The 143,139-nt window shown below is 39.6% G+C and overlaps 1 protein-coding gene across 7 annotated transcripts; it reads left to right on the plus strand.

The window, feature by feature from the left end:
- Positions 1–9,503: 9,503 nt before the first annotated feature.
- qkib (QKI, KH domain containing, RNA binding b) lies at positions 9,504–121,105 on the plus strand. Of its 7 annotated transcripts, none has more exons than XM_081350324.1 (8): positions 9,504–10,245; positions 41,377–41,519; positions 67,593–67,709; positions 83,976–84,119; positions 107,976–108,063; positions 108,552–108,851; positions 115,622–115,699; positions 121,003–121,105. In XM_081350324.1, the coding sequence occupies exons 1-8, from the start codon at positions 10,104–10,106 to the stop codon at positions 121,017–121,019; spliced, it is 1,029 nt and encodes a 342-aa protein (XP_081206450.1). In that variant the 5' UTR covers positions 9,504–10,103; the 3' UTR covers positions 121,020–121,105. The 7 variants fall into 7 exon arrangements, with proteins under 7 accessions (XP_081206450.1, XP_081206452.1, XP_081206453.1 ...); XM_081350326.1 differs by having other exon boundaries at positions 9,510–10,245; positions 108,576–108,851; XM_081350327.1 differs by lacking the exon at positions 121,003–121,105 and having other exon boundaries at positions 9,510–10,245; positions 108,552–108,875; positions 115,625–117,184.
- Positions 121,106–143,139: the final 22,034 nt, after the last annotated feature.

Genomic DNA, 143,139 nt, shown 5'->3' on the forward strand with positions numbered 1-143,139 from the left:
CCATTACTCCGACACATACCAACTTATCCAGACAAGAACACACACTGCGAGAAATCATGCTTTAATATGTGATGCTGCAAAGACTTTCACAACACAAAAAATGTCAAACATTAGAAAACATTTAAATATTTACATTTAATGTATGTTTGTGCTAGAGTTCTCAACGGGCCTGAAAATTACAACCCGACCCGAACCGGCCCGTGGCTTTTAAAGCCCGGACCCGATGTAACCCAACACTTCAACATGAATTATCTGCCCGAACCCGGCCCGTGGCCCGACGATTATTTTTTTTTTCTCTCTCATACACGTATTATCATGACCAGCAGACGGGAATTCAAGTCAACCTTTAATGTTCATGCCTTTTAACAATACAAACAATACGAACAACTTTCCAGACCTCTGATTTTCCCACTCCTGTAGTATCGATGGTGAATTCACCTGCGGCAAGTTTACTTTTCACCAACTCCATCTACTTCTCCAGGCTAAAGGCGTGCACGCAGCGGCGTCAGGTCTGCCCCGCCCCTCTCCATGATGCACGTTGCACGCAACAGCCAGACTTTCTTTATGGTGAACAGCAGCGATGATTGATAAATGTTTTTTTTTGTTTGTTTTGTTTTTCACTGAGCGGAAAAGATTAAGCCCGAGGTCCGACCCGACCCGAGTCATTTGCTTATATTTTCAACCCGAACCCGCGGGTCCCGTCGGGTTTGTCGGGCCGACCCGACCCGTTGAGAACTCTAGTTTGTGCTGCTAGACTGCTAGGCGGTTGCCAGGATGTTCTGGGGCCGGATTCACAAAAATCTTCGTAAGAAGAAAGTTTGTAATAATGTTCCTTTAAATTCATAAAGTCACCATGAACTCAAAATTGACAATTCTTATTTTTAATTATATATTGCAGTATTTATTATAATTTGATTTATCTGTGCACATTTTTCTTTTATTCACGTGCCCTCGTAATGTTTAATCAAAATATCTTCCCCTCCCTCTTGCAGCGACTCTTCTCTTCTCTGAGGACGTGTTTACTGGCGGGAGGGTGGGGCAACCTGTCACTCACATGAGATCCACCAATAGCAAACCTCAACCATCCAATCAATTCCCCATGGACAACATCAAGTCCCGCCCTACATTTTTTTTTTTTTTTTTCAGAAGCCTTTTCATTTGGGTATTTGGGACTACTGCAACTTCTGAAACATGCCTACTTTAAGAAGAAAATATGGTGGTTCTTGCTGAAGACTTCCTGATCAATATCAATGAAAACCGCCTCAAATACTGTACTTTTGTGCTGCCTGCAGATTACTGTAATAATCATAATAAGTGTGCACTTTTTGTCGCAACTGGCTCGATGCGAGTCGTTGCGTCTGTTGCTTTCACTTGCAGTCCATCTTTCTTGCACTCTAGAGTGAATGCTTCCTGTTTGACTCTTTTTTTTTAAAGTCGTTACTGAATTTCGAATGTACTGTAGCAAAAAGTCACCTCACCGATCACACATAATCACGACTAATACTTGTTTACATAATCAATCATTTTTGTCTCTTCAGAGTATTTGTGCACACCCCTAGTAACAGTAATATTAATTATAGCCAGTGTTATGTTGTATGCTTAAAACTTGAAAACAACCCAATATCTTACCTTTAGGGAGTTGGAAGTTATTCTAACTTTAAGAGTTTATTTACTATGATTCTTTTCAGGAATTCAAATTCTTAAGATTTATCTTTAGAACGAAAAAATATAAGAACATTCTTAAGAAATGTTGTTTGGAAATTCAAAATATTATTAACTTTATTTTTAAGAAGAATTTTATTCTTAAGAATGTTTCGTGAATCCAGGCCCTTTAGGATTGTTTTTTTACTGGCACAATTTAAAAGAGGCCACCCCATTCTGGTCTTCAGATATGAGATTTTTTCATCCATTTTATCGCCTGCCAGACTAAAATCACACGTCTAATTGTTTACCACAAAATGTATAAAAGGAAGACAAACATGGAACAGTTACAAGAGCTACTGAAGCCCACAGCGTATAATAGAGTGTGCTTGATTATAAATGGTGATAAATAAACCAATAACTATAGACATCAATAATCATGAATACATTAGAGCCGGAGAAATTGGTTTGTATGTGATAAGGCCTAGGAAGAAGAAAGTGTTATTGTAATGTAAATCACATTCAGACTGGGTTACTGGCAGCCTATAATAGCATCATATCGACGCCATTAGATTATCTCATCATTCATATTCTGTCATGGGAAGAGCCCGGGCACGTCCTCTCTTAGTGGGGATAAAACAGTTTAGCTCTTTGTGTTTAAAGACTGAGCTTTTGCATGTGGGAAGCATTACTCATATAAATGGCAAATCAAATCTGATGTCACTGATACACTCAAGTATACGGAGTCATTTTTGTTCACTCCTTAGATCTATTTATATCATGAATTCAATCAGTTTTGCATTCAATCTTATAGCAGAATATGTAGGCATATTTGTCGGAATAGGGACTAGGCCTACTAAAGATGCCCCACAGGACTTGTTACTGAATTTTAATAAATATGAATATTTTTGTCAACACAAATGGATTCCTTTTGGAACAGGGTTTAAATCAAACAAAAACAAACATGGCATAAAGCCTCAAAGGGACACAGTATCAAATCAGGTGGGAAGAGGCTCATGAGGAGAAAGAGATATGCCTGACAACTCATTTTACATGAATCTCCCAGAGATCCCCTGTTGACACAATAAATTGTCAGTATTGTAGACAATAGAGAAAGAGCTGAGGTGGAATGATTGTGTTGCACGCTCAGATGGGGTTTTGTGATCTTTTGATCTATTCTGACACACAGGAGCAGTAAAATTTACTTTTGGTTACCTAGCACTGATTCAAAGGAATAAGTCACCCAATATTATTCAAATGAAAATTCTATCATCATTTTCTAATCCTCATGTAGTTGCAAACCTGTATGACTTACTTTATTCTGTGCAACACAAAAGCCGAAATTTTGAAAAATGTCCTAGTCGCTCTTTTCCATACAGTTGTAATGAATGGGGACACTGAAAATGGCACCATAATGGTTTATGTACTATATTCCAGGTCACATGATAGCAGTTGTTCCAAAAAGGTATTGCCCAGACCTCCGCTGAGAAAAAAAATATAGAGATCGGACCTCTTGGAAATTTAATTGAATACCCTTGGTATATATGCTCCTCTGTGGTGTTTTTAATAGATAACTAACAAAATGTTAACATTGGATAAGGTAATTGTAAAGTTAAGTGACATGTTCACAAGCTGTTTTATTGATGTCTTTCCGTGATTGAAACACTGACTTTGTTATTACATGAGCAATGATACATTTTAGTAAGTTCTACTGTATCTTTCTACATACCTTGTGATGTTCATTCTTGATTATTTCGTGCTATAACTTGTAGTAAAATTGGAAGAAATGACTCTTTTGAAGAAATGAAAAGGGGTTTTTAAGTCCTGTCCTGGAGTACCCCACTGCACATTTTGTTTGAGTTTGTATCGATAATCAGAGTTTTCAGTCTGTTCCTGAGGAAACCACGATGTGACAGAAGATCAGACCACCCAAATGGATGAACAGGTATGTGGCTCAGGAGAGCCACAACCTGTTAGAGTTTTCAAGGGAATTCCTCCGGCTTGCCATTCCCAGCTCCCTTGAAAATGACACCCTGAGGACTCTGTTCCAGATCGGGGCAACTTTCCACCACATCATTGACCTCCTATACACCACAGGGCTGGACTGGAGGGAAACCTTGATTCGGTGTCTGGAGAGCATTGGGTCCCGGTCTGGAACCAAGCCCATCTTAGAGTCCATTCCAGAGCCTCATCCCGTCATGGTCGCCATTACAGAGTCTCGTCCCATCATGGCCGCTGTTCCAGAGTCTCGTCCCATCATAGCCGCTGTTCCCAAGTCTTGTCCCAAGATGGCCGCCGCCACGCAAGAGCCCTCTGCCAAGATGGCCGCCGCCACGCCAGAGCCCTCTGTCAAAATGGTCGGTGCTTCTGAGCCCTCAGCTAAGACGGCCGCCGCCGCGCCTGAGTCTCCTGTCCCTGTCCTCATCCACAGTCCAGAAGAAGTGGATTTCATAGACTTCGACACCGAAATACCCTGTCTTCCTCCTCATGTTTTATCCGTCTGCCCGGAACTATCTGTCAGTCCCAAATTCCCACCCAGCCTCCCTCTCTCACCTCCACCTCCCATCATCATAATTTCCTCATCACCGCCTCCGCTGCTTCCTGTCAGCCCCTCAGCTCACCCTCATTCCACCATCAGTGATGTGGGGTCGCCGCAGGTCTACCAGTCTCTAGCTCCATCACGGTCGGTGGATCCCCAGTCTCCGCCTTCGGCCTCCGTGACCAGGACTCCACCTCAGCCCGTCAGTCCGTTAGCTCCACCTTGGCTTCCACCTCCCTCATCTCCACCATGGCCCATCAGTCCACCAGCTCCGCCAGGCTCCCTCGTCCCTCTGGCTTCGCCTTGGTCGTTCGTCTACCTGCCCTTGCCTCAGGACTACACTCCTCCGGCTTCACTTCGTCCCTTCATCCCTCTGGCTTTGTTGGACTCCTCACTCCCTCCAGCTCCACCATGGTCCTCTGTCGCTTCGGCTCCATCGTGGCCCTCTGGATCCCCGCCTACGCCTCGGTCGCCAGAGCCGTTGGTATCGTCATGCCCCTCCGTATCCCCAGCATTGCCTTGGCTTGTCAGCCGCCCCTGAGCCGCCGGTTGCGCCCTGGTCCCCTGAACTGCTGCCACCGTCCTGGAGTCTTCCCGTTCTGCCGAAGCCATGGCCTCGTCAGCCTCCAGAACGCCCACCCTCCCACCCCTTTCGATGTTTTACGGTGCGAGGACGCGCCTTCCGGGAGGGCGGGGGATTTTTGTCACGTGTCAGTGTATGTTTGGACTTTCAGTTTGTGTTTTGATTGGTTCCTGTTTTCCTTTGTTCTTTTCCCGCCACTCCTTCGTTTCTATGGTTACTATCATTGAGTTCATTTGTCCCAGCTGTGTATGATTAATTATCTCGTTTCTGTTGGCTATTTAATATGCACCCTTTCTTTCAGTCTTTGTCCGATCATTATGTGTGTTTCCCCTGCCTGTCAGCTTGTTCCAGAGTACTATTATTAAAGTTTGAGTTTGTATCGATAATCGGAGTCTTCAGTCTGTTCCTGAGGTGTGACAATATGAATGTGAACATTTCTGGTAATTGCCATTAACATGATTATGAAAGATAAAAATAAAAAGCATATTTTTTGTAATTCATCCTCTCCTCCTCATAATTCCCACATTCATAACACTAAAATTATTTCACCATCCTTGCTCCATTGCTCTCTCTCTCTCTCTCTATCTCTCTCTCTCTCTCTCTGATTTGAATATTGTTTTATCCAGTGAGTCAAGGCTTTCTGTTAATTACTTCTCTATTCATTTAACCATGTGGGTCTGTTCGAGAGGAATTGTCTGACTCCTGCATTAAATGGCCCACATTCCGATCCTCTGATGCTGAAACTAACATGAGTTCCCCCCTTTATCTCTGCAGCGCGTCAAATTAGCACACAGTGGATTCGTGTTACAAAAGACTCAGCCAGCAAAAAAACTTGGAGACAACCTGACCGGGCGCTTTGTGGCTGTGGTAGGTGGCACAGTCTCACGGCTAGGGCTGTTCTCATGGATGTTCAGTGTTCACTGAGCCACGGGGCTGCCATGGGAACTAATGACCGATTTATTTTGTGGAACATGATCAAATTTAGTAATGTGTTCGATAAGACATTTTGCACTGGAAATGAGCCTTGGAGCTCAGTTATGGAAATTATTATTGATGTTTCATGGTTGTTTCAGTAATGCATTCAATCATTCATGACTGAATTAAATTTAATGCACCCGGGCTTCACAAAACTATAATTGCACAGATTCTTCACATTTATGGAGGACACATCAGCGCATTGATTTCCTAAATATTTTCAATAAAACGTTAATCATTAAGTTAAGCCAAGCAATATTATATTCAAATAAGCTGCTGCTGCTGTAGCTACTGCTAGTATTACTGTAACAATTTTCAGCTCTCTTGAGAGTTGTTATGCTTATTCTGAGAGATCTCATTTGTATGCATACGTATTTGTATGTAAAATGTGTGTGTACATTTTTCATAGATAGCGTACAATATCAGCATATTGACGACTGGACTGGGTTCAGTATACTCTAACACAATATCATAGAGGGTATAATGGGTAAACATTTCATAAATCATTTGAGGAGAACACTCAAGAAGTATGATATACAGAATAAGTTGTGTGTGTGTGTGGTCCTGGCAAACCCTACGTTGGGAGGACCAAGTGTCCCTTAAAAAATACTAATACAGTAATTTTTTACTTTGCAGGAACTTTTTCTTTTGGTCCCATAAGGAAAATCAGACTATCTTATAATAAGACTAAATTATGTTGTTGTTTTTTTTAAAGTGTCCATATGTTGCTGTGTAGAAATGCATTCATTAATGTAATTCCTCTGTTCTCAAACAAGGCTTCCGTCATTTGGAGAGCGAGCGAAGAGCCGCGGGATGGAGGGGCAGTTCTCTCTGAAGAAGGGGTGAGGGGTAAATACATCCATATATCGATATTGTGAGTATTAGTGTCTATCCAAATGCAAAAAAGGAAAAAAGTATGTGTTCTACAACCATACTTTACTAATGAATACTAATGAGATCATTTGGCTAATTACCCTTCATATATTTGTTCAAAAGCATGCAAATGGGTTATTGAATTAGTGCAACCACTGTGAAGGCTCATCTTTTCCTCGGTTTCATCAGTTTACAGGCTGTTTTTATATTCGGCTCAAATCCAGATACTGGTCACATGCACTTACAGAGAAGGGGGTTTATGAGGGGGATCTGAAGGAGGGCTAACAAGTGAAAAAGTGATAGAGCTGGAAAGAGGGAGCCGGAGCGAGATGAAAGGCGAGAGTTTGAGAGCGACAGTGCACTTGTTCCCTGGTTCGACCAAACAGAGACAAGCTTGCTCTCCTTGCCTGGTTTCAGGGTGCATGTGTGAAGGAATGCATTCATTAATGTAATTCCTCTGCTCTCAAACAAGGCTTCCGTCATTTGGAGAGTGAGCGAAGAGCCGCAGGGTGGAGGGGCAGTTCTCACTGAAGATGGGGTGAGGGGTAAATACACCCCCATCTCTGTAGTCAGGAGGGCAAGGCGCCCTAACACAGGCCTCTGCGTCCAAGGCGATCTGCATGTGAAAGCCCCGGGCATCACAAAAGGATGAAAAGGTGCTGGGCAGGACCTGGACAATCCCTTCCTGTTCTGGTGGGTCGTTTGTTTCCATGCTGTCAGATACTGGGCCGCCAGCCCTCTCTCCCCTCATCTCTTCAGCCCTCTGGTGCGTTGTCCCTCGTTTTGTTTTCCGGCTATTCCTTATACGTGCTCCTCGGCTGTTGTTTTTTCGTTCACGTGAATAGGAGCGATGGACCAATGTAACGTCAAACGGTGACTGGAACAATTGCTTTCATGGTTGCGTCTAAAAGCCAAACAGCACCATGCATGAGAACTGCTTTGCATAACAAAAGAAGTGACAAAACCATTAGGCCAATTAGAGTATTTATATAAACATAGTAATGAAGGGATTTAAGCACTCATAAATTATGCTTGCTGTGTGGGAAAATAACTTCACTTCTCTCTGAAATGTTTGATAGCTTTGCTATTTCTATGCTAGTTTGGTACTAGGGAACAGCCTTTGTTTTTTCAAAACCTAATGCATTGCATTAAAGCAAAGAATGAATGCTAAGAATGAAAACGTAGCACATCAAACTTCTAAATCTCTGGAAGCGTTTTGCTTGTGCTGTTTTTATGCTGCTCTAATAAGGACAAAAAGAATGTTAATTATGTAAATTAAAAAGCGGCCTAATCCAGAGGGAGGAGATGTTCCCATAGCATTAGCTTTAATTGAGTATTGGCACATATTGACAAAGAATTAGCCTCCATCCGCATTGTGTAATGATTTTTCTTTTTCTGCAGAGGAAGTCCTCCTATTGAGATAAATGCCTTGTTTTCTTCTTTGCCATTGTGGTATGTTCTGATGTGCACCGACGTTTAGTCAATCACACTTCTCCTTTACTATTCTAGCCAGCCAAAAAAAGACAAACGAGTCTTTTAATATTAGACCGACTTAGTATAGCTACTCAGAATTACTGACTCCCAGAGTGCATTGGCACATAAATACATTGTATCATTATATCAACCCAATTAAAAGTTTCACAAGGTGTTTATGACATGTGTTAGCAATACAATTTTAAAAGATCCTTATTCGACCTGAATAATAGACTAGTTAATGATTTAGTTAGAAGTTATGTCACCTCTTAAAAGTAACCCATTTATTACTTCCCTTCCTTTGAAACCAAATAACTGTGATTTCTTGTTGTATCGCTGTATCAGTAGGAAGAGAATTACAAAAATATAAATGAAGAACCAAGTGCCCAACCAAAGGGAACACTGATCACCATAATGTCGAGTAATGTTAACAAAACATTTTAGGAAAATCAACATCAATTATGAAGTCAGCAAATGTGATGTTCTCTCAAATCTTTCCGTTGTATTGACAATCAACATTCAAGATGACTTTGGGAAATCAGTGAATGCAACTGGGGAAAAATATTAAGTCTATTTAGAATTGCCCCGCCTCAAAAATTTGACAAAATGGCAATCAAACCAATAAATTAATCTTAACTTGGGTTTTCGGAGTAAACAAGGCATGGTATGTAAATTGTACAGATGGCTAGATTTATACAGTTAAGTTAAGACATTAAATAAAGGTAACAAAAAAAGTGTTAGTTAGACCAACTGTTGGAATTTACAATGTAGATTTTAAAGATAGCTGAAAATGTTGCTTTGGTGAATAAATGTAACCTTTTTATTGTTCACTCACCTTCATGTCGCTCCAATTGTATGCTGTCCGAGCTGCAATAGGTGCAATTAAAGTATAATAAAACTATACTTTTAGTATTGTACCTATTGTACAGCTTTGGTACATTTTGAATGTAGCCACTTTTATGAAAGAGCAGCTCATAAAATGTGTCCAACATTTCATGTTGTGTTTCACTGAAGAAAGAAAATCTGTTCTCGGAATGACATGATGGGAAGTATGATGATTTAAATAAATAAAAACTGTTTAATTATTCCTCATGATTGTGTTGTGAATGCTTAAACATATCAGAAATAGTGCTGGATATTGATGCAGAACAAGGGTTTTGAGGAATGGATGGATATTCATGTTGACTTGCAACTTGCACGCATTGGAAAAAAATAGGCCTAATAGTTTATTTGAAGGCACGCATCCCGATACGTATGTTTCAGAATCGAGTCTGCGTTTAAAATGGGCTAATTGTTTTTCAAATGTATACAGTCTCTCTCTCTCTCTCTCTCTCTCTCTCTCTCTCTCTCTCTCTCTCTCTCTCTCTCTCTCTCTCTCTCTCTCTCTCTCTCTCTCCTACAGTCTGATTTCTGCTGCTGGGACTCAGTGATCATGTGACGGACTCGCGAGCGCAAGAAGAGCTGGTCGGTAACGGAGGACCGAATGCCAATCTCATTGAGAAAGCGCCTTTATTGCGCGTGAGAGACAGGAGGGACAGACGTTTCTAGTGCTGCACACATACACAGACAGACCAGACACAGGAAGCTTTGGGCAACTCGGGGAAAGGGTGCATTTCCACCGCCTCAAGAGGAAGTTAAGGACAAATCTCTCGCTAAAATAAATCTTAAGAGGGACACTGGACACGCGGGAGTCGCCTTTGCGAGTAACTTGTGGGATTTATTGGGAATTGTTTTTGAAAGGAGACCTGGCTTCACTCTCCACTCGTATATATTTCATTCTGTTCATTTAATTTCATTTCAGCAGCTGCCCTAAAACAACTGTCATCCCCAGAATTGCAGTATTGCAGCAGCGGATTGTGCGTAAAGACAGAGACAGCATCCTTTGCCGCGGAAGACTCGGGCACTTGCCTCCTTCACTTGCGTTTTTGTACTCTATTTATTATTTATATTCCAGGCTTTATTTATTTTGGGACTTTTTCCTGTCTATTTTTGGGGCGTCGGTTGTGATTTCTGTGGAATATGGTGGGGGAAATGGAAACGAAAGAAAAGCCGAAGCCGACCCCTGATTATCTGATGCAGCTCATGAACGATAAGAAACTGATGAGCAGTCTGCCCAACTTCTGCGGGATCTTCAACCACCTCGAACGGCTTCTCGACGAAGGTAATGTTGATGAAGTGACATGTGTCCGTCAAATCCCACAGAATGGCATTGCTAGGAACTGCGCGCGGGTTGTCCACGCATGGCAAAACGCTTAATAGCAACAATTTATGGCGCCAGTTGTGTGTTTTTTTTTTTGTTTTTTTTTTGGTGTCAGACCTTCACCCTTATTTTGCCGATCAATCACACGACGTTTACAGCCTTATAGTCCAGCTTTAAAAGCTGTTTAAGTTTGCGCTCGGATATGGTAGTCGCTACTTCTCCGTTGCAAGGTACCTGTGGCTTGCGAAATGATTTTACAGTGATTCTGGTGGATTTCTCGTTAGAAAAATATAATTTTGTTTCATATGTGAATGACCGTAATGCAAAAGGTTCATTTCACCGTAAGAATTGTCTTGGAGACTTTCTCTGAGGTAAAAAATGAAAACTCGTACAAATAAAATGTTTCTCATTTAAACTCTTAAAAGATTAAAGAGAACAGATTTTAATCGAAAAATCGGTTTAGAATTTGGCCCGTTCCGACGGTTTGACTGCTCTAAAAAAGAACGTTCCAAATCACTTCCGAGTGAATAGTAATATAATTGGACTGCTAATGCCTACGTTATAATGAACATTTACCAGAAAATAAGTGACTAAGCTTACAAGCAAGATAAACTTACTGTCGCCTTCAGATCCTCTTCAGGACCGTTGCAATTTAAATAGTCATCGCGAGAACTGTTGTTTACTAAAATAACCTTACAGAATGCCACACTATGCATATAAGAGTAAGTTGAAAAAAAAAGTGTTTCCTTCACAGTTTGTGCCGTTTAAAAATAAACGGCATAGACTGCGAAGGAAACCGTTTCCCCTCGCTGTTTAAGCTACGTCAGTATTCACGTAGCTTAGTTAGTCAAATTAGTCTTGTAACTACTGTGCACCATGACATGGTTTAATTGTGGTCCCAGAGGAGTCGACCTCTCTGTACTTTGTGGTTAACGGTGGGAATTTCGTGAACTGTGGCACCAGGGGGCTCTTGACTAATTCTTTAAAACCTCTTGTACCCATTTCCTGCTGTCAACTTTATAAAGTTGTTAATGAGGTTTATATATTTGCACAGACTGTGCTCTTTTTCTCGTTTAATCTGTTTTATAAATGTTTTATAGAGAGCCTTGGCCTTTATTGCAAATAAAATTACGCTAAATATCCATTTAAAGTGATCAAAGGATGATAAAAAATCTATCTATCTATCTATCGACCCATGTTTTTCTACGGAGGGCCCCCTTTTATTGCTCAATGTTCCTTTTATTCCTCGATGCAGAGGCAGTTCTGTCAGCGTAGACTGATTTTCATTGTTCATTTGTAGTGTAATTCTCCTGCCTATTTAACAAATGCAATTTCATTTCTTTTACTATATGGAATTTCACTGCCAATTGAAAATTTGTGAAAGGAAATGTTGTCAAAACAAAGCAAATGTAATTTCAGATCATGATGTGCTTGCAGTAATTTAAAACCTCTTGAGCAAACCTAAAGTGAAATTACATTTATAAAACTCCATCATTACACACATTACTGACTCATTACTCATCATTACTTACTTATTACAGTGTGAGGGAGAGAGAGTCGTCATATTTCTGACACCCTTGAGCGCTACCACCCTCCCTTGCACAAGTTAGGTTGGTTGGAAGGTTTATAATTGCTGACACACACCATTCCAAATAACGGTTATTTGCCAGTGAATCATCTGCGCCGAACATGGCATTTCAGTGTTGACGTAGTCCCTTGGCATCCGCAGTTAAATACCCGAGGATCCTGTTCATCTGCACATCGCAGTGGAATGACGTAAGCCTAACGACTCCTCTGTGACGTCAGTGCAAAATGACTTCTGTTGAAAAATATTCTCATTTGTCAATATAGACACTATTATAAATACACCAAAAAGTGCATATTATACACTATCCTGTTAAACTTGCTTTTCGGACATCATCATATACCCCTTGGGCGGGCCTGCGGCCTGGCTTTACGCTCTGTGCTTTGTGAATTGCAGCAATTTAACAGTCGCTTTCTTGTTTGCTTCTTGCCACTCACATTTACAGCCTCTCCCTCTGGTCGAAACTAGCTTTTAGTGATGTTCGCCTGTAACATTAGCCATGTAATCAGCACTATGTGGCTGATCTTTCCTGCCAACATGAATAATATTATGCGTTTCAATTGCGAAGTACAGTATGACTCACGTCATGAGTTTTCACAGCTTTTTACACAGAGAGTTGGTGAGAATCTGGCGTAGAGATGTGTCATGCTGTTTAATGCGATCTTTTTCAGTAATATGCCAGTTAGAGGAGTTTCCTCCACCACGTATTATGGGTTTGTCACAGTCTAGGTTGTGCAAATCTGAATTAATAACACTGTCAAGGGAGCACAAACTCAGTCAGACTGAGACAGCGAGTTAGTCTTGTGCTCATGAGAGTCGGTTTCACTTCCACTATTGAACCATTGCAGAACTGATCCCTGACCTTAGATAAACAGGACATACTGCTCAGATCTGCACGTCAAGATGCATGCATGCATACCTCTGATCAGCTGCCTCTTAGAAAACGAATTACAATTGGTGATTATCAGAATAGAAAATGTGTTTCTGGATCCGCTGAGAAACGTATGTCCTGTTGTCGCGCTACAGCACTGCAACATATGGGCTGCGCTCTTCAACACACTTAATCTCAGATGCTTTGCCGCTATAGTGGAACCATCACCAAAGCAACCCTAAATCACGGGCTTTTGCTGAGCTCAGCTCTATCCTGTCCTAGAACGTAAATTACGGTCTACAGCTCATGCTGGACCACTGCATTGATCATACATGAACGTTTTCTGCACGGCTCTTGGAGAATGAAAATGGAGAAATGAATTGAGAGTGTTGAAAATCAGTGGCAGCATTGATAATCGAGGCAAGCGATCACTCAGAAGCTGCGTGAGATCGCATGTGTGATATTCCCCATGGGGGTGTTGTAATATGCAACAAATCTGGCTCTGTTTGGATGAGAGTGCGTGAATGTGTGTGTTTGTGTCGGCTTGCATCCATCTCATAATGTGCATTCATTTTACACTTTTGTTTGTAATATCACACGATCGGGTACAAGCGGTAGCTTGGGAGCACTTTAGATTTAGGCAATTGCTGACATTATTACTGTGAGAGCACTGTTAATTTTTGTAAATTACTCTAATGTAATCTACCGAAACTAGACGAACTGTTATATCCTCCCATAAATTACTATTATAATCTTAGTTTTTTCTTGAACATTTGGTGCTAGTTTAGTAGTTATAGATCCAGGCCGGAGAAATTTTCAGTTTCCAAAGGTCATAAGTTCACATTTAATCAGAAGGCACCGCATACTGAAGACTGTCTGGGATCCTGTGGTGTTATTGTGGCCTAGAGCACTTCACTAACTCTGGGTTGCTCTGAGGAGATTGTCTTGGACTTGGTCATTTTAGACACTTTAGATGAGAAAGCTGTTTGAATGACAGATAACATTTTAAAACTGTAAATCTATTAACAATATTATTACATTAATCAAATTAAGTGCAGTTTATCACATATATTTGCTTAGAAAATCCCCCAATTGAACAATTGCATGATAGGAAAATCCCTTAAAACACGGAATCACATGCGGGTCAGAGGGCAGGATTTACTGTGTTTTTTTAATCACATTAAAAAAAAAATCAGGAATCCACCACCCCAATTTCACCTCTATCTCTACTGACTGTTTTGTATTAAATATTAAAATATGTATTAATTTAGTAATCCAAGGGGAATTTAGAGCGTGTGCTGAAGCCAAATATGTATTTTAAATTAAAATGTGAACTTGTGAACTATACATTTTGAGCAATAATAGCTTAATAGTGATTGGGGACATTGTTTAATCCTAATTCAAAATCCCCAATGATTTTGCCATGATTTGAACTCCCAGCTTTTTTGTGAAATATATATATATAGTTACAAAATTGCATGACATTTCCAATGGAAACTTTTCAAATATTCGGGGTTCTCAGAAAGGGAAGTAGGAGGTTGGGCAAACTTGTATGTATGTGTATATATTTCCACAGTTATTAACTAGGGCTGCACGATATTGAAGAAAAATGCGATATGCGATAACCTCAATAATAATAAAATAATATTATATATATATATATATAATATTATTTATTATTATTGGGGGGGTTTTTGCATTCCCATTTGCTCCAAAAGAAAAAGAAAAAAAATATAGTGTATATATAGCGTTTATGACTTTTCCAAAAGAGGAAAAAAATGAATATTGAGGAATTGATTGAGGCGGTCAGAAGAGAGATAGATGTCAAATCACTCCTTTAGCCATTGTATTACACAGCAACTAGCTTTCTGAAATTTAATGCCAAGGTAATACAACCCAAAGTATAATAACATTACTAGATTTACAATGTTAATAACTGTGGAAATGCGTCATCACAGTCTGTGAAAAGGGTCCACTGGCCAAAACCACAGCCTAAAACCACTTTAACAAGTGCAAGCGATGCACCGGAGTATTTGATGCAACTTATGTGAAGTCCCTTGCCATAGTCAATGTTGTAGAGAGATGTTTCTCCCCGCTCTGAAGAGCAGTGTGGCCTTTAGATATGAGACGTGCGACCGGCCCTGGCATGTCACCTGTGAGCGATGCATGTGCGTGAAGCAGACGGGATGCTCACAGTCTAATGCGTAAACCCCTGCCCCCGTTAGTGCAGATGAATGCCCTCAATGGGCAACAGGAGCAGTCAGCCATGCTAGGCCCTGCACTCCACACTGTAATAAAGGTGATGAATTTAATCAGGGGAGCAGCCGCTGCCGTCAGTACAAGGCCCATAAGGCAAAGTTGTGCAGCTGACATCCATAGAGAATGGAGTTAGTTACTGTTTGAATAGAGACGGTAATAGAAACAGAGATGTATGAGGGCCTGTAAGGCACTCTAATGCTCAGTGGTCATTCATGGTTTGTACACCAAATTGTTCTTTTATGGTGTCGTAAAAGGTTTCTAAATAACTGACTGCTGCAATGTAGTAACTGGACGTACATAATATTTAGTATTCGAGGCACTCAAATTCGATGTTCAGACATTCTGAATTGAATGTAAGATGTTCTTTAGTCTTAGGAAGCCGAGCCTCAGACGGCATGGCAATGGACCACCCACAGACACTGCCAGTCTGATGCATATTGCACACAGAAATGGGAAGAGCTGGCTGAAATCGGATTGGCTGTAGTCTGGGTGTATCAGTCTGCCTGGAAACAAAGTCATTTTTTCCAACTACCAACATGGAACTATTTACTTGATTCGGCCAAAAATTCCAGTTTAGTTGCGTCAAATCTTTGAAAGATATTAGATGTCCTCAAACGATACTTTTATTCAGCGAGAATGCAAAGGATTTTTATTTCAAATAAATGCTTCTAAACTTTCTATTGAGAATCCTGAATAAAATGTATTATGGTTTCCACAAAAATATGAAGCAGCAGAACAGTTTTCAACATTAATAATAAGATATGTTTCTTGAACAGCGAGATCTTATAGATCTGTTTTTGATTTGATGCCACTAAACTGGACATTTTTGGCCTATCAAATAATTAGTTCTTTGTAAACATGATAATGTGACTCTGGAGACTGGAGTAATAATGCTGAAAATTCAGATTTGACATTTCAAAGTTTCATGACATTTGAGTTCTTTCAAAAACATTTAAAAATATTACCCTAACTCTTGAATCTTAGTATGTCTGTGATGATATCAGTATCTTATCAATTTGGATGGATGGATGTTTTTTTTTTTTTTAAGTCTTTCACATTTCTGATCATTTCTTTGATGTTTTCTCTATACACAGTCGCTAAACCAAAACACTGCTGTGCGTTATTTTTATTTTTATTTTTTTTAAAACCTACCCCTAAATGGCATGTAAACACAAAATGAATGTGATTGTTCAGTCAGACTGACCTTTACTACCTAAGTAGCTTCAAACTGAATGTACAGATAGTCAAAGACAATAATGTATAACTATTGGACAAGCTTTAGTTAAAAGAAAAAAAGGCATCACTTTAATTTATGGTCAATATCTCACTATTATCTTGTTGTTTATTAGCATGCATATTACTAGGATATTGGCTGTTTATCAGTACTTATAAAGCACATATTAATAATGCCTTATTCTGCATGATCATATTCTACATCCCTACCCAATACCTTAACTTAACAACTACCTTACTAAATATTAACAAGCAGTCATTAGGAGTTTATTTGGGCAAAAGTTGTAGTTAATAGTTAGTTAATAGTAACAATTGGACTCTAAACTAAAGTGTGACCGAAAAAAAAAAAAGTTAGTTGCCAATAAGTTAACAAGATGGATCTAATCTTCCCACTCATCAAGAGCTTGTTTGTTCTGTTACCCAAATCTCAGAAGCCTCATTGACAAATTATTACTTATAATTATTACTTAGTTAACCAGGGAAACAGGGCTGTTACGTAACAGCTGGTTTATCACTAGCCAGACAGCACAAGCACACTAACAGCGGTCATTAATCTCTCACACAAATTCACATCTAAAAACACAATCTGACATGTGCTGCTAATCACTCTCGGAGGACCGATTATAATGACTTTGCCTTCTAAAACTTCAATACAAGGCGGTTTACTTTCAGAAAAAGCTCTTTCTTGAAAGCTCCTTAAAGGTCCCATGAGGACTGGAGAAGCCCATGCTCCACTGACAATTAGTCTAAGTGGCCACATTCATCACCTAATTGGAGCAATTAATTAATCCTGAGGATTTTTACTGGGGTCAAAGTCAATTTATCCAGAATTAACTTCTTTAGGACTCTGTCTTTATTTGTAAAGTAGCTGTCCTTTCTGGGATACTTTACAATTCCTCTCACTTTGTGGCATTAGCGGAAGAGGAAATGAGCTGTGCGCTCATTAGACACTAGAGACGGACAGACGCTATGGGACATGGTATTACTTATCCCATTCAATGTATTTCACACTGAATGCTTAAGTATGATACATTTAGTGAAAAGATCTAAATATATCATATTTTATTGTGTTATTTTAAAACATTATTTTAAATTCTGTCATTATTTACTCTTTATTTTGTTCTAAACTTTATGATTTTTTTGTAAGGAACACCATGCTGCTCTTTTCTATTAACTGAAAGCATGAATGTTATACAGTTTTGGTTCTCAAATGTTTTCTTTCGAACATCTTTTCTTAAGCATAAAATGACACAGATGGCTCCGGTGTTGTCTATTTGTCTAATATCAAATTCAGTAGGTCAGCAGCTATTTACCTTGGCATTGAATTGCAACAAGTTCTCTTAAAGGGTACATAACATGCACAGTTTCACCTAATCTCATGTTAATTTTGAGTACCTATAGAGTAGTAGTGCATCTTTAATATCTCCAAAAAGTGTTTAGTTTTATTATATTTATTAAAGAAAAATACAGCTTTCCGATTCTCTCCGGAAAAAGCCGAGGTCCTGGAGGCGGAGCTATAGAGTCAAGCGGTAGTGCTTGATTTCCAGCAAAATACAGAAATCTGATCCAATTGTACTTACATGAATGGGGTCTTTTATCACTGGGACCGCTCCACGTTTTAATAGCAAACGATTTGCAAATCCAGCGTCGACCTGGGCCTTGTTAATAAAACATTCGTCACTGAAATGACCAGAACACACAACCGCACTTGGTACACTCCGTTGCTGCCCCGGAAAAACAAACTGCATCCACTGTTCCTGTAACACTGGGTTCTTTGGAAAGCTGAACACGGTAAGCTTTCCCTCACATCCATAAACACACTTTTTTGGAGACATTCTTGAACAAATCCTATGCAGCGCGGGCGCCGATGATTTCCTGTTGAAGCGCGTTGATGTGCGCGGTCTCGCTCTCCTCTAGTCGACGTGTGCGCGGGCGCGCTTTTCCGGGAGAAATGCTCATATAAGGAGTTCACCATTGTACCCCCCCTTTAAAAAAAAAAAAAACATTTTCATTCAGCATTTAGCTTTTTCTGGAAGACAAAATGTTCTTAACTTTTGAATTAATTATTTATTCTTAGTTAATATTTAGAAATGATGTGAAAAAATGAAAATACTAGATAAGAAGAATTTCATTCTTAAAAATGTGTTGTGAATTTTGCCCGTTTTTTGGGTTCACTGACTCAATGGTCAAGTCGCTAGTTAAAAATATTGATTATCAATAAATATATTTTTAGTATCAATAAAAAGATATATTTAAAATTGACTCAATATTTGCAATGTGTTTTATGGTTGTTACTAAACTAACGACGCAATACTATAATAGTCAAGTCAAATCCCCTTTATTTATATTGCGCTTTATACAACACAGGTAGTTTAAAAGCAGCTTTACATTGATAAAGAAAAAATTATGCATTTCGGCTGTTGTTCATCTGAAGTCAGTTCAGTGTTGATTCAAGTCTTCCTTTGTAAAGATCATCAATTATTAAATGAGTTCATTTCATCTATAAAGCAGTTCTGCAAATTATTATGTCATCGTCCAGCTCAGTTCAGGTCTCATTCAACATTTACAGCGAACAGCGTTTAACAAACAGTGTGTGATTATGATTCAGGCTGCATCACATGTCAGAATTCAGATCGGTAGCATTCAAATATTCATCCAGTTCCTTTAGTTTGTAGAGCGATTCATTACGCCGGTGTGGAGCCTGAAGCTTGCCATAGGGTCTGAGTGGAGGACCGGTCTGGTTCTTGTGGTCTTTGCTGAGGATCTGTGCCGATGGCTGTCGTGTCACGAGGGGGATTGACTAGTAGACACGGTCTCTGCTGCGTTTTGGTCGTGTCTAGATGCCCACAATACGTTGAGTATCCTGTGTGATTTACTATTTGTAAAGCACGCGGCATGTAGAGCGTTCTAATCCAGTCACTTATGAGCTTCCATCTCAGTTCTGTTTCTGCAAATTCATTTTGTTCCTTTCAGTGTCACTTTGATGGCCTCTACGTCCACTTTGTAACTGTTTACTACTTGATTACTAGGCTGTGAGTTTGCAGACAACAGCCGGAAGATATTCCTGGGGTGAGTTTCACTTCATCTTACATTCTGAGACAGTGTGCCAGTGACACTAAGTTTAGTCCAATTGTAGCTCTTCGCATCGCAGTGATATTTTGAGATGCTCTGAGGTGATTGTGCATTGAGCAGACTGAACTAAGATTTATAAGGTTGGCATCAGAGCAAAGGTCATGCTGTTTCAGGGAGACATGCTTTCCTTCTGAGAATCTGAACATCATCATTTCCTGTCACAAGATAACTTTTTAGGGGTCATTAGAGCAGAAGTGAAGAACACGCACAGAAAGACTGTCATCTGACAGTACTTGATGTACCAGAGCACAGGGGTCACGGGGTCATCGTGTCATATGCCCCAGTTCTCCTCGCTCAAGAGCAGCACCAGTTCATTTGAAGGAGAAATCAATCACATGACAAACCCCCTTTCCATTTCGGCTTCCATCAGTTACTCTATATGTCATTGGGGATTATTATGGCCGGCTTCCTGGGATGCCATCATTATTAGTGAATACATCAGCGTTGAGCTTTATAATGCATTCACATCCCTCATTTTAAAAGCACTCTGTGTAATTGAAACGGTTTCTCACAGACTGCTGACTAAGTCTTGGGCTCTCCGGGAGACGGGGCGAGAGGGGAATGCGAATAGAATCTACCTACACGGACAGAGTCGTATTGATTTCAAAGTAAGAGGGTGAATGAAAAGGCAACATCTGAGCTCGTTTATGTCAATAGATTTTGGTCTCCTGTCGTTCCTTATCCTTGCCTGTTGCCTCGGAGAGCGAAATCCTATAACCTGAAATAATTCATATTCCAGCGAGATGGTGCGTGAGAGCTAATGTGTAAATCAAAAAGTGTTTTTTTTTTCTGGTTATTTAACTTTACCTGTATTTAAATGCAGTGTTTGTCGCTATTAGGAGTGCTTGCTGTGTTTGTGGACCGCATTGTTATCTTATAGCTTATGTGCCAGGACATCTATAGTACCTGTAGGAAGTGGCATACCAGTGTTATTGTAGTATCATTGAGATACTATTATAGTTTTTATTCATATTTTGAATTTAGTTTTATTTGTATATTTTAATTTTAGTTAAAGTTTTAGTAATGTAGTAATGTTCTAAAAAAGAATAATCTTAGAATCAATTTAATTTTCTCTAAGCCTTTTTGGCATTTGCTTTCAATCAGCTAGAGATTTTTAGTGGATGGATGAAGTACGAGTGCAGTTCGTCAAATTAGTATTTTTTTTGTCTTAATTTTGTACAGGATATGGGTGGTTCTATCATTTAAAACCATGCGAGCAAACTTATTTTTGTGAAATGTTTTGTTTAAATATTGTGCATACAGAATGCTATCTAGCTTTAAATGAAATATCACTTGGATTTATGGTTTGTTATCTAATGTAGTAACATTTGGACATTTTTATGTGTGGTTTGAGTACAGTATCAAAGCCAGCCTGCTCTCTCGATTTTGCCTTTATTATTGGTTACTAAAAACCCATACTGGTCAATCATCAGTCGATACTGTCCTAAATATCAGATGTCTTGAGCAGAGCTGATCTGGTAAAAGTATCCAGTTATCTCTTTTAGCACCATGTCAGCATGTTGGTCTTGCTCAGGCCTCTGCTCTGCTGTTCTTGTCGTTGGGCTATTTTTTCAGTCTGCTCCAGATTCGAAGGTAACGCTTGGTCAGATTTGAGGACTGTTGCTGCTCGGGTAGCAAAAGGAGATTGATGTGTTTACCTTTCGTCAGCAGCACAAAGTTCAAGGTACGAGAGAGACGTTTAATTGAATCTAGCCTCTTCTGAATAATTTTCAAATGTTCTGGGCTAGGAACCAAGCATATGCCTTTTAAAGGACACGAAGGGACCATCTAAAGTGCCATCCATTAGACTCTTCTGTTTAATATAGATAAAGAGCAATTCAGGCCATCTGAGAAATTATCGATTCCCTTACTTACTTAGCATGATTTATCTCATACCCTTTGCACACCAAATGTGCATTTTAATCCTTTGTTAAAGGCTAATGGCTCTCGCAGGTTTTTATATAATGTCAGAACGCAGCCAAAAATTTCCCTGTTAATAGCATCGTCACACTAAAGCCGTAACTGACCTTGATTTGTTAGATCTGGCCTTGCTCATGTATACTGTAGATTTACAGTTTCATTGTAATGCATTTGTCATACCTCTCTAGGACTATAATCGTGTTTCACACTGAAAACTCAGTATGGACTTTTTGTAAAGGGTAAGATGTTGAAGCTAAAAAGTCATGTTTTCAGCATAAATGAGACCTTCCGTTCCAAGAGCATGTGATGTATGTGGCTGTTCATTTTCTTAAATTAACCTATTAACTCCTTACCGCCTCGTCCCGTGACAGCGCAACACAATTAGGTGCCAGCCAATCGGAGAGGCCAGAGCGGAGAAGGGATTTGCTCGGCTCTGTGCTTCACTTCATTTGCTAACTGAAATATGAACAACGCTGAGACTGTGTGTACCTGTCATCTGATGTTCCTCTCCCCTTGTCTATCTCTGAAAAGACAGTCGCGGTCACTAGCCTTGTTCTCATCTCAGTGCCTAGTGCTTTCAGCTCTTCATACAGATTGAATGTCTCAGTTGCACAAAATGATTGTGTTTTTTTGACAACTAGACTCAACACTTTGATTACTTCTCAAAAGCGTCTTGTGCTTTCTTCGTTTTTCAGTATTTTTAAGTAATTGATATTAAATGAGAAATGTCTTGATTAAGATTTAATGGACCAATTTGAATTGATCCATGTTTAGAGTGCTTAGTTAGTTATGTGGTGGAGTTATGAGATGCTATCAAATAGTTAAGAAAGTTGTGTGGTAGAGCTTCAAAATGCTATTGCAGGATTGAGCTGTGTATTTGTGTTTTGAGGATTTTTTGGTGTTATCGAACATTAGTTGTGTAATGTCATTTTGAAGCATTATAGAAGTATAGAGTTAGTTGTATAGTAAGTTTTCAGTAACTAGTTACGTGTTCAGTTCCAGTAGTTGTCTAGTAGAGTTTTGAATTGACAGGTTTGTTTTTTAAGTGTTATGAAAGGGTTGAGTAAGTTGTGTAGTGGAGTTTTGAGGTGTTATTTAAAGATTGACTAGCTGTGTAGTGGAGTTATTTTTAAGAGTTATCAAAGGGTTTAGTTAGTTATGCTGTGGAGTTTTTTGTTATTTTTTACAGGTTCAGTTGTCTAGTAGAGCTTTGAGGCATTGTTGAAGGGTTTAGTTAGTTGTGTATTGGAGTTTTGAGGTGTTATCGAAGGGTTTTTGTAAAGTTTTGTGACATTAATGAAGAATTAAGTTAGTTGTGTAGAAAAGGTTTTAGGCATTATTTAAAGATTGACAGCTGTGTTGTAGAGTTTTGAAGAGTTATCAAAGGGTTTAGTTAGTTATGCTGTGGAGTTTTTTAGTTGTTATTTACAGGTTCAGTTAGTTGTCTAGTAGAGCTTTGAGGCATTGTTAAACGGTTTAGTTAGTTGTGTATTGGAGTTTTGAGGTGTTATCGAAGGGTTGATGTAAAGCTTTGTGACATTAATGAAGAATTAAGTTAGTTGTGTAGAAAAGGTTTTAGGCATTATTTAAAGATTGACAGCTGTGTTGTAGAGTTTTGAAGAGTTATCAAATGGTTTAGTTTGTTGTGCTGTGTAGTTTTTTTAGTTGTTATTTACAGGTTCAGTTAGTTGTCTAGTAGAGTTTTGAGGCATTATTGAAGGGTTGAGATAATTGTGCAGTAGAGTTTAAGTTATTGTTTATGTTGAGTTAGTTGTATAGTGGAGTTTTGAGGCGTTGTTGAAGATTGAGTTGTGTAGTGGAGTTTTGAGGTGTTGTTAAAGGTTGAGTTAGTTGTGTAGTGGAGTTTTGAGGAGTTGTTGAAGATTGAGTTAGTTGTGTAGTGGAGTTTTGAGGTGTTGTTAAAGGTTGGGTTAGTTTTGTAGTGGAGTTTTGAGGAGTTGTTGAAGATTGAGTTAGTTGTGTAGTGGGGTTTTAAGGAGTTGTTGAAGATTGAGTTAGTTGTGTAGTGGGGTTTTAAAGAGTTGTTGAAGATTGAGTTAGTTGTGTAGTGGGGTTTTGAGGAGTTGTTAAAGGTTGAGTTAGTTGTGTAGTGGGGTTTTAAGGAGTTGTTGAAGATTGAGTTAGTTGTGTAGTGGGGTTTTGAGGAGTTGTTAAAGGTTGAGTTAGTTGTGTAGTGGAGTTTTGAGGAGTTGTTGAAGATTGAGTAAGTTGTGTAGTGGGGTTTTAAGGAGTTGTTGAAGATTGAGTTAGTTGTGTAGTGGGGTTTTAAGGAGTTGTTGAAGATTGAGTTAGTTGTGTAGTGGGGTTTTGAGGAGTTGTTAAAGGTTGAGTTAGTTGTGTAGTGGGGTTTTAAGGAGTTGTTGAAGATTGAGTTAGTTGTGTAGTGGGGTTTTGAGGAGTTGTTAAAGGTTGAGTTAGTTGTATAGTGGAGTTTTGAGGCGTTGTTGAAGATTGAGTTGTGTAGTGGAGTTTTGAGGTGTTGTTAAAGGTTGGGTTAGTTTTGTAGTGGAGTTTTGAGGAGTTGTTGAAGATTGAGTTAGTTATGTAGTGGGGTTTTAAGGAGTTGTTGAAGATTGAGTTAGTTGTGTAGTGGTGTTTTAAGGAGTTGTTGAAGATTGAGTTAGTTGTGTAGTGGGGTTTTGAGGAGTTGTTAAAGGTTGAGTTAGTTGTGTAGTGGGGTTTTGAGGAGTTGTTGAAGATTGAGTTGTGTAGTGGGGTTTTGAGGAGTTGTTAAAGGTTGAGTTAGTTGTGTAGTGGAGTTTTGAGGAGTTGTTAAAGGTTGAGTTAGTTGTGTAGTGGAGTTTTGAGGAGTTGTTAAAGGTTGAGTTAGTTGTGTAGTGGAGTTTTGAGGAGTAGTTAAAGGTTTAGTTAGTTGTGTAGTGGAGTTTTAAGGCATTGTTGAAGATTGAGTTGTGTAGTGGAGTTTTGAGAAGTTGTTGAAGATTGAGTTAGTTGTGTAGTGGGGTTTTGAGGAGTTGTTAAAGGTTGAGTTAGCTGTCTAGTAGAGCTTGAAGACATTGTTAAAGGTTGAGTTAGTTGTGTAGTGGGGTTTTGAGGAGTTGTTGAAGATTGAGTTATATGTGTAGTGGGGTTTTGAGGAGTTGTTAAAGGTTGAGTTAGTTGTGTAGTGGAGTTTTGAGGAGGTGTTAAAGGTTGAGTTAGTTGTGTAGTGGAGTTTTGAGGAGGTGTTAAAGGTTGAGTTAGTTGTGTAGTGGGGTTTTGAGGAGTTGTTAAAGATTGAGTTAGTTGTGTAGTGGAGTTTTGAGGAGTTGTTAAAGGTTGAGTTAGTTGTGTAGTGGAGTTTTGAGGAGTTGTTGAAGATTGAGTTAGTTGTGCAGTGGGGTTTTGAGGAGTTGTTAAAGGTTGAGTTAGTTGTGTAGTGGAGTTTTGAGGAGTTGTTAAAGGTTGAGTTAGTTGTGTAGTGGAGTTTTGAGGAGTTGTTGAAGATTGAGTTAGTTGTGTAGTGGAGTTTTGAGGAGTTGTTAAAGGTTGAGTTAGTTGTGTAGTGGAGTTTTGAGAAGTTGTTGAAGATTGAGTTAGTTGTGTAGTGGAGTTTTAAGGCGTTGTTAAAGGTTGAGTTAGTTGTCTAGTAGAGCTTGAAGACATTGTTAAAGGTTGAGTTAGTTGTGTAGTGGGGTTTTGAGGAGGTGTTAAAGGTTGAGTTAGTTGTGTAGTGGGGTTTTAAGGAGTTGTTGAAGATTGAGTTAGTTGTGTAGTGGGGTTTTGAGGAGTTGTTAAAGATTGAGTTAGTTGTGTAGTGGGGTTTTGAGGAGTTGTTAAAGGTTGAGTTAGTTGTGTAGTGGAGTTTTGAGGAGTTGTTAAAGGTTGAGTTAGTTGTGTAGTGGAGTTTTGAGGAGTTGTTAAAGGTTGAGTTAGTTGTGTAGTGGAGTTTTGAGGAGTAGTTAAAGGTTTAGTTAGTTGTGTAGTGGAGTTTTAAGGCATTGTTGAAGATTGAGTTGTGTAGTGGAGTTTTGAGAAGTTGTTGAAGATTGAGTTAGTTGTGTAGTGGGGTTTTGAGGAGTTGTTAAAGGTTGAGTTAGCTGTCTAGTAGAGCTTGAAGACATTGTTAAAGGTTGAGTTAGTTGTGTAGTGGGGTTTTGAGGAGTTGTTGAAGATTGAGTTATATGTGTAGTGGGGTTTTGAGGAGTTGTTAAAGGTTGAGTTAGTTGTGTAGTGGAGTTTTGAGGAGGTGTTAAAGGTTGAGTTAGTTGTGTAGTGGAGTTTTGAGGAGGTGTTAAAGGTTGAGTTAGTTGTGTAGTGGGGTTTTGAGGAGTTGTTAAAGATTGAGTTAGTTGTGTAGTGGAGTTTTGAGGAGTTGTTAAAGGTTGAGTTAGTTGTGTAGTGGAGTTTTGAGGAGTTGTTGAAGATTGAGTTAGTTGTGCAGTGGGGTTTTGAGGAGTTGTTAAAGGTTGAGTTAGTTGTGTAGTGGAGTTTTGAGGAGTTGTTAAAGGTTGAGTTAGTTGTGTAGTGGAGTTTTGAGGAGTTGTTGAAGATTGAGTTAGTTGTGTAGTGGAGTTTTGAGGAGTTGTTAAAGGTTGAGTTAGTTGTGTAGTGGAGTTTTGAGAAGTTGTTGAAGATTGAGTTAGTTGTGTAGTGGAGTTTTAAGGCGTTGTTAAAGGTTGAGTTAGTTGTCTAGTAGAGCTTGAAGACATTGTTAAAGGTTGAGTTAGTTGTGTAGTGGGGTTTTGAGGAGTTGTTGAAGATTGAGTTAGTTGTGTAGTGGAGTTTTGAGGAGTTGTTAAAGGTTGAGTTAGTTGTGTAGATGAGTTTTGAGGAGTTGTTGAAGATTGAGTTAGCTGTCTAGTAGAGCTTGAAGACATTGTTAAAGGTTGAGTTAGTTGTGTAGTGGAGTTTTGAGGAGTTGTTGAAGATTGAGTTAGCTGTCTAGTAGAGCTTAAATACATTGTTAAAGGTTGAGTTAGTTGTGTTGTGGAGTTTTGAGGAGTTGTTGAAGATTGAGTTAGTTGTGTAGTGGAGTTTTGAGGAGTTGTTAAAGGTTGAGATAGTTGTGTAGTGGAGTTTTGAGGAGTTGTTGAAGATTGAGTTAGTTGTGTAGTGGGGTTTTAAGGAGTTGTTGAAGATTGAGTTAGTTGTGTAGTGGGGTTTTAAGGAGTTGTTGAAGATTGAGTTAGTTGTGTAGTGGGGTTTTAAAGAGTTGTTGAAGATTGAGTTAGTTGTGTAGTGGGGTTTTGAGGAGTTGTTAAAGGTTGAGTTAGTTGTGTAGTGGGGTTTTAAGGAGTTGTTGAAGATTGAGTTAGTTGTGTAGTGGGGTTTTGAGGAGTTGTTAAAGGTTGAGTTAGTTGTGTAGTGGAGTTTTGAGGAGTTGTTGAAGATTGAGTAAGTTGTGTAGTGGGGTTTTAAGGAGTTGTTGAAGATTGAGTTAGTTGTGTAGTGGGGTTTTAAGGAGTTGTTGAAGATTGAGTTAGTTGTGTAGTGGGGTTTTGAGGAGTTGTTAAAGGTTGAGTTAGTTGTGTAGTGGGGTTTTAAGGAGTTGTTGAAGATTGAGTTAGTTGTGTAGTGGGGTTTTGAGGAGTTGTTAAAGGTTGAGTTAGTTGTATAGTGGAGTTTTGAGGCGTTGTTGAAGATTGAGTTGTGTAGTGGAGTTTTGAGGTGTTGTTAAAGGTTGGGTTAGTTTTGTAGTGGAGTTTTGAGGAGTTGTTGAAGATTGAGTTAGTTATGTAGTGGGGTTTTAAGGAGTTGTTGAAGATTGAGTTAGTTGTGTAGTGGTGTTTTAAGGAGTTGTTGAAGATTGAGTTAGTTGTGTAGTGGGGTTTTGAGGAGTTGTTAAAGGTTGAGTTAGTTGTGTAGTGGGGTTTTGAGGAGTTGTTGAAGATTGAGTTGTGTAGTGGGGTTTTGAGGAGTTGTTAAAGGTTGAGTTAGTTGTGTAGTGGAGTTTTGAGGAGTTGTTAAAGGTTGAGTTAGTTGTGTAGTGGAGTTTTGAGGAGTTGTTAAAGGTTGAGTTAGTTGTGTAGTGGAGTTTTGAGGAGTAGTTAAAGGTTTAGTTAGTTGTGTAGTGGAGTTTTAAGGCATTGTTGAAGATTGAGTTGTGTAGTGGAGTTTTGAGAAGTTGTTGAAGATTGAGTTAGTTGTGTAGTGGGGTTTTGAGGAGTTGTTAAAGGTTGAGTTAGCTGTCTAGTAGAGCTTGAAGACATTGTTAAAGGTTGAGTTAGTTGTGTAGTGGGGTTTTGAGGAGTTGTTGAAGATTGAGTTATATGTGTAGTGGGGTTTTGAGGAGTTGTTAAAGGTTGAGTTAGTTGTGTAGTGGAGTTTTGAGGAGGTGTTAAAGGTTGAGTTAGTTGTGTAGTGGAGTTTTGAGGAGGTGTTAAAGGTTGAGTTAGTTGTGTAGTGGGGTTTTGAGGAGTTGTTAAAGATTGAGTTAGTTGTGTAGTGGAGTTTTGAGGAGTTGTTAAAGGTTGAGTTAGTTGTGTAGTGGAGTTTTGAGGAGTTGTTGAAGATTGAGTTAGTTGTGCAGTGGGGTTTTGAGGAGTTGTTAAAGGTTGAGTTAGTTGTGTAGTGGAGTTTTGAGGAGTTGTTAAAGGTTGAGTTAGTTGTGTAGTGGAGTTTTGAGGAGTTGTTGAAGATTGAGTTAGTTGTGTAGTGGAGTTTTGAGGAGTTGTTAAAGGTTGAGTTAGTTGTGTAGTGGAGTTTTGAGAAGTTGTTGAAGATTGAGTTAGTTGTGTAGTGGAGTTTTAAGGCGTTGTTAAAGGTTGAGTTAGTTGTCTAGTAGAGCTTGAAGACATTGTTAAAGGTTGAGTTAGTTGTGTAGTGGGGTTTTGAGGAGGTGTTAAAGGTTGAGTTAGTTGTGTAGTGGGGTTTTAAGGAGTTGTTGAAGATTGAGTTAGTTGTGTAGTGGGGTTTTGAGGAGTTGTTAAAGATTGAGTTAGTTGTGTAGTGGGGTTTTGAGGAGTTGTTAAAGGTTGAGTTAGTTGTGTAGTGGAGTTTTGAGGAGTTGTTAAAGGTTGAGTTAGTTGTGTAGTGGAGTTTTGAGGAGTTGTTAAAGGTTGAGTTAGTTGTGTAGTGGAGTTTTGAGGAGTAGTTAAAGGTTTAGTTAGTTGTGTAGTGGAGTTTTAAGGCATTGTTGAAGATTGAGTTGTGTAGTGGAGTTTTGAGAAGTTGTTGAAGATTGAGTTAGTTGTGTAGTGGGGTTTTGAGGAGTTGTTAAAGGTTGAGTTAGCTGTCTAGTAGAGCTTGAAGACATTGTTAAAGGTTGAGTTAGTTGTGTAGTGGGGTTTTGAGGAGTTGTTGAAGATTGAGTTATATGTGTAGTGGGGTTTTGAGGAGTTGTTAAAGGTTGAGTTAGTTGTGTAGTGGAGTTTTGAGGAGGTGTTAAAGGTTGAGTTAGTTGTGTAGTGGAGTTTTGAGGAGGTGTTAAAGGTTGAGTTAGTTGTGTAGTGGGGTTTTGAGGAGTTGTTAAAGATTGAGTTAGTTGTGTAGTGGAGTTTTGAGGAGTTGTTAAAGGTTGAGTTAGTTGTGTAGTGGAGTTTTGAGGAGTTGTTGAAGATTGAGTTAGTTGTGCAGTGGGGTTTTGAGGAGTTGTTAAAGGTTGAGTTAGTTGTGTAGTGGAGTTTTGAGGAGTTGTTAAAGGTTGAGTTAGTTGTGTAGTGGAGTTTTGAGGAGTTGTTGAAGATTGAGTTAGTTGTGTAGTGGAGTTTTGAGGAGTTGTTAAAGGTTGAGTTAGTTGTGTAGTGGAGTTTTGAGAAGTTGTTGAAGATTGAGTTAGTTGTGTAGTGGAGTTTTAAGGCGTTGTTAAAGGTTGAGTTAGTTGTCTAGTAGAGCTTGAAGACATTGTTAAAGGTTGAGTTAGTTGTGTAGTGGGGTTTTGAGGAGTTGTTGAAGATTGAGTTAGTTGTGTAGTGGAGTTTTGAGGAGTTGTTAAAGGTTGAGTTAGTTGTGTAGATGAGTTTTGAGGAGTTGTTGAAGATTGAGTTAGCTGTCTAGTAGAGCTTGAAGACATTGTTAAAGGTTGAGTTAGTTGTGTAGTGGAGTTTTGAGGAGTTGTTGAAGATTGAGTTAGCTGTCTAGTAGAGCTTAAATACATTGTTAAAGGTTGAGTTAGTTGTGTTGTGGAGTTTTGAGGAGTTGTTGAAGATTGAGTTAGTTGTGTAGTGGAGTTTTGAGGAGTTGTTAAAGGTTGAGATAGTTGTGTAGTGGAGTTTTGAGGAGTTGTTGAAGATTGAGTTAGTTGTGTAGTGGAGTTTTGAGGCGTTGTTAAAGGTTGAGTTAGTTGTAGAGCTTGAAGACATTGTTAAAGGTTGAGTTAGTTGTGTAGTGGGGTTTTGAGGAGTTGAAGATTGAGTTAGTTGTGTAGTGGAGTTTTGAGGAGTTGTTAAAGGTTGAGATAGTTGTGTTGTAGAGTCATTTTCAAAGGGTTGAGGAGTAAGTTCTTAAGGAGAGTTTTTGGTTGTCAACAGGTTGAATTGTCTAGTAATGCTTTGAGACATTATTGAAGTTTGTTTTCTAATAGGAATTTTAAAGTGTTATTAAAGGGTCGAGATAGTTGTATAGAACATTTCCACTTGCATTTTGCAGATGCTTTTATCCAAATTAGTTACATTGCATTAAAGCTATAGATTTAATCATGCATTCCCTGAGAATCGAACCCATGACCTTGACATACAGATTTTTGAGGCGTTGTTGAAGTTTTGAGTTAGATGTATAGTAGAATTTGAGAGGGCTGAGTTAGTTCTCGAGGCACTGTTGAAGGGCTGTTTGTGTAGTAGAGTCTTACGGTGTTGTTGAAGGGCTGATTTAGTTATATACAAAAGTTTTGAGGTGTTGTTGAAGAGCTGAGTTAGTTGTGCAGCGGGATTTCGAGGGATCATTTAAGGCCTTGGTCAGTTGTACAGCATGATTTTGCTGGGAGTTATTAGGATTTGGTGGTTCTGTGAAAGAGCCTGGAGGCATGCGGCGTGTGTTTGTGTGACAGAGTAGCCCATATGCTGGCCTCAGTATGGAGCCCAGCTGAATCTCGCTCCTGCTGCATATTAGCTCAGTAGCATTCACCACTAAGAACCATCATTTCCTCTGTGTCAGCACCTCCTGAGGCAGCACACACATACACACAAATACTCTCTCTTTTATAAATGTGCCTAAACAGCACACACACCGGAGTTGCCCCGAGGCCTTGCGCTGGCTTTTCTGGCTGATGGGATAAACCCCTTCCCCCCTACGTTTATTTAAATGGCACCAGTAGCGTTCTGAAAAAGGAAGGTGCTGCCTTGCAATTTTAAATAGGGCAGAAATCATTACATACAACAGAGTGTGTAGACAGATCTAGGTTTTTTTTTAACACACAAGGGCATTTACACAAGGGACAAGACCACAGAAATATATGAACATGCAAATTCATTATAAGTATCCACTCAGAGCCAAGTCCAGGAACGAGATGCTGCTACAGTTTGGATTTTAATCTCTCCTGGTATTTTTATCTCACTATATTGAATAACAAATGAATCTCAATATTTAAAAAGGTAAATAAACATACAATTCATCATACAAATGTTAATCGTACAATAGTATTTCTTTTATCACAATATCAAAATTTTAAATCATTTTAAATCATTTTGGTTTAGGTTTGAGCAGATGTTGCCATATTTGTTTGGGTGCTTCTAACATATTCCTGGGGGGGGGGGGGATATCTATTTTTTTTTTCATTTCTAGAAATGTTCTTCTTGTGAATATTGTCTTATTGAATAAAACAAGCCATTTTTTATTAATAGTTTAACGTTAAATTACGGGTCCTCCAGGGGTCTGTTTCTGTCGTTTCCATCGTTACCATCGGAACTTGTTACCATGGTTGACCAATCATTGTGTAAATAGTTATAATTAAGAACACTTTATTGTCTGAGCTTGTCCAGGGCATATTTCTCAAGGTCTTGTTTATCTTTTTTATAGTTATGCTTTTTTAAACTATCTCACAAACATATTCATTAAAAGTTACAGAGCTCAGAAGGTGCCGTAGAACTGCATAACAGAAATGACCCTTTTGCCTTTGCATGTGAAGTGTGTTTCTTTGCAGTGCGTGTGTTCCCTGCACAGGAGAGACGGTGTGTGTTCAGACGCTCTGATGCACTGCTGTCTGCTTCTTCCACAGCACACTGAGCTAATTGAAGTGGGTCTGTGCCAGAGCCGGTGATGCGCAGAGCGTATCCCTCCTCCTTCCTTTTCATGGCAGGGCTTTGCGCCACTGAAGCATCCCCTGCCTGTGCAATTGCATTCTGGGGGATTTTTTTTTCCCTACAGGCACAGGTGGCCTCTGTTGCATCAGTGCACCCGTTGCATTTCCAGCCTCACCCACACTTAAGCACAAAAGTGTTAGCGTTGCGGTAGAGAGGAAGCCCACAACCTTCCTTCCAACATCCATGCTGGTTAACCTTGATTGGCAACAACCTGTATTTGCCAGAATTAGCTGTTGCGTGGGACTGAGTTAGCAGTTCTCCAACTGCTAACTTGCTGACTCACTGTTTATTCACAGCATCATGAAAAGATTCTTGGAAGAATACTTGGAAGTTCTTTCAGATTGCGCATTCAGACGTCAGTGGTCAACTCTGGCTACATTTCTGCAAAACCTGAAATACTTTGATTCGGCACATACCACCTACACTGAACCTGACCACAAACCTAACCAATAGTGTTAACAAAAGCAAATGTGAGATTTAAAATGCTAATGCTGAATCAGCCATGCCATTTTAGCTTCTGCAAGTCTTTCATTAGAGCTCTTTTATTGTGGTTTGTGTAGTCACTAGATCGCTCCACATCACGAGTGCAGTGCTACAGAAGAAATTTACTGATGAAAAAGTGAAAATATCACTTTACAAATCATGCACTATGGTAAATGTGTTTTGAGGTCACAACATAATAAGAAAATAAGTCTCACTAATCGATAATCTGCCCTGTAATATATATATTTTTTTTAAGGAACCAAAGTCATGGGTATTTTACTGCCACTAGTGTTAATTTCAACTGGAACCTGCATTGAATTACATACATATAGGTATGTTTTGGGAGATTTGTTGAAATGTAGCCGGAGTTGATTGGCCGTAGTCACAGGAACTAAAAAGTAGTCGCCGCCTCCAAATGTGTTGCATTCATCCTCTTTCAGTTTGCTAGCATGTCTCTCACGTCTTATCTTAGCCATCCAGCTCAGCTGTCTCATTCTCTGGAGGAATCCGGAACTGTTCTTGCTGTTTGCGTCTCATCCACACCAGCGGGCATGTGTTCTCATTTCATCCAAGCACTGGTGTGTATATGGGTGTGTGCGCGTGCATGCGGAAGCAGCAGGTTTTTAGGGCCGGGCAGTATTATCATTCCGAGGAGAGCGCAGGCCCAGATGGCATCTCAGTTTGAGAGCGCGCCCTCTTTCTCCCTCCTCGCTGCCACCTTCGCTCGTGATGCATTCGCCTCTGACAGAGCCGCGTAATTACAAACACAGAAGGATGTCATCTACCCCGGCTCTCTCTGTCTTTCAGGAGGTTCTCATCGCTCTATCTTTCTGCTCTGGAAAGTGTGTCAGTAAAAGCCAGTCTGTGACTGGGTCAGGTGTAGTTTTTATTCTCAGTGTCCTCTCGGTAATATCACTATCTCTGCGCTGTCTCTCTGCTCACTTTATTCATTGTTGTTACATGATACCTAGAGCCACCTCTAAACCCACCTTCAAGAATAGCCAATTACTCTTATACTGCTGAGTGTGCGTCTTCACCACAATGAAGGATCACTCATTTCCCTTTGTATTTGTGTCATTCGTTGCTCCCCAGACTTAATGGAGTTCTCATTTAAGATTCATTTAAAGTCCCCTTTAAAATCAAGCTTTTAATGTTGTTTATATGTCTATGTGGTCTTTTTAATGGTCTTTTAAAGACAAACCTTTGCTGAGGATTTTCTCCTTAAAACTGCAGTGAACCAAAGACAGTCTCAAGAACACGGTTTGAAATCGCTGGTGTTTCTGACGTCACAAACTACCTCGTAACCAATCAGATCAGCGTGTGATCGTCAACGAGTGGAGCTCTGAGCTGAGTGAGTGAGTAGAGGCGGAGCTCATTTGCATATTCATAGAATGAGGCAAGGGTTTAGAGTTACATTCAAGCTATTTTAAGGCGAAAACGTTTAAATATGTCATTTTGGTGATCGAAGATGATTTTTAAGGGATAAAATAATTGACTACAGGGGAACTTTAAAGGTGATGTGTGTGATTTGGATGAAATTGGCATTAATGGTGCATAAAATTCACAAAATGCACTTTTTTATCTCAATTTAATCTCATTACTGTCTAGAAAAAATACCTCATTTTCTTTTCATTTGAGCATGTTTGTATGGATGTTCTCTCTTTCCATTCACCACATGCATCTCTCCATTCAGCGAGAGTCTGTGATGTCGTGGCGTATCCATCTGTTCAGATGAAGGCCTTGCCACAGGCACTGCCACCTATAGCGCTTTGTGATGTCACCATGCGGCTATCATTTGAGCTCAGACTGTCATCTGGTCGGACCCTGTAATTTCCCAGCTGTTTGATTAATTTTAAGAAAGCCCGGGTGTCTGCGATCTGTCACTGGTGATGTTGACGAGGCCAGAGGAAGCTCGCGGTGTGAAATCCTCTGATTGAGCGGAGCTGTGATTACGATTAGAGATGTCTGCCGAGATAGACTTGAGCGGCTGTTGAGGGTCATTCGCTCTCGGGCTGGGCTAATAGTTAGCAATGCCGCTGAAAGACGAATGTAATTGTGGGAGATCTGGAAGGCAGATTGTGCTGTACTGACAGAGCGGATGGATCGTCTGTATTGAGTGTCTTTTCCTACCTTGCTTTTCTGTAGAAAAGCAAGAACATTTCGCAGGCCTGCTGAAAGCCCTCACATGGTTTGTCACCAACATATGTTTTGGATTTGTTTTGAATGCAACATTTTCCAGAGGTCTATGTGAGAACAAAATTTAAATAATTATTCATTGAAATGTACACTGCATACTGCATACACTACTGTGCAAAAGTTTGGGGTCGGTAATATTGTCATTTAAAGAAGCATTTTATGCTCACAAAGGCTGCTTTTATTTGATTAAAAATACAGTTAATTATTAGTAATATATTGTCAACTGTAATCTATTCCAGTGATTAAAGCTGAATTTTCAGCATCATTACTCCAGTCTTCAGAGTCACATGATCCTTCAGAAATCATTCTAATATGATGATTTGCTGCTCAAGAAACATTTCTGATTATTATCAATGTTAAAACACAGCTGTGCTGCTTTATGTTTTTGAGGAAACTGTGATGCATGTTTTCAGGATTCATTCAGAATGAATAGAAAGTTCAGAAGAATGCAATTTATTTGAAACAAATCTGCATTATGCATGTCTTTGTATTTTTGATCATTTTCATTCCCTCCTTGGTAAATAAAAGTATTCATTTCTTAAATATTCTATATTCATCATGTAATATAGTAAACTTAGTTGGTGTCAGTAAGTTCAATCGGTGAAGGAATTGAATTGAAAAGAATCATTTGTTTGTGAATCAGACTGTATTGGTTTCGTTGTATGCCCACAAGGTTAGTTATAAAGACGTGTGTTCTTGCAATTATTTTGGATTTCATCATTATTCAATTCAGACTGCAATCTCAGGTAAAATATGACTTTATGTCATCAGACGATATATTCAGCCACGGCAGTGTAGATTGCTGAAAAGCGATCTAAGTTTGCAGGTCAACAACATGCCTGGACCAGGATCGACACTAACTAGCATAAATTAGCCTAAAGCAGCTTGCAAATCAATGCTGGTTTGAGCTGGTCTTTTCAGCTATTTTCTGTAATTAAGTTATGTGCGTACTTCCACATCTGTGTTGGAGGCATGAGGGGATCTGTCACACCATGAGCCACCACATGTGTGTCGGGCTGTGCGCGTAATGTGTGCCAGAATGTGTATCAGTATGTGCGCAGGTGGCTGTTGCGTGTTCAGTAGTGCGGGAAGTCCAGCCCTGGAGGCCGGCGCAGGAAAATGATTGAATTCTGAGGGCGAGAAAGCTGACAAATCACTAAAAAACACTTTAAAAACGCTGTAATAACGCTGTCCATAAATCACCACTGACAGTTTAATCATCCTCGGGTCTGGGGCCTGATCTGACCACTGGACAGCCCTCCCTAATCAGCCAGCGAAGAAAACAACCCTGAGCACATCATGCATTCTCCTCTGCTTATGCCTTCAAACGCTCGGAATTTGGACGGGAGCATCTATATACGTCTCCTCATGGTCCAACATGATCAGACAGGATAATTAAATCACTCAGCGTGCTCTTGCGGGCGTCGCCTGGGCTTTGAGCGTGTTTGGTAAATGAGTTTGACTGGTCTGTAGCAAAATATTTTTCCTTTGTGTATTTCCAGGATTTTTACAGCTGTTAGCGGTATGACAACTGACGGCTCGGAGTAACTCAGCCTATAAAAGCTGGAGGAGAATGGAGCTTGATTCACAGTTGTTGGGATGTGTGTTTTCTGCTCTAGAGAGGAAGAGGCTAATCCTCTGCATCTCAACTGGTATATTCAGACTGAGTGGCAGGGACTTAACAGCCTCGGGCATATTTGCGATGCTAATGTGGGTATCTCTATGGGCTGGCTGGTGTTTATCATTATCATTACAGGATACTTGATGCCAAGGCCATTTTGTCATTGAAATCCCAATCAGAGCCTTGCCTCCACATACAATATAGTGTGTGTGTGTGTGTGTGTGTGTGTGTGTGTGTGTGTGTGTGTGTGTGTGTGTGTGTGTGTGTGTGTGTGTGTGTGTGTGTGTGTTTATTTGATTCATGACACTCTCCAGTGTTGGGAATAATGCGTTACAATTGGGCTGGGTGAATGATAGAAATGAGTCAGCTGGTTGAGATTCTGCTTTGATTCTGCAAAAAGTCTGACAGCAAGCAGAAAACCATAGTTTTCTCACTTCCAGTGTAGACAGCATTGTTGATTACGTTGGGAGCAATTTATTTTTTAATTAGTGTTAATTTTGGTAACAAAAGACATGTTCGTTGACAACCTTTTTTTCACAACGAGACGATGACGAGACGACACCAACATCATTAAACGATAACTGTGACTATATGCATGGAATATCATTGACGAAAAAAGACAAGACTATATTGCAGTTAAAAATAAAATCTTGCTGATGATCTAAAAACCATAATGATAATCATTTCCATAATGACCAACACAATCTACCAAGAGCAGCGCAAAATTAGCGTCTGGTTTTTGTTGGGGCGTTAAAAAATGGCGTAAATACCAGTAAACTGACTTAGCACGCAAACCTTAGTACATCACCTTACATGATTAATGTAAATACTCTCCTCCCATAAATTTTTTTTTTGATTTTGGAAACTCCTACAAATGCAAATGCAATAAGGTCAGTTGCAAAAATAACCCTGTCCACGCTAATTCTTCACTGCGTGTCTTTAGTAAATCCTGACAGTCGTTTTTTTAATGCTTTTAGAAAATCTGGCCTTAAATTTATTAATATTAACATTCTAACTACTATCAACTAACAAACAACTCCGATCAACGAATTAGGAAGTACGTTACAAAGACCCTTACAAAGAAACAAGTTTCATAATCAATGCAAATAATGCTCAATTAATGTATAACTTATTCATTTATTACTCATCTCATAAACTCTCTCAAGTTTTCATTCACAGTAATTACCGTCTCTCTTAAGTTAATGGAAAGTATCCGTTCTAGACGCAGCACTCATTCTCCAATAACTTTTCCCTTTTCACTGACTTATGAAAACACATGCCATCATTCTTGTGTACTCAACCTCAGAGGAAGCTTTCAATGCCACTGTCTTTCTTGGCGGTGGCCTTCGATGTCAATGTGAAAAGCTTAAATCACTTTTGATAACAACATTGCTATAAAGCCCGGAGACTGTACCTCGCTTATGGCCATCGACAGGGCTCTTTTAAGCTGCGATTTATTGAGATGAGCGCAGACCACCATTAAACAGACGTTTAGCTGAAGTGTCTGTCCAAGGCAGCCTCAGCCCACAGGCTATTATTATGGGAAGCTGCCTGAATATCTTTTAGATTGCTTATACCCTATTAAATCAAAATTAAAGTTTGTGGCTTTCAGGCCACGTATATTAGCTTTGAAGTCTTATAATAACTCTTTAATATAAAGAGTTGTAAAGCATGCAGTATCATGTTTGATACGCAAATTCCTAAGACCTCTAAATTGTCATTATTATCAAAACTTTGCTGAAAAACTGGTTGCACAAAATCTAGCACATGCCTTATGCCCCCTGATGGATAGTTTACATTTTTTTAGCAAGTAAAGCCCTATTTGGTTGGGACTAGGTGAACGTTAGAGAAATCCCTGTTTCATAGACGTACTTTGCGGTTTTAATCCCGTCCGAATCTGCCGAGTCTGGGTTTTTCTCACACAACATCTGTAAAAATCCCAGAGCAAGTTCCTACTGTTTTTCGGCAAACTCAATGATCCTCAGTGGAGAAATCTAAACTCGTCCGAATGCGAATGTCTGATTGCTGATATTGTATTACCCCAATGCTTCTCCTCATGTGTTTTTGACCTGCCTGAGCTACTGTTAGTGCACCAATCTTCCGCGTGCTGCACCTTTCAATGTGGATTGTATTAGAAAAAAAAAAATGTAAGGAGAGCCAAATCGCGGAAGATTGGCCACTTTAGCGCCTGGTAAGATATGATGGAATGAAGCAACTTAGGTTTACTTGATTATCTATATTTTTTTAGAAGTATTATGTTAAAATGTGAGTATCAAATATGATCCATCAGAATGTTTTTTTTGTTTTGTTCATTATTCATATCTCAATAATCATTGAATTGCATTGCATTATATGTTTCAGAACTACATAGCTTTGATAATAAATTCAAGCATTTAAATATCACCTTACTAAGACATGTTATTGAGAGATAAAGAGTGACACTGATATTTATATGCATTTTATGTAGTCAGTTATAAATATCTCATTGATTGACATTAGCTATCAGAATTTCATCTCAATGTTTCACCGTAAATGTCAGCGTCTGCACCAAATTGCATATTATTGCTCAGTTTGGGCTTCTGAATAAAACAGGTGTTTTTTTATTCCCTTCTCGAGTGTGAGCTCCATATTTTTCTGCTTCAAGAAAACACGTTGCAAATATGCATGACTAATGTTGCCCACCAGCAAAGAAAACTTTAAGATTATAGTATAAAAAAAGATGTGGACAAATGACAGAAAGAATTGTGGGGCCTTTAAACTGCATGTTTTCTTAACGAGGACCAAATCACATCTGCCGTGTCACGTGAGTGTTTTTCTAATTGCTCAAATTAGATGCAATTACAATTTCAAGACAAATTCTCCATGACCTCACAAGAGGAGTCAAATTCACAACATATGTATTGGAGAAAGGACACAATAGTGTGCGTTCTGTGTGTCTTCTTGCCGTGTGTGTGCGAGTTTATGGAAGTGCGCGATCTCCATTGTAATTACATCTCTCCCTCAAACCGACCTCTTCAATTTGCCTTTGAGAATTGCGCCAGGGAATTCTTCATCCAGTAATAGAATTACACAACAGTGGCAGCAGCTTGAGACCGGGATATTTAATGTCTTATATGAAATATTAACTGACTTGGTGGTTTTAATTGTCTTTCCCACCATTTAGAGCCTCTCTCTCTCTCTCTCTCTCTCTCTCTCTCTCTCTCTCTCTCTCTCTCTCTCTCTCTCTCTCTCTCTCTCTCTCTCTCTCTCTCTCTCTCTCTCTCTCTCTCTCTCTCTCTCACTCTCTCTCTCTCTCTCTCTCTCTCTCTCTCTCTCTCTCTCTCACTGCCTCTCTCTCCTGTTTTTTTCCCCCTCAGGAATAATAGAGAACGGTTTCAGAAAAGGACAGTTATTACTCACTTTATTAAGTGGCGGAAGGATCACATGTAATAACAGTGATTACCCGTTCTCCATCTTCCCTCGTTTTTCCTGCAGTAAACCTCAGGCAGGAGTTCAGTGTGTATTATTGCTGGTAAAATAGTTTCTCTTATTGAAGTTTAACGTGCAGATTCATTGACGTCTGGTCTGACATGTCACCTGTCACCAGAACCTGCTTCACAACATATGCATTCGAGAAAGGACGTAATATGATTTATGATTTATCAACAGTAGCAGAAGGAGCCGTTTACTTTTCTTAAATGATTGAACTTTGGGAATAATTCAATGGCGCTTTGGGAAAAAGAGCAAAGCCGGTTGCTGTAGTGAGAAAGCTCTCATCAGGGCCTCCAGGCAAAATGGATACACATGTCTCCCGAGGAAATTCAGAAGCTCGTCATATCCTCTTAGAAAGATCTTTTGTGGTTTTACAGCTGTTCAAAGACAGAGAAGCTCTCTTAGCCCACGTCTTGTCATTCTCTTTTTCTCTGTTCTTGCTGAGGTGGTCTTCGCTTGTCTTGTTCAATTGTACTAACTGTCGATCCTGAGCAGAGACTTTTGGCCAAACTGATGTCAGTCTGTAGTGAATCTGAACTTTATACTGTGGTGATCTTACAATAAAATCTGGTCAAATATTACAAATAAATTGATGACTGTTGTGATTGTTATATTGCTACTGCTTAAAGGTTTAGTTCACCCAAAAATTAAAATGATCCCATAATTTACTCAAGCTAGTATCCTAGGTGTATATGACTTTCTTCTTTCAGCCAAACACAATCGGAGAATATCCTGGCTCTTCCAACTTTATAAACTATAATCACCTAGGATGGCTTGAGCTTGAGCAAATTATGGGATAATTTTCATTTTTGGGAGAACTAACCCTTTAAGCAGTAGCACAATCGGAGTTATATATTAAAAAATATCCTGGCTCTTCCAAGCTTTATAATGGGAGTAAATGTTACCAGAGATTTTGAAGCCCATAAAAGCGCATCCATCCATCCATCCATCCATCCATCATAAAAGTAATCTGTACTGCTCCAGGGGGTTAATAAAGGCCTTCTGAAGCAAAGCATTTTTGTAGGAAAAATATTCATATTTATAACTTTATGAACTATAATCACTGGCTTCCAGTAACTGGCGTACGCAAGTCTAGTTCCGGCGAAAGAGAGTGACTTCTGACCCCACGCATCTTCATACTTACACCTAGGATGGCTTGAACTTGAGTAAATTATGGGATCATTTTAATTTTTTTTGTGAACTAACCCTTGAAGTATGAAGATTAAAAGGTCAAAAAGGTATAAAATCACAGTGAAACAGCAGCTCTCGTGTTTAACGTGTTACGTGGAAACTACAAACTAGCATGTCAGTCGTCTCCATACAATCTTATATTGCTGAAAATTCAGCTTTGCCATCACAGGGATAAATTACATTTTAAAATATATTAAAATAGATAACAGCTTTTTAAAATTGTAATTTCACAATATTACAGTTTTTACTGTATTTTTGATCAAATTAATGCAGCCTTGGTGAGCAGAAGAGACTTCTTTCAAAAATATTAAGGAACTCACAGATCTTAAACTTTTGAACGGTTGTGTAAATGAAAATTGTATTTCAATGTGCAATATATTTGTTATAACAGTGTTATGTTTTCTTAAATGTTCTGGTTAAAACTGTGAAATGCTGTCACCTCTTTTTCTGTGCAGTGTTTCATTATTAGATTTGTGTAGTAGCCAAAACTATTAGGAACGTGAAATTAATGTGAACCTGGAGTGATTTGCATTCACATAAACACACTGCTCTGAGACTGCTGAAAACACTGAATCATGAAGCCCACACTGAGTATGTTTAATGAAGCCCTTTGCAGATTAATAATCACAGTTTTCTTTTTCAATTATCTAACTGTGCAACCCTAAATTGTTTGATAACCATGTTGTCAGGGCACTAAAGATGTTAATATAGGCACATGCTCTATGCCGTTTTAGATGCTCTGACATATTCATTGGTTCGTTAGGTTTAAGCGCAGTGTTTAAGGAGCATTTGCACTCCTCTACTGCCATATTGAAGCGCATATAATCCATGGGTAATGGAAATGTATCATGTAGCCTGTCACTATATCTCTAATCCTGTTCCCTGACTGATGTAGTTAACTCAAAGTGCATGTGCTTTCTCTTTATTTCAGAGATCAGCAGGGTACGAAAGGACATGTACAATGACACATTAAACGGCAGCACGGAGAAGAGAAGCTCAGAGCTCCCGGACGCCGTCGGCCCCATCGTTCAGCTCCAAGAGAAACTCTATGTGCCTGTTAAAGAATATCCAGACGTGAGTCTCAAACCTAAAACACCTTCACACAGTTCGCCGCAAATACACTCACACCTGTATTCCCATCACAAGGTTTTCAATAATGAATGGCATTATTGCAAGAGCACATCTTCATTAATTTAAAATGCAATTAGAAATGATTAAAAATGAATGTTGAGAACCTTTCAGTCACATGAATAGTCTCAGGCAGCACTTGAAGGTCAGTTCATATGATTCGAAATCAATCTCTGCATACACACACAAGCTCTTTACTGAACCTCAATGAGTAAATGGAATGGTAAATAACTGTGCAGTTCCTCCGCATGGCTCTTATTTAATTACAAAGACATACAAGTCAATGCAATCTAGTTTTCCTTGCATTAAGACATGGGCCCACGTCCAGTATATTGATTTCATTAAGAAGTGAGGTTGCACAAAGTGTTTGAGTCCATTTTATGAGTCCATTTAATTTATTGTGTTATTAAGCTGATGGTTTGTGGTCGACTGTCGCTGTGCGTCTGAGCAGTAAATCCAAGAGTTTTTTCTTAGCCTAGAGTTCACGTTTTTTCATTTAAAACTGTTTATTATCAAAGGGATAGTTCACCTAGAAGAACATTCAGTCATCATTTACACACCCTCATGTTAACCTGAATGACTTTTCCTTGTCCCATTGAAAAAGATCCTGGCCTGTTCCCATAGAATGAAAGTGAATAGGGAGAAAGTTGGAATTTTTACGCATCATGTCAGGTTTTATCATTAGTTTGATCAAATGTCATTGACATCAAAGTCCCTGTTTACACCTGGTATTAAGATGCGTTTTGGTCGATCGGATCACAAGTGGACGAGGGAGACACATTCCCGTTTACACCTGGTGTTTTAATCCGTCTCTTCTGTCCACTTTCATCCACTTCTGTCCTGATTTCTTCGAGGGGAGGGTCTATGGGCGGGTAAATATATGTTGTTGTTTTTTCAAATCTTTCAATCTAATATGGACAAAACACAATTTACAAATGAACATTCGTCTTTTATGTTACACAGAGCAAAATAAATGAGTTAAAATTTTAGTAAATTAAAATTGACTCAGGAATTGTTCTGTTAAATTTAGCAGTTCTCCTGCATAGATTTTTCTGAAAGCGGTGCCCGACCCCCTGTCGCTCTCTTTGAGTGTTTGCACATCTCTAATAACAGGGATGACATTGAATTCTCCCTCGCCTTCCCAGTTTGTGTCGAGTCAGACCCGCTGAACCGCTTCACCAACAACCCGGTCGGTGGTTAACAAATCTTTCAAGCAATCGCCGTCAGATCCTGCTTGCCTAAGGCTCCCGGCCCCGAGGAACCGGCCGAGTTCCCAGCTGATTGATCCCAATTAACTTCTTCTGTCCCAGCTTGATTCCTGCATGGCCAGCACTAATCGAGTCTCTCCAGCAGGGGCGTAAACACTGTTTATGGGATTACAGTCCTCCATTTCGCTGAAGTTTTCTGGTTGGAGGGGCTGTTTATGCGTCTGTATTTCCCGCGGGAGAGGGCCGTGCTGTTTAACAACGCTGATGCCTGAATGTTTTCGACTAAACCTATAGCGTTTATTACGTGGCCAGACATGCTTGCTTGCGTCATAAAATGTAAACAATGAGAGTGGATAAGAGGATATTTGAAAGTCAGTGAAGTTGTTCCAGAATGATTGTATCCATTGTATCCTTCTTACCGGCAATAACAGTATTAATATTTTATTGTTTCCTGTGCATAATACTGGAACTTTATAAAAAGCTAATTTCATTTCATATTCAATTACAACCCCAGTTTGCAAGGATATGATGCTTTCTGTCTGCAGTTTCAATGCATTGTGGGTAATTTAGCTCCTGCTCTTAAAAGTCTGAGAGTTAGCCAACACTGCAGTAAAGGCCGTCGTGATTGTGTGTGTGTGTGTGTGTGTGTGTGTGTGTGTGTGTGAAAAGGTTCTGGCCGCCCTTGCTGGTCTGAAGGACACCCAGGATCATTATACGTGAGTTTGGGATCATTAGGAGGATGAGCAATAAAAGACGTCCTCAAATAGCTTTCAGTGTCTATGGAGTTATCCATATCCAGAGAGAATAGAATTTATATTATAAAAATGAGTATAAAAAATTGCCTATATCACATGATCTAAACACGTTTCATTTGTTTTATTTTATAGTTGTGTAATTTCTGCACCGATTGTGAGACCAAACATAAAAAATAATGACCGTTGGTCAAGCCAGTGCTGCTGCGTAGGGCATTTTGTTTACGCTTTTCTGGGGAAATAAAATATGAAAGACTTACTGCATATTAAGTTTTTTAATATTGAAAAATGTACTTCACCTTTATACTTGTTGTAGAGCATCTCTGGGGAGCCTGTATCTCTGTATTTCCTCTGCTGAGGTCAGAACGATCTCCCAGAAGAAATCTGATCGAGAGGTGGAGTCATGTTTAGTGCTGGAGACCCCCTCTGGATAATCATTCACTTTCAGCCATTAGTCATTAAATATCACAGCTTCTCTTCAAAAGATGCCAATTATCGCCCTCGAAAGGTTACAGCTTGTGTGTGTGTGTGTGTGTGTGTGTGTGTGTGTGTGTGTGTGTGTGTGTGTGTGTGTGTGTGTGTGTGTGTGTGTGCGTACCTATATGTGTGTGTGTGTATGTGGGCATGTATATTTTGATGTTTACGTGAGCCTTAAAATGTTTATATTAACTGTTCGTAAAGCATTTCTTACATAAAGTGTTGCATTGAACATATATCCACAATGATTTTGCTGACAACTGAGCAACATTGTGAATATAGTTTTCAGTTTAATGGACATTTAATAAGCCCATTAGCCCTAAAAATGTAAATTATTATTATATATATTAGGGTTTAAACGACTTTTTTGAAGAACATTTATGTGATTAAAGTCGAGTCGACGTCGACTAGTCGCTGATGACATCATTAATGAACAAATAAGCCTGAACCTTGAGCTGAGACTTGAATGCGGGTTGCATTGTGCTTAGCTACAGATAAAGTAGCTCAGTAAAGCTTTTGCATTTAGAGAGCATTTGCGTGTGAATTAATTCTAGCCGGCAGTGTCTCTCTAATAGTGAAGCTGTGGGTTTTAGTTACTACGAAATATATGATAGAACTTTTCAGTTTCTAAGCTATATTATTGATAAATCACAGAACAGTGTTGACAATACTGAATGTGTTTTGTGTGTGTGAGCTACTATCTGTATGTGTGTGTAACAAAGCAGCAGCGCATTAGTTTAGAACGGTGATTAACTCACGTCTACAATAAGCTGTTTAAAACGTGCATTCACTTGATCAATTTTGAGCATCCAGATGATCTTATCAAACATGTCTTGTGGAGCGCTCTCAGAGTATGCCTTTAGTTGTCATTTAAACTGTTGGAAACGGAGCATAAAGGGGACTTCAAATATTTCTTATCCTGTTGCGCCCTCTATAGGCCATGATCAGCGACTAGTCGAAGTCAAGTTTAAAGCGTCATGGCAGAACATAAAGTCAATAAGGTCTGTGCACCCCTAATATACTGTATATATATATATTATTATAATTTTTTTAGCTTTTGCTTATTACTAAGAATGCTTTGTACAGAATGGTTTCCACAGAAATCTGTTCTGCTCCCATTTCATGAATGAGGCTCAGTGTGTACACGAGCATCACACCACAGCGTCCTCCAGGCAGGCTCAGAAATCTCTAATTATCTCATGGCAGGCGGTCGCTGATATTTCCAGGTCAGGGGCAGGATGACATGATAGATTTATAGATGAGGTATAGTGTGAAGGGAAGAACATGAAAGAAAGAGTGAGGAAGATAAGCAGCCTGGGATGTGCGGCGGTGATGAATGTGAGGGTATGATGAGGTCGGGGAATCGGGGCAGAGGAACAGCGGCCTGCCCCGCCTGATAAAAGAGAGGGAACGGCCCCACGCGCACCCCGAGCGCCCCACACACACTCGTCTCCCAGACAGGCACGCAGCGGCACAGAAATTAATTTGCTCCTTCAAACCCGCGCTGTGTCGCCCCTCTCCCGGCAGCACGCACCCGTTCCGATTTGCTGAACAATGTTATTAGGCTGGGAAAGACAGTCGTCCTAGAAGAGCGCTGCTGCTTGAGATGATTGTTGCCTTTCATTCCAAAGTACAAATCTACAGTTATTGTTGTGTGTGTGTGTGTGTGTGTTTGACAGAGATAATGTTAGGGAGAAGACATCGGGCCGTGGAGGAAGAGCACTATAAATACTCTGCTCAGGGTCTTGGAAGGGACAAAGCTTTTAATTGTTGAGCGTGGAGCGAGTGAGTGAACCGCTGCTGTCATTTATCATTTCTCCCTGTGTGTCCTTTTCTGGGTCAATCTCGTCCACACTCTGGATGAGCAGCTATCACAGATTATTAATCATTATCAACATAAGCTGCGAGATTGATTCCCCTTCTTCCTAGCATGCAACAGTGGACCCAAAACATATTTGGACACCGTAGACAAAAATGAATGTCATTGCTTTCGATACCACATAGCAAACCGTGTGGCGTCTGCAAACAAGTATCAGAACTTTGATCAGCTGGTGATTTTTAATTGAATATGTTGTAGTGTCATTTATTCCTGGTGGCAAAAGCTGAATTTTCAGCATCATTACTCCAGTCTTCAGTGTCGCATGAACTTTCAGAAATCATTCTAATATGATGATTTGCAGCTCAAGAGACATTTCTGATTATTATCAGTTGAAAACAGTTGTGCTGCTTCATATTTTGGGGGAAAATTATGCATTTTTTCTAATAAAAATCTCTGTAACATTACTGAACACTATTGAACATTGTCTTTCTTTACTGTCACTTTTATCAATTATGCATCCTTGCTGAATGAAAGTTTTTTTTTTTTTTTTTTTTTACCTACTCTGAACAAAAAATAAATCCCACTTAGTTTGTGATTTTTTTAAATGTGACTTAAAGTGTTCAGAATTTTTTTGGCCCAGTAAATATGTGCATGGTGTTCATTACCTGAAAATGTATTAATAGTAATTAATATCAAAAGAGACTTTGGATTAGAAGAGGAGTATATTTCAGAAGAAACATTTTCTGACATGTTTTTCCTCAAATTTAATTTAAGTAGTAATTTAAGAAAATTGTTGATATAGTATATGCTATAAAACAGTGGTTCTCCCCTTGGTTTGGCCATGAGAGCCACATTTCCCCCTGGTCACTAAGCCACTCCCCAATATTTTAGGAATTTGAACCAAGCAAATATTTCTGACAAATGGTTGACACACACAAGTACAGTGCCACTTTACTTAACATACACATAAATTGTAAGAATATCACTAACAAAAGGTAAACAATTTATATCCCACCCCCATTCATACTATTTCTTTTTCTTGCATTTGGGTCTTGACCCACCGGCTGAGAACCACCGCTATAAAATTAATGTTAATCTTTTACCTCAGATAAAGAAGAGTAATCAAATGAGAAATGTTTGTTTTCATTTCGAAATCTCATTTTTGAAATCTAATTTAGACATTATGATCTCGTCTGAAGCTCCAGAGATCATGCGTGAGATTACTGGGGTCGTTTTGTTCATTTGAGAGACTTTTCTTCCTTTAATCCCATCACTGTTGAGGAGAAACAACTGAGATATTCAAGAGTTGTTATTTGTGATTTTTCTTTCCTTTTGTGACTAAAATCCCAAGACACTTACTTTCATGGCAGTTTTTGCTGTTTTTCCCTTATACTGTTTCAAAATGCGTTTTCTTTATCAACTCTTTATGTTCACTTAAAACATAACTGACTATGTTTACGTGAATACTCAACAAGACTGGCATTTTGACATTATTTGGTGTGTATTTGACTGTTTAAGTTCAATAACCACAGAAAAAGTACTCAATTTAGCACTGAGAGGAGGCTTTATGTGCGCGCACTTTGGGTGCGATTACAGTTTCACTTTACTCGACCTCCACCATGGCACTCAGAGACGCTGCTATGTCGGGAAGACTGTTGCGTTCAGATAGTGAGAGCGTGTGTCCTTGCGGCTGCATGTACATGAAGGGCAGTGTGTTGAGCACGTGTGTGTTTGTGATTAGTCCTGTCATGCAGGAGATCTGGATGCCTGCTCTTCCTCTCTCCAGGTGCCATTGTTTTAATTAAATGTGTCTGATGGGATGGACCCATAACTCAGGACTGAATGAGGGTCTAATGAAAGTGGAACTACTGGACGTTAACTGGGGTATTGGCTGCCGTACCTGCAGCAGCTGGTGTTGATTAATACTGTGGGACTTCATCGCTATTCGCATATGTGTGTGTGTGTGTGTGTGTGTGTGTGTGTGTGTGTGTGTGTGTGTGTGTGTGTGTGCATTAATGAAAGTGCAGGTTTTAGATTATGGGGTTGCATAGTTTCCATGGTCATGGCATTTTAAGGTTGTGGGGATTTTTTGTAAGTTTTGTGAAATTAATCATTTGGAAGAGTCTTGGAAATTTCTTTTCATTGTTACCTTTTCTGCCAGATCTGACTCGTAAAATTCACTTTCATTGATTTAACCTAATGAAATCATATTGATTCAGTCATATAAAATAATATTTTTGACTTTAATAAAGCCAGTTAATTTAGATGTTACCACATTAGGTATATTTTTAGGGTCCCTGACAAAACATATTCTTATAGTGAATTGTAAATTTACATTTTTCTACTTTCACTACCGTTCAAAAAAACTGTTTTTGAAGTAATAACAGAAATATTGTGAATGTCACTTTCTGTTTCGTTTTCAAGGACTTTTAGTTTGTTTATGGTGTTTGTTTATGTGTTTCCTTTCTGTTTACGCGTGTTGCCATGGTTATTCATCATTTCATTGATTGTCACACACCTGTTCCTCATTTTCTCATTAGTTCTCTCAGTATATAGTGCCCTTTGTTCAGTTAGTTCAGGGTCTGGTGTTGTTTGTGTAGTGCACACTGTTGCGTTACCTTTCTCGTTGTTTGTCTTTTGCTTTGTTTTATTTAATAAAGTTCACACTGCATTTTAGATCCAATTCGCCTCACCTCGTATTCATCCTCAGCCAAGCCGTGACAGTGACATTTTTTTTTAATACATTTTAAAATGTGATTTACTTTGTAATTTACTTGACAATTTCAGTAATTTACTTGATGCAAAGTTGAATTTTCAGCATAATTACTCCAGTCTTAGTGTCACGTGATCATTCAAAAATCTTTCTAATACAATGATTTTCTGCTTAAGAAACATTTTTAATTATCAATGTTGAAACCATGGAAAAAAAAAATGTCAGGATTCTTTGATGAATATAAAGTTCAATGAACAGCATTTGTAACATTATAAATGTCTGTATTATCACCTTTAATTAATTTGTTGTTGAATAAATTAATTGGTTGTGAATATTTAATTGGCTATAGATACGCTCTTGAAAATAACTTGCGTTGGTTCTTCTCGAAAAATTGGCCAAAAAGTTTCAGAAATCAGAATGATTTATGAGATGGGTTTGAATAAAAATTATTTTCAAAATGTTTGAATCCTATTAATAATTATGTATAATTACTTAATTTTAATTTGTATAGTTATAATGGCCTTGTCATAATACCCAAATGCATTATGAATTTCTAATCCAAATTACATGTTCAGTTGTCGTCTTTGAAAATAATAATTAAGCCAACACATATAATTAAACCAAATATTAGCAAATATCAGATCGAGCCGAAACGCTGTCAGAGGTAATATTTAAACCCATCAGTGTGTATTTGCTCTGATTCCTGGTTCCTGATGAAAGTGCGTGGTGAAGTTATGATATGAACAGATGGATTGAATAATAGATTGAGTGTTTCATGGAATAAGGTTATAGATTCCAGCATCTATCCTTAAAACCTTTTCTGCGGTCCACCGCATAACAACGCTCCCGTACTCACACGGTGAGTCTTCTCATTACTCTGGTGATAATAAACAATAACACGCACACAGGGGAGACGTGCGGCGGCGTTCCGGATCACCTCGCGGCTAATGAAGGTTAATTAGGGTTCATTAGGACATGATGAGCGCTCGTAACACCACCACAGCCCTCAGATTTACTCCTGCAGGGCTCCTCGGTTCCTCCCTCTCTTGATGGACACCTGAACATCAGTCCGTTTCACTGAGGGTTCAGACATGCAGCAGTGCAATTTCAATATGTCACCAGTATATTAGGATATAATATCAGTGTTTCCTACAGCCTCGTAAATAATCAACACGATCAAAACTTTGCTGAAAAACCTGTTGCACACAATGGGCCCTATCTTGCACCCAGCGCAATTGACTTTGTACACCGACGCATGTATCATTCCTATTTTGCACCCGCGCAAAGCGCGCTTTTCCCTCCACAGAAGCACGTCGGTTAATTAAGAAATACACTTGCGCTCCCCGGGGCGGATCAGCGCAAAGAGGAGGCGTGTTCCAGCGCAAACGTTCCTTCATGCTATTTTGCAGGTTTAGAAAACAATTGCGCCACTAACCAGGAAAAAATAGTTTAAAGTCAGTGGCGCGTTGCGCATGTTATTCATATGCTATTTTAAGGGCGCATGCTTGGCCATAATCAATGTAGCGTGTGCACAACGTGAATGCACTTTGATTCTCTCATCTACACAGAAGCAGCAGTTTTCATTTTTGCAAATCATACATTATTAAGATAGATAGATAGATAGATAGATAGATAGATAGATAGATAGATAGATAGATAGATAGATAGATAGATAGATAGATAGATAGATAGATAGACAATTTATTATAAAAGCATACATCTAGCTTACACATTTACCCAAATTATCATACGCCTTTTTAACCGAAGTTAATTTGGGTGGGTTTCTCCATCCCCAACGTCCCTGACGAGAGCGTTGCTCTCCTTGACTGTGAACCGCTCCTGGCGCGCGCCTGGCAAATCCACCGTTACAACAGGAATCCGCTTTAGAAAAAGCGCGTCTGCTCTTAAAGGGAATGTGAGATGATGCTCTGATTGGTTTATTTCACGTTACGCCCAAACCACACCTATGAATAATGAAGCTACTTCAGACCAACCCATTTTAGATTTGCGCCTGGCGCAAGAGTCATTTATCCCGCCGGGAAAATAGCAACAGCGCCAAGACCCGCCCACACAGTTACTTGCGCTTTGCGCTTTGACACTTGTGTTTCAGATCGTTAAAATAGGGCCCTATATCTACATGCCTTCTGTCGTCTGATTAATATTTTATACTTTTTAGAACATAAAAGACCGTTTAGTATAATTGTAAAAACATCCCACTTCAAGTCGTGGTTCATGTGTCTTTTTGCTGTGAAATCTTTACTACATATATTTGAGCAGTTTGGCCTCTTAATAAAAATTAGCAAAATATTCTAACTATATCATACTATGTGAGCCATAAAAGCCTGATGTATAAAATATGATTCTCAACAGAAACATATCCAGGGTTAATACTGGAGGTGAAAATCAGTCTCATCAAGTTGCTTAATGAGACACTAAAGTTTGTCTTTCACGAGTTTTGAGAGTTCTGGGCTGAAAATATCATATTGATTTTTTTTTTCTTTTCTTTTTTTTTCAGAGAAAGACTTAACAGACGAATGTATTATAAATAAAACACAGGTGGAGAGTTTAACAAACGCTCAGTAATTTACAGAGACAACCATCAGAGGACTGCTTCAGCAAAAACACCTGTTGCATGCAGTAAGATTATTATCCATAAAGCATAAGTCTGCCAGGTGTAACCTGAGCTTATTTATACAACATAATCAATCTGCTGTTTTATTTCAGCTGTTGGTCAGAAGCTTCCGTACATATTTAGTTTATACGTAGAGTTATGTTTCAAGTTTAATGGTGCAACTCAAAAATATTTAGTAGTGCACAAGTTGTAACTTAGTGCCCATTTACATCACAACTAGGCTAAGTTGTGACTTACGTACAGCTGGTGCAACCGGCCCCAAATTCCTATAGAGATAAGAGCGAAGAAGTTGAGTCTTTATGTGCACACATATTTTACTATGAATCTCATCACAGTTTGTCTATTTGATCTATTAATTTATCCAATAATACACTAAAATACATCAAAGTCACAGTTGAAAATAACCTGAATAAAGTTTCTATGATGAACTTGTTTTTAATTTATGACTTAACATTGAGGGTGTTACAAATACCATGGTATCATAATGATATGTTAATAATAATAATATTTATTAATAATATGTTAAAATAGCATATTCTTTCCAAGTACCCTTGAGATACACTTAGGCCTACCCCTGGTTAGGAATCATTGATATATATTATAATATATCTTATTTCTCCTAAACCTTGAGAGTTAAAAGATTAAATGGAGAGCAAATGTAGACTTTTGTCTCCTTCTTCTTAGATTTCTTAGAAGTCTCTTTCGTCGAGCTAAAGTAAATTTCAATCTGTTTCTCACACAACGCTATTGTTTGGCTTCAGGAAAAAGCCCACTAGTCATATGAACTACTGTTATGATTCCTTTATGGTGCTTTTATAGTGCAGTTTCATTCATTGTAATTACATGGAAAAGGGCTTCTAGCTTTTGTTTTCCGCAGAAGAAAGAAAGTCATACGGGTTTGTAGCGACATGAGGGTGAGTAAACAATGACAACATTTTCATATCCACTCAAAATTCCTTTGGTAGGAGGTGTCTAACATATAATGCATCGTCTAAGTGATTTGGACTTCGCTTCCTAAGTGAGCACAAACCCAACACACACACTAACAGAGTGAAATTAGACAACCACAAGGGGATCGACCAATCAATACCACTCACGGATCACCAGCACAGGAAGCCGTGATAAAACATTTGAGATCGAGTGTTGTAGATATGGAGGAATACACGCGGTTAGACGTCTCCTTTTCTCTCCACGAGTCCCCCACCTCTCCGAGAAGAGACGTGCCCTCCTTCCCCTCCCCTTGTCCTGCACAATAATGAAAACAAAAGACATCCTGCAGCAGGGAATCAGAGCGCAGTGCTATTAGAAGCCATGCAATAATTAATTTGCCTATTACCAGAGCCGACTCGTTTATCTTCATAAGATAATGCCATCACTCCCAGTCTCTGGCAGACCTGCATGCGCTCTGTCTTAAACGGCCCTAATTACGTCCCCGCTGCCTATTTTATTGTAGTTGATGGAAAACACACTTAATCTCCACTGTGCAGAATGAGTAAATAGGCTCCAGCCTTGAACAGCAGATATTAGAGTTTCCATTAAAGCCCAGTGCTTTTTTATGTGGCTTTTGTTTGGGGTGCCGGAGCATTAAAGAGCTGGGCTAAGGTTTACACCGATGATGCAGATAAGTCAAGATGGCTTTATACGTTGACTTTTCACGCACTTCTAGTTAGAGGGAACTTTGCATTGGGAAAAGCCCAGTGATATGATCACGACTACCAGTCGTGTTAACATTTATGAATGGTTTGAAACAATCAGTCAGTTGATGTTTTAAGTGTAGAAGTGGTGTGGTTTGTGGTCTGCTGTAGGGGTTTGGGCTGCTAACTGAACCTAGAGGACGTCTTTATTGCGCTGTAGTTACTATTTCTCAAGAGACTTCACAGAGTTATTAGGTTTCAAGCGTCAACTTAGTCAAATTAATTAAAGCTGTTGACAGAATACAGAGCCGTTAAATGAATGTGGATCTCATGGCTCAGATTTGTATGTGATCTTTGACTTTTGATTGCACACTTATTTGCATCAAATCTGAGCACAGTTTAAGACGTTGTTGAGACCTCTTCAGAAACTCTAGGTTTCCTACTCTGTTGTAGATTTCAACTAATTGACTTCTTGGAGAAAGAATTGGGATATTAATGAGCTTATAACGAGATATTAACCTAATGGATTAGCCTAGAAATCTAGACGCATCCTAGTGGCAGCAAAATGGATTTTGCAGCCAGGGTAGTCTAGCAATAGCCTGGCTAACGTCTGGCAAATGAGACTTGGTCTGGGAACCACGTGTTCATTTTCTCGTATTTGAGGCGGGGTTTATGAATGCCCAGAGCCGTTTATTGGGCGCTATGAATGTCTATCAAATGCGCCTGTATGTTGCTCATAGCCAATCGCTTCAATTATACCAGATGACGTATGTAGAGTGACAGAAATTCGACGAGGAAAAAGACGATGAGTCAAAGATTTATTTGTACATGATGGCGTTTAGCGAATCCAGTTTGTGCAAGATAAACATGAGGGTAGAAGGTAACGTCGAGTCTGTTGCCATGTTGGATCCATAGATATAAACAAACTGCTTCAGTGTCGTCATCGTCTTGCTGCTCCCTCCCCGTTCTGTGATTGGTTCCCTTTTTCAGGGGAAAATTTGGTCCATGGTGTCCAGATTGCCTAGCAGCGTGAATAAAATCGCGCTGCGAGCAAGGCAGTATGGGGAAACCCAGGCTAGTCTAGCAACTCTCCATTGACTTTCGGAGCTGTAATTGCTGTAAATTGGGTCAGGCCAATCACATCGTGTATAGAGTAGACGGGGCGGGCTTAACATAATGACGACAGAGTTACGACGGTTCCCTGCTTCTTGAAAACAAAGAATGGCTGCTGCTTCAGTCTTTCGAATCGGCTTTGGCCGCGACTCTGGAGGACTTGGAGTTAAGTTTTTCTTTGAGAAAAGAGCAAAGAACGGCACTTAAGTCATTCTTAAAAAAGGAAGATGTGTTCGTAGTTTTGCCGGCCCGATTCAAAAGTTGAATCTATCAACTATCGTTAGCTCCGCTGTTGGGAAAACGCTCTGGTTGGTTGAAGCGCTGTCCTATTGCGTGCAGAGTGAATTTGAAAGACAGCCGTTTATCCCGGCCCTCGGATTGAGCCGTGTCTATGGTGAGTTGCCAGACCTAAAATCTTGATGTAGGTCTGGCTTGCCAGGCTACTAATGGATATGATGTATGTTCAAACTCCATATGGGAAAATTCATGAAATATCACTGTGGGATGGTTCACCCAAAGTTGACAAAATCTGTTTTTATTTACTTACCCTCGTTCCAAACCCATAAGACTCTCGTTCATGTTTGAAACACAAATGAAGACTTTTTAATGAACCCTGAGAGATTTCTGTCCCTCCATTGAAAGTCCACACAACCAAAGCACACTTGTTGTAAAAGTGCAGTCCCTTTCTTGACACGTAATATGTTACAAAAACAGCCTTTTACCACCTTAGAAACATCGCTAAGCTACGTAATATGCTATCTGTTTCTGATGCAGAAAAGATAGTTCATGCATTCATGACCTCGAGACTAGATTACTGTAATGCTTTATTTGCTGGTTGTCCTGCATCCTCAATAAACAAGCTACAGTTAGTTCAAAATGCCGCCGCTAGAGTTCTTACTAGATCAAGAAAATATGTTCATATAACACCAATTTTATCATCACTACATTGGTTACCTATAAAGTCCCGTATTAATTACAAGGTATTGCTACTGACTTATAAAGCCCTAAACGGCTTAGCTCCAGTCTATTTAACCGATCTTCTATCGCCCTATAATCCATCGCGCTCTTTAAGATCACTAAATTCGAGGCTTTTGGTCATACCTAGGATATCCAGATCCACCAAAGGAGGGAGAGCATTTTCACATTTAGCTCCAAAACTCTGGAATAGTCTTCCGGATACTGTTCGTTGCTCAGACTCGCTCTCCCAGTTTAAAACTAGATTAAAGACGCATCTCTTCAGCCAGGCATTTGTATAATACTTTTAATCCTACAGTTAAATCCGGTCTCTAGTTCATAAACGCCAGAGGAGAACTGGCCCCCAACTGAGCCTGGGTTCTCCCAAGGTTTTTTTTTCTCCATTAGGTCACCTGATGGAGTTTTTCGGTTCCTTGCCACTGTTGCCTTTGGCTTGCTCAGTTGGGGATATTTGGGGATATTTAATTGAATTTATCAATCAACGATACCATTGATCAGCATTACCAAACGTGGACGTTCCACTAGAAACAAACATTGATGTATTGTTTTAATTTATTACTGTGAAGCTGCTTTGATACAACCTGTGTTGTGAAAAGCGCTATATAAATAAACTTGACTTGACTTGACTTGACGTAAGAACAAACATCATTGGTTCTTGTGCATGAAGCAAGCACCTTTGAGCTTCAGATTTGACCATATTTGATGAGCTCCATGTATGTGCATTCATCAATTTTTTTATGTGAATAAAAGCCTAAATCTCAATTCATTTTACATACTTTATTTAACTTTTTGAAGCAGCAAAGATTTGGTATAATTTGGATTGGAGATTTTCATTACAAATTATGAACATTAACAACACTGTCTTTTACGTTTGGAAAGACATGAGTGACACAGTTTTAATTTTTGGGTGAACTTTTCAAGTCATTATTTATTTATCCTTAAATCATTCCAGACCTGTCTTTTTCTTCAGTAGAATACAACAGAAAACACTTTGAAGAACGTTCAAGCTGCTCTTTTTTGAAAACTTTAAGGGACCAAGGTCTACAGAAAGAGAAAAGAACCAGCATGAAGGAATCATAAAAAATATTCCCAATGACTCATCCGCTATATTCCAAGTTTTCTGAAGACATTTGATAGTTTGTATTCGGGACAGACCAAAGTTTAAGCAGTTATTCAATAAAAGCCATTGTGTTTGAAGAGATACAAGACTGAAAGTCAGTTGGGTAGACTTATCCCTTTAACCCAAGGCTGCTCTAGAGAGACGGTCCCTATCATGGTTTTGCTAAGATTGTCACCAAACAAACGGGTCTTTGGTCCCGTGCTCCTGCATGTGCTTAGAAGGGTTGTGTGGGATTTAAAAAGCAAGAGAATGTTGAGAACCCAAAGGAGGACGCAGCTGCCACCCTGATCACTAAACAGACCCACAGAAAAGGTTAAACGCTCACACACAAACACACACACACACACACACACACATGAATGTCTGCATGCAAGTGTGTGAAGAGTAAATGTCTTGTTGTGTTCTTGTAGAGGAGTGGCGAGATGAAAAGATGAATTAAATGTGGTGATGTCTGGGCAATTGATGGAGACTGATAAACGTTCCAAAAGAGTGTTTTCACAGCAATACCATAGAACCATCATTTTGGGTTCCACAAAGAACCTTTCTGGGAACAGTTCTTAAAACAACCACTTTTTTCTTAAGGTCCTTGGCTTGCACACCGAGTCCGAAATTCTCGTCTAAAATTATCTCACGTTAAAAAAAAACATGACCTCACGTTGTGTCAATCACGTTTACACTCTGCCTCCGAAACTTTCGTCCGTCAAAAACAAAATTCGGATCGGGTTCGATTGTCTGCATTTTTCGCATCCGTAGCAAGCATTTTGAAAAGTGTTTTGACAATTCAAAGCCACCAAATGACGGATACGAAAAAACGCATACGAAAATTTCAGACTCAGTGTACAAGGACCTTTAGTGTGAAGAACATGTTAATAATCTACAGAACCTTTTGTGCAATGGAAAGGTTCCACGGATGTTAAGGTTCTTCATGGAACCATTGATGCCGCAGTATAGTTTGCTCTCGCCGCTTCTGAACAGCGTCACACCGGTAGCGTCAAACAAACACATCTCACGCTAATCTATTCACACACACACCGGCCTGCTCCATCCATTGCCCTGACATCACCTGCCAGCAAGGAAGATGAAAATTCAATTCATCTTTTCTTCTCGTCACTCTCTACAAGAACACACCAAGACACTTGCACAGCCCTCTTCACACACTTGCATGCAGACATTCATCAAAGCATCAAAGGAGCTGTGAGAGACGCGCAGCAGGAGCAGGCCCACACAAAAGACGCAGGTACAAGAGAGTGAGATTGTGTGCGTTTGATAGGAGAGCTCGGGGTGACAGCCAGAGAGTTGAGAGGTGGAGAAGTGTTGCATCCATTCAGGTAGACGAGACGCTGCTGTCACTTACGCTTTTGGTGTGCAGTGTGCGTGAGAATACTTCGAGTCTATGTGTGGCTGCTTTTTCTTGTGTGACTATTTTTTTTACTTTTTTGTGCTATATACCAGCAACGTTTGTCAAATGGCTTTCAGAATAAAAAGTTTGTCCTACAGTCGACTTGAAATCCAAATTTACTGTCTTAATAAATGTCCCTGAACTTATTCGCTATACGATTCATCAGTGAAACGTACTTTCTCTGCCTCTGAAACAACTTCTGGTAGCACCTTACTTTACAGTCCTTTTCCCCATCTACATTCTGTGTACTTATTATAGTAATCGCAATAACTGGGTAATAACTAGGTACTTTCCCTAAACCTACCTCTAAATCTAACTTTAACCAATGTAGTTACCCAGTACTTTCTTAGGTAAGTACACGTAAGTGTAAAAGTGTAAAATAAAGTGAAACGCAACACTGTTGGGGGAAAATAACATTAACTCTTTCTCCACCATTGACGTCATTTTCCAGAAATCCATGTTTTCACTGTTATACGGTAGAGTCTGCTGTTACGTGTCTTCTGAAAGAGTGCAGAATCTCTTAATCAAAACACAAGTGAAGAAGAACAAGCGAAGAAGCAGAAACAAGTGATAGAAGCATATAAATCAAAACTGCCAAGTAACCAAATGAAATATTGAACCCATGAAGAGGTAATGACTGTGAAGCTTTGGGGAAGTTGATGGACTCTGGGGTCTTTACTGCATCCGTGTTTTGATCATCATTCTGAATCCGATCCGGATTAGTCTTTGACAAAATAGGGATTTTCTCAGCTTTTTGTTCAAAATGTTGCTTTTTTAATGAAACTTACCCACATTCAAGTGTTGAGAAAAAAAGAATACATAAATCTAGACAAAAAGGTTTATTTTCTCTTCAAAAGCAGAGGCTCTGTCCTTTTATTTGATAAAATATGTTCAAATATTTATAGAACTAAATATTCTGGGGGCCATGATAGTTTTGTGAAAATTATCAAAACTGCTGGTGTTGGCAACTTTAAATTAAAAAATTAAAAAATTAAAAACGCTGGTAGGAAAAGAGTTAATAAAATCAACACCCAATGGATAAATACCAGTCCTGTTTTAAATTATTTCTCTCTGATAATTGTGTTAGTAGTGCTGTAATTCATATTTATAAAAGACGTTAAATAATCTTAGAAGCAAGGCTCCTGAAAAAGTGGATGCAGGCACTTTTGCATTTCAATATACAATACGTCATGTGTCCAAAATGAAATGTGTCGCAAATACTGTTTAACGTCTTTATATGATATATTGACTGGTTATCCACTAATGAGTCAATTGAATTCATTATTAAATGTTTAAAATGGATTTTAAAGTTTAATATATAGTCCAAGCTCAAATCACAATATGTGAAGGACACTGCAACAGATTTTTCCCATCAGGGGAACATCTCTGAAAGCCAACAGCTGAATAAAGGCGAGTTTTTTCAGGTTTGTCCGTGTGCGTCTGTGTTCGAGTGCTCTCACCAGGCCCGAGCGTCACATAATCCAGACGGAGAGAGCGGAGGTCATCCGAGCGTCTGTGATACGCCTCAGAGAGCTGTGTGTGTAATCCCGACAGATGTGTGAATACAGCAGGGAGACCGTGGATGTATAATTTGCGCCTGCTGGTTTCAGAGTGAAGCTGTTCCTTCTGGAGTCTCTCGCACTGATTACTCAATCTCCAAGGGCACCTTGAAAATTGGCCTGTGCAGGCCTGAAGAGAAGACTTTGATTTGATATACCGAGCAGTTTTCCATCACACAGTGACAGCAGCTCTGAACACGCATGACCTTTGCGGTGGCTTGGCTTCTGAAAGGGCTTGTTATTTCCAGTGGCGGTCCATGAGGGTATTTTCCGGGCAGGCTGATTAGCATATAGAAAGATTAATAACCAATAATGAGTGCATTACCTTTTACTTTTATCTTTGGTAACACTTTATTTCGATAGTCCACTTTAGACATTCTACTAACTATACATGTCAGCTAATACTACTAAGCCGAACCCTAACCTAACAGTCTACTAATACTTTAATGAGAGTTATTTGACATGTAGTTGCAAAGTTTCTTATAGTTAATTGAATGTTTAAAGTGGACCATTGAAATAAAGTGTAACATTTTATCTTATCTTTTTATTTATTTCCCCCTCCAAATTAACTTCTACTTACCAATTTGTAGTGGAATATCATCCTCCTTTGTTATGGCATATTTATATACGGCCCCCTTTAGGTTTTTAGTTTTATTTGATGCTAAAGTATTTCTTCATCTGTTGCATCTAATTGCTTAACCTTTGATAATGATTGGTTATTAGAACAGATGGAGGCGAATTTCATTTATTCCCCCTTGTTGTGTTCACAATTTGGATGGACAAATTATATTGCGTAATTTGATTAGCAAATGGACCAATTAGAAATGATATTCAGAGGAGCCTATCAGTCCTCTGGCATTGTTCAGTAAATAAAACCTTGGTTACTGTGCATGAAAGATAAGATAAAACATAATGTAGCTATATACAGTATTTTTTATATACATTCTGTACAGTGCATGCACAATAATAAGTAAAGTGATTATTCATGATTCATAATTAATTTTAGATATATCTTACAGGAGACTCTTCTGGGACTGGCACTGGTAATTTCGTTGCATCTCAAAATGAAATAGGAATAAACTATGAATAGTAAAAAGCTAGGTGCTGATGGGGAGGTCACATTTTCTAATGAATGTTCCCTTATGAAATTTATTGTGTGAGTTGTGTGGAGTCGTCGACATTTCTATTAAAAATATAAAATATAAAAATATAAAAATTTTAAAGGTGCAGTGAGTGATTTCAGAAACAATTAGAAACACCGTTGCCTGATCATAACCCTTCTTTTCCCAGTGATATTCCTTTAAGCTTTTCTCTTTTGTAATGTCTCTCAGCCATCTTTCTTTCTACAGTCTTTCTTCAAATTTCCCTCTTGCTCACTCTCCCTCCTCCCCCATAATGAGTGGACACGCCCCTACTGATGATTGGCTCACTCTCCCTCCTCCCCCATAATGAGTGGACACGCCCCTACTGATGATTGGCTCATTCTCCCTCCTCCTCCATAATGAGTGAACACGCCCCTACTGATGATTGGCTCATTCTCCCTCCTCCTCCATAATGAGTGAACACGCCCCTACTGATGATTGGCTTACTCTCCCTCCTCCTCCATAATGAGTGGACACGCCCCCTACTGATGATTGGCTCTCTCTCTCCTCCCCCATCATGAGTGGACACACCCCTACTGCTTATTGGCTCTCTCTCTCCTCCCCCATCATGAGTGGACACACCCCTACTGCTTATTGGCTCTCTCTCTCGTCCCCCATCATGAGTGGACACGCCCTCTACTGCTGCTTGGCTACAAGTGTGTTGTGCTGCTCAGTCAAGTCAAATCAAGTCATCTTTATTTATATAGCGCTTTTAACAATGTAGATTGTTTCAAAGCATCTTTACAGAGATAAACGTATAATTTAAGGTAACAGAGATTGTTTTGGCTTTATAGCGGTTCTTTAATATAGTTATTTTCCAGCTAAAGTTAGTTTTGATTGATTCGCTTCCGTCGCAACGATCATTTGTTATTAAATTAGGGGCCGCTAAGACCAAGACCAGGTTATAATCGTTAACAAAAACGAACGAAAAAACGAAAACTAGGTGGGAAAAAACATTGTCGTTAACTGAAATAAAAATAAAACCGATCCACTTTCAACAGTGTTTCTCAGATATCACTTACTGCACCTTTAACATTGATATTGTTTTCAAGGCAGTAGAAAGTAAACCAGTGGAGAGAGCGGCGGTAATGTATGGATGCATGTCACTAATGCAGTATGTGCAAACATGAATGAATTTTGGATTGACAGCTTTTTGCTCTTAGACATTAAACACATTTTAATTTAAATATGATTTATTGGCATGTAAAAGGTGCCAAATGTATATCTTAACAGATTTATTAATAACAAAAGATGGAGTGACAGTCTTCTCATATTAGATCCTTGCTTGATGCTGATTTATTTATGTACATGCAGAAATATTAAACACAGGCACACAACTTTTATTCGAAGGGTGAGCGAACACGCATACAAATGTGATGCACGCCCTGGTGCTTTGTGCCTCCAAGTAAAATTTAATTGCTTCTTTTCATTCATATCCGCAAGGCTCTTGGACAGGGATGAAGGGTGCCAAAATAAATAAAAAAAGTGCACAAACACATACTCAGTGACTGTGTTTTACCAGTAGTCGATTATGCATGGAGTCAGTCATGTGAAAAGAGCGTAGCGTTGGAATACCAAACACATTGATAAAGCTGACCCCGAAGGTTTATTGATTAGAGCAGGAGGTCTGTAGTGTAAAATGGGATTTTACAGAACGCAAGGCTGCATGCGTTGAGTTTCAGCTCCAAAACAAACCACTGCTGTACGTCACTCTGACTGTATTAGAATGGAGTTCCCTTAAGGAAGAGAGAGATGGGAACAGGCAAACTGCCTTAAAAAATTTTGACTGTACAGTTTGACGTATGAGGAAATAATTGGGTGTTGTTGTGATGAGGGTAATGAGTTAATCTGAAGTAACAGGTAAAATATTGTGCTCTATGTATTTTGAATTTACACAATATTATCTGAGTTACTATTCTTTAAATAAATAATGAGCTCGCTTAATTTACAGACACATGTAATGCAGAACTTTGGAAAGGTCAGTAAGATTGTTCGGCAATGATACATTAAAATTAAATATTTAATTAAATAATATAATTATTTTATTGATCAAAAGTGATCTATTTCAAACAAATGTTGTTCTTTTGCACTTTCTATTCATCAAAGAATCCTGAAAAAAATCTAAGCAATGCAAAGATTTCCAACATTGATTATACTAAGAAATGTTTCATTACACTTTATTTCGATGGTCCACTTTAGACATTCTACTTCTTTGCCATAACAACTAGCTCTCATTAGAGTATTAGGAGACTGTTAGGTTAGGGTTAGTTGTGAGAGTTCGGGTTAGTAGAATAATTTGATATGTAGTTGCATGTTTTTACTGTATTGTTGATCAAATAAATGTGGTCTTGGTGAGTATAAGAGAATACTGACCCCAAACTTTTGAACGATAGTGTGTTCAGAGTAGGTATTGTTTGTAACACAAAAACATTTGCCTGCCAGATCTCCTGACAGGGTACAGACCAGGCCAGAGCCTTTGACCGACAGCCATCAGGTCAGTGCTGATACCTGATCGATTAAGTGAACGATTGACGGCTGTTATCTTGTCAGTGAAGGCCCAGAGGAGGCGCTGGCGTGTGGGAGACTGTCGGCTGATGAGCTCTGCGATAACACTTAGCCAGCCGCCTCCAATAAAGTGCTTCCCAGGGAATTTCTTTCACACAGTTCTGCTGAATTACAACTCCTAACTGTCTTTAAACCATCTTGCATGTTCATGATCACTTTTGGGACTAACCAGGGTCAGAAAATAACCAGGGCTCATAGGGCAAAAATGGCAAAAAAAATATATTTTTTTCTCTAATCCACCATTTTGTATGCATTTCGTTTCATTTTAGTCTAGTAATATATAGTTATGGGTTTACTGCCTCTGCCTGCAGACATGGAGGTATCAGAATTCACTATCTTAAAGGCGAGTGATGTTTAATGTGTAATAATGAAGGGGTTTTTGATCAAATAAAATAGAAAAACACTAAAATCAGCTTGGAAAACATTGAATGTAAAGACAATTGTCTATTGCCGAATCACAGCCGTGCAGATATAGAGCCATATCACACTCCTACTCATGTGAAATATATGTATATATATTTTATATATACAGGTTTATATAGACAGGTTTTTCCCAGTCATATCAATGGCAAAAAGTGTCCCAGTCAACCTGAATTGATCGCCTAAAATGTTATATATATATTAGGTTTGTCAATAGATCATGATTTTTTGTACACTTATCATGAAATTAAGCATATACCATTTATCTTATTTAAAGGGGTGGTATAATTCCCTTTTCACAAGATGTAGAATATGTCTTTGATGTCCCCAGAGTGTGTATGTGAATTTTTTTGCTCAAAATATCCCACAGATATTTTTATATAGCATGTTAAAGCTCCAATATGTAGGAATTTTGTAATAAAATTTCCAAAAATAACTTGCACAGTGTGATATATTTCCTCCAGTTGTGTACTTACAATATCTCAAAAATCTCCAAAGATTTTTTTATTTCAGAGAAATTCCGATTTTAAATAACTGGCCGTCCCGGAAAAGAAATGTCGCGCCTCAGTGACGCAATATCCCTTTTTTCCGGTGTGGACCATGTGATAGGATATTCCACCACACCGGATTTATTTTTTTATTTTTTTATTTTTTTTACAAGAACTTTATTGAAGTTTTTTTTCTTATCACAATAAACAATAAAGACGTCTGACAAAGAATAAAAAAAGAATAAAATAAAAAATATGACCCACCACACCGGAATATCGCATGGTCAAATGCGGAAGTGGTGGGTAAAGCGTTATAGCCATAGACTGTATGGTTATAGCTGTTATGGATCACGAACTCTTTGGCGAGTATTGAAGTGCCAACAAAACGAAAGCGTCCATATACATGGATTTCTCGGCGACGTCATCACTGCTTGCGCACGCAACCAAGAGGCAAAAGACTCGCTCTTCGTACCGGAGTAAAGGGTTCGGCTTGTAGCATAGTGGTGGTGTTGTTGCTAAGTCAAAATGCCAAGGAGTTGTAGCCAGTGCTGGGTGCCTGATGTTCAACATTCCTATGGGGAAGCATGGTTTTGCCAAAAAAATGCCTTAAAATCATAAGGCTTGGCTTTAATGCCTTGCCTTTGACTAGGGAGCACATCCTCAACACGCAAAAATCCGGTGCAGCATCATAGTATTTGACGAGCTGCATATGACCATATTAGCACGTAGTAAGTTATGCATCAAGGGATTTGTATGCTCTAATCATTTCTCTTGTATACTTGGTGTCTGAATAAGATAATTATATCAGGCCATACAATTGCTGGCCACTTCTTGTCATCCACAATCCAAAGATCGTCATGTATTACATAGATCCGGCAAGATCTCACCATTGCTGAGAGTAAGTTTTTTTAATATAAGTTAGGCTAATCGCCACGGTCGGAGGTACTAAGGGTTCCCACATAATCCATCGTCAAATCTTTGATTTACAGTAGAGTAACGCTATATGTGTCATAAAATGTTGCAGGTCGTAATGTAAACAAGGCTAACTTATATAAAAGCAAAGCTCTATAGATTCTGCACTCCTAACATTGGCTATTACATTACTACATTGCTATAGTCTAACGTTAACATTCATGCATCACAGTATGTCCGGATTTTAATTCGTAAACAGTTGGACGTTTTACATAATGTTATATTAATATAATATAAACACAAACATACAGATCCAACTCTGAAATTGCAGTTTATTATTGAGTCAGCAAGAAATTACAAACAATACGAAATCTACGTTAATTACAATGTTCTTTTACAGAACTCGGCATAACAGCTAGCGGTTTTCTGCCTCTTGGATGCGCGCGCATCCGGTATTGTTTGTATACAAGAAACCCGTGTATTCGGATACACTCAGACTGTGTGACAGATAAAGTAACCCAGATAAATATCGGCAGGCGTTTTCGAGATGGAGAGAGCTGCGCGTCAATCTTGGACTTGACCGAGACTCTGCTCTCGCGAGTGTATTGATAGACAGGTAAGACATGCAACTGTCAATAATAGCACTTATAAACAAAGTTATATTGCTCTTTGTACTTTGGTAAGGCTTTTTATCACGTGTGGTGACCGAGCTTATGGCAGTACAATTAAATACAATCGGATATGATGTTAAAAAAATATATTTAGTCATTACTTGCAAATGTTCGTTCAAATTTACTTTTAGATATTGGTTTGAACACGTTAAACAACACGGCATTAACCATAAAAACGTAAAACTGCACAACATTAACCAAACAAATCATTTGACAAATAGCTGTATGTTAACGGGATAATATAGCATAACATTTCACGTTCCTTGCAGTTCATTAATTATGATGAAATAAAATAATACGATCAGACATACAGGTAATACAAAAACGAATAAATTACCTCATCCGTGATCATGATTCATTAATTCCATGTAGATACATCGCTAGATGGTGAAAACGCATTAAAAACGACATCTCCCATCGTCACCTCCTTCATAGCGTCATCAAGCTTCGCCTTTGTTATTGTTGGAAACTGCGCCCTCTTGTGGTCAAATACCAAAGTCGCATACTGGAGCTTTAAAGTTGTCACTTTTTGAGGGTGAGCAAAAAACGCACGGTTTTGTGTCTGTCCCTTTAAATGCAAATGAGCTGCTGCTCCCGGCACAGGGGGCATTTTACCTCACACAGACATGCACTGAACATTTCTAAAACTTTTAGCCTTTTATGTTCAAACCAGAGTCAGATGATGTCAACAGAGTCAATGATGGAGAGACTCAAGAAGAAGTGACAACATGTAGAAGCAACAGGACATTTCTGAATGGTTATTGATGAATTTATGTTGCTGACGTGTAGTTATCTTCTAGTCACTGATTAGCATATTCTGTCTTGATAATCTATAAATCGTGTTACGGGGCAGGGTTTATGTAAATTCTAGGGTTAGTGATGTCACTAACCCTGGAGGAATGTCGTATAGTCCTTACCAGCCGTTTGTTGAAGTCCTTACAAAGCAATTTCTTTAAAAGCAAATATCTCCCTTTGCTTTGAACTTTGAGCATTGTAACTTTGCAGATGTTGTCCATGCTCAAACAGCAACATTACACACTAACTGAAGTTAGAAAAGTCAAATCATAATCAACCACCCCTTTAACACGTCTTTCCAAAAAAAGGACACTTGGAGACTCCAAAAGGACACCAAATAACCAAATGATACAAGGAGTCCATATTATTGTTTATAGTCGAGATTGTTTGTATTCCATACCCATGAAAAACATTACAGAAAAAAAAAGCTTTTCAGAATTTATAGTTTGTGTACAGTGCAACAGCAAAGAGCTTGTTTACGTTTTAGACAAGTCAAGTTGCGATACGGAACAGGAACACAAGGACTCACGTTTGCGTGACGGCTTGCGCTCTTCAGAAACAATCACAGAAAATGACAGAGCTCGTGTTTTAAAGTGAAATAAACACTGGAATGAATCATTCACTGAAAATGCAGTCTCTAATTCTCCCTGCTCTCGGATGTAATCAGCCTGGCTTTCTTTGCTTTAGTGCAGTTTTGGACTGATTGTTTGAATGAATTTGCTTAATGGATCATTGGACTGAAAATTTTTGGACTGAGAGAGTTTAGCAGCTTAAAATGATCTGATCGCAAACAGAGAAGCGAAATCGGGTTAAACAAGGGTTAGAATAGAAATGTCCACCTACCAGGGTTACAGGATCTTTGTAGATCCTGTAGATGCAATTGTAGATATAAACTCCTGACTCTCAAGATCATCTAACTGCGTGACGTTACACTAATGACGCAATTTCACGTGCTTCAGTAATTTATTCGCGTTAAACTCATTAAGAGTTTTGAGGTAATCGCATGCGTTAACAGGTTAATGTTGAATGCCCTAGTAATAAGTAATGCAGTACTTTTAAGAAAAGTAATTAATACCGTAATCTAATTATACTTATTTTTTTACAGTAACTTACTCAACACGGAGTACAATACATAAACATTCAAATTACCCTGAGAGAACAGATGTGTTTCGCGGTTTGAATGAGCTAAAATGAGTTGCTGAGAGAGGGATGTCCAGTCTCTACGGGCCGAGACATTGAAAGATTCAACGCCCAATGAAGAACTGTTAACAACCATTAATAAACTGTCTCTGGAGGGCAACTAAATATTGTGGAGCAAGACCATTAAGAGCTTAAAAAAATGGTAATTACAATTTTTTGTACTGTGTGTGATAAGCAACCATGAGCCAGTGTCGGAGTGATATGTGCTGACTCTTTTGTGTCTTTGCATTATTAACAATGCATAACTTCAGAATTAGATGAGTAATGCTCCCGCATAATAATGCTTCAAAATAATCTGTTATTTTACACTGAAGTGTTGTTGATGGAAACAGTGACTTGTCGAATTCCAAAGTATGTATGGTATATGGCTCCATCCGGACACAGATGCAGTGAGTGAGATGTGTGTGTGTCTTTGTGTGTTGCAGTTTAATTTTGTGGGCCGGATCTTGGGCCCGCGGGGGCTCACAGCCAAGCAGCTGGAGGCCGAGACCGGATGCAAGATCATGGTGAGAGGGAAAGGCTCCATGAGGGACAAAAAGAAGGTAAGATCTGCAGATACACACACACAGAGACACAGATACATATAAAAACATTCACTAACACACGCTTGCACACATATTCGTAAAGACAGGGAGTGTCATTTTTCACTTAATACGTACACAGTAACAAAACACTTATAAATAAATTGCAATCTATTAGTTTATGGTTAATTCGTAGTTTGTAAACTCTACATTGTTAATGCATTCATATGCTATGTACAAAAAGTGAGTTATTCATTCATCGTCACTGTTTTTAACAAACTGTTTTTATTTTTATTCCTTTGATAACAACTTGTTAACTATACCTAACTGATGTACAGTATTTTAAACCAGTAGTAAAAGAGGTGATAATGGTTAAGCCTATCTTTATTAGACATTAATTGTAGGTGTTCCTAAAATGTTTACAAATACATTAAGCATAAATGTGTATCAATTGGCTTTATACATAAAAATGTATTTACATTTAAACTTTTCATGAACCATATATATACAGCATATATATTATATCCCTTAACCCTATCCCTAATCCTAAACATGATTGTGTTTTAAAACATAATCTCATTGATCACAAATTCAACGCAAATCAACCGATAAATTCCATTAATTCAATATTCATGCTGCCTTAAAGTCCAACTGAAATCAAAATTGACCCTATTTAGTTTTGTTAGCGCATATTACTAGTCTTGTGGTGAAAAATTAATCTGTGCAAGTTAATACACAGAAAAAATTTGTTTGCCGTCGTAATCTTTAATCAAAGTCTGAAAAGCTACTTCCGGTCTGGAATGGCGTTCCTTCTCTGATGACGTAGGTTTGACGGCTTGGGTTGGGAAACGCTTAACCACTCCCCTCAAACCGTTAGTCTGCTATGAGCAGAGATGGAGAGGAGGAGCGCTAGAGTAAAACCCTGCCCTCTGTTCAATATTCCGCTTCACTGGGAAATACGTCACAGCACTGGAGAAAAGTCGTTTGCAACTTCCGGTTCACGCGGACTTTAAATTTTTAAGTACAATCAACTTGGATGTTTAAGTGATTTCAACTTAAATTATATTAAACTGATTTAAAAAATGAGTTGAATCGCGTATAACATAATAATACATAATTTATAGTAATAAAAAAGTTATTGCTTAACTTATTTTGATGTATTAAAGCTATGTAAAAACATGTTATCATAACTTATTGATCATGTAATTGTTTTTACAGTGTAGTTAATTGCTAATACTCAGTACTTAAAGGTATAATTACTCTGTAATACTGACACCTTAAAATAAAGTGTAACCTTATATTATATTATTAAAATGTCCTTATTGCAATTTCTCAATGAGAAAATGACTTTTTGTGGTTAATTTTCCACCGAGGTAAAAAAGTAGGCTGTTTGAATTTCTTTTATTTGACTTCTCTTCCATCGCCGATGGTCATCATTCTTACAGTTTTAACCATGTAACATTACACCGCCAATTGGCGAGTGTTAATTTTGGACCCTGGAGACAGATATAAACGACGCATGAACAATCACGCCAGATGGGGAGCCACAATCTTCACGCATCCATATGCTTAAGCAAATTTGTCATTTTTAACACGCACTCAAAATTCACTCATCAGCAACCGCGTCTCGACGTCTGTCCGCATGACAGACACACAGCGGTGTGGTGGGACCCGTTTTGCGTGTACGGACGGTTTGTTCGAGAGTAAACCAGCCCTGTCCAACTGAGAGACTTCGCAGGGAATAACAAGCCCTCCCCTCGCTCCTGAGGGCCGTGGGCAGGTGTTCAAACATTGTCCTTGGCCTCAGATGAGTGGGGGCCGGATCCTGCGGCCCTGCCAGGGCTCCTCTCCCAGTCAAACCCCAGTCACTGTACGACACGCTGGGGCGGAGGGGGTCACGGGACGGGCTGGAAGCACGGGGTCACATTCACTGTCCATCATTAACACTTGAGCAAACACACATGTTCATTTGAACACAAACACTCAGTTTATTATCATTGGGAGTATTGGCATTTTTGGGAGCAAAGCACACGGTACGCCTGAGCTTTTACACAGATGTGCGCGATCACACGCTCGTCCGTCTCACATATGTATCTGATCTGGAGGCACGTTTGTGTTTCCATTAGTTGGGCAGGACCCATATTTGGACAAGTGCTGGAAGCGGATAGTTACCCGAGCCCATCCCGTGTGACCGCGAGGAGGAATCGGGAGGAAAATAAAACAAGTGCTTTGTGAAAAGCACAGTTGTCATGTCGATCGCTTCATGCACATCTGGATCGGCTCTGCATCCAGTCAGAGCGCAGCTGGTCGTCCCCGTATCGGATCTCAGCTGTGTGTGTGTGCGGACCGCTGATGGCCCCGTTCTGATAGCGCGACCCGTTGGACGTTGACGGGGTCAATTGAAGCTCTTGTGCAAACATTCACATGTGTGTTTAAAGGTTCTGCGGTCTCAAGCTGCTTCGGTAGACAGCGGAAAATCTCATGCCTGTGTCCTTTGTTTCTCATGATCTCTTTACCTCCTACCTTGCGTCTGTCACTCACACTCATCTTTATTCACATCAATATCCTCGAGGTTAACATTGCTCAATGCAGTAACTCATAGAAAATAAAGTTTGGTTAATGTTGGTTTCTACATACGTTACCGTTTAAAAGTTTGTGGTCTGTACGATTTTTCTTCAGTACGCAATGAATAGTACTCAGCAAGGATACATTAAATAGATGAAAAGTGACAGTAAAGACATTAATAATGTTACAAAAGATTTCTATTTCAAGTAAATGCTGTAACGGTTTCTACAAGTCAAGTCAAGTCATCTTCATTTATATAGCGCTTTTAATAATGTAGATTGTTTCAAAGCGGCTTTACAGTAACAAACGGATAATTTAAGGTAACAGAGATTCTTTCAGCATTGATAATAATATGTTTTTCTTGAGCATCTTATTAGAGTGATTTCTGAAGGATCATGTGACACTGAAGACTGAAGTAATGACGCTGAAAATTCAGCTTTGATTACAGGAATAAACTGCATTTTACTATATATTCACAGAAATCACTTATTCTAAATTATAATCAACAATATTACTGTTTTTACTTTAGAGCCTTGGTGAGCATAAATAGTTAAAAAGAAATCTTGCTTGGTTAAACTGTTGTTGTTGTTGTAAAATATTGTTGTTGATTGCTAGTTTTTGATATCTAATGCAGTGTTACTAGAATAATTATAATGACTACAGACTGACTACTACAGTAATAGAGCACTTTATGCATTTTAAGAAATAAAAAAAAGTTTTGTTTATAAATAAATGGATTAAATTAACAGCAGCTAACATGAGTGTTTTATATTGATAGTTTATGTAAGGGATAATCCACGGCTAGCCATCCATTAAAGGATTTTAAAAGTGAATTAAAATTGCATTAAAAGTGTATATTTTTAACAGACGTGTAAAAATGACGGTTATTTCTTAAGTTAAGGCTCGTCAGTTCTTGCACTCCGTCCGCTTTAAATAAAGTAGAGCCATCGGATTGCTTTTATTTGAATGAATTCACATTTATTTAAATTCATTATTAAAAGAGAGAGACAGAGAACTGAAGGAGTAGGAACAGAGAGAGAGAGAGATGCGTGCGCGAGTTACCTGTGTGCGTCGATCTCTTCTTTAAAGTCTAGCAGCTACAGTCCCCTCGTTGCTTAAGCATATAGCTAACTTAATGATTCTTTAATGGATTTATTACAATTATTTATGAATGACAGGCAACACTGATACAAATTAAACGATATTCAAAAATCATCCATTTAGCCTACCTAAACGTTTTCATATGCGTCTCTCACTCTGCTTGCAAGTGTATCTGTGTTACTATGGTTACCAATGTAGCGGATTAATTTCGAACTGTAATCAAACTGACTGGAACTACCTGTGCATTAAACGGTTTTACTGCACACCTTCCAGCCAATCAGAATCGAGTATTTAAACAGCCCATGGTATAAATATATTTATTACATGGCTTGGTTGAATTCCAATGTAGAATGCGGTCTGTTATTTCTTGATAAAAGTTTAACACACCGTTGCCATGAAAAACAGAGCGTTGCTATGGACGCAGGATTCTAACTAACCGTAGAGACGGAACGGACTATTTTCTTTAGCGGAAGCAGTACAATCGTTTTTAAATCAATAAACTCCTTTTTAAATCAATATTTTGTGTCAAATTATTGATTTATTTGGTAGGTAGCCATGTAATAAGTGGGATAATGTAGAGCGAGGCGGTTGTTATAGCGAATACAACCCCTTCAGGATTCAAGCTTCGCTTCACGTCGGGGTCCCGATCAGCCTGTCGGGGTTGTATTCACTATAACAACCGCCTCGCTCTACATTATCCCTTACATATAAATATATATATATATTTATATATATATATATATATATATATATATATATATATATAACCTATCAATATAAAACACTTATTTTAGCTGCTGTTAATTTACCTTAAGCTGCGTTTGTGCGTACATGTGTGTGTGAGAATCATGACACGAAGGACAAGGATGTTTGCTTGAGACAGGAATAATCTAATCAGTTGCATGTAAATAGAATAAGCCAATAATCCACGTGAATCTGCATCCTCCACAGAACGCTGCAGATTTCTCCAGAAACAGAATGCATGCCATTCATGACAATCTACAAATCCGCTGTGTGTTAAATGTCAGTGTGTGTGATGCGTCTCACTGGTTCGTGTTACTTATGTGATACCTCAAATAAGGCAACTGGTTAAGGATTTTAGTAAATTCTAGTTCAAGTATTTCCAGTGCCCAATTCCTTTTAAGCCCGGGACACATCAAGCCGACGGTTGGCCGTCGGGCAGTTTTTGTGCGTCGGCCGACTAAGTTTCCTCAGTGTGTTCCGCACCGTCGGCTGAAATTGGTCCTCGTCGGCTTTTCTTCGGCCGATTCGACGTTGAATCGGCGTCGGCCCATCGGTGAAGGAGGAAACTCTGATTGGCTGTTCAGCTTAGAGTCACTGCACGAGAATAATAGCAAAAACAGCGAGCAAAGAAGTCAAAACGGTACAGACAGAAGGCTGTTTTAATGTCACGTCATCTTACCCGAGTGTTCCTTGGCGAATATTTCAATATTAACAATATTAAGTGGAATAAAGAAAGTGTTTAGCAGGATTGATATTCAAAACGGTAAGCACACACTGCTTTGTTTATGGTTTGTGTATCTGCAGCGTCAGTTTGCCGTTTTGAATGACGAATATAGATGAATATATCTGCAGAAATAGACAGTTGTCTCATTTACACGCAGGCGCAGAACGCGCACGCTAGCTGACAGTCGGCAGTAGTTCTCTCGGTGCGTTCAAGTGCAGCTTTTCCCCCGACGCAGGCGACGCAAGGCGACAACACAGTTGGCTTTCATCAGCGCTAGTTCTTTGGCGTCGGTTTGGTGTGTCCCGGGCTTTAGAGAGCTCTTAAAAGCTTGAGTTCTTATGTTTCCCGTCAAAGCTCAGGATAGTCGCTAGTGAAGGGTAATTTGCTACTGTATGCATTCCTGTGACATTTTTGTCATTGAATATCTTTCTCCAGGTATGGCAGAGATATATTTGAATAGTAATTCCACAGGCAGTTCATGTCTATTTGCATCATTATTACTGTTGAGGAGGAGATTTTCTCTGTGACTGCTCCTGTAGTTCATGGACTCACACTTGTTGCAACAGCAGCTTTCAACAGCTTAATCTCATGAGATACCTTGAGCGTTTTCCACTGTTAAAACAATTTCAAATTGTGGATGGCCTTTAAATATAATTTAGTTAGTATTTTTCTGTCTAACCTTCTCCTTGAGCACAATTTTGATGTAAAGGAAAGAGACAAGTGGCAAAACAGCACTCATTAACTGACTTTCAGCTCTCACCTTCAACTAACTGCCCCACTGTAAAGCAGAGACGACTAAACAAGTTATTAACAGTCAGACACACACACATACTTGTACTCTCCATAGACATAATGATTTTTATACTGTGCAAACTGTATATTCTCTCCCCTTACACTAACCCTAGCCATCACAGAAAACGAGCGCATGTTCACATTTTCAAAAAACATCCCTTAGTGTGATTTATAAGCTGTTTTCCTCATGGGACCAAAAAATGTCCCTAAGGTAAAGGATTTCGGAGATTGCCATCTTTGTGGGGACATTTTCTCCCCATAATGTAGGGTTTACCAGGACCACACACACACACGCGCGCATAAGCACACAAACACATGCACACACGCGCACACACACACGCACGCACACACACAGCCTCCAAGTGTAAATTACTTGTTACAAATAATTTCTTAGCATTTAAAAGCATTTGATTGTATTTATCTCATGTATGAATTTAGAGTACAGTAAAAAATTGCAAAACCGATACAGATCATTTTCATTCTGGTAACTGAATAAATGACCAATACAAAATTCTGCAAAGTAGAATAGTAAATAAAAAAAAATTAAACCCTAAAAACTAAAATCAATTAGTAAATGTTTCAAGAAATGTAAGCATCACAACATTATGATGTACAAAAAATGAAAAAGAAGTTATATTTAAGTGTTATTAAGTGTTATTATATTATTGTAGTACTTTTAAAGATTAGCTTGAATGATGGCAAATATAATTTAAATGTAAAATATATATATTATTAAATTATTAACAGATTTATACAAATTAAATTTCATCCTTCAAAACAAAGCCATGGGATTCAAAGAAAAAGTAGTGTACACTGAGTAAATTGTAGAAGAGCCCAGGGCTCTGGGACTCTGACGCTGAAACCCAAAGTTGCGATGAAGCGTGTTGTCTTGCTGATGTTGCCGTCATCTATGTTCTGACTGGGTCTGTCAGAGAGACTCAGCTGCAGCGTTGGACCCGCTGGCAATTACTGTTATTAGTGCTGTCACAATCACTTCATCCTCTCGCAGCATCACTAAACAGACCTGCGGATGTGTGTGTGTGTGTGTGTGTGTGTGTGTGTGTGTGTGTGTGTGTGTGTGTGTGTGTGTGTGTGTGTGTGTGTGTGTGTGTGTGTGTGTGTGTGTGTGTGTGTGTGTGTGTGTGTGTGTGACAGTGTTTTATTTCTGGGTCTCCTTCTCGCATTTTGCATGCATATTAAAGTGATTGTTCATGCATAACCATGGTAGTAGTTTAAACACTTTGGGCCTCATTTATCAATCTACAAAGAAACGAGTGCGGAAATCATCTTACAACAGGGTTCACGTGTGATTCATGAATCATTATGCTGCCAATCCTATCGTACGAATGATCGTACGTCGATAAATGTGTCGGCTGAAGATAACATTGTCATGTGAATATCACGGTTTAGAAGCCTCGCCCCTGGAGTTTACGACGTGGAGAAACGTAACCAGGCCAAGAAGAGGAGGTAATCTAATCTCATGAAAGAGAAATTGATCTTACTCCAAACACACACGTTAACCTCGTAATATGAATATAAAATACTGGTAAATAAAACAAAACATTATAAACACTATAACCTGGCTATTTTAGTTCCCCTCACTCCACAACAAACTCCTTAAATTTATCTAGGCTATTCAGAACAGAACATAAGTAGCTATTAAATTATAAAGTAAAAAATGAATTAGGCTATAGTGACATTCATTATAAACAACACACAAACGTATTTATTTAAAGCGAAACTGAAACGGCATTGGGCTCATGTAGAGGCTACCTCTCTCATTCAGCCAGAATCCAAATGTATTCGCAATCTAACATTTGGTTGCTGAATTATGATTCATTATGTAAACAAGGCTTTGTACGTCACTCGAGTTCCAATATCCACGTAAAATATTATTCATGAAAATGTGTAATTCATCCAAAATATGTTTAGTGGGGCGGTGGGAATGCTGACCGGCACAGATTGTACAGCGAGTCATTTAATTTGAGCAATGTAACTTTTGTGTTTGGTTGACTGTCTTTTAGTTTAATATTGAATCGCTGAAAATGCCAAGTTAGCGACGGTAGATCTGACTCTGTATGTTGTGTTTGCGCGATCAGTCGGATTTAATCAAATAAAGAAATAAAGTAAACAAATACAATACGCTTAAACACCTGGACCTGACAGGAAAGCTCTGTTTCTCATTTCACATGTGAAATGTCAGAGAGAGGCCGGAAAATGGGCATGAAAAAATAAATTATGACGCGAAACACTTTACTAACATTATAAGTGGACCTCAGGACCTGTGATATGATCTCTCTAAACTCAGTTCAGCTACTATCTCTACACAAGTGCAGGAAGAACAGAGAAGACTATTGATGAGGACAGAGCTCCAAACTGCTAGTTTACATAGTTTGACTATATTAATGTTTATTGTACTCTCTCCCGAGGAAATGTCACTGCTGACATTTATCCACACATCACTGAAATATCATTATTGTTCCTGTGAATTCTGTAATACTATAAGGCCTTGGCTATTTTAATCTTTCACAAGATTTCATCGCATTTGTAATGATACGTTCTTAAAGTTAGTGTATAAGTATTGAAGTTATTGTAAATTTTTGTCCAGTTACATTTAACCCCCTGAGGTCGGCTGTCGCGCCGGCGCGATAGGCTAGTTTTTTTCCGTATGAGTGCAAAAAAAAAAATAATAATAATAATAATTTTTAGCTTATATGCTTGTGTTATACATCAATCGATCCTGTTTAGTGTGTATTTTTTTTTGTGTATGCTCATAATAAAAACAAAGTGTAGTGCTTTTCGCCAAATAAAGAAAAATAAGCATGATGCGAGTTCTGCCTACTCTCCGTCAGTGAAGTCAATTCTGAAACGCGTCCGAAAATGAACTGTAACTCAGCGAATACTCAGTCAAACAGGCATACAGTCACACAGGCATGAAGCTTGAATTCTCTTCTTTAAAATGAAGTAATTTTTATAAAAAACAAATATTCACAGTTTATGTAATATGCATGCAAAGAGAGAGATGTCAGTCGTTCTCATCTCAGCTCATTAAGTTTTAATGTGCTCCGCCCACGGAGAGCGCGCGCTATTCAAACGCAAATGTGAGGCGATCCAAACAAACCTGTGAAACGCCCACATCAGCTGGATAACACACACCGCGAGTTCACTTTCAGACTTATGTACTTTACGATGCTGTGAGGAATAATACTATCTTGATAATAATCCTGCAAAAATTTACCTCAGAAGTTCTGGAAGTATCATTTCGAGGAGCAAACGGATCCCGCTGAGGAATTAGGTCAGTTCTGTTTGCTTTGTTCTAATCGGAATGAATGAACGCAAAGATGCGTGCTGTTGTGGAGCTACTACAGCTGGCAAAAATACTGTTTAAATATTGATCGCGTTTCTGTGTATGAATGAATGAACGAACGAACGCACAGATGCGCGCTGTTGTGGAGCTACTACAGCTGGCAAAAATGCTGTTTTAATATGAATCGCGAATACAAAGAAAGATTACACTGGAAATATTGTTACAATTTTAAATGTTGTTGTAATTGTATAACCTTAAAAAAACAAAACAAAAAAAAACATATATATATATATTTATATAAGGATAGATGTAAACAAAATCTTAAAAGGTCATTATAAGCCTTCTCTTTAAATAATTGTATTATGCTTTATTAGTGACACATTTGGGAAGAGAATATATTCCAAATCTGAAAATACAGTATGAGAACTATTAACTGCACAATTTCTAGAAATGTTTACCTTGGATATTGTACAATTTGCAAGCAAAATTTGTGGAAAAAAACAACAAACCAGTTATATATTGTCCTTGCATTCTTGTGGCTGAGTCACACACCTGAATGAAAGGCTCATTACGTATGCAGCCTCATTATGCGGGCCCCATTGTCTCCGCAGGTGTGAATCACGCCCACCCGCATATGGCCTTTCCAAACAAAAAGTGTTTTACAAGATTTAAATCAATGTATTGTGTTATGTGAATGATTAGGCAGGATGATTTTCACATAATTTTGAAGAAAAAATTCTAGGCAACGTCATCCATTAGTCAGAAGTCTTATTTACATATATTTAGAATATGTTTTATGGCCTTATTTCAGAAACTTTAGTTTTTTGTTTTTGAAAAAAACATGCATAAACATTATTCTATCAAAAATACAAACATGTTCATGCAAGTTGTTCACATATTATGGTAGCCCTGTTTGTGCTAAATAGAGTGAATTTACACCTTTGCCATTAATATGTTTATAAGCAACTGAAAAAAGCACAAATGTCAGGGCATGTCAGAACATCTCAAGGACCCCAAAAACCCCTCAGACCCCAGAGGGTTAAATATATCATTCGTCACATGGTATCACATAAACTAGCTTTCTTTCTTGTTGCATTACAGCATACCATGCATTATACTGATCAATAACACATACTTATGTAATTCATACTGCAATGAAAATGACACATTGCTTTTGTCCCTATTTCCAAATCATGTGATAATATACAAAGGTAAACAAGGCTTTATGGAATCCTCAGAAATGAACAGAAACTCAAGTGTGAGAGTAGAATTGTGAACTGAAATGTTGCTCTGTGTGTTTGTCTGGCAGAAAATCTGACGAAATATCTCTGACACAGGTTGTGAACCTCTTTTCTTTCGTTCTTTAAATCCTCTAACAAGACGCTTTGATGTAACTAGGCTTTTACACCCCCACCAAATCGTCTGGATTTGAGGGCAAAGCTCTCTGTCGTTCTTGTAAATCTATTCCGATAGAGACTGGTGTTTGGTATTCTCTGCGCTGTGGTGGAGGTTTTCATAAGATTTGAAATTTAGACACTGTACTATCAAGTTTGTCCGTCTTTAACAGTTAGCCATGAAGACTTTTCAGTGTTTTTAGGGCTGGGCGATAAGGGCAAAAAAATTATAATGATAACATTTTTCATATCAGTCGATAATTAAATTTATTTATTTCGAGTTTGAAGGCATATTTACGCTCCTAAGTGAAAGTTGTAGAAACCAGAGGGTTAATTGTGCTTTTAAACTACTCTCTATTGTCCAAACACGAATTCTTTACATTTTTCCAGTCATTTCTTTCTGGAAGAGGTTAACAAAATAAATATCTTAATAGAAAAATGTTTTTCTGAATAGTTTCTGAATGTGCTAACGGTTAATATTGTCTTTGATGACGCGTATCTTCAGCACAGTTTGCAGTGCAGGCTGCATTATTAACAATATTACATGTTTTGTCTCTTAGAAATGCACATTTGACAGCAGCTTGAGTTAGGATGCAGATGTAAATGTATGTTCATTAACAAAAACATTAACATCTGTAAAAAACTGATTCATTTGTATATGGTGAAATTTAAATATTCTGACTGTTTGAGCTTTATTCAAATTAACCATTGCTCTTCCATAGTAGCATACATTACACCTCACTATGGTAAAATGTAACTATATGGTTTCTGTGGTATTTGTATGAAAAACAGGAGCCTAAATACATTTAGCATCAATGCAAAAATGCTATAGTATTGTGATTATATTCCTTTACTCCTTTAATACATTTAAATACACGTCTACAATAATAATATACTAAAATTCGATATGAATATCCCACATTTCTGCCACAATACCATTTTGCAGTTAGTGTTTCTAGATTGATTACTTTGTAGATTGAAAAGCCTTCTGACTGCATCGTTGCACACAGTGTTTCTCCTGTTTGTCAGCGCTGTTTCATCTGGCTTTAAACTAGTTTAAATCACAGAGATATTTGTGTTCTTTGCTGAAATCAAGAGCTTCTCGCTGGATCTCACAGCACTGTTTAGTGGTCATGTGACCGAGACGGTCAGCGAGTAAACGCATCTTCTCTAGTAAGCTCGCGCTGCCGTTCGAACTTTGAACTGAGCGGTTAATGGTCCGTGTGGCGTGCCGTTTCGTTCCGCTTTTTGCGCATAAACATTATATTGAACATTTATCGAACTCTTGTAATAATTTGCTTGAGGAAATTTATATTAGGCAATGATTATCATTATGGTTTTATCGCCCAGCCCTATCAACATGGTTGACCCGAATCATTGCATCGTCAAAACATGAACCTGCTCGGAGCCATGCAATATTACTCCTCTCTGACCATGTTTACATGCACATAACATTTTTATCTTAATATCTGAATTTTTTTTTCAAATTGTTAGAGCCATGCTGTGTGTGCTCCAACATACGGTTGCAACATGCAGTTACACTTTGGGCTTACTCAGTGTCGGCTTTTACTCAGTGTCGGCTCCCATTCCCCTCTCTTCATATCTGTCCTCCTTCTGTCTTATCTAAATGAAGGCAAAAAAAAAAAAAATATATAACTTTAAAAAGACTTAGTTCATATTGCAGTTATATAAGCCGTAACTTGATTTCCATAATCCAATTAAGCCAATATGACAGCTGTCATATCCTAGTATTACTCTGAATTCTAAACACGAATGTTATTCTGAATGCTACAAGATAGAGATGTTTGTGAAAGTTATAGAGCATATTTTTAGAACTGTATAAAAACATTAAAGCTAAATTGTGTTATGCGTCACCAAACAGAATGAGAGGGGACTCTTTGCTTGTTTTTTCAAACTGATTTCCCGGCCCCATCTGCAATTGGTCGGACAAACAGGTAGTCCCACCCCAAACTAACACTGGTTGCCATGTTTGACAAAAGCAATGTTTTGAAGAGTCTCAGTGTTCATGGAAATCTACCTACAAATTGTTTACTTATAGCTGTCACTACATATTAAGCCGTAATATGAGAATTTTTAAACATCAACAAAATTACACATTTCAGCCTTTAAAGCAATGAACATGAATCGATATACAGATGGCTGAAAGCACTGCAAGAATTGCATTTTGTTGTGCTGTTGTCAAGGACATGAATGAGAATAAATGAGTTGATTCAATTACTGTGAACTACTCTGATGTGAATTATTGTACTACTAACACTGAATTGAAATCCCAAGAGCAACCTTAAAGGGTGAACCAGAATATAGACCTTAATCAGAAAATGATTTGCATGTGAACATGGTCACTGTGGTGAAATATACCTCATTACACTCCCCCTTACTCATCTCTACATGTGCCATCGTCCTCTCCCACCCGAGTCGGGATATTAGTTCCCAGAGCCTTCCACCGAGGGGTCGGCGCTCCTTCAGAGAGGCATTATTGCCTCGGGAAGGATTACAAAAGAGCAGGACAATGGATTTATGGACATTGATTACGCTACGGCTCGGAGACGGCGCACGAGGGGAGAGAGGTGTAAACAAAGGCCTAGTCGAGGGCCTCGCAGTCGGACATATTTCCTGCGTCGGACGTTGAAGGAGCGTCACCTGGGCTACCAGCCTGTCACTGCGGGAAAAACAAGTGTCTCAGCTGTATCTTACCCTCAGATAGACTGACACACACATGCATACACACACCACTTCTGCTCCAGTCCCTTCTGGCTGTCTCTGCCCAGTGTTATTGACAGCGTGGCTGTGGGTGGGTGACAATCAGCCTCAGAAGATCAATTTTTAGCACTTGTCACAACTAAGGAAAGCCAAGTAAATCAGCCAAGCGAAACCAAGAGGCCGAATAAAAAAGAAAAAGGAAGTGACCTCATAACACCCAAGCACCAACGTCCTGAATGATAAATCATATTGAGTGTGTTGGGCGACACGCACCCCTGTTTTCTCCCCTTCATCACTTCGCACTGAAAGGGGCAACAATGGATCCTTAATGAAAATCAGCAGGCAGAACGCGGGAACACAGACGCAGATGCTGATTGCCATCTATTTCCCATTTGCAGTCACGGGGAGAAAAAACGAGCACTGTTTGCATATTTGATTATTGCATAAATCAGATCTTGATTTTTTCTTGTGAAATCCTACAGGAAAATTTGAGAAATGGCAAATCAAGCCAAATGCAGACAAACAAAAGCGGCAGCGTAGGAAAAGTGTAACGAGCCCCTTCAACTTAATGTGCGCTGGGTTTCTATCAATTAAGCAGTTTGCCCTCAGCAATCTTCAACGCCTTTTAACCACAAGTTTCTGTCATACAATTTAGTTTTTAAAGTCCCTATATTTCTGCTCCACTAGCTGCACCAAACAAAACTACATATTATTTTCTGAAGAAAATGTGAGTGATAGTTGCCTGTCCAAATGCTTGGGTTTCCAGGGCAGTTGCTATTAGGTGTTGCGAGGGGTTGCTATTCTGTTACTACATGCTTTCTAGGTGATCGCATACGGGCCCTACTAATGTTTCCAAACAGGTTTCCAAAACACTTCTGCTGCTCCTCATCTGCCATTGGTCTGACTAAACAGATAGCCACGCCCCCAACTCACTCCATTGGTTAAGCTGCTGTTGCTGTGTGCTGGTCTAGATTCTCAAACAATCGTTTGTTTTGAATGTTTTGAAAGTGCCTCAGAGCCACGATGTGTATGTTTTTCAGCTAAATCATTCTACAAATGGCTTACTTATATTTGTCTCTATATATTAAGCTAAGTTAAAGCGTATTTAAAAAAAAAAGAAGAATAAAAAAAAGCTGTGAGCACTGCTGAGCTCTGACTCAGAGCAGTGAACTAGTTTTGATTTGTTGCTCATGCTATTGTTGCCTCTCTCTGCTAGCTGTGAAGCTTTTGTCACTGCTTGTCTGGAGACTGTATGAATTTTACTTTTATAAAGACAGGATGACATATACATGGCATCCTGACTTCTGCTTTGGTAGAGCACAGTAAAACAAAGAAGCAGCTTCTCCGTTTTATTTTTACTTTCACATCCTCTCTGTTAGTCTGTGTTTTTATTAGATTTGCTTTTGCACTTTGGTGTATTAAGGTTTCAAACCCCACAGCAAGAGAGGAAGGTGAGACAAGCCCCTACTTCCTTCTTGAACTTCATCATATCCAAACACACATATACTGTATTTCTGGTGAACTCGTTGAAAACATACATTGTTGGCAAGGGGTCAAGAATTATGCCCCAAATAACGCACTATAGACTATGCACTTATACTATGCACTCTATGTACTCTACCATCTAGTGTATGAACTTTATAAATGTTGTCTTTTACATCATGTTGTCTCCGCTACATCATTAAAGGTGCGACAGTTGAGAGCATTAATTGTTCAACATTCCACACTTCAGTTAATCAAGTGTATCATCCGAGTATTTCAAGTGCACTTTTTCTTTTTGGAATTATCAGGCCCTGTTTACACCTGATATTAAAAGAACATGCCGACTTTTTGGGACTTTAGTTTATTCACTGTATCCCCCAGAGTTAGATAAGTCCATACATACCCTTCTCATCTCCGTGCGTGCCGTAACTCTGTCTGACGCACCCACCGCTAGCCTAGCTTAGCACAAAGACAAACAGCTCCAGCTAGCATACTGCTCCCAATAAGTGACAAAATAATGCCGCAGAAGTAGCAGTGCTTCGCCTTCTGAGAATAGTTCCCAGTATGTATACAGTTAGAAGATGGCTGTGTCTCATGTGACCTTGTTATTTGTACACGCTGTGACTATACAAATCACGACATGTAAATAGGAAAATGTTGGCGTTATTTTGTCACTTATTGGGAGCAGTATGCTAACTGGAGCCGTTTACCTCCAGTCTTTGTGCTAAGCTAGGCTAGCGGTGGGTGCGTCAGACAGAGTTACAGCACACACGGAGATGAGAAGGGTATGTATGGACATATCTAACTCTGGGGGATACGGTGAATAAGCTAAAGTCCCAAAAAGTCAGCGTGTTCCTTTAAGATGCGTTTTCGTCGATCGGATCACAAGTGGGCGACGGTAAATACAGGTGTAAATGGAGTCTAAAACATTTTGAGCTTGTCCATTTCCCACCACTTCTAGTCGAAAACGCATTCGACCGGATTGCTTTCGTAGTGTAAACGCTCATGAGGTCAAATATTTTCAAACAGCCACAAAAGACGCCTATTCTCTGCCTACTGACCTGATGCGTAAACATTGCGGGAAGAGCAGTAGCCAGACGGGATTTAAACTTTTATCGGCTGAAGACCCAAGTTTGGTTTGATGATGAAAAACATGCCAAGCACAATGGTCCTGTTAGCCAGTGCTGGAAGATGCCATAACTACACCACCAGGGAAAGAGCAAAAAGCATCTTTCTCCAATAATTGGCACTCAAAAGTAACCAAGTATTCTGGAGAAAAAAAAAATACATTTTTGCACAAGCAGTAGGCAAATATTGCAAAAATCTCTTAAAATCATTACGTAAGAAACAACATTATTTGAAGCCTTTCTGCACTTTCTTATTGGCCTCCTTGATTGTAGCAGTCAACATTGTGCTCAGTATCAGTGCATCTAAAACTTTCCCCTCTCTCTGTCCAGGAGGAACAGAACCGAGGCAAACCCAACTGGGAGCATCTGAATGAGGACCTCCATGTGCTCATCACGGTAGAGGACGCTCAGAACAGGGCTGAGATCAAGCTCAAGCGTGCAGTGGAGGAGGTTAACAAGCTACTCGTGCCTGCGGTGAGTACCACTGCTCTCCTACTTCCTTTCTCTTCATTCCTGTTGCAAAGCTCTCTTGAATATCACATGCATCATGCTTACTCAGGCTATCTGATGTCATATGTGTCAAATGACAGGAAGTGGTCTTCTGAGGTTATATGCCACGGGCTTTATTTAGGTTTTCAAACCATTTTCACACATTCAATTAGCCCCTCCAAACATCAGTACAGGTTCTGTTCACAACCTGTGTGTGCGTGGGTGACTTTATGGTGTGTCTCCCTCCACTGTTTAAATACTCCTATTATAAGTTGTTCATGCACTATGTCATATTCAACTCTTTAAGTGCAAATATCATATAATCACCAGCACTTGCCCTTTAAAACCAATCATCACTGGTTGCTTTACTGGACACCAAAACAGAAACATTTCAGACAGCTTCACTCAGCAAATAATGCTGGTCCATCAGACAAGCTGTTTTTAGCGACTAAGCATAATATATACACAATAATATTTGTTGTTTTTCATGCAATTTATTATAAAGTGATCCCTATAATGTATAGTGAAGAAAAATATATAAATTCTTATTTACAAAGATATATATATATGTTTGAACTTAAGAGGTAATACACTCTCAAACATATAACCTATAATATAACTGCTTGAATACACATTTCTCCACATAAGAAATACTATTTGAGACTGATCTTTGATTTGCTGGTTTTGATTGTACAAATTACTCAATACATTTGCTTCACAAAGATGCAGTATGTGCCATGATGAAGGAGAGACTGCATCTTATAAGAAAATCTGTGTTCTTGTATTATTAACATTTGTGTATTAGTAATGTTCTAATATTAGTAACAGTATTGTCATCTATCCAGAGCACATTAGAATGTGTGAATCTATGAGTGTAGACAACCCCTAAAACATTTTCCTCTTTCGTTTCCTTTCTTTTTGGTGTCACTTGATGAGTGGGAAGTGAAACATTTTCCAAACGCTCTCCTGAAAAATGGGAAGTGCTGTGCAGGGCCGGTGTGGTTGAGTGGTCAGTCACTTGGAACATTCTTTAAGAGCTAACTGTTGCATTATTGTCATTAAACTCTATATAAAAGGGTTGGAAGAACAGGGTCAAGTTAGTCTATATGGGCATACATTAAGGTATTTTAGGGTTATCGCTTTGATAGTTTGTTTTTTTGTTTTTTTTAGAAGCAAATGGGCCATTTTCTGCTACTGATTGCCTTTTTTTGAAAGCAAATGTATTTGTTATTTGCTCTATAACATGCCAAACTAGTCTTAAACAAAAAATATATGTAGCCATGTGAAATTAGAGGCACGACTGCATTTTAATTATGATCTAAACAAAGATGCTACTCACATGTAGCATGAGCAGTTGTTTTTTTATATAAATTAGATTTAATTATAGGATTTGAAACACTCCTGCGCAAAACAAAAACAGGAGACGGACTGCTGCATTCACTCTCTGACAGTAGGCGGCGCTTATGGAAAAGCAGTGGTTTCTTTGTGTACCGCTGTATACAAAGCAGCGCTGTGCTTATAAACACGACTTTATTCGGAGATTAGAGGAAAAGTAAATGCCATCGAAACTTTTCTGAAGACAGTCAGTTCCCTTCGGAGATACATTTATATAAACTGCCAAGCCCAATTAAATTTTTAAATTTTTCTTCCTATATTTCAAGCATGATGATCTTGCTGTGCCTGTTACAGGATTTTCTCTGCTGGCACGTGTTTGTTCTCCTCTTTGCCAAAACGGCCGGTTCTGATTTCGGCCGGTTGACCGGTTGATCTTTAGAAAACAGGTTGCACCACAAGAATTATTTGCACTCGCTCAAATGCTCGCAAAAAAATTTTGAGGTCGCACAGAGCAATTTTCGTGAGCATATACTACCAAAATGGTCGCAATTTCGAGCCTTGGTAGAGCGTTGCATGTCACTCACTTGGTGGTAGGACGCTGCCTTAGATATCTGCATATATAGAGAGCATACTTGATGGCAAATAAGCACTAATGTACCTTATAATCCACAGCTAATATCGAGCGTATAGATTCCAGAAATGTTCATTGTATTAGACTTTTAAGGTCTAGTCATGTGATGAGGAAGTAAGTGCATGGATGTTAATAGAGTATGAACTGTTGTAGACACATTCCAAGGCTTTGCGAGTCTGATAACAACTACTGCATGACCAGTGAGTCCTGCCTCAGTGATTTCATTAGCCATGGGGCTTTAATGACGAACACAGCTGCTCAGGATTCAGATGCTCACTGCTTACTCTGTTCATGTTGCATTGTTACAAAATGTAACATAGTTCATTAAATAGTTACGAGTAGAGGACTTCACCGCAAACCATGAGACTGGGCCTTGCTCAAAAGTGACATCATAAGTGAAAGTTTGCAATAACATGGAAACTGTGTTATTATGGTCAGTCTAGCCTAATCTAACCTAAGGTTTTCTTTTATGTTGCCTGTGATTTACAAATTCTGGTATTTTACAAAGTTGTACTGATAGGAATTTTCAAGCGTATGATTGATTGTTTCTTGCTCTTGTCCTACAAGTGTACACTACATACATGTATGCCACATAAAAATAAAAAAAATTGTGCCATAAATATTGCTTATGATGTGGCTTCCTTTTCTGTATTAAGACTGTGGGGTCTATAACTGTACTAATTATGGTATTTCGGTCTGAGCTTTGATGTAGTGGGTAGTATTTGTGCTTGTGACCCACAGGCTCACACCCTGGGTCACGTCCTGATCCCATTCCCCTTCTTGCTCCATCGACGGTTAATTCCAAGCTCATAAAACTTTAGTTATCACCAAAGTGGTTTACTGGATTGGAGTTTTTATTTTAATTCATTTTTGTTTTTAGGTGTATCACAGTGGTCTTAAAATGTTAAGAGTGACAGTGCTAGTTGAAGACTTTCATGCCAGTTTACAGAAAGAAAGGTATATTATGTGGCTGCCGGAGGAAAGATTATATGTTATTGCTTGAGTTGGCTGTCATGGCAACTGCCAACACCTTCAATAAGCTCAGTGAGAACAGTCACACCTCCCCAATCAGTGGACCTACTCTTTGGGTCTCCGAGTGGACACAGACTACAGATACTACTGAGACATCGGCATTTAACCTGATCGTCCATCTAAGAGCAATTCCCTTGTGTGGTAGCTAACCCTCAGACGACCCACAGAGAGGCCAACCCTTCCTTATCAATCCCAGCCCGATACTGCTGTGTATGATGGCCAACAGTGCCCTCCCACATCCCAAGGTAAAATCCATTAACACCTCTGTGTTTGCCTACAGGGACTTTTCTCAGTCAAATTGATGGAGGGAGGGATTTTTTTCCTTTCTGTTTGCACTAAGATAACGGCCACTAGTGTTCTGCTCCAACTTCTGTAAAGATCTTTATAATCCCTGCTGAAATTTGCATACTGATTGATCGCATCTTGTGGCATTTGAGCTGTATGCTCTGCTTCTCCACATGTGGGTGGGGTTAGCTGTGCACCATTGGTGTTTGTCGGAAATGTCCTTCTACACTATATATATATATATATATATATATATATATCAGGTGAATGCAGTCACATTATGAAGCATGTCAGGGGGTCACTTGCTTGACTGGCGGTCTACCTTCCGGAGAAAGCTAGCAACTGAGGCACATTATAGTAGCACACCAGGAGTCGTCAGCTTGGCTTCTTAGAGTCATCTATTTTAAATCATCATCATTATCTACATCACCACCGTTGCTCTCAGCATCATAATCAGCAGCACTGACAGTAGTGGCAGCAGTTGGTGTGGTGCACTCAGGAAGCCAATGACCAGCAGGATACTGCTAACACAGTCAAAAGCAATTATCATCAATGGCTTTGTGACAAATATATAAAAGCCTTCGCTTCACAATTGCATCTGATTGTGCTGACTGAGGCAAGGTCTCACCAGACTCCCCTGAGCTCCTCTGTCTCTCAAATGCAGGAAGGAAAGCTCATTTACATAATACATACCAGTGGTAACATGCTGCTCTTTTCCATACAATGAAAGTGAATAGTGGCTAGGGGCTGTCAAGCTAAAAAAAATGGGGGTGGGTTGGTTGGGGGGGGGGGTACCATAACTGTTGTCCAAATAACATGTACACACTATTCCAAGTCTTTCTGAAGTCAGACAATAGCTTTATGTGAGACAAATCTTGCAAATGATACATCTTGATGTACCATATTTGAACATTCTATATGTGAATGTGAATGAGGCCCTGTTTACACCTGGTATTAAGATGTGTTTTGGTCGATAGGATCACAAGTAGACGAGACACATTCCCGTTTACAACTGTTGTTTTAATCTGCCTCTTTTGTCCACTTTCGACCACTTCTGTCCTGATTTATTCGAGGGGAGGGTCTATGGACAGGTAAATCTATAGGCTTTTTCAGATCTTTTGATCTAATGAACGAAATAAGCTCACGCAATTTACAAATGAACGTGTCTGGAAAAATGGAAAAACATACAGAGCAGCAGCTTTAGTTTCTGCTCTGACAGCTGTGTAAAAGTTGTACCTGTACCTGCTTCCAGGTACTTTTTTTCGTACCACCTCCGGCGAGGTTCTGAGCGAGCTGAGGCGATACTAAAATGTGACGTGAAAACACGGCAGACTGCTGATTGGTCAGAGAGAATCATCACTATTCACTGCGTCATCATTGCACGCGCCAGACGGAGTATCCTGAATAAAAAACAGCAAAAACCAAAACATCCAAAAACAGCATACACTCGATTTCCTCCATTGTCCTGTGTGTGGGGGTAGCCGGTGTGTCTCGCGTAGAAGATTAAGTCACGGCAGTTTCCTGTGGCGTCGCTATGACGACCAGGTACTATTGTGGAAGTACTATCTGCAATGGAAAACGGAGCGAAAAGCGAGCCGAGGCTAGTCGAGTCGAGTTGAGCTGGTACTTGTAATGGGAAAGCGCCATTAGAAATCAGGAATGGTGAGAGAACATTGTGCTTGGTATGTTTTTCCTCTTCAAATCAAACTTGGGTCTTCAGCCGTCAAAGTTTAAATCCCGCCTAGTGCGCTTCCCATAATGTTTACCCATTAGGTCAGTAGGCGGAGAGTAGGTCTTTTGTGGCTGTTTCAACACATTTGATCACATGAACGTTTACACTACGAAAGCAATCCGGTCGAATGCGTTTTCAGTTACCTCTGGAAGTGGTTAAAAGTGGACAAGCTCAAAACGTTTTAGAACCTGTTTACACCTGTATTTAGCGTTGTCCACCTGTGATCCGATCGACCAAAACGCATCTTAATACCAGGTGTAAATGGGCCTTAGATGCGGTGGAGGAGAAGATGATCAGTGAAAATGTCCTTTTTTTCCATATGAAGCTATCGTATAAGCTGCTGTTTGCCATTTTTGTGGCTTGACAGCCCTTGGTCTTCATTTACTTTCACTGCATTGAAAAGGGCAGTGTCGTCATTCTGTTAAACTTCCATTGTTGTGTGCGTTTTGCAGAATGATGCATCAGAGCTGTTGGCTGGTGGGGACCCTGTTTTGAGTCTGACTTGGGTCAAGACCCTATTCTAGGTAGTAATGGTTTAGTAATGGTCGTAATTTCGCATTTATTTTCCTGTCTCCACTCCCCTTACCTACAAAAAAGAAATGCCAAAAAAATAAAAGTATAAAAAGCTTGGAACGCCATAAGAATTGAACGACAGAATTTTACATGGTAGGTGAAGTATTCATTTTATATATTTTTTAAACCACAGAAATCTTAACATTACATTGCTTGAGATAGACCTGTCTTTCTATTTGGTCAGCTGTAAATGGCCAGGTTATAGTTACTTTTATATCCAGGATGGAAGTTCTATGAATCTGCATGAGAGGGGGTGATCTTTAATGTAAACATGTACAAATTGCATGTTCCTAAAATATGTTCTACTCAAACTGAAGCTCTTAACCTCCTACATGTCACAGATAATTCATATTCCTGGAAAACAGACGTCTCGTGTCACTTCACTGTGAGTATTTTCAGCAATGCTAATCTGAACTATGACACACAACTTTTAACGCCAAATTACATGCACACCCTGGAGAAAGCTAATTTCAGAGAGCATTTTAGGGCCTTTATTTAGAACATAAGCCGGTAGGCAGCATCTAAACCTGTGGTGAGGTGAAGCGCTTAATGCTATCTGTTATAGCTCTCGACGTTCTCACTCTGTTTCCCCACCCTGTGTTAGTGGTAGCTAGGCCTAAATGGTCATTGCTGAAGGGACTACTTTAATTAAAGTCCTGTCTGTCAGCCGCCCCTCCGTGGCTCCCAGCCTGAAGTCATGACAGATAGAGGCAGCTCTAATTGTCAGGGCTGGAGATAAAGTGAAATTTGAAATTGGGTGTGGAGGGACTACTACCACACAATGCACACACACACACACACACACACACATACACCTCCCCTTTTTGGCCCATGTGGTTGTCCAGCTGTGCCAGCAGTGGTGTTGGAGAGGAGGTTAAGTAAACAGTAAGGGCCAGCGGGGGCCAAAGTACCCCAACTCCCCTCTACCCATCACAGCTCAGATTAGTGCACCCTGTCAGTCAAGACTTCCTTCTTGGGTACTGTAGTTCCAGCTCGTACCTGAATCCCAACGTTTTTGGTCTTTGAGCTTTTATGGGTGTATGATTGTTGTGTGTTTCGTGGTGGTTACTAACACAGTCATCACTATTACTGTTGCTTATTGTTTAGGGGTGTCCAATCCTGCTTCTGGACAGCCACCTTCCCACAGAGTTTAACTCCAATTTACTCCAGCTGGAAGCTTCCAGTAATCCTGAGACCTTGATTTGCTGGTTCAGTTGTGTTTAGTTAGAGTTAAACTCTACAGGAATGTGGCTGTCCAGGAGCAGGGCTGGACACCCCTAGTTAAGAGTCACAGATTTAAACAAATCCCTATCCCTAAGTAATAAACTCTGGTTTGTAATCCATCCCAAAATACGGATGTGAAAAATACCTCAAGTCATGTGACTTGTTGAAGAGAGGTGTGCTATTCATTTTCTTAGATACAGTGGGTAAAATAATATTGCAAACTTGTATTGAAGGTAGGAACCCAACTATATCTAAGCAACAGAATATCATAGAGACATCAGAGTGGACTCTACCGACATGGCCAGTAAGCAACCACTATAAATCAACCAAAAACTAACCAGAACACCCTAGCTACTAGAATTTTGGAAACTGCCAGCAACATCCTTGCATCATGCCAGCAGCTTTTTTACAAGCAAACACTACTTGTAAAAATCTAGTCATTGGACTTTTTGGATCTTGATCCTTGCCTGTTCTTTCTCCTTCACACATATTCACATGCCAATGTTTTGAGATCCTCAAACTCTTTTTGCCCAAATCACCCACTGGCACATGTTCACGATGGGATTGTGAGCCCCACAGATTGTGAGTGACTGCTGGGAGAATCGCTTAAGAGCCGATATCTAGGCGGGGTACGCACAAGTTCTGTTTGGGGAATCCTGTGACGTGCTCAGTGAGCGTTAGTCACACATAAACGAATCTCTGCCTGCAAGATTGCACATGGACACCTTCACATCTTTGTCAGAACTCCTGAGTGGATGTAGAAGCAAAGGCGCTTTATGGATGAGCAGAGCCAATGTTGCTGTTTGTGACGGTGATTTTTTTTTAGGAAGCCAGGAGAATGAAGGGCCCAGTGGTTTGTGGGAGGTTCCATCTGTTCCCTTCATGGCACAATAGGCTCCCTCTTGCATGACATGTTTTTCTGCCTCTCGCTGTTTCTCTGAGTGCTCAGCACTGGCGAAATAGAGAGAGAGAGGTTGAATAGAGCCCATGTCTCTCTTAGCAGAAATAAGTGTGTGTTGCCGGCAAATCTCTTGCTCTAAAAAAGACATGTTGTATTCATTTGTGTGCATGCACATTGAGATCTCGAGAAAGGACTGCACATTTTTGCACATCTTTGTCTCTGCAGGTGCAAATACTGCTTCCCTTTGTCCAAAGGTCTCCTTTCCATCAATAATGTGACTTTGTATATGCCGACGGGTGTAACTCTGTGTGTGGCTACGGTGTACGTGTGAACGGCAGGGACTGCTCTGTGGTCACATGATTGAGTAGTCATCCATGTCTTTGAGGCTGAGAGAGCATCAAAAGGCTCTTTGTTTACAACTGGAGTGTGGAAATCCTGAGCGGGCTCTTTGGCCATACAGGGTTGGATAATGCTCCCAGTGGGGCTCTCTCCCCTTCCCCTCCTCTCTCTCCTCTGAGAGAGTCCAGCATCTTTTCTCTCCCTCTCATTCTGCTCTGTTATCTCTCTGTGTGTCCCTCCCTCGGTCTCTCATGATGTTATTGAGTAACACTTTGTTTTGGAGCTAGTGTTGGTACAGTTCGGTTGCACAGGGAATAAAGGCTAGTTGGGGTTCACAGGACAGAGAGTGCATTACCGTGGCAACTGTTTGAGAGGCCCCATCCACAAAGGAGAGCACCGGGTCATGTGACTGTACTACAGAGGGGCTTAAATCATCCACCAATCTCCCCTGCTTTCAGATTTTCAGCTACTTTAAATAACAAGCTCGCTCATTCATGAGATCAGATGGAATCTGCAGACTTTTTGCAATGATTTGGAGGGGAAATATGTGGAGTTACACTGAATTGATTTAAAAAATGCCATTAAAAGTTTTTGTTTGTTTGTTGTCATCCTGGCCAACCACACAGAGCAACACTGACACAACCATTGCCATGTGTTTTAATCAGGACTCTTTGTCCAGCTAATGGCAGATGGGGGAGGAGTGTATCAACCTGTTTGGTGAAACTAGTGGCCCTGAAAATACACGCATCACTTTTAATCAATGAACATGCAAGAGACATATTCCCTTTTATGAATGACATATGTTCTTGTGAATTCTACAGAAAATTCTGTCTGGGTGCCCGGATTCTGTGTGGACCCACTTATTTACACTCAAATCACCTTGTCCCTCTCTTTGCTGCCTCTCTCTCTCTCCCTTACAAGGAATGACACAGTAATCCCTGTGTAAATAGAGGGATAGAGTAAAGATGCAGACTCCATGGCCGTTCAGAAATCTATCCAGCTTCTCTGCTCCGCTGAGCACCAATAGAACAGCTGCTTCCCTCGGGCACCACGGAAACGAAATGTCACGAGCGAAATAAAGGCTCCCGTTCTGAACGTGTACCTTCTGTCAGCAAACGCCACTTTTCTCCAACGCTGCACTTAGTCTTTAATGCACTGCTTGACTTTGCCAGCGTTGGGTGGCCTTTTCTACTGAGAAAACGCCGAAATAATTTTGTGTTGTCATCTCCGGAGCCTTTTCCTTTCAGTCTCCGACTTCCCTTCACTGCCACAAGGCTAAATAATGAATATGATACAATGTGATTGTTGATCGTGAAAGGGTATGTGAAAGATGGGCCTTCATAATTCTCTGGTTTGATTCTTAAGAATGCCTTGAGGCCAATGCCATCAAAGACATATTGAAGATTGTGAATATATGGAAAACGTTTGTGATTTGTTAAGCCTAGAGAAACATTTATGTAACAGCTCTATACTGTGTCAACAAATGCCTCTATCACATCTATTGTTATTTCTCCTAAGGAAAGAGACCACGGGGGTCTAAGCTGGAGACTTTTGACCATTGCTCTCAATCTCATTGCTTTCTAGGAGAACCAAATACGATATTAAAGGGAACTGATCTGTGATTTTTCTCAACATCTCTCTTATCAAGTGGTTCAAGTTGGTTTATGACTCCTGTAGAATACCAGATCTTTAGTCGGTGGTTCTGATTGGGCTTAACAATGCTCTTGATTCAGATGAGAAGATCCTCCTCCTCATGCGGATGTTTAGAATTTGCATGCAGCCTGAAGATGAATAATACAAGAACACATGCATTTTTAAAGGCCAAAATTACTCAAATCTGTTTTTCAGACAGTCTGGGACAGATGCGGATGCTCTGTTGGATCTGCTCTGCTGGAGGATGAGAAAATTCTGTGTGATGTTGAGGAGCACTTTCACTCGCTCTCTCTTTCTGACGCCTTCTCTAATTCCCCCATCATGTTTTTGACTTTGTGACCAGCGTTTTTGTTGCAGTCCTCATTTTTTTGCATGTTGTGAGAGATCAAAGCTGCCTTTTATATGGACAGAGATAAGAGGGCTGTATTGTTATGGAGAGATGGCTAGTTGCAGGGTTACCGGGTAAGAAAGTGTGCTTTCGAGAAGGAAAGAAAGTGTGTGTGTGTGTGTGCTAAACAATCAAAGTTTAACAACGATAAAGTTAGTCTTTGTGAGCTCTCTCTCTCTCTCTCTCTCTCTCTCTCTCTCTCTCTCTCTCTCTCTCTCTCTCTCTCTCTCTCTCTCTCCATCTCCGTGTGCCGTCTCCTCAGTTCAAAGCCAGTTTGATGTATGAGACTTCCTCCTCCTCCTAATTGCACCTCTTTAATTCCAATGAGGAGGATGCCTACGCTCTGACAGCTAATCACTGACAGGGCCCGCTTTACTCGGCAGTTGGGTGTACTTGTCTGGAAACACTTCATGTCTGTTTCAACTGTGTGTGTGTGTGTGGTGTGTGTGTGTGTGTGTGTGTGTGTGTGTGTGTGTGTGTGTGTGTGTGTGTGTGTGTGTGTGTGTGTGTGTGTGTGTGTGTGTGTGTGTGTGTGTGTGTGTGTGTGTGTTAAACACGTGTGCAAGCGTGTGCGCTGCCTTGCATTGTTTGCGCTAGAATCTCAGAGTCTCTTGCTGTGCTAAACTGGCAAGCACAACAGCTGGCAGGACATCGTAACACTTCAGGCATCTGTTCTAATGTACTCAGGTAATATCTGGCTTGCCATTAAGGCTACTTAACTGGTTTGTTTTCTCTGACAAGTGTGCAATAAAAAGATTTCAATATGATCTGAAATAGTTCTCATCATATTCTTGCAAGACCAAATTATCTGAGCTATGCCACGACATATAAATTGACCCTATTTGTTTCCTTTATGTTAATTCCTGTTGTGTGCATCTCATTGGTACATGTCATTCCTTGTCTTTGGAATCTTTTATCAAAGAAAATTTTCTTTTCGGCTCTTGTGACAAATCCCTCTCATTTATTCAAGCCATCCTCTCTAACCATCCGTCTCCAACCAAAAGTCAACATTTTTCACAATCCAATTCAGTTCTGCGGGTTCTCATTTCCCACCCTGTACATTTTCACGTTGAAGGTCCTGTTTTACCCAGAAATACATGAGATTTCTTAAAATGAGTAGGACACAGCATTTCACATTGACTTTAAAAGGGTTGTCTTCTGCATCTTTGTAGCATTTATTTTTCCTGAAGTCTACTTTCTGTATTTTAGTCAAGGTTTGGTAATTTAGTTTTACATGACATGTTCTACCCTCTTGTTCCCTTAGAATTAAACTGACTATCATTCATGTGCTGATTTTCGAATGGAATTAGGAGGGAGTTTTGCGTTATCAACATTACTGTATCCTTAAATAGTACTTTAAAATATTTTATTTCATTTTGCATAAAAGGAAAATCATGTTCATCTAGATAATCATCTCCTAAGTGTAACTCTCCCTTTCACTGTCCTTCACAGTCTAGTAAATGACAGAAATGTTTAGCTTGATTAAATGTTTTCATGTTTGTTTTTCCAAGCAAGACAGGTTGATTAAAATGACAAATTATAAATAAGAGTTTTAAATATTAGAGGTAATATTAAACTTGATTGAGGAGCGCATTGCATTGCCTGTCATCTCGTACCTTTATTCCACTTTCAAATCATGCCGAACAGAATTGAAGTTAATTAACATTCTGATTTGCCTTTATTTGTCTATCGAATCCAGTCTATTGAACCAGACTGCATGTCTGTGTGTGAACTCTGTCGTCTAATACCCCTAATGCATCCTGTCTGCCTAGTGTGCTACTGTTGTTTATGGGCCGCAGAACAGATGAGGATTTTATTCGACAGCCTGCATATGTATGCGCACATACACAGAGTTTTGGCACCAGGGACACTTGCACTACTTCCCTCTCTCAAAGCCAATTAACATAAACGCATGTGCCGGAAACGGTAAGACTGTAAGCTTTGTGCTTTCCCACAGGTTTGCAGCTGAACTCTATGCGTGTTCACATACTGCCTCTCCAAACACACAAGCGTATACATACAGGCCCATTTGCCTCTCTCTCTCTCTCTCTCTCTCTCTCTCTCTCTCTCTCTCTCTCTCTCTCTCTCTCTCTCTCACCCTCTCTCCCTCCCTCTCTCTCTCTCTGGCCATTGTGACCCTGAGTATTTTCTCTCACATCCAGGAAAGGCTACTTCCCTGCCTCTTACCGAAATAACCTGTAATCTAATTTTAACCTGCAGGTTTTCAGACAAAGAATAGAGCTCGTGATCTTTGCACTCATTTATGTGGCTAAATTTACCCTGCAGTTTTAGTGGAGGTTGCAAATGTCAATTAAGCATAACTGATGTATTCACAGTGTGATTTAGGCACTAAAAAGACTACCATAGTTTTTTTTTTTCATAGTTTTTTTTTTGTTTTGTTTTTTGGGGGGGGGGGGGGTATGTACCATGGTAGTGCTGTAGTTTTTTTCATCCTGGCGAACTGTGGAAGTACCATCAAAAGGTAATTCTATAGTATTTTGATGTTAACTACTGTCTACTGAGATTCATATAACATAGTACTTCCGAAAATACCATGGTATATGTCCAAAAAAACTTAGTAGTATCCATAGTTCTTTTTGATAGTTTTTTGAAAATCTAGATATGTACCATGATATTCTTGGAAGTACTTTGTGGTAAATGTTTTGGGTCGGTAAGATTTTTTTAAATAGTTTTGAAAGAAGTCTTTTATGCCAACCAAGGCTGCATTAATTTGATTAAAAAATACAGTAAAACTTAACTCAACTTAAAATAACATTTTTCTATTCATCAACATTCTTTGACGAAGATAAGTTCAAAAGAAGAGCATTTATTTGAAATATATTTTTTTTGTTACAATGTAAAAGTCTTCACTGTCAATTTTTATCCTTACTGAATAAAGGTATTAATATATTTAGAAAAATCTTACTGACCCCAAACTTTTGAATGACAGTGTATATATAGAAATACCATATTTTTGGATATATTACCATGGTAATGCATTTTGTTCTGAAAAAAAAAAAATACTGTAGCAGTACTGTTGTACAATGATGGTTTCACATTGTAATACTGTGTCCGGTACTAATATACCCTGGTATTAACATGGTACATGTTCAAAATAACGTGGTACCACTGTACCATGTCAAAACTTGGTAGTACTTTATGCCACTTTTTATAAGTGGTTCCTATGTAGTACCCAAATATTTTTTAGATATGTGCCATGAGTATTCGAGGGGTTCCTTGGAGAACAATATAAATACCATCTTATATAAATATGGTAACCGTTCAGTACCATAGTACCTCCACAGTAAAGGAATGGACAGAGTATATGATGTTCTCAATTATTTTTCTTCTAAATTTACAAGTGCTCATCATATTCAACAAGCCAATTACAAGAGGTGCGGCAAGTAGGCTCAACATAAATATTGGATTAAGCTGTAATTATTCTCATAAAGCAGTTTTAATCTTCACAATGACTGTAAGAAGTGTGTATCTGTTAGTGTGTGTGTGAGCGTGTGAAAGCAAACAGGAAATATGCGTTAATTCTCAATGAATGCAGCTCTGGTTGTCCTTATGTTTCTACTGGGAGGGTCCGTCATGTGTGCAGCTGCGAAACACTCAAAATCGCAGCTCGTTTTTTCTTAGTTTGAGTTTGACATCAATGCCAGGCAGCGTTTTACTGAACAACAGGCCAAATCATCCTGGGGTGTGTTTCCCGAAAGCATTGTTAGCCAACTATGGTTGCAAGTTCCGTCGTTATCAGCGTAGTTTAATGAGTCTGTGTTTCCCGAAAACATCGTTCCAACGAACATTGGCAAACAGCATCGCACAGTTGTGTGTCTGAACGACAGCTCTCCACCTGTGGTTGGAAGCTTGTCTTGTTTGCATGAAATGTGGACTTAATAAATCCTTATCTTGAGCCAAATAAGCAAGCTGACATTCAGTGCAATCTATATCTTTTATTTAAAATACACGCAAATGTCATTTACGTCTTTTAGTTTGTCAAGAGATTTAAAGAGTGCGCATGTGCGAACGAGCTCTAGTTCGTAAGAACGAGCCAGTGATTGAATTTGGAAATAAAGCAAAATAACTCAGAGAAAATATTCCTCAAATGCCATGTCCATAATTTATAGCAAAAACATCTAGCATTAATTCGATCTCAAACAAATTCATTAAAAGTAGTTATTGCTCCACCATGTGGGTGACATTATTAACCAACGTGGTTGAACGACCAATTTGCGACAATACGGTTTCGGGATCAGTCAAAACTAGATAGTTGATTTCTTCAACGATGCATCGTACTACGGTAGTTTAGCAGCGAGTTACGCCGTTGATCGGGAAACACACCCCTGACCAGCATTGACTAAGCCAATGCCATGAGATTGGGGCGGGGCTATCTGTTTGACCGACCAATGAAAGGCAGGGAAAGTGTCCGTGAAATCTGTCAACTTATAGTTTTGTTGTGAATTAGTTGGTTAATAAATTTGCATGTAAACGCTTAAAGGATTGGTTTTTGATAGTTTTCAAGTATGATATACATGTAAACAAACTCAGTGATGTCTATTTCTATAGTTTATCTGTGGAAAAAGACTCTGAGCAAGAGATTCGTAGTGCTGAGGGATGGGAGGAGATAAATCAGCGGGTTCTGGTGTGTCGTGGAGGAACAGGAAGGACCGTGGAGAGGATGAGGTGTGGCTGGAAGCCAAGCTCTTGTGTTTGTGTGTTGTAAGAGAGCAGCTGTGCGCCACGATTGGGACACGCTCCGGTTTCCACTCGTCGGGTCTTCCCGTCCTCATTCGGCCAGTAATAGCAGCCCTCTGTCCTTCAGTCTTCCCGCTCGACCAATGACCGTCTGAACCACGTTTGACAGGTTCGGTTTATGTCCTTGGCCTTGAGAAATTGCTACTAATAAGATAAAGCGTGTAATAGAATAAAGCACTGGAAAGTATAAAATTGGATCATATTTTGTGTTGTTAGAGAGAAAGCAATCACTTGAGTGGTTTGCAAGAGAGCGGGGAGTTGCGTGTCCACCCTGTAGCAACAAAGAAGAGAAAAGACAGAATGACATCTAAAAGAAAATAAAGTAAAAGGACCTTCAAACAAGAGCTACTCTTAAGCCAATAAACACATAACAGTTCCATCAATCTAACTTCAGGAAGAAAAGCAGCTGCAAACGCATGGAGAGGAAGAAGGGGAATAGGAAAAGAGAGAGAGACAGTAAGATATAGCTGCCTATCGAGACAGCTTTCTAAGGTGTCATGTGCACTCCAAGACTCTTTTAGAAATGTAGGAAGCAGTATAATTCTATCCACCTTATTCCTACGCCCCATGACGCTTTGCGTGAATTATGGGTGTAACTTCAGTTAAACTGTAAACAATCAATGAAAAGGCTCGCTGAACGCAATGCGTTAAAAAAGTGTCACAATGAGATGACATTAATCTACTCACCCTTCAACCATGGAACATTAAAAGGAAATTTAAAAGTGTAAAAGCATCAACAAGGTACATTCAACAGACCAAACAACCCCAAAAGCGCGAGTCTTTGGTTAATCACTGTAGAAATCTAAATCTGTATTATGTAAATTATGTTGCTTTAATAAAAAATGTTCATTAACTTCAGCATTACGTATGATTAGGGCTGGGCGATATGGCCAAAAAAAAATATCACGATAATCAGTCGATATCGATAATTATCACGATAAAAGTCAAATCTTTATTTCTTTCAAGTTTAAAGTCAGATTTTTGCTCCTAAGTGAAAGTTGTAGAAACCAGAGCATTATTATATATTATATATTATTATTATATTATATATTACCAGAGCACATAATTGTGGTTTTAAACTACTCTTTATTGTCAGAACATATCATGACAAACATTTGCCAAACAGGTGAACATTTCACAAACCTGAGGTAGAACATTCAAACATTTGTCATTTTTCCTTAACAAAATAAATATCTTTATTGGACAATTAATTTCTTAGTTTCTGCATGTGCTCATTTTTATTTGGTAAAATGTAATATTCTGACTGTTTGAGTTTTATTAAACTTAACAATTGGTCATCCAGTATCATGCATTTAGATCATGATAACCTCACTATCATGGCAAAATGTAACTTTATGGTTTCTATGGTATTTGTATGAAAAAAACAGATCATCATCAATTCCAAATCAAATTCATCACAGAACATCAGCAGTTTTCATCCACGCAGCTGATTTCTGTAAATGAATCTAAAACTAAATGTATATTGCAGCACAGGGTGAAGTCAGTATATACATTAACAACGATTTGAGACAAATAAATGTAAATTTATACAGGGGTGTGCGACCCCCTTTACAAAAAAAATAAAAATAATCAAATAAATGTTGTTCTTTTGAACTTTCTATTCATCAAAAAATATATATATTGATTTCCACAAAAACATTAAGCAGCACAACTGTTTAAAATTGACTATTTTACTCTTAGTATCTTAGTATGCCTTTTAGAGTATCACACTGGAAAGTGATCAACATGCTAACTTCAGATGTGGGTTGAGTCTCCAGTGTGCTTCACTGTTTGAGTGTTGTGTTGAGTCGTTGCCTATGTAGAATGCTCCATATCCGTCACTTAAGAGGATCCATTTCAGTTAGGATGCCCTGTACACATTGATTTTGGGCTGTCCCAGGCCAAAGATGACCAATCATGGTGATTTCAGTGGTCGTGGCTCATAAACAGTGCTCCTACATCTCACAGTGTGTTTGCTGCTACGACCTACATCTACTGACTAGCCAAGAAAAATGAAACACGAAATGGCGTATTGATCAACTTTACATTGCGCTAAAACTTAAAACTATTACCTCAAGCTCCAATTGCGAAATTGTCATGCCAAGTTGGCCTCTTTTCCCTAGTCCATATTCTCCTCTTTCTTTCAGTGCACATTAAAAACTAAAATCTTGCTCTATTTGTTTACCACTAGCACATGCTGATGACGGTTTATTCTTCTATACTAACTTGCGTCGTATGATTCAATAGGTGTCATCATCGTACAGTCTACATACATGTCGTATCCAATTTATTAGATCGATGTCATACAGTGTGGTTTGTAATGATCTTATAGGATTGCTGAAATCACACAGTCTGGCGTTCACGCTGCCAGTGATTTGCAATGACAGAGCAACCTGCAGTCATTCATTTTTAATGAGAGTTCAGGATTTCCAATGAGATGAGCGTCAACGACCGTTGGCGATGCAACAAAGTTAAACAAAGTTGAGTTCAACTTGATGCAAGTGAACAGTGATACTGTTAATACACTGATGTAGTTGAGTAGCAACCAAGAGCACAGACACGCAATGACCTCCAGATGCCTATGGAGACTGTAGAGAGAGAGAGAGACAGAGAGAGAGATGAAGGTGCAGACCTGACAGGCCATGATGGAAAGTTGTAGGCTGGCAGGCATTGTGTTCTAAAGGTCATCGTGATCCCAGTCTGAATAGCTCCAGAGTGATTCCTCTTTATGCAAGCGGACTTTAAAAGCCTTTTACATTGCCTGACCTGAACGCACACACTTCTAGTCTCCCTGCCTGGACCTACTGATGGAGCCTGTGTCAGAGCACTTTTAGGCACTGTTTACAAATGGTATCAACATCATCATTGGGTCATCCGATCACAGTGGTCAGCTCTAAATATACACTACCGTTCAAAAGTTTGGGGTCACTATGTTGTTAATACATTTATTCAGCGAGGATGCACTCAACTAAAAACGGAAAAAAATGTATGCGTTTTAAACGTTTTTGGGGGCCTGAAAATGGGTTTCAAAGTGCAAGTTTGAAAAAGATACCGTTATCGTCTCCATGTAAATACATGAATTTGTGGAAACGGTGTCGTCATGAGTATGTGCATTACGTATTCAGTCTATCGGCGAATAGTGTTTGTTTACAAAGTAACATCGCCATCTACTGGCCTGGCGTGAATAATACAGCGTTTTTTAGTCGTTTCTCGAATCCGTGTGAACTGTGATCATTTTGACAATGTTGTCGTCTGTACGTGAAAAATGTAAAGGAAAAACATTTCCGTTTTTAGTGCATAGCTGTCATGTAAACGTACTCTAAATTGATCAACACTGAGAGTAAAAACATTTGTAAAGTTGCAAAATATTTCTATTATATTAAATTCTCTTCTTTTGGTCTTTCTTCTCATTAAAGAATCCTGATGTGTACACCAAAATATGAAGCAGCACTGTTTTTAACATTGATAATAAGAAATATTAGAATGATTTCTGAAGGGTCATGTGACACTGAATACTGGAGTAATGATGCTGAAAATTCAGATTTGATCACAGGAATAAATTACATTTTAAAACACATTCAAATAGAAAACAGTTACTTTACATTGTAATAACGTTTCACAATATTACTGTTTTACTGTATTTTTGGTCAAATAAATGCAGTCTTTGTGAGAATAATAAACGGTAGTAAAAGTTTTGATCACACTTTAGATTAGGGTCCAACTCTCACTATTAACTACTCAATAAACTCCTAATTACTATTATTAGTGACATTATTATTAATAGTTAGTAAGGTAGTTGTTAAGTTTAGGTATTGGAATGTAGAACATGATCATGCAGAATAAGGCATTTATATGTGCTTTATAATTATAAATAAACAGTCAATATCCTAGTAACAAGCATGCTAATAAACAACTAGTTAAAAGTAAGAATTGGACCCTAAACTAAAGTGTTACCAAAGTTTTTGATTGGATCCCTCAAAGCACATTTGGAAGCAATCAAATGCATGTGACAAGATCCGATAACTCTGCATACAATCACTGTCCCAAAACAAAGGTTTTAAATTTTACCAGCTACATATACGGCTTCAAAAGACGTGTAAACGTGGAACTGCAGCAAACAAGACTTGACAGAATATCTTCAGGACGCCTTGCATGAACATGCAGTCACAGATCATGTGAAGGTCAGTTCATTCAGTGTAACAGAGACAGGATAAGAGGAGCAGACGGGCCACAAGCCAATGGGAGAAATCGAAACGCACTGTAAGCGTCAGAGTGAAAGAAAAACGAAGCAAAATTAGTCAGAACCCGGTGGCCAATCGGCGAGAATTTGATTTAGCCACCCCAGAGTCCTCTATATATTAAAGGGAAATCAGGACCAGAGGCGTTGGCTTGGAGCGCTCACACGCAGAGACTCGCGCATTAACCATCAGCTCTGCTGCAGAGAGAGGCTTTGTTCTGTCAGTGTGTCTCGGTTTCACTGCGTGAGCAGGAAAAGCCCTCGGCAACGCTGTCATGGAAGGAGGGCGAGAGATGCGGAGGGATGAAAGAGGGACAGTGGAGAGGAAGAGGCCGGGGAAAGAAACGATTGTGGCTGAGAGCAGAAAGAGGGAGATTGTGCTGGAATACATTACCGGCAAGTGTGAAAACCCGAGTGATGTCATCAGTATTGAACCCCGCAATGGCAGAAAGCTGTTTTTGATTTGTAGGGTGAAAAACGGATGGGCTGCCAAAGCATGGCAGACTGAAAAATTCACAATATGTGGTGCTGAACATGATACAAACTGGATTTTAAATTACTGTCTGGGACAGTTAGCATCCCTCCAGATCCCAACCTCAACCTTCACAGAACGCTTTGATGACATCACAGCACCTCTCACTGGCTCGCACCTGAAACTGCAGGCTTTGAACACTGGTTGTGTTGGGAATGCGCTGGACAGTGTACACTGTGTGCTGCCGACTAGGAGTATTATCTGACGCAAGACAACAAAAATGTTTCAAATATGCCACATTTATGCTCATTATGCTATTATTATGCCACACTGTATTTGTTTAATTCATCATCTCGTAAAGATGTGTAAAAATATCCTAAATTTTGTCATTCCAATCAAATGAGTTAACAAAAAGGTGTTAAAAATCACAGTTATGTTATGAAATGTGTTTAGGTTTTATACTGCGCATTTTGGCCACTACTGTTGAAATGTGTTTGGCCGTGTTTTGGGTTTTGTTCTCTTGTTTTGTTTTTTGCAAAAAATAATGTGTTTATTCAGCAAGGACACATTAAATTGATCAAAAGTGACAGTAAAGACTTACATAATTGCTATTCTTTTGAACATTCAAAGAAACCTTAAAAAGAAATGTATCATGGTTTCCACAAAAATATTAAGCAGCACAACTCTTTTTAACAGTGTGACAATTAATTACTATAATTGAATTACTTTTCCTTTGAAAAAGTAAAGTAAGGGACTACTTTTCATTTTTCTGTAATTTAAACAGTTACTTCTGAAGTAATCGCATTAAAACTGTATAGAACAATTCTATTAAAATGATGTGGATTTAACATCAAAATGTAACATGTAATATTTTTAAAAATGTGTATTTTTAATGTAACCTTCTCCATTTAAATACTTTGATCAGTTCAAGAATAATTTATGCAAATATTATATCATTTATTTGAAAAGAGCAGTTTCATGTCTATCTTTGTATTGTTTAACTGGTTGAGGATGATAAGGGATTTAGAAAGCAATTAGTAATAAGTAATGGCATTTTTTTAGAGAGAGAGTAATTAGTACAGTAATCTAATTACACTGTTAAAGATTTCATTAGTGGCTAGTAATAAATTACTTTTTTTAGAGTAACTAACCCAACACTGGTTTTTAAAATGATGAAAATAAAATAGATATGTATTATTATTTTCAATTGTAATAATATTTCACAATATAAATTTTTTTACTGTATTTTAGATTTTTTTTATCTCGATAACAATGTTTCATTGGTTAACATTAGTTAATGTATTCACTAACATGAACTAACCATGAGCAATACATTTGTTACAGTATTTATTAATCTTTGTTAATGTTAGTTAATAAAAAATCCAGCCGTTCATTGATTGTTCATGTTAGTTCAGAGAGCTTAAACTAATGTGAACAACTTTTGATTTTAATAATGTATTAGTAAATGTTAAAATTAACATTAATTTAGATAAATCAATGCTGTTCATTCTTAATTCATGTTAAGTGTTACCAAAAATCTCTCTTTACTCATTATTGGATCAGTCTTACAGTAGTCAGGACTAATAGTTTTACCACAAAACTAACTAAAACCTTTCTAAATGATTCAGCTGTCATGCAGTGAGCAGCGCGCTAATATTCCTCTCCACATAAGCGTAGCCATTGAATACTCTCTTTTATCCGTGAGACCAAGCTCAATTCACCCTCCTGAAGCTTTCAAAACAAGAGATGTAGCCTCCTGCGGTCCCGTCATCTGTCACCACTAATAAAGCATGTCTACTCACCCGGACGATGTAGTGTAGATCAAAACAACAACACAGGAAGAAATAACATATATATTTCATAACTTCATAACATAACTTTCTTAAGTTCTGCTACAGTATGTAGGCCATCTCTGAAAAGAGTTTTCCCCGCAACTTTCTCTGGCTCTCATAAGTGAACGTGTGCTCTCAGAGGCCAGCCTCTCAAGGACAGAGCACATTAGGCTGATTAAATAAAGACAGAGAGTGATTTATAACAGCTCTGTCCCACTCTATTCATCAGCGGGCTCTTGACTTAATAAAGTATTGATATTTAGATGCACAGGGAGAGAGCGGGCAGTGTTTCAGCGGTGACGGGGGGGGGGGCGCAGGGGACCGGGCAGTAAATACATCTCTCTTACTGTAGCTCATCTCCACACGCCACAGACACATACTGAGGGAGAAGCACTGATCTCTCTGAGACCCTCAGACATGATGTGAGGGACGGGGCTGTCCAAATAAGCATGGCCATTTTCATGTACACTTCATTAGGTAACACTTTATTTACAGTGTCCTTGTTACATATAGTAATAACAGTAAATTATGCACAATTGCATTTGCGTTCAACTAACCCTCAACCAAATCCTAATCCTACCCTAACCCTATATAGTAAGTACATTTCATTACAGTAAGTACTTAAATAAATAATTACACTGTAACAATGACACCAACCCTTTATTTTAAGGTGTCAGTGTTACAGTGAGATTTTACATTTAAGTGCCGAGTAATAATAATCAACTACATGTATTTACTCTAGGGTTTGGGTTAGGATTAGGGTGTGGTTTTGGGTTAGTTGCATGTAATTAAGCACAATTCATAGTAATTACTAAAGCAACTACATGTAACGTGTGTAACGAAGACTAAAGACTCTTACCCCATTTTCTTCAAAGTTTCTCTTTTTTTTTTTTTTTAATAGATCATACAGAAAAACATGTTAAATTGAGGAGATAAACAATACAAAAGAATTAATACGCTGAAAAAAAAATCTTATAAAAAGCTAAAAAGATGCAGTGGAATACTGTGCTGGGAGATCTGGAATGGAGTGATGAGTGAAAATGTGTCTGAACGCAGTTCATAATAAAAGTGAAAGTGACATGCGAAGACCAAGCATGGTAAATCATACTCTGAATTTGACACTGTGGCTAGTGGTTTTCCAAAGAAAAAGCAAAGCATTTTCATTGGCCACAATTTTAACATCGATACCATGGGGGAAAACTGCCATACAGATATTTTTTAGATCATCTCATAATTTGTCAGCAGGTACATTAGGCTGCTGTCACTTTAAGACCTGATGCACACATCCATTATACTGTTACACATGCGTTTTCTTTATCAACTGTTTACGTTCACTTAAAACAAGACCGGCATTGTGACCTTATTTTGTGTGTATTTGACTGTTTAAGCGCAATAAGCAGTGGAAAAAAATCAATTTAGTTCTGAGAGACAGCTTTATGTGCGTGCACTTCGGGTGTAAGCACAAAGCACAAAGGGTTTATGTGGCACTCGCTGTCGGAGAGATGAGAGAAAGAGAAAGCGCAGCTGGTGTTGTGTGTCTATTCTGCAGAAAATTAGTATTGGAAGTGTTTCGGATATTTCAGTATCGATATGTATCGAAAAATCTATATTTTTGACAACACAACATTGCTCTTAGTTTATTATTTCAGATGATTTTTTAAAAAGCTACTATTGAATAATGTATATTATATACAAAACTCATCCCGCCTAAGTGACTAGTATGAGTGACTGTGTTACACACCACTACTGAAATACACACGCATTTAGCGGGTTGGCTGGTGTTAGTGTCAAGCCCTGCTTATTTCGGGAATTAATGCAGGTCGTTTTCTTCTATGATTGGTTTTCTTTTTCGGTTGTCTATTGTCATGTTGGAGCAGATTAGTTTAAACATAGTTTATAGCTAGTAGCTACCTAGAGTTATTTAAACTCTCGAAATGTTTATAGCTGCCTACCTGAACACATGCTTTAATGGCACATCCTTTTGAAGGAAACTCGATCACCCTGGAGAACTGAGGTTTATTACCGCCGAAGCAGAGGAAGAACGCATATTAAAAATGTGCAACCTTGTGCTTGAAATGTACTGGCCAAGCATTAGATAAACATGTGAGACTTTGTACAAGAGATTTTGTTAGATTTGAAGAAAAAAAAATGGGTTGCACTTTATTTTACAGTATGTGCACTTACTGTACGTGTACTTACAGTGTAAGAAAGTACTGGTTAATATAAGGCAACTACATGGGTTAAGGTTAGATTTAGGGGTAGGTCCAGGCTTAGTACCTAGTTATTACCCAGTTATTGTAATTACTATAATAAGTACACAGTATGTATGTGGGGAACATGACTGTAACAAAGTTCTGCTAGAAAATGCTTTCAGCTGCAGCGTGAATAGTTGCAGTAGCAAAGAGTATGCTTATGTTTTTGACCTCTTCGCGTTTCTTTATTCTGACAGGCTGAAGGAGAGGACAGTCTGAAGAAGATGCAACTGATGGAACTGGCCATTCTCAACGGCACCTACAGAGATGCCAATATCAAATCACGTAAGCTTCCCCTTCCTCTGCTAGCAAACAGAGACAGTATTGTGTGAAGCCTTTGTAAGTGCGGCTCTCGGTAATCAGTAATCCAAGTAACCCTGATTCCCTGATAAATCCTCTGACAAGTGTCTCAGTATTGTGATCCAGAATTAGCGCCTACATCCAAAGAGCAGCTAATGAACTGAAAGAATTGAGAACATGCTCCGCTATCTGTGAAAACAATGTTTGCTTAATTTACTGGATGTTGTGACATCCTCCTCCTCGCTTTGCTGCTTGAGTAAATAGTAACGAAGCCTGTAGAACTGCAGGAGTGCGATATTGTTTCGAGTCCGCTGGCATTGTTTACTAATGAATAGCTGAACAGCTTTAGCATTGCTGTCATGCTCTGTGTCCAGCGTTTGCCTGTGCATGGTTCTAACTGTTTTTGTCTTTTTTTGTCCCGACCCCACCCGTCTTCATCCACCCCCACCCTCGCATTTTTCTGCTCACCGCAGCTGCCCTTGCGTTCTCTCTTGCAGCGAGCGCCCAGGCGCCTCGGATCATCACCGGCCCAGCACCTGTCCTGCCGCCCACGACCTTGCGCACGCCTACGCCCGCGGGGCCGACCCTCATGCCCCTCATCCGCCAGATCCAGACCGTCATGCCCAACGGCTCCACCCACCCGGCAGGCGCCACCCTAATGCAGTCCGGTCCAGAGTCAGGCCTGATCTACGCCACACCCTACGATTACCCCTACACACTGGCCCCTGCCACCTCCATTCTGGAGTATCCCATCGACTCCAGCGGGGTGTTAGGTAAGCATAGCCACACTTGCCAATGTCTCACCTCAACCAGACCCTTTCAGCATGGCCCGTGGACTCCAGGGCTTGACATTAACCCCCACCAACCCGCCGAATGCTGGTGGATTTCAGCAGTGGCGTGTAATGCAGTCACTCCTACTAGCCACTTTGGTGGGTTGAATTTTATGTATAATAGGCCTATAAACAGTTTTCAGTTGTAGTCTTTTAAAAAGGCATCTGAAATAATAAACTAAGTGCAATGCAGTGTTGTCAAAAATAGAGATTTTTCTATACAAACCGATATTGAAATATCTGAAATCTTTCTCTCTCTCTCATCTCTCCGACAGTGAGTGACACACAAACCCGCCTCCCCTCACTCACTCGCTTCATTTGCCCAAGATAAATATTGTTGGTGTTACAGGGCTTGAATTTCGGCTTTCCCGCAGATATTGTGCTCACACCCAAAGCGCGCGGACGTAAAGCCTCCTCTCAGTACTAAATTGAGTCGCTGTTTATTGCGCCTAAACAGTCAGGTCTTAAAGTGACAGCAGCCTAATGTACCTGCTGACAAATTATAAAATAATATTAAAAATATCCATATGGCAGATTTTCCCCTAAGTGGCCAATGAAAATGCTGTGAGGCAAGTAACTTTGGAAACCCATTAGCCACAGTAGCCACAAAAAGTAAAGCCCTGATGGACTCTCATGTCTACTATGGCCGTACGATAGGGATGGGCGGTATGATGATATTTAGCATGTGACATTTTGCTATTCCACAGTAAATATATTTGCTTTTCCTTATTTACATGTATCATAGAGAAATATGGGATAAACATGTGAAAATACAAAGCTTAAAACTTATATTGCACAATTTGAAGCTATTTTGGTTGTTTACAGTTGCCGATCAACATCTCAACTTAGAGAAAAACTATGAATAAATACGACTACAAATAGGACACGCGTATAAAGCGAGCGTTTGAAGCGAAATAGACGCACGTTTGAGGCGAAATTCGCTTCTTGTGGGAGGGGCAAGTGCTAGGCGGTTGTCTGTTTGCAAGATGGCTGATGTTGATCGAGCATTCATCGAGAGAGTTACCGCTCGCGTGAATGCACAAAAAGCACCAAATAAAATCACTCGTACATAACGCGCGTATCACGCCAGACGCTCAATTCGCCTCTTTCGCATAAACTGGACGCGCAAATGAGGACGAAATCACATCCATTGCGCCGCGCTAAACGCAACTGTCGCGCCGCAGGACCCCCAGACGCGCGTCAACGCGCCTTTACATTGACTTAACATGCAAATCACTCGCTCCAGATGCTCAATTCGCGTTCGGTGTGAGCGCAGCATAAGAATCGATCTTGAAAAATGCTCAAAACGTTTTCAGATATTTTCTGAAGAACATCCTGAGAAGAAAATGTTCTGATTTTATGGCATTTCTTGCTGAAGACTCGCTGATTAGCTCGATAAAAAACACCCCAAAGACCGTCTTTTGCTGCTGCCTGCAGATCACCATAATAATCATAATAACACCATAAAAATCATAATAAGTGTGCATACTATTGTTAATAAAATATTTAACCTTAAGAGGTTAGCCGGATCATTTCCGTGATGACCAACACAATCTACCAAGAGCAGCACAAACTAGTGTCTGGTTTAAGACATGCTTTTTTGAAGCGGTAAATAATGGTGCAAATACCAGTAAATTGACGAGCGTAAACCTTAGTAAATCAGCTTGCATTATTCTTTTAAATACTCTCCTCACATACATTTTGCATCTGAAAGGGAAACTCCTACAAATGCATAAGCAATAAGGTCAGCCGCAAAATTAACCATTTTCAGATGTAATCCTTGCTGTTGGATTATTATTCCCTTATTCCCACTTAGAAATTTCTTGTAAATTTCATATTTAATTACAAAGAAATGGCAAGTAACACACTGAAGTAAACATGACATTTTAAAGTAGAAAGACTGACATTTTCTCCAGTAATGTGAACTTTGAAAAAAACAAATCAATTTTTAATGAAAATAGGAAGAAAATAGTAAGAAGAAAATGGCATTAAAAAGAATTTTATTCTTATTAATGTTTTGTGAATTCGGCCCCTGATCTTTTGTGTACATGAAATTCCATATAAAAATGAAATAATGTATCAACAAGACGATGTATATTAAGATATAATACATTACCGTGATATAACATGTCTCAAACTGTGATGTAAGATTTGATCACACTGCCCACCCCTTCCCTATGCCTTCTTCTAAAATATCCTCTAACATAAACACACCCAAAACCTGCCCTCCTACACCAACCAAAAGCCTCTGGTTTCCCGCATTAAGGCCACCAGCACCACCAGCCTCTGCTGTCGCAGAAGGACGTAATGCGCAGTAATATACAAACAAAAACAACAATACATCAAGCCTTTTCCACTTAATCCATTTAGCGTCGTAAAAAGTCCTCGCTCATCACAAAAAAAAAATCCTTTTAAGAAATGTTTGCATAAATGATTTGGCTTTTAAGTGCTCTACTGGCTTTATATGAATAATGAGAGCGCTCTCTCTCAAAAGCCCTGTCCTCTCCACTCCACACAAGCTGTATGGCTTCATTAAAGCACTTGAGAAAAGCCGATTATGAATATCATGTTTCCAACAGCATTCTACCAGTTTAACACTGGCTTCTCCCAAAGGCACGGTGTTAAGTTGAGAAGCGACAAATAGCCCGTCCCAATGCCAAGAGCAGCGTGTCCAATTAGAGCAGATGAAGGAGGGTTTAGCTACTGTCCAATAAGCATGTTTATTGAGCCGGTCTCGAGCAGGATGGTTCTCAGCACGATCCTCATAGGACAGTCTCTGCGTTACACTGTCTGGGTGGAGGGAAGGACGGGCCGTTCACATATACAGCGATTTTGCAAGAACTGGGCAGCTGGAAGTCAGACATTTTAATTTGTCGATTTCCAGTAACCAGTGTGGGCGTGTCCACAGTGTGGGCGTGTCCAGGAAAACAGCATCTTTATGCAAATGAGCAGTGATGCAATGCCACAAGAGAGAGACATACATGTTACCCATTTACAACTGAATTATTTCCACATTTTAAAATAGTAAGTCATCCCGATGAAATAACACAAATGGAAGTTTTAGTAATTTAGTGGTGTTTTTTGTCATTTTTATTAGTTTTTATTTTTAAATAACAGTTTACAATAAGGTTTCATTAGTTAACATGAACTAATAATGAACCACTTCTACAGCATTTATTAATATTAGTTAATGTTCATTTCAACATTTACTAATACATTATTAAAATCATAAGTTGTATCTGTTAACATTAGTTCATGCACTATAAACTAACATGAACAAACAATGAACAGCTGGATTTTTATTAACTAATGTCAACAAAGATTAACAAATACATCAATAAATGTATTGCTCATTGTTAGTTCAAGTTAGTTAATACATTAATGGTAACTAATTATTGTAAAGTGTTAAGAATATGTCTATAAAGTTTTATTCAGTTTTAGTTAATGTAGTGTTATATATTTTACTACTTAATTTAAACTAAATAAAATAAAATGTTTTTTATTGCAGTTAATGTTTATTTCATTTCAAGTAATAAAAATATGTTTATGCTTTGATTTTAGTTTTAGATAAATGCATAAAACTTTTATTTCAAATATACGGTAGCTATTTTTGTCAAACATAAAAGTAAATTCATGTCAAATTTACATTTGTTTACAAAACAAATATCAGGCATGTCAGAAACCATCTCAGAAATGATTGGCGTTCTAGGTTTGATTCATTCATTGATAATCGTCCAGCTTTTATAATTCACTGCTGAAATTCACATTTAAGAATATTCTTAGTGTGCAAGTAAACCGATTCCTTGTCAGATTAAAACGGCGACATGTTTTCACGGCCTGCATATTGCTTTTGTGATCAAATTTGCTATGAACAGCCCACCAGAACCATTAAAGCGGTAGTAAGAGTGATATAATGTCTGTATGTGTGAACGCCCCATAAGAGATGGAAGGGTGTTTTTGGAGAGGTTTTCACCCTGTCTTCTTTCTTGTGTGACCTATACAGCGTCCTCAAAGGCCGAAGAGCTGCCCCTCTACCTGGGCTTTCAGACCTGTCACATTCCCATCACAGTCCAGCGCGGAGAGCCAACCGGTCGGCCTCCCTTTTAAAGTGCCCCTCTTTGCCCCGCCCCCTCCGACAAGCCCCGCCCCCACACCGCAGACACGCCCCCCCCCCTGCTCCGCCTCCTGTTATCGGACTGGCTGTACTCCCCGGCCTCTTTCATTCTGTCTGTTTCTTTAAATCATGTTTTTTGTTTTTCTGTGTTTGGTTTTGTACTTTTTTGTTTTGTTTTTATCTGTAATGTGATGTTTTAGTTTGTTTTTTTGTGTGTACAATGATGAGGGAGACAAAGCACTGAGCCCCAAACTGCTGCACAAGCCTTTCTGGATGACCCCCATCCCTCAGTCTGAGCGGGACACATCAGGGTGAGGGGCATCAGGAGGGGCAACATGAGGATGGTGAGGGGACAGTGGGGGTCGAATGGGGGCTGCTTAAATTGTGAGGGGAGAGTATCTGAGAACGGGCATTTGTTGAGGCCAGGCTGTTCACTGAGCAGTTTTAGGACAGTTTGACGCACTATGGTGGGGCATTTTGGCTTAAAATCTAAATTATCTATTATATATTTTATATAATTATATATTTCAATATATAATCACACCACAAGGACATTTCCATTTTTTAAGCTTGTTAATAACGTGTCAGGGTCATAGTTTACCACAAAATTGTTTGGCGTTAAGAAAAATGCAGATTTTTTGCATTGTAACATTTTTTTGTGACTTTGGTGACATTTTTCTAATCACTGTGAGGCCTGTTTCAAACCACATGCTTAAGGAGACCATTTCAGCTGTGTTTATAAAGTATTTACACATCAGTAGTATTAGTTACACTGAAGTATTACAGTTTTAGTTCAATAGTTTATATCTATTGTGATTTAAAATTATGAGGATTATTTAAAAAAAAATCTGTAGCTTAATAAGATTTCATTAGTTAACATTAGTTAATGTATTAACATGAACTAAACATTAACAAAACATTTGTTACAGTATTTATTCATCTTTGTTAATGTTAGTTAAAAATCCAGCTGTTCATTGTTTGTTCATGTTATTTCACAGTGCATTAACTAATGTTAACAAATACAATGTTTGATATAATAATGTATTAGTAAATGTTAAAATAAACATTATTAATAAATGCTGTATACATGCAGTTCATTATTAGTTCATGTTAGTTGATCTTAACTAATGAAACCTTATTGTAAAGTGTTACCAAAAAACACCCAGATGCATTATAGTAATGACAATATAGGAGAACATGTTCTTTGACTTTTGTCACAATGCAAAATATCTTTATGCAAAACATAATGTCAGATTTTTCTTTAGATTTTTGGTTGAAATATGACGCAGATATACAGTGCTGTTCAAAAGGGTTCTTTTAAAGAATTTTGTTATTAAATATTAAATAATATTAATATGATTAAATAATAATATTATTAATAAATACTTTTATTTTGCATGGACACATTAAATTGAATCAAAAGGGACAGTAAATAGTCAAATAAATGTCGTTCTTTTGAACTTTCTATTGAAGAATCCTGGAAAAAATATGCAGTTTCCACACACACACACGCACAAAAAATGTTTTCAACATTGATAATAACAGTAATGATGCTGAAAATTCAGCTTTGATCACAGGAATAAATGACATATTAAAATTGTAATAATATTTCAAAATATTGCTGTTTTTATAGTATTTTTGAGCAAATAAATGCAGCCTTATTGACCGTAAGAGTCTTTTTTCAAAACCTAAAACCCCAGTCCTGTTGAACGGCGGTGTATGACCTGAGATCGCCTGCCATCGTCTCACAAACTGTCCTAGAACGCGCTCCGTCTGACTGTGGTGTGTGTTGCTTCCCGCCACTAATTTCCCGTTCCCTTCCTTCATTCTTTAGGTGTGGCTTTCCCCACGAAAGGCTAAATGCGTTTCCCAGGATCCCCACTGCGCCCCTCGTCCCATCTGAGTGTTAACATTCACACGCTTTCGTTTCACAGCTGCCTTGTCGGTTTTGAGTGATGTTTGTTCTCGAGCATGAATCTGGCCTAGCAGTCAGTCCGACACACTCCTGTTCGTTTACACTGGCTATTCCCAGAGCCCACAGAGACTGTACCTGTAATGCCATACATACTGTATGCCTTCACGCTCACACGTTTCCCCGGGACTGTGCCGCTGACTGCTACGCTTTTGTGTGGACTGGAAGGAGAGGAAAAAAAAAATCGATTGTTCTGCTTTACTAATCACTTAATTCATTGCCGTACATTTCTATTCTCCTGTTTTTTTTTTTGTTGTTTTTTTTTGGTTTTGTACTCCAGCAGATGTGCCTAAATGTTGTTCTCTCTGTGCCTTATCTCAGAGAGGGACTTTATCAGTATTATATTTAAAAACACTGTCGCTCCTGCGCAAGATTACGTGAGTAGTAAAGCTTCCCGGTGAGAGTAATGTCTGTGATCCCGTGTCCAAGCCACGCAAAAACCCACCGATCCACTGGGGATAAATGAACCACGTTTGAATTTTGTACAAACACGTGTTTGGAAATTTTACAAAAGTATTATTTGTGCCTTAACTTGTATAATTTAAATGATTTGCATTTGTCAACACACGTGTGATGGAGACTGATCTGATGTTGATGTGTTTTCTGGTGATGTGATTGCAATCCAAGCAGGTGCGGTGACAGCTAAAGTTCGAAGGCACGAACTGCGCGTCCATCCTTACCAAAGGGTAGTGACCGCAGACAGAGGTTAGTTTAGTTCATGTGCTTCTCTTCATCACAGTAGACACTCACTGCTGGTCCTGATCTGTTGTGAAGCATGTGCAGTTTGAGCATGAGCATTAAAAGACGTGCCGTTTAATAAGGTGTGTTTGTTCTGAACCCTTCAGTTCCTGCGCGCGCACACACACACACACGCTCATGTATATGTGGTCTTTCCTGCGCAGGTGGAGTGGTTGACTTCATTCCATTATTTTGATGACCTTATGATTTCAGCATGATGTTGATGACAAATAATGGATCTTTTCATGTGAACATGGGCTTCATTCACCCAATTACAACTCATTTTTAGTTTTCTCTAGTTATGCAAACAGTAAATCAGCTTTTATATATTTTGACTCTTGAAACATTTGGACACCATTTGAATGGATCTCATCATGAACTTGTCCTTTGTTATAGAGCTAAAGTGGTTGTTTATAAGTGCATGTAATACAACAGAAATCGCAGCGATAGCAATAATGCGTGTTCGCTATCAATAGGTTACAGGCTTTCAGAACAAACAGAAAAATGCCATTATTATGAAAACCTTAAAGCTGAAGTGTGTCATTTTGTCAATGTTAAAATACATGCAGTCACAATTATTAGTTAGCCATTCTCAGATTGATTCCCCTGAAATGTGTAAAGACTGAGAATGCCTTTAAAACATTGATCTTTTTCCATGAGCATCCCGACCAGCCCAACACAGCAACATTGACTTGACCAGTGGCGGAATATATGAAGGAGGAGAAACCTGTCTGAAAACAGACATTATTTGATGTAATTCTGTGTTATGATGTTAGGGGTGCAGAACTCACACACTTCAGCTTTAAAGAAAGGAAAGATGGCCTTTACTAAATCTGTTTCACCTTGTGTGAATCAATACGTGTAATAAATAATTGGAATATGATATGGGCACAGCCTGTTTAATTTGACCATTTTATAATCTATCAGCTAACTGGTTAAGATCTATTTAAGTACTAATGTAATAATCAAATATCTGCTGATAGTGAGATTTGATTGACAGTTATCAATATTTTAATAGTATGCAGTCTTGTGTAATGGATATCATCTGCATCCAGTGTTGCACGATATTTTTAGTGGAAAGGAGTTAAAGCCTGCTCAAAAAGTAGCAAAATGTCGCTAGATGCCAATTGTCTGCAGTTTACATCCGTTTTCTCCCCTAATCCGTGCTCACATACTGGATTTTAATACTATATACAGCCAAATGTCCAATAAAGCTCTTCTCATTTACATATTTTCTGTCAGACAGTGGAAAGAGTGTGATATAGTGAATAGTGATGTTAACCAGCTGTCCAAAAAGTCACTAGATTTGTTGCTAGTTGCTTTTTTGAAGAAAAGAAAAAGTCTGTCAATTTCTAATCGACAAAGTCTGTCTGTATCACTAACTGACCCGAGTGGATTTTGTGATGTAAATTAGTTATAAAATTATTAGAAAAAATGTTGAATTATTAAATTCTTTACAAAAAAAAAATATATATATATATAGTGGAAATAAACGTGTACTGTATAGTTCCAAAGTGAAAATGCTCTATTTTTATTTAATAAAATATACATAATATATATGAGAATATAACATTAGTGAGCAGCGAGAAAGAAGAGAAGAGCATCTCAAGCCTTATAACGTTTATCATAAATCTTAATATTGATCATAAATCTTTATTTCCAGGCTTAAAATGGTTTTGAATTTTATTTCAATTTGGACCCCACCGCATGTTTAAAATATAATTAACGATTACGATTTGACAATAATCTCCTCAGCATTATGAAACAATTACAAAGTCAAGTCTATCTCAGTATTTCCACAAACTGTAAACTCTGAAATGTCCCTGTTCACATGCATCTATTACATATAAATTCAGTCGGCGCAGGTTAGACAGTGTGTGTGTGTGTGTGTGGTCACAGTGATTTTGCCTAGTAAGACATGTTCCTGGGTCAACGTGTTTGACATTCCTGTCCGAATATTTAGTCCTAATCCTAACCCTGCCCATAACTTATCCCTAAAATCAGAGGGAGATGTAGAATCACCTAACCCTGGTTAAGAGCCTAAACCTGACATAAACTGTAAACTCGTCCCTCAAATCTGATTGGCTGATTGGAATGTTGTTCGAAGACGTCGATCCAGAAACATGTTGCACTCGGTGAAATCACACGGTCAACGATACAGATGTTTTATTTGCTTAAGCTGTCAAACGACCACAGTTATCAAGCAGATCAGAGACTGAGGTCGCTTCCTCTCTTTTAATGTTTTGTTTTTCACATCCTTTTTTGTGCTATACGTGTTTTTATATAATGGAACTACTGCTTTGAAGAAAATCTACTTTTGAGAACCCATTTGCACAGAACTTCCAGATTTCCAATCTGTGCATTTGTACTGGACCACACGAATCACTTTTTTTTATTTCAGCTGTTTACTTATTTTTATTGTTATTATTATTTCCATCTGTCGATATTTGCCTCATTTGATAAAGTGTTTCTATGTGGCACAAGCCTTTTATTTTGCACTGAATACATCAGAAACATTCATCTCTTTTTGAAAAAGTGAAAGCTACATCACACCTCAGAGCACGAAACTGAAGTGAATCTGTCGAGTCTTGCGGTCGACCGCCGCGAGTGGACGTTAGCGCCGGCGCCACTCTGCGGACGTGCGAGAGTAGAAATGCATTTGAGAAAAGAAAAAAAACTCCACTTGATACATTTTTTTATGTTTTACTGTAAGCTTCTTTTTATTTTTATTTTTGTTGTTGAAAAGAAAATAGTATTTACTTGTGGCTTTTAAAATATCTATAAAAAATATATATCTAAAAAAAATATATAAAGCAGGAATGTATATGAATTGTCAAATTTTACTTGTATTTTGGAAGAGATAGTAATGGTATTATAGAGGGCTATTTGTAGGAACGAAAAATATGCATCATAGCAGCTTTATAGCACCATGTTAGAAAATTTCCTATATTTTTGGATATATGTTAGGGCTTTATATATGAATGATAAGACTTTTTCAATGTTTATATGCAAAAGCATTTTATATTATGTGTCCTGTGATAGTCTGAGGGTAAAGGTTAAAAGTCCCACAGCTTGAATTTCCATGGCTATTATGCTAGAAAATACCTTGTAGTGTTGCTTTGTATCATTAAGGCCAAGATTTTTATGTTGTTGTACATAGAACAAAAAGGAATTTGAAAAGGCAATAAAAAGTTTTATTGAATTAAAAACAAAAAAGGCACCAGCGGTTGTTTTGGACCTAAATTATTTCCTCGATTCTTAACAAGAAAGCATTGATCTTCCATCTCCATCATAACTGCCGTCTTAATGCTCGAGTGTTTAATAGCAGTCATGTGACCTTCACCGACCTTCTTCAGATGTCCTCTCATTTCATCAGCAGCTTCTTCTCTCATGAGCCCTCACACTAGACTCGTACGCGTGCCACGCTCAGAAGATCTGTCTTTCACCATGGAGCGAAGTTCAGGTTTGAAGTCATATAGCGAAAAGATAGAGGAGCTAATGTTGGATTGATCTCTTGGCTCAAACAAATAATTTGAATGCATTATTATTTATTAACAATTCATTGGTTTAAGATTATGCACTCCAGATCCAAAGCCAACACTTGAACTTGAATCTCTCCTGGACAGATCAAAAATGAAATTTAAAGGGTTTAATGACATCATATCCTGTCACGCTTAAGCCTAGTGTGACCGCTCATTCACTTGACTGCTACTAACCATTAGACACATTTATCACTGTTGTATTCTTTTGTAGTTTCTGAGTGTTTTCTCTCTTGATTTCTTCCTTCTTAACACGTGACCTGTCAGGATATATGCTTTACCTCATGATTTTATTATATAACAAAGATGAAGACCAACAGATCTTCCACGGCTCTTACATTCAGTCAACCCACAGCAAAAGTTTCGTGCAATTAATGATCAAATCAGTTAAAGATGAAGTCATTTCTTCGCAACTAGCTCCACAAAATGTTTGTTGTCAAACGGGTTTATTGAATATTCCCCGTTTTCAATTGGACGAACCAACAGAAAGTCCCGCCTTCAAACACCAAGTCAAATTTATTTGTATAGCACTTTTCACAAAATACGTTTCAGAAAATCCTAGTGGCCTAGTGGGAAGTTGCTTAGACTTAGTCTAGTGGTTATGTTCATGCAACTGGCCCCTGATGTTAATGTTTATTACATGTTAGTATATTAGCAGATTATAATATACTTTACATTTTGTACCAATACAAGCAATCGCACAGTTTAGATATGCTATATAGTATGGATTGCTTTACGTGACTGTGCTGGATGTATACAGATAAAGTTGGATTTAATACATATTCAACTTCATATAGAGAGCTTTGTGATAATACAGTTTTGGGGAAACCTATAATTGGCGTACTTCGTACAAATTCATATTATATAAACATATTAAGCTGGGATAAATATATATTTTAATATAGAATTACACCTTGAATGTTTTCATATAAAACTACACTTAAATATAGCATAGCTAAACGCGTTTAATGTCTAGCACTGAGATATAAAGCCCGGGACACACCAAGCTGACGTCAAAGAACTAGCGGCAAAGAAAGCTGACTGTGTTGTCGCATCTCGTCTCTGGCAAACGTTGCGCTTGAACACACCAAAATGACTAAAGGCGACTTTCAACTAGTGTGTTCTGTGCTGCCTAAGTAAATATCTGTCCATATCAGCATCAGATATCAATATTTTCATCATTCAAAAAGTGAAACCGAAACTAGAGCTGCAGATACAAACCATAAACAAAGCAGCGCTTGCTCACCATTTTAAATATCAATCACGCTGATCACTTGTTTTTATTCCAGTCGTCTCATGTTATTATGAAAATATTCGAATGCTCAGGTAAGATGGCGTAAAATTATAACAGCCTTCTGTCTGTGCCGTCTTGACTCGCTTTCATTACTTTCGCGAAAAGTACTGACTCGTCCACTAAACTGAACAGCCAATCAGAGTTCTCTGTCTCACCGACAGCGATTCAACGTGCTGAATAGATCCGACAAGACCGAAAAAAATAAGCTGACCGTCGCTCAAAAACGTTCCGGCTTGGTGCGTCCCGGCCTTTAAAGCTGTGCTGTGGGGAGACTCGACTGAATCAAGAGCCTATTCTTGTGATCGGTTTATAAATGCTTTTCATATTGTCATCCTGCTTTCACTAGCTGAAACTAATCTCCTCTATCTTTTGTTTCCTTCCTCCTTTCCTTGTTTCCCTCCCCCTTTTCTGTTCGTTTGTCTCTCTAACCCACTCAGCCACCACTGGCAACTAACCCCTGACCTTCTGACCTCTTCACCCAATGATGACCTGCCCATTACCTGCCTGCAGATCACATCTCTGCCCTAAAATGAATGAATGAAAGACAAAAAAAAAAAAAAAAAAGAGTATCTAAGAGCTGTCCCAGGCAGTGGATATACAGCTTGCACTCGTTGGACACGGAGACGCTCCTGCCGCAGTAGATCTGCACTCTTTGTAAGCAATAAGCAATAATGATTTGCCCCGCTCCCTCTAAATCAAAGCCAGACCTTCAGCGATCCCAGTCCGCTGTCAAAACCCGACAGCTCCACGACGGCACTGAGGAAACGGACCGCTCCAGTGATCCTGCAGTTACGGTAATGAGTCTGAATGTAACGCATGACGGTGTGAACGGTGCATGCACCTCTGTATCGCATCATCGCAACCCGGTACACCGTTTGAGAAGCGATTTCAGTGAGACGGCTGAAATCACGGAGGAAGAAGAAGAAGAAGAAGACTATCTCCCTTCCGGAACAATCCGACACTTTCAGTGAACAAGCCTCTCTGAGGATGTATAAGCCATGCTTGCCTATCTGCTGTACAAATGTATGAAATTTGTAGATAAATGTTCAAAGAGTGACAAAAAGAAAACATGTACAGAAACAACACTTTTATGATCCTCCAGAGAACGTATATTTTTACTACTCGATATTTTATACTGTCGAATATTGTGAAGAGAACAAAAAACAGAACAATACTGAACCCTTTATGAAGTGAAAACAATCCAGTTTTCTGTAATTGGATGTAGACGTGGATGACCAAAACAACCCTCTCGTTGTACCGATGGGGCTGGTAGGGAAATATCATTCAAGTGCCTTATCATAGTTCTCATGATTCATGTTCAATATGAATGTCATCATCAGTGGTGAATGATCAGACCAGGGCTGTATTTCCCAGAAAGCATTGTGTCTACGCCAGACTCGAGCGGCGCAAAGCGATGCGATGAAAGCCAGTCGAACCCATTATAATCAGTGATGCTGTCTACACTGGATGTGACGCGACATGACAAATCCCCGAGAGTAAACCGATGCCCCGATCTCTTTCTGACGTAGCTCGCGTTACTTTGACACAAAGGACAAATGGATTTGTAAGAGCCTCAAGCTGTTGCGGATCCATATGGCCTCTATGATCTACTGAGACTCACGATGCTTCTGGGAAACCCGGCCCGGGTCAGTACACACAGCTTTCCCTTCCGAAACCACATAACTGACGGCTCGCCGGCCTTTACCTGCCTTCCTGTTTCCCAGTATCACACTGTCAAACAGACTCGGGGAGTCAAAGTGTATTAGTTGCCTTCAGTCTTGACACATCCTTCAGAATTGTAGGTATTTTGCTCAAAGTACTTGAATGAATTAATTTGCACATTATGTTAAAGTTTAGTGCACTGTTATATCAGTATGGTACGATACAGTCACTGCAAAAAAAATAATACTTGGAAACACTTTATTTTAAGGTGGCGTAGTTACTACATGTACTTACTATAGAAATAACAGTAAATTATGCATAATTACAAGTAACTAACCCTAACCATAACTCTATTGTAAGTACATGTAGTTAACTAATATTACTCAGTACTTATTTGAGTAAGTAGGATGTAACTACATCACTTTAAAGGGTTCATTTTAAAGTGTCAGTGTTACAGTGTGATTATACATTTAAGTACTGAGTAATAATAATTAACTACATGTACTTATTATAGGGTTAGAGTATTAGGATTAGGGTTAGTTACTTGTAATTATGCATCATTTACTGTGATTACTATAGTAAGTACATGTAACATGTGTAACAAGGACACTAAAACAAAGTGTTACCAAATAAAGTGTAACCAAAAATTGTTTTAATCAGTATTTGTGTTTTGTTTTGCAGTTAAAATATCAAAATATCCCTAATAAGCAGTGTTATTATTGTATCATTTAGAGACTATTATACCTTTTTATTAATATTTGGAATTAATTTGAGGTAAATTGTTTGTCAGTTTTTAGTTTTTTGTATCTTCCCCCGAATATGTCTTTATATATAGCTTTTATTCATATTTCATTTTTAGTTTCACGTCTACATCAAATCAAGTTAAACTAAATGAAAATTATATATATAGGCTATATATATATATATTGAGTTATGTCACTTAATATTTATTTTATGTCCAGCAATGAGTCTTTTGATGTTTTTAGCTTGAGTTAAGAGTTTTGAGGGAATATATAGTTTATCTTCCTTGTTTTAAGCACAAATCTCAACAAATGAATAAATAACTGTTTCCAGTTGAGTGAGAATAATCAGCTTTAATTCAAGAGATATTCTCTGCCAGCAAGTTTTGATATTGTATAATTTTGCTTCTGAAGTGAATAACCTTTTCTGGAGACAAAACAAATACTGATTAAAGAATGATATTTTGTGGATTTGAGACAGCATGTACAGTAGTTGGTGATGGGATGAAAGCGGTGGGTAAGCTGTGTGTACTGTCACGTTCGTCCCCCTCGAAACTCTTTCTTTACTATGCAACACAATGGCCTCTTGAGGGGAGTCTCTGTGACATCAAACATGTCTTCCTGTTGTGTCTGCATTCCCCTTCATTTTCACTTATGATTCTCCAGTGCCATAACAATATTATGATATCAACGAAGGTACTGATATCAAGGTCTGATGCGTTTGAAAGTATGAAATGTGAATGATCTATGTATTAAAAGCAGTTTTGGGGGGGTTAGTAAGAATACAGAAATTTAATTAAAAAAAATTTAATAAAATACTTAATGAAGAAAGATGCGAGGTGAGTTATACAGTCATTGATAAAGCATGATGTCTCACACTCAATAGCAATTAAAAGTATATTATTCTGATTAGTCCTGGTTTTTAAGTTCTATAGTGAAGTGTGTAATTCTGACACCCAAAGGACTGATAAAAAAAGAATGATTTTCCAAGCATGGTCAGTCCAACTGGAAGCCCCGCCCCCTGACCCGTACCATTGGTTAAGCCAAATGACACATATCGACTCGTGTTTTGAGAGATCTACTTTATAGTTGTTTCTGCACGTGAAACTGGGATAAAGGGGAAAAAAGTATTTTAACATCAACAAAATTACACACTTTGGCTTTAAGAATCAAGTTTGATCATGTGAATGTCTTTTATCATACATGTGGATATGTGTGTACGACATGCAGTCTTTCAGTCTCAAACGTGTGTGTTCCCTGCCCAAGTATTGCCTATGAGAAGACATGTCTGTTTTAACAGCCATTGTTACAGGTTTATAATGTATTTTTCTATCTTATTTTATATGTATCTAATAAACAACATTAAATGCCTTGTCTCTGTATCCTGACTAGATGAAAAGAGGTCTTCATGTTGTTTCACATGAATCATTGTGCTTTTCGCTCATTAAAAGCCGATAGCACATCAGGGTGTTTTATCATAAGCAAGTAATATTGCATGCCATTATCCAGCACTGATTTATCATATGGTTATTTGCTGATGCGACTAAACAAGGTCCTTGGTGGAGTTTTCGTGGCTGGAGACTCGGCTGCTATGCATCAGCTCTGACCTGTGCCAAGAAAGCACTTTCACAATTGCTGGAGCTCTATTTCATCCTGCCCTTAATAAGTCATGCGCAAGCTGGCTTTGTCATTAGCTTTAAAGCTACATAATGCAGAGGATATTTAACGCTCTTCCCTAATAGACAATCAATCAATGAAGTGTACTCAGAAAAGATGTTTCTCTTTGCTCGTGACCTTGACCAGAGAAATCAATACAGCATCAATAGCACCTCAACACAATACACTACCACATTATTGGGTTTTGCCATGGTCAGTATTGCCAGATGTCAGACTTTTAGTGATTAAATGTGCTGGAACTGCAATATTTAGCTATAGAAATGGCATTATGGTTATACTTTTTAGTACATTTAAATCCACCTCTTCATTGGATTAACTGCATTGAAAGTCATTATACTGTAAAAGCACTCATTATAGCAAAATATTCGACTGATGCGATTGTCCGATCAAGCGTTCCAGAGTCGCGTGATTATGAATGATACTTAGTGGAAGAATTGTTTATTGTGATTATTGCTGAAAATAAAATCGAATCATTCAAGGACCATTGGTGTCTTTTATGGTTGTTGCAAACATGTTCTTAAGGAAGCAGAGGCTGTGATGTTACCGTGTTCAGGTCAAGACTTTTCAAATGAAAAACCCCTCCAAATGTGATGATCCCATTGTGAATGAACTCCTTCAAAAAAAGTCTGCTATTTATTTTTATAAAAACACATTTAGGCCTACACTGTATGAGAAATTGCCTGTTATATTCCATTGTACTAAACAAACTGGTAAAATATAACTACATGCAGATTTTTTTTTACTCTTAAAATAATCATTTAATATAATGAGTTCTAAAATGTATAGACTTTTAAAAAGCAGAATTAAATTGTAATATTAACAGATTTGGTTAATGTAAAAAAAAAATCCTTACGTTAAACATATTACATGAATATAATGAGTTCAAGTTAACTTTGACATCCCTAAAACGACATTTTGTAAAATATGTTATAGGCTTATCATAGTGAATAAGGGTGAGACAAAAACACATTTTGAATGGATTGATGATGTATTGACAAAACTATTTTGAACAAATAGTTACATACTGTACTGTAAAATTAAAAAAAAACTGAAATTTAGAAAATAAAAGCAAATTCAAAATATTATTGAAGAGCACTATTGCATAAACAATCCTAAAATAACACTGGTTTAAAGCACTCCACTTCCTAACAATTCCCATTTACCATGGTAAATTCACATGAATGGGTGGCCTGTAGTGACTTTATTTGGCTCTCCCTTTAAAAACGTTTTAAAGCCGAACAACAAAACTCCGGCTCCTGCACCAAGCAGGGTTTCCGTTTCATCTTAATTTCTGTAACTGCTCAAAACAAGCAAGTTCATAATCACACCCCCACTCTCAGTACTTCTTCATTCCTCTCTTTCCCCCTTGTCTTTTCCCTACATTCTCTTCCTCCCCGTCTTCTTGGAGCAATCCAGGGCCGTTGAGTGGAATTGTGAAGTTTATCACAGGGCTCGAATTGCCTGGGCCTCTGTGGCCCTCTGCTCTGGGCTGATAAGACGTGCCAGGGGCCCCGTCGGCTGTTTGGTCATAGAAATCGCATCTCGAGTCGCCGTTGGGTTTTGAGCCATGAAAGTGTTTGTTTGTGCAAGTAGGAGAGAAAGCGACTCTGCTCCCTGGATCTCACGACTGGGCCGCAGGACACCCGCTCTCTCCTTGACTCCAGCTTTTCCCACTCTTTTCTTTGCTCTCGTTCCCCCACTTTGGTTTCTCTCTCAGCTTGAAGGCAGAGGGGGTGTCAATTATCCCGTGGTTGGAGGAGAGGATGTTCGGCGTAGAAGGCTCTGCATCCCACTGTGCTGAGATGGGAGGATGAAGGGTAAAGCGAGTTGCTTACTCTGGTAATTAAAACAGTGATGTGGCATTGAAGGAAGCTGTTGGAGGGAGCGACTTTTCATTTCCACACCGCGGCATACAACATAAACCACCAGACTGATAATTAAAGCACTGTTTGCTCTCATTATTAGTTTACAAAACAAGCTGTTTAAAAGTTAAGACCATAAAAGCAGTTGATTCATGAGACATAGGCCAAAACTTCTCGCAACTTTACCCAGGGGCGTAGGTTGCGGGGGTCAGGTCCCTAGTGACTGAAAGATGCTACAGCTTTACTGAACAATTCTATTTTCAACTTGAAAGTAAATATACATATAATGTAGATATTTGAATACATTTTGAATTGTTATTTTGTCAATAAAATCATAAATCCAATCAAACTTTCAAACATCTCCCCCTATCTCATTTGTGTAACAATGAATCTGCATTTTGGCGGACAACAGCCCAACAGATGTTTGTTTTAAACAGAGGGTGAGTAAATTTTCACTCCTTTACTTGCTTAATACAAGCCCACTTTAAAATATAGTGGTTATAGTGAATTTTCAACGTGTTTATTGCTAAGTTTAGCTCAGCAAAACAGACTCAGCGCAGCTCTTACAAGTAATCCACGTGTAATGTATCTGATTGACACACTCTAAAAACTGCTGGGTTGTGTTAACCCAATTTTGGGTCAAATATGGTCTCACCCAACGTTGGGTTAAAAATTCAATTTAAAAATGGACAAACCCAGCCGTTGGTTTACATTTTTAATGTAACCAATGCAATTTGTCCATTTTTAAATTGCATTTTTGTCCATTTTTGATTTTGTCCAAAATGCAATTTGTCAATTTTTAAATTGCATTTTTTAACCCAACGTTGGGTGAGACCATATTTGACCCAAAATTGGGTTAACACAACCCAGCAGTTTTTAGAGTGCATGATAACTTCATGTGCTTGCTGCTCTCTGTGGTCAGAGTAAAATCACTTCAGTATTATTATATATGGAATTACACGGTGTCACATTGTGTGGCTGTAACGAGCGCACGGAGATGGAGTCCAATATCAACAGTAATAATAATAATAATAATTCCAAGAGGAAAAACGCAGGAGAACAGAATAACACAATCACGTCAAGCTAAGAACAGGTGTGTCAGGTTTGGGGGTTGAGGAGATAAAGCGGGGACTCAATTGCAGGAAAGATGGGTTTTTATTTTTATAAAAAATAAAACAAAAACAAACAAAAACTACTCCGAGGGGGAAAACAAGACCTACTTGGACTTGGACTTGAGCACACAGCAGGGAAACACATATATACAGTATATTGGCAGTTGTAAGCAAAGAGTTTTGTTATTGTAATGATTTGGGTGGCTGTAATAATCACACTAACAAAGTCTTTACTTGGAAAACACGCAGGAGAATACAGGAATAAAACTCATAGGACACAACCACTTTAACACAAATGACACAGAACCATGAACAGAGGAAACTAAACACAGATGAACAGATGTGGAACTAATGGTTAACATTGGAAACACACTGGCAGAATTAACTCTGGCAAACCAGAACAAAAAAAAAGACTAAAACAGAACTAGAACCTAACAGTTAAACTCATAAATACGTTATTCATGTCCATTGAAGCATAAAACAGGGCCTAGACTTGATCAACTTAACAAAATTATATTATTTAAATGATATTTTTATACATTTATATTATTATAATAGAATAAAAATAGCCTACAGTCACAAGGTGTACATATAAGAGCCTAATCCTTAAAAGTCAACTCCACAAAAGTCTGCGAATTAGAAGCTGAATTCGACTTAGAGAGAGCAAGAAAGAGAGGGTCCCTTTGCTGACTGCATTAGCATGTGAGGGTGGTATCACATTCCTACTGAATCGGCAAACTCATTCCCTACACTTAGGAGCCAGGACGCCTCCCTAATGTGGAGTGTAACACAACGCAGTGAGCCTGGGAGAAGGTGATGAGGTGGGGGTGGAGGCTAATGAGAGGGTAATTGTGCCAGTGAGAGCTGAAAGAGCGTTTGATAGGCCAGAGGAGGGAAAGCTGAGATGTCCTGGGTGAGAGAAAGAGCCCTGCGGGGGTGTTTAACAGGAGCAGGAAGGATCGTCTTAACTGAGCAGAGCACCGCTGACCTTCATGTCCGAGCGGGACGCCTCGGCTCAGCTTTCTGGTGACAGGGAGCCGTGCTTCACTGCAGAACGGGACATGCGGTCAGGCCCTGCTGACTCCAGTCGGACAAATTGTTGCTCACAAGAAGGGTAACGAATGTAAGGTACAGCAGCCATGGAAAGTATACGTTTGCATTCACAAATGATCAACACTATGGCATTTATATTAAAGAAAGACAAGCACACTTTACAAGCAGGAAATTTGACAAAAAGATCTTAATGACAACAGATGTCAAACATTACCGGATCATGTTCATATATAATGTGATTCTCTATGCCTCTCGTGTGTGAACCTCAGGAGAACTGACTTCATGCATCCAGTAAAAATCAACAAAATACCAGCTACCCCTATATGCTAATTTAAAGGTTTCTAATTTCTTTTAGAGGTCTCCTACAATAGGTCTACATGGATCCAAGGTAAAGAACACTTTAATCTTCTCATAATATACACTGCAGCATCACTTCTTCTCTCACAACGTCTGAAATGGTTCAATCAAGGATTCAGTCTCTCTAAACTCCTCCCTTTCCATGAGCCTACTCTGCTCTGATTGGTCAGATGGCCCAGTCTGTTGTGATTGGTTGACTGCTTACAGTGCGTGTCGGAAACCAAACGCCCATTATCACATCTGAATTTCAGCTCCAGCTCTTCGTCAACACTTGTTACACAGTGAGATGAAGGATGGCGTAGGTTTTACCATGTCACTTCCAGTGCGAGTCCTCGTTCATTTGAAGTGCAGAAAACAGCGTCTTCTCAACATGTCGATAACACAAACCAAACTCTTCCAGTCGCAGCTACAACTACAGTGTTTGAGGGTCGAAGTAGAAGTAGCCAATGAAGACTATAGGCTGGCATTATGCAAATTTGTTACAGACCTATGTTTGAGCATTAATTAGATAGATAGATAGATAGATAGATAGATAGATAGATAGATAGATAGATAGATAGATAGATAGATAGATAGATAGATAGATAGATAGATAGATAGATAGATAGATAGATAGATAGATAGATAGATAGATAGATAGATAGATAGATAGATAGATTTAAAAACAATGCGTGACAATGAGTGAATTTTTTATTTTATTTTTTTTTGCGTAAGAACAAACTTGAGCTGAGTGATAACACTATTCTCTTTTGTAGAGCTGCTGTACAGCTGAGCTGAATTTAACTTAATTTCATAAGTGATGAACTTTACACAGTTGTTGAACTGAATTAAATCAATTGAATTTAGCTGAATAATGACACTGTTGTCTTCTGTAGCTGAAATTGAATATGTTTTTTACAGTTGATAAATTCAACAAAATTAACACATATTCCCTGTTTATTACTTCAAAGCTGTTTTGAAACCATCTGTATTGTATAAAGCACAATTTTAACAAATGTGACTTGAATCAACTTGACAATGCAATGCCTAAGATTGTGAAAATGCCATTGCAATTAAAATAAAATTTTAATTTTAACAGAAAAATATTGCATGGTTTATCAAGTGCTTCTGATCAACTTTTTATTAATTTTAAAACACGTACATTTTGGGTAACACTTTATTTTACAGTGTCTTTGTTTCATATGTTACAAGTATTAATTAAAACAGTAATTTAAGCATAATTACATGCAACTAACCCTCAACCAAATCCTAATCCTACCCTAACCATAGTATGTTGTTAATTAATATTACTCAGTACTTAAATATATAAATTACACTGTAAAACTGACACCTTAAAATAAAGTGTAACCCAATTTTATTATATGCAACATACATGTAACAGTAATATACATACTTATTTATGCATAGGCCTAATACAAGAAGACAACACTGAACACAAACTACATTTACATTTAATTGCATTTAGGATGTCAAATATTATTTGTAATAACTTGTACTGATGAATCATACATAGTAACACCAGGAAAGGGATTGAAAGTTAAATTCTGGGTTCAATATGAGTTAAGCTTAGTTGACATAATTTGTGACATAATGTCTCTCACTTTCTTTATAAAATACAAAAATCAAGGTTATGTTAAAGCTCTTACAACGGAAGTGAATGGGGCCGGTTTTTGGAAGACTTAAAGTCAGAAATGAGAAGCTTATCATTTTTTTTATGATTTTTCGGCAACTGCTTAAGCCTATCGAGCGAGGCCTGGGATGACATCAGGCCAATGAGGGCGCTTCGCGCCCTCCTCGCCACTTCCCGCCGAAACGGGCGTGGCTTACCTCTATAAAAGGAGCTCGAGAAGGCTGACTCACTTGATTTTGATCGCCGAAGCGAACCAGAGTGAACCGTACGCACGGCAGAGAACGCAGTACTCGTTCCCTCTTCTAGAGAGAACCGAGGTTACGTTAGTAACCGAGTACGTTCTCTTACGAGAGTCCTCTCGTACTGCGTTTTATCAAAACGCTACGGGAACCCCTTGCAAAACGCCGTGCGTGCTGGGATAAAAACACTGATCACCGGAAGCTTTTTCAGGCATACAGTGCATAATCACCAGATTGACTCACACAGAGTCAGGGAATAAGGGTGAGAGCCTTAAATCCCTAAATTTTAGCGTCGTAGAAAAACATGTCCACAGACGCAAGTATAATCATCACATAGACAGGGTAGGGAACCTGAACTAATGTGGAAAATGTAGGTCTTACACAGTTCTGCCCAAGATAGTCGGTAGCGCATAGCGCATGGGTTTCAGCGGTCTGATTAGACGGCTGAACAGATTACACCGACAAAAGCTTAGCCTGCAAGGCGGGAACCTCTAGGTTATAAAACCTGATAAATGTAGACGGCGAGGCCCAACCTGCCGCCGTACATATATCCTGTAGGGAAATCCCGCTGGACCAAGCCCACGAAGAAGCAACGCTTCTCGTAGAGTGCGCTCTGACTCCCAAAGGGCATGGAATGCCCTTGGCAGTATAAGCCAGCGCTATGGCGTCAACTATCCATCTGGATAGACTTTGTTTCGAAACAGCCATTCCTTTGGAACGTCCGCTGAACGAGACAAAGAGCTGCTCTGTCTGTCTGAAGACAGCAGAGCGGGACATATAAGCTCTTAAAGCCCTAACAGGGCAAAGAAAACTCGAGTCCCCTTCCTCACTCGATGCCGGCAGGGCAGCCAGGGATATAACCTGAGCCCGAAAAGGCGTGTTGAGGGATTTCGGCACATAGCCATGCTTAGGTTTGAGTATGACTTTAGAGTCATTAGGACCAAACTCCAAGCACGCCGGGCTCACAGAGAGCGCGTGCAGGTCGCCTATGCGCTTCACTGAAGCGAGAGCCATCAAAAACACTGTTTTGAAAGACAAATGTTTGAGGCTAATAGACTGGATAGGCTCGAAAGGGGCACCTTTCATGGCCGCTAGGACCGTAGAAAGGTCCCACAAAGGAACTGAAGGAGGTCTGGGTGGATTCAGTCTCCTAGCTCCCCTGAGGAAGCGGATGACTAAATCATTCCTTCCCAGCGACTGACCCAGCGTTGAACCAAAGAACGCTGAAATAGCCGCCACATACACTTTGAGCGTGGAAGGGGATCTGCCCTTATCCAACAGCTCTTGTAGGAAGGAGAGAACCTCCGTTACCTCACATTCGAGGGGTGAAATGCTCCGAGCTGCACACCAGCCGGAGAAAACCGACCACTTCGAAGCATAAAGCCGCCGTGTCGACGGTGCTCTAGCCTGAGTGATGGTATTCACGACTCCCTCTGTGAGACCAACGGGTATCCGTTGAGCACCCACACATGAAGGGACCACAGTTCCGGGTGTGGGTGCCAAATCGAGCCCCCGGCCTGCGAGAGGAGATCTCTCCTCAACGGCAGCGGCCATGGAGCGATATCTGCCAACTGCATCAGAACTGGGAACCATGTTTGGTTCTCCCAGAACGGAGCTACAAGCAGGACTGGGCATTTCGTTTCCCTGACCCGTTCCAGCACCTGTGGCAGGAGGGAGACGGGGGGAAAAGCGTATAACGGGCAGCGCGGCCACCTCCGGGACAGCGCGCTGTCGGTCTTTGAAAAGAACGCGGGGCAGTGCGCGTTTTCGCGGGACGCGAAAAGGTCCACCTCCGCTCTGCCGAATCTCTCCCACAACAGCCGGACTGTTTGTGGGTGTAGAGACCATTCGCCCGGGGGAACATTGTTCCTGGACAGTCTGTCTGGGCCCACATTCTGAAGCCCAGGTACATGCACTGCTCTCAGCGAGCGTAAGTTGTGCTGAGCCCATAGTAGGAGGCGTTTCGCCAGCCTGTACAGGGATATGGATTTCAGACCGCCCTGGCGATTTATGTAGGACACCACAGCCATGTTGTCCGAACGGACTATGACGTGTTCGTCCTTGATGCGGGGACAAAAACGTGTCATCGCGTTGTGCACTGCCAGCATTTCTAGGCAGTTTATGTGTAGGAGCTTTTCTCGTTCCGACCACAGGCCGAAGAACGGTCTGCCCTCGAGCAGAGCTCCCCATCCCGAGGTGGATGCGTCTGTCGACACCATCCTCACTCTCGAGGAAGTCCCCAGGCTTACACCTGATTGGTACCAGTCGTCCGCCGTCCAAGGCGCCAGGGCTGAAACACAGCTCTGATCGACCTTGAGGCGTAATCGACCGGTCGCCCACGCTCTGCGCGGTACCCGCGTTTTCAACCAGAACTGCAGCGGGCGCATGCGGAGCAAGCCCAGCCGGAGAACTGACGATGCTGAAGCCATGAGACCCAGCATCTTTTGAAACTTCCTGAGCGGGGTGACAGCGCCGCGGCGGAAAGACCTCGCCGCGCGCTGAATGATCAACACGCGCTGTGGTGACAGCCGCGCTGTCATAGACTGTGAGTCCAGAACGACGCCCAGAAACAAAATCGTTTGACTGGGGTTCAATGAACTCTTTGTCCAGTTGACTGTGATACCAAGATTCTCGAGGTGATCGAGTAAAATGGTTCTGTGCTCCACGAGCTGTGATCGTGATTGAGCTAGGATCAACCAGTCGTCCAAATAGTTCAGCACTCGCATGCCTCTGAGTCTGAGAGGAGCGAGCGCTGCGTCCATGCATTTCGTAAATGTACGGGGTGCTAGGGACAAGCCGAATGGCAGGACTGTATACTGGTATGTCTGACCCTCGAAGGCGAATCTCAAGTATCGCCTGTGGTGTGACGCTATTTGTATTTGAAAATACGCGTCCTTCAGATCTATTGACATGAACCAGTCTTCTCGGCGAACATGCGCGAGAATTTTGCTGGTTGTGAGCATTTTGAAACTGCGTTTCACCAATGCTCTGTTCAACCGTCTTAGATCCAGTATGGGTCTGATACCGCCGTCCTTTTTGGGGACTAGAAAGTATCTGCTGTATAGCCCCCCTTCGCTTAGAGCTGGGGGAACGCGCTCTATCGCCCCTTTGCTTATCAGTTTTGATATTTCGGCTCGAAGTAGGTGAGCTACTTCCAACGAGACCGTAGTTTCGACGCGCACTATGAAGCGGGGAGGGCGTCGACAAAACTGTAGCGAGAAGCCTCTCTTTATAATGCCTAGCACCCAGTCCGAAACCCCTGGGAGCGCTGCCCATGCTTCTGCATGGCTGGCTAGGGGCTGGATACGGAGCGCACTCTGATCGCCGTGCGACAGAGGTGCTTCGGGGGATACAAACATAGGCGTTATGCCTGTGGCATTTGAGGCTTAATACAGCGGGCGAGACGCTCGTCCTCGACCTTACTACAGTGCTTAGCTGAGTGAGGGAGGACTGAGAAAGTCTCATAGGACCCATGTGAGCGAGTAGATGTGGGCTGGGAGCGGGCACATTTACTGCTTTGGGCGCGGCGTCTGCCTGAGCAGAGCGCGCGCTCACAGTTCTCGTTTTTACAGAGAGCCTGTGATGTGTTAGACATAGTGTTCGTGGGCACTGGGAAGTGGGCACTCTCACTATGCTGGAAGCGCAACCGACCTGAGTCGATTTTATGTGCCGAACAACAGCGCAGCTCGAGGCCCCTACGTGTAGGGCTGTGCTTATGTGTAGTGATGGGCACTGAGGAGTGGGCATCGAGACTACATTTATAGCACCATCGGCCGTGGCCGGGACACCAGAAAATACACTCTTTTCGAGATTTATCTGGGTAGCCGTGAGAACGGCTTTTGTGTGCAGGCAAGCGGGCGGCAGTGCAGGCTTGCTCTCTGCAGAAAACACTGGAACAGTCGCAAACCTTGGGACTGAAACAGCGGGGCGCTTGGGTGGGAGGCCGGCCGCAACGGGACTCACACACCTGCGCTTTCCCAGGCTTGCTAGGACTTCTTCGGCACTTCCGGTTTTACCACAACCCTCGATCGCGGCCCGCGCGAAGAGGGGCGCCGGGCGCTGGACCGAGAGCGGGGCCTCGAGCTGCGCTGTTGTGGCTGCTGCGAAGAGGCGGCCGAAGGCGGGGGCTGAGGCTGAGAGCTCCGCGGGGTCCGTTTGTCACGAACCGCTGCAGAACCGGAGCGCTTCGGTAGGAAGTGCTTGAAGGCTTGAGACGCTTTCTGGGCCTCGGTAAATCTCTCCACGAACTCGGAGAGAGAAGAACCAAAAAGGCCGGTGGAAGACAGCGGGGCATCGAGAAACGCAGTGCGCTCGGAATCGGCCATCTCCGTGAGCGTCAGCCATAAGTGCCTCTCAGCGACAGTGGCGGAAGCCATACACCGTCCCATGGCTTGTGCGGCGGCTTTAGTAGCTCGGAGCGTGAGATCTGAAGCGCTCCTTAAATCCGCGATGCAGATAGCGTCAGGTCCCATCTCGTCCAGCTTACGGAGGAGATCACCCTGGTAAATCTGCAGCGTAGCCATGGTGTGTAGCGATGACGCGGCCTGCCCAGCGGCGGAGAAGATTCGCGCGAGCAGCGTCGACGTCATGCGGCAGGCTCTGGAAGGCAACACCGGTTTAGTCCGCCGTCCAGCAGAGGTCGGGCAAAGGTGGGTCGCTATCGCCTGTTCCACCGGCGGAAGAGACAGGTAGCCTCGGTCACTGGCATTATCCAGAGAGGAAAATGCGGGTGACACAGATGAGCGCGTCCGCGCAGAGTAGGGCGCGTTCCAAGCCTTCGCAACTTCTTCGTGTAACTCAGGAAGAAAAGGAGCGGGCTTAGATTCCGGAGAAGTGCGCTCACCAGGGAGGAAACTACCATCCAGCCGGGTTCGAGAGGGGGGCTCCGGTGCAGACCACTCGAGGCCGAGGCTCGCCGCGGCCAGTGCGAGTACCCGCATGAGCTCCGTCTCAATGTTGGCTCTCGTTGAGGGCTTGCGGGCAGGAGGCGCGAGATCCTCAAAGCTCGCCCAATCCTCGCTGCCTGAAGCTAGCAGAGAGCAGGAATCCTTCTCCCCCGACGCGGCCTCTGAACCGACTTCCTCTGATGAAGCGGCGGCAGACTGCGGGCGCTGAGCATCAGGAAGTGATTCGAGAGAGGCCGGTGAAGCTGGCGGGCGAACCGGCGAGCTTGGTCGGGCTGGAGCGGGTTCCGGGACCCGCTGCGAGCGGCGCTTTTTACGGCGCGGCATCGCGGCGGTGAATGCAGGCTTGGAAAAGGATGCCAGGCGAGTCCTCAGAGTCACCATCGGCAAAAGCTCGCAGTGAGGGCATCCGCCGTCAGCGAGCGCGAGCGCTGCATGGTCCTCACCCAGGCAGGAAACACAGATGACGTGCTTGTCTCCCTCGGTGAGTGGGGCTCGGCACGAGCCGCAGGAAGGCATCTTGAAAAAGACGCAGCTCTCTTAGGGGTGAGTGTTGCGAAGAACACACACACACACACACAGAAAAGCAATAATATGAAAAGGATATAGGCGTCGGAAAGCGCAGCAGGTACGGCTGTAGAAGGCGGCGTTGGCCAGCGGCTTCGAGGGCTCGTCCCGCTGATGTGCTTGCTTCAACGACGCTGCTTCCGTGATCCAGCGATGCGTGCGCTTCGCTGAAGAGATTAAAATCAAGTGAGTCAGCCTTCTCGAGCTCCTTTTATAGAGGTAAGCCACGCCCGTTTCGGCGGGAAGTGGCGAGGAGGGCGCGAAGCGCCCTCATTGGCCTGATGTCATCCCAGGCCTCGCTCGATAGGCTTAAGCAGTTGCCGCAGAGCAGCCAATGAGCGAGCAAGCCGTCTCGCCATAGCTGTCTGCTGCTGCCGCAACGCGTTTTACATATATGAAAATTAAAGGATAATTTTTTGCTTCAGTGTTTCGTGAAAAGAGACTTTTCCCGTAGCGTTTTGATAAAACGCAGTACGAGAGGACTCTCGTAAGAGAACCTTTGTATAGATTTAGCTATTCACCTACACAATATATTCACCTACATTTTCAACTACCCAAGTCTGTTCTGGGATGTAACAACTACTTTTTACAACCGAATCAATTCCCAGTCGGTAACATCAAGTCCCATCCTACATTTTTTTTCCTTATTTGATACTTGTAAAAAATGTCCAATTGCAGAAACAAAATGGGTAGCAAACTGCAAACTTTACAAGAAAAAAAAAAAACATAACTGCAGTGTTTTCCATTGACCTCCCAGAGGCTTCACATTGTTTTCACCTGATGTTCCTATAATGAGTATTTTGTAAATAGTCAACACTATAATGAGCAGTGTTATCATGAAACAGCGTGGTGGAGCCGCAAAGTTTCGCAGCACTTCTGGTTTCAGTTAGTCGGCCTGAGGCGAGGTTTGTGCATTATAAACATCACCAAATGAACAGCAGCTCCGCTCTATTGTAAAAGTGGAGTAATTAGCTTCTGCTTATCTGCTTATTCTGCCCTTTGGCACTAGTTGAATTTCACCCCTATTAAACCGCAGCCTTATCAGCAGCTGACATAGTGTAATGCCCATTTCTGACGAGTTTTGAAACACACATCGGTGTAATGTTTCTGCGAGACCTCGTGATGCGGAGAGGCCAGAGGGAGGGATTAGAGAAGAAAAAATCAAATAAATAAATGCATTAAAACAAGCTTCTTTTTTGTTTTGCTTTTGAAAATCAAAGGCTGCTGGAAAGGAGCTTTTGCTTTCCGTCAAGCCTCAGGAAGACGAATCCGTGCACGGCTGGCATTGAATGGCACGTCGCAGATCTCATTCTAGATGTGACAATAACTCTCCATTTGCCCGAAGTCAATGTCAAACAATAATGAGAGATGTTTGAGTGGATGTGACACTTTCTTTTGGTTCTCGGGAGATAGCATAGAGGTTTTTCTGATTCGCTAGTAAATGCGATGAAATCAGGGATCGTGTGAAAGGAATGTCGAGTCGGAACGCGTCCTCATTCAGTTCCGATTTATGCAAATAGCTCCCACTACAAATCACTTCCACTGTATGCAGCAGAGACACGCCGTTCAAACACTTCACCGCTAAATCACTCAGTGGGTGTTTTGCAGCGGGGACCTGAAAATGAGGACATTTATTCCCTCGCTCTTTTCCCGGGAAAGAATGTTTCCGAGTAGGCCTATGTTTATTTCATATGCTAATTCTCCCTGTGAGAACACAGTGAATGAGTTGGGTCCTAAATGCTTATTTTGGCCATTTAGCATCCGACAAAAAAAGCCCCACGGTGGCGCGGAGAGTTGGCCTGAAGTGACCCAGGCAGGTAGCCAAACCAGCCGGAGAAGAGTCTTTACAAAGCATCGTGAGAACTTCTCCCAGCTCACAATGCTTTTCACCCTCTCAAAGACTTAAGCATGTTTCCGCTCATTGGAGATGAGTTTGCTCCAAAGAAAGACATTTTTTGCAAAACTGATTCACTCTAATGGGCGAATCTCACGAAAACATGTCAGGCTCACATTTCACCGTAAAACCAAAATAAACACCTATTTTTCCTAAAACTACTTTTTCCAAAATTGAGTATTTTGCAAAAATGATTTGAAGCCTGTTTGTTTGTAAGATTTTTTTGCATTATGACATTACTTACATGACCATTAAAGGGACAATGTGTAGTTTTTTAGGTATTTTATTATCTAAAATCAATATTTTTATTCATAAATATGTCCTCAATGGTGTACAAATACCTCTGTCAATGATCTGACTTATCCTCGTAAACGAAGAATTTATTATCTTTATATACATGGGACGGTATATGTAGTTCCGCCATCTTGAAAAACTATAATAGCAGAGCGGGACAAAAAGTACCAGGCCAACGCGTTTCCACAACGTGTTTTCGTTCAGAGCCAGCGTCACGTGACTGAAACCAGCAGAAGTGGAGGAGCAGAGCAGTGAGAGGCGCTTGTCACTGCCCCGGCAAGTTTAAAAGGCTGCACTGCACGGTTATTTATAATGGAGGATCATACATATGCTGAGTCACAGGATATGGAGTCCTCATCGTCGAAAAAGTCCAAAATAGACTGTAAAAGGAAACGTGACCGGAGATTACAAAAAACAAGGTTTAATGTCGGGATAGCTTTTTCCAGGTGTTAAGAGTTAATGCAGGAGAAAGCTTTCAAAAGAGACACCGAAGTTGCCTGCTTTCTTCTCGACAGGTAAGTCAATGTTACGGTCTTGAAATAATAAACCTGTTCACCCGAAGGAAAACTCGATGAAGTGCTATTATAAGACATCCTGTAATAGCTTTTTGGTACATAACGGCTACCGTAGATGCAACACGCATTTGAAAAAGCGAGGCGCTGGAGAGCACTATTCGTTTGAATGCAAAATACAATTTCACCACTAGATGGGAGAAATTCCTACACAATGTCCCTTTAAGCACCTCCCCTTACTGACCCTTCGACAAGCTCCGCCCCTTTACAAAACATCCCATATGAAAGAACTGTTGGCCTACATTTCTTTAAGCATGAGATTTTCTTTCTTTTTGCAGTTGCATGATTAAAAACAGCATAACTGAACTGTGCCGCTGTTACTGTTACTAAGGGGTTAGTTCACCCAAAAATGAAAATTCTGTCAGTAATTACTCACCCTAATCATTTACTACAATTTCTAGTTGTTAATACTACTACTAAATACAGCTTACCCAACATCTCAGATTAACCTGACATCGCTAGCTTCCGTTACTACTAGCACAACACGCTAGTAATTCGCTAGCCTGTTAACGCGCCACCCGTGCGCTCAGCTATTTTTATTTATTTATTTTTCTCTCGCGCACCCGCACCTTTGAGTTCATAAAAAGCTCAGGTGAGTAAGAATCACTCAACAAACACGGTGAGTAATGTCTTGTCCTGTTATTGTCACCTGCACTTAGCATAGCCTTCTCTGTTGGCAATATAGGATTTATATGTGATAAATGCAAGGAGACAGTTCAGAACTAGAAACACGCATCCAAATTTAATTGAGGATAGTAAGAGTGCTAGAGCTTCAGATACTATTTTGGATGCGCCTAGCATAGTGAACTCTTTACATGATGCGGTTCCAGCTGAAGTAGAGCTGAAGTGAAACACCCACTGAGAGTTCTGTTGATTGCCCATGCAGCCGGGCAAATGGGTGACAGTGAGGGATCGCTCTAGTCGCGGATCAAAAAAACACTCTTGCGTTCCGATTACCATAACAAATCGATTTGCCCCGCTCAGTGAAACACCCACTGAGAATGATTGTGCCCTAGTTATTGGTGATTCGATCACACGGAACGTGAAAATAGAGACACCAACCACCATAGTCACATGTTTGCCGGGAGCCAGAGCGCCTGACACCAAAGCAAATTTAAAAGTGCTGGCTAATGCTAATCGTAAATTCTCTAAGATCATTATTCATGTCGGCACTAATGATGTTCGACTCCGCCAGTCGGAGATCACCAAAATTAATATTAAAGAGGTGTGTGAACTCGCAAGTACGATGTCCGGCACTGTAATTTGCTCTGGCCCCCTTCCTGTTCGCAGGAGTGATGAGATAGTTAGTAGATTGTGTTCGCTTAACGGTTGGCTGTCTAAGTCGTGTCCGCAAAATAATATAGAATTTATAGACAATTGGAAAAGTTTTTGGGGCAAACCTGACCTGTTGAAAAGAGATGGTATTCATCCCTCCTGGGATGGTGCTGCTCTTCTCTCTAGTAATATGGCTCATAGTCTTAGAGCTCAAACATGACAATCTGGGGCTCAGGTCAGGAAGCAGACAGACTGGCTAAACCGACCGTCTGCTAGCGGCCTCGCGTCACCAAGGTCAGATAAATCCCATCACATAGAGCCTCTTTCACCTAGCTATCATCATATAGAGACTGTGTCTGTTCCCCGAATTTGGAAATCCAAAAAATGTTTTAACCCATCTAAGGTTAAAAATGTAACTGATGTTCAACAAATAAAAAACAGCTATATTACAGATGAGCAAATGCTAAAGCTTGGGTTGCTGAATATTCGATCGCTTACTTCAAAGGCACTCATTGTTAATGATATGATTTCAGATAATAACCTAGATGTGCTGTGTTTGACTGAAACCTGGCTAAAACCAAACGATTACATTACTTTAAATGAGTCCACCCCGCAAGATTACTGTTATAAACATGAGCCTCGTCTGAAACGCAAAGGGGGTGGTGTTGCTGTAATTTATAGTAATATTTTCAAAACCACTAAGAAATCAAGTTTTAAATATAATTCTTTTGAAGTGTTAGTACTTAATGTAAAAATATATAGTATAAATGATAAATCACGTTTGAGATTTGTGTTGGCTACTGTATACAAGCCACCAGGGCACCATAAAGATTTTATCAAAGAATTTGCGGACTTTCTATCAGAATTAATATTGACTGCAGATAAAGTACTAATTGTTGGTGATTTTAATATACACATCGATAATGAAAAAGATGCATTGGGATTGGCATTTAAAGACATTGTAAACTCTATTGGAGTTAGACAACACGTGTCAGGACCCACTCATTGTCGTAATCATACTCTAGATCTAATATTATCACATGGAATAGATGTTGATGCCGTTGAAATTCTGCAGCAGAGCGATGACATCTCAGATCATTATCTAGTCTCGTGTAAACTTCATTTAGCCAAGGCTGCAAAGCCAACTCCGTGTTTCAAATATGTTAGACCTATCACTTCTGCCACTAAAGATTGCTTTATCAATAATCTTCCTGATCAGTTTCATCATCTCAGCATCCCAGATAGCTTAGAAGAACTCGATATTGCAACAGAAACTTTTAACTCTCTCTTTTCCAGCACTTTAGACACAGTTGCTCCGTTGCGCTTAAAGAAGATTAAAGAAAATAGTCCAACGCCGTGGTACAACGAGCACACTCGGGCCCTTAAGAGAGCAGCCAGAAAAATGGAGCGCAACTGGAAGAAAACAAAACTAGAGGTATTTCGCATTTCATGGAAAGAGAGCTCGATTGCTTACAGAGAGGCTTTAAAAGCTGCTAGATCTTCTTATTTTTCAAACGTATTAGAAGAAAATAAACATAATCCTAGGTATTTATTTGAAACGGTGGCTAAACTAACGAAAAAGAAAGCTTCAAGCCCAGAAGTTTCCAAGCAACACAGCAGTAATGACTTTATGAACTTCTTCACTTATAAGATTGATAATATCAGGGAGAAAATTATAACTATACAACCGTCTACTACAGTATCGCATCAGGCAGTGCATTGTAGTCTCCCGGAAGAAAAATTTGATTCATTCGTTGTTACAGGAGAGGAAGAATTTACTAAACTCGTTAAATCATCTAAATCTACAACATGTATGTTAGACCCTATACCGACTAAGCTACTGAAAGAAATACTTCCAGAGGTCATAGATCCTCTTCTTAATATCATTAATTCATCTTTGTCTCTAGGATACGTACCAAAAACCTTTAAGCTGGCTATGATTAAACCGCTTGTTAAAAAAACGCAACTTGATCCTACAGAATTAGTCAATTACAGGCCGATCTCGAATCTACCTTTTCTGTCAAAGATATTAGAAAAAGCAGTATCTTCACAACTGTGTTCCTTTCTTGAAAGAAATGATATCTGCGAAGATTTCCAGGCAGGATTTAGACCGTACCATAGTACCGAGACTGCTCTCGTTAGAGTCACAAATGATTTGCTCTTATCATCCGATCGTGGTTGTATCTCTCTATTAGTGTTACTCGATCTTAGTGCTGCATTTGACACTATCGACCACAACATTCTTTTAAATAGACTCGAAAATGATGTTGGCATTAGTGGAATTGCACTAGCATGGTTTAAATCATACTTATCTGACCGTTATCAGTTTGTAGCAGTAAATGAAGAGATGTCTCATCGATCACAAGTTCAGTATGGCGTACCACAAGGCTCAGTACTAGGACCGCTGCTGTTCACTCTGTACATGCTACCCTTAGGAGATATCATTAGGAAACATGGCATTAGCTTTCACTGTTATGCCGACGATACTCAGCTGTATATTTCTTCAAAACCTAACGAAACTTACCAATTCACAAAATTAACGGAATGCATAGCTGATATAAAAAATTGGATGACTCGTAATTTCCTACTTCTTAATTCTGAAAAAACAGAGATTCTAATTATTGGACAAAAAACTTCCTCACGTAATAACCTAGAATACTGTCTAACACTTGATGGCTGCTCTGTCGAGTCTTCATCGTCGGTTAGGAACCTGGGTGTGCACTTTGATACCAATCT

Source organism: Scardinius erythrophthalmus, assembly GCF_964197995.2.
Source record: "Scardinius erythrophthalmus genome assembly, chromosome: 21".
NCBI lineage: Eukaryota > Metazoa > Chordata > Actinopteri > Cypriniformes > Leuciscidae > Scardinius > Scardinius erythrophthalmus.

What these genes read in the sequence shown, in the direction of transcription:
- qkib (XM_081350321.1), top strand. Translation starts at nt 10,104, where the DNA reads ATGGTGGGGGAAATGGAAACGAAAGAAAAGCCGAAGCCGACCCCTGAT. An exon ending in CGAACGGCTTCTCGACGAAG is followed by an intron (nt 10,246 to 41,376) that starts GTAATGTTGATG and finishes TCTTTATTTCAG; the next exon opens with AGATCAGCAGGGTACGAAAG. An exon ending in ACAAGCTACTCGTGCCTGCG is followed by an intron (nt 84,120 to 107,975) that starts GTGAGTACCACT and finishes TTATTCTGACAG; the next exon opens with GCTGAAGGAGAGGACAGTCT.